The 101,105-nt window shown below is 39.1% G+C and overlaps 7 protein-coding genes, 2 long non-coding RNA genes and 2 pseudogenes across 21 annotated transcripts; 3 read left to right on the plus strand and 8 right to left on the minus strand.

Moving 5' to 3' along the window:
* Nucleotides 1–754: 754 nt before the first annotated feature.
* Nucleotides 755–34,048, plus strand: LOC143896416 (uncharacterized). The gene is made up of 3 exons (XR_013256639.1): nt 755–1,158; nt 1,344–1,397; nt 33,984–34,048. It is a non-coding gene; the product is annotated as an uncharacterized LOC143896416 (long non-coding RNA).
* On the minus strand, nt 19,254–40,257 carry LOC143896414 (uncharacterized). 11 transcript variants are annotated; one of them, XM_077404301.1, is made up of 13 exons: nt 33,023–33,989; nt 32,280–32,538; nt 32,002–32,208; nt 31,782–31,904; nt 31,609–31,716; nt 31,278–31,513; nt 31,037–31,205; nt 30,804–30,961; nt 22,058–22,257; nt 21,782–21,983; nt 21,059–21,253; nt 20,236–20,429; nt 19,254–19,590 (listed from the first exon to the last, which is right to left on the minus strand). In XM_077404301.1, the coding sequence occupies exons 11-13, from the start codon at nt 21,244–21,246 to the stop codon at nt 19,379–19,381; spliced, it is 594 nt and encodes a 197-aa protein (XP_077260427.1). In that variant the 5' UTR covers nt 21,247–21,253; nt 21,782–21,983; nt 22,058–22,257; nt 30,804–30,961; nt 31,037–31,205; nt 31,278–31,513; nt 31,609–31,716; nt 31,782–31,904; nt 32,002–32,208; nt 32,280–32,538; nt 33,023–33,989; the 3' UTR covers nt 19,254–19,378. The 11 variants fall into 11 exon arrangements, 4 of the variants coding, with proteins under 4 accessions (XP_077260427.1, XP_077260429.1, XP_077260431.1 ...); XR_013256637.1 differs by lacking the exons at nt 19,254–19,590; nt 20,236–20,429; nt 21,059–21,253; nt 33,023–33,989 and adding an exon at nt 35,335–38,669 and having other exon boundaries at nt 21,291–21,983; XR_013256632.1 differs by lacking the exons at nt 19,254–19,590; nt 20,236–20,429; nt 21,059–21,253; nt 33,023–33,989 and adding an exon at nt 35,335–38,650 and having other exon boundaries at nt 21,291–21,983.
* An 80-nt stretch (nt 40,258–40,337) lies between these two features.
* On the minus strand, nt 40,338–46,042 carry LOC143896413 (uncharacterized). 2 transcript variants are annotated; one of them, XM_077404298.1, is made up of 2 exons: nt 45,800–46,042; nt 40,338–41,060 (listed from the first exon to the last, which is right to left on the minus strand). In XM_077404298.1, exon 2 carries the CDS (start codon nt 41,048–41,050, stop codon nt 40,364–40,366), a length of 687 nt encoding a protein of 228 aa, XP_077260424.1. In that variant the 5' UTR covers nt 41,051–41,060; nt 45,800–46,042; the 3' UTR covers nt 40,338–40,363. The 2 variants fall into 2 exon arrangements, with proteins under 2 accessions (XP_077260424.1, XP_077260423.1); XM_077404297.1 differs by having other exon boundaries at nt 45,784–46,042.
* On the minus strand, nt 40,441–44,228 carry LOC143896411 (uncharacterized). Its single transcript, XM_077404295.1, has one exon. It carries the CDS (start codon nt 44,226–44,228, stop codon nt 41,121–41,123), a length of 3,108 nt encoding a protein of 1,035 aa, XP_077260421.1. The 3' UTR covers nt 40,441–41,120.
* A 1,506-nt stretch (nt 46,043–47,548) lies between the features above and the next one.
* LOC143896412 (uncharacterized) lies at nt 47,549–49,966 on the minus strand. Its single transcript, XM_077404296.1, has one exon. It carries the CDS (start codon nt 49,335–49,337, stop codon nt 47,760–47,762), a length of 1,578 nt encoding a protein of 525 aa, XP_077260422.1. The 5' UTR covers nt 49,338–49,966; the 3' UTR covers nt 47,549–47,759.
* Nucleotides 49,967–59,252: 9,286 nt separating this feature from the next.
* Nucleotides 59,253–60,965, minus strand: LOC143896417 (uncharacterized; annotated as a pseudogene).
* Nucleotides 60,966–63,605: 2,640 nt separating this feature from the next.
* LOC143896419 (uncharacterized) lies at nt 63,606–66,125 on the minus strand. Its single transcript, XM_077404308.1, has 6 exons — nt 64,728–66,125; nt 64,558–64,647; nt 64,430–64,492; nt 64,233–64,343; nt 63,784–64,155; nt 63,606–63,705 (listed from the first exon to the last, which is right to left on the minus strand). Exons 1-6 carry the CDS (start codon nt 65,041–65,043, stop codon nt 63,662–63,664), a joined length of 996 nt encoding a protein of 331 aa, XP_077260434.1. The 5' UTR covers nt 65,044–66,125; the 3' UTR covers nt 63,606–63,661.
* A 4-nt stretch (nt 66,126–66,129) lies between these two features.
* Nucleotides 66,130–66,974, plus strand: LOC143896420 (uncharacterized). Its single transcript, XM_077404309.1, has one exon. It carries the CDS (start codon nt 66,132–66,134, stop codon nt 66,972–66,974), a length of 843 nt encoding a protein of 280 aa, XP_077260435.1. The 5' UTR covers nt 66,130–66,131.
* Nucleotides 66,975–68,403: 1,429 nt separating this feature from the next.
* On the minus strand, nt 68,404–73,320 carry LOC143896421 (uncharacterized). The gene is made up of 7 exons (XR_013256640.1): nt 70,239–73,320; nt 70,046–70,135; nt 69,520–69,701; nt 69,353–69,443; nt 69,103–69,288; nt 68,865–69,034; nt 68,404–68,780 (listed from the first exon to the last, which is right to left on the minus strand). It is a non-coding gene; the product is annotated as an uncharacterized LOC143896421 (long non-coding RNA).
* A 3,862-nt stretch (nt 73,321–77,182) lies between these two features.
* On the plus strand, nt 77,183–79,636 carry LOC143896418 (uncharacterized; annotated as a pseudogene).
* Nucleotides 79,637–88,567: 8,931 nt separating this feature from the next.
* On the minus strand, nt 88,568–92,953 carry LOC143896415 (uncharacterized). Of its 2 annotated transcripts, XM_077404306.1 has the most exons (8): nt 91,840–92,159; nt 91,566–91,760; nt 90,410–90,508; nt 90,201–90,350; nt 89,895–90,095; nt 89,582–89,802; nt 89,352–89,520; nt 88,568–89,274 (listed from the first exon to the last, which is right to left on the minus strand). In XM_077404306.1, the coding sequence occupies exons 4-8, from the start codon at nt 90,220–90,222 to the stop codon at nt 89,141–89,143; spliced, it is 747 nt and encodes a 248-aa protein (XP_077260432.1). In that variant the 5' UTR covers nt 90,223–90,350; nt 90,410–90,508; nt 91,566–91,760; nt 91,840–92,159; the 3' UTR covers nt 88,568–89,140. The 2 variants fall into 2 exon arrangements, with proteins under 2 accessions (XP_077260432.1, XP_077260433.1); XM_077404307.1 differs by lacking the exons at nt 88,568–89,274; nt 89,352–89,520; nt 89,582–89,802 and adding an exon at nt 92,830–92,953 and having other exon boundaries at nt 91,840–92,099.
* Nucleotides 92,954–101,105: the final 8,152 nt, after the last annotated feature.

A 101,105-nucleotide genomic window follows, 5' to 3' on the forward strand; every position in this document is an offset into this window, starting at 1 on the left:
CCCATTTTGTCGTGCCGCGTCGTACATTGTGAACGCGGTTCTACCACGCCTCGTACCTCTGTGATTTAGTGTAAAATTCGTGTCCGCTATCGCGGCCCCGAGCCCCGAGTAACTAAAGTGCGCCTGAGATTCTCGCACGTCTCCGTGTTCGCGGTCGCTCATCTGCCTCGCGAGCAAGATATCCGTCGGTCGCGTGCAAGATCTCGATCTCTGATGGCGAGGGCGGTCATTCATCGGTCTTCAAGATCTCCGTTTCGCGAGCCACGCAGAGAGAAAATACTGTATTATATATATATATATATTGCCGGACGTCGGAAATTCCTGTACGATCCGCTCGACGATCCCGTCGGCCCGTGCCCCGCAGGTAGACACGACGAGCGAGTCTTACATGGCGGAGAGAATTTCGTAAGTCACATGGCCAACTTCACTCGCCAGGAACACCCGTCGCGGGGATCCGCACGCGGTGATCACGTGATCCATCTGTATGCGTCGGCCCGTCGCTACACTTGCTGCTTGTCAGGCCATTTTGTTTAACTGTAATCATAAATCATTGATATATATATATCGATTAGGGGGACTCGGGAACTCGGGTTAATGCCGTGGGTTCGTTAGGCCCAAGGAACTGCGCGGATCATTTCCCCCTATATATATATATATATAATATATATATATATATATATATATCAATGATTTATGATTACAGTTAAACAAAATGGCCTGACAAGCAGCAAGTGTAGCGACGGGCCGACGCATACAGATGGATCACGTGATCACCGCGTGCGGATCCACGCGACGGGTGTTCCGTGTTCCTGGCGAGTGAAGTTGGCCATGTGACTTACGAAATTCTCTCCGCCATGTAAGACTCGCTCGTCGTGTCTACCTGCGGGGCACGGGCCGACGGGATTGTCGAGCGGATCGTACAGGAATTTCCGACGTCCGGCAATCCTTCCATCATCGTGTAATAAAGTACGCGCCGCGTCGCGAGATTAATACCGGGAGTGCCGTGCAAAGTGTCGCGCGATCATGAGCGACGATATCGTCGATTTTCGCTCGTGAATGTCGTGAGTGAGTGCGTCGACGGAGATGCACATTGGTGAAGGACCACGGAGAAGAGGAGGGGGCCTGGAAGGCATCGAGCAACGGCGGAACGACCGTAAGGTGAGTAATATTCGTTTATTATTTTGCTGTCCCGTGGCGGATTCCACCACTTTCTCAAGCGCGACGTGATTCGCCCTTACATTATACTCGAATCATTAATTCATTACTCGTACAATCGGTACAATACAAGTATCGATTATCTGGACACTGCAATGTTTTAATATAAAAATATTTGTATGTTTCAGATAATTGATCTGATCAACGTAGTTGATTACAACTCCGCTGTTGCGCATCGGCCGGTGAGTGATTTTTTATTTTAATGTCAAGGCAGCAATATAATGCACATTTTCATATTCTTAAATTAAAAAGTAAATTTTGTAAATTTTAAAATGTTTGTATCAAATTCAGATTTATTTACGATTACAAAACAAAGAAAAATTAAAATTCAAGTTAGTAATTTTTTACTTAATTTGAGAAATAGTACTTACGTTTTTGCATATATTATTTAGCTATTTTTCTTAATACTCAATATATAAAAAACAATAATTTTTATTATTATAAAAAAAAAGTTGAACAATACATACAGAAACGTACATTTCAACTAAAATAAAAAATTATTAACTTGAATTTTAATTTTTCTTTGTTTTATAATTGTAAATAAGTTTGAATTTGATACAAACATTTTGATTTACATAATTTACTTTTTAATTTAAGAATATGAGAATATGCATTAATAAAACTCGAAGAAAAGAATTATATTAAATTTTGTATTGTTTCAAATTGATACTTAATAGTACAATTTACAATAATATAAATTGTTCTTATCTCGTGTAGGGGCGCCCCCCTTCAGTAAGTATGTAAGGTTGAATTGCATAGGATTGTTTTCTGGAAACAAACCGTTGTACGCATATACTGGATATTACATGTATAATACACTTACCTTTAAAATTTGCAATTAAGCTTTCCAGTCTCCATTGTAGCAACAAATTCTCTATTGCAATCTCACGAAATGTTGAAATCTCACAATCGCTTTCGCGACTTTGCTGTGTCTTCCGTCGACCCGTATAGACAAGTGATCGGTGCAAACCTGTATCAATATGTGCGCTATGCACACAATCTTTGATTTAAGAATGTTATTTTTGATCCAACATTTTTTCGCTTTTTAAGAAAAAGAAATAATTAAATAGAAATTAGTTGATCTTATTTTTAGGCGTTAGACCATCTGTTTTTTTGCTTAAAATATTCTTTAGGGTCTTGAAAACAATATACAATTTGATTCAGCACTAAAACAGATTTTTAAACCTGGATTAGAGTCGACTGTGTGATGCGCCGTTCAGCAGCGCAGAGCGCCTTTTTTCAAGTCGGCACGCAGCATAACTTTAATAATTTTCAACCGTTTCACTTGAAATTTTGACAGAATCTTTAAAACTAAATTATCTAAAGAAGTACATATGGATTTTTTAATACATCAAAAACTTTCAAACTTACAGACATTTTTCTACGGATTTTTTTGCTTAATAATTGCATCTTTTTTTCAAATGCTAACCATTTTTATAAAAATCAATTTTTTTACATATTCGTATGTACTTATCTAGTAAATTTAATGTAAATTATGAAAAAATTTTGTAATTTGTTCCACATTCAGATGCCGACGACTTCTGCTGCGTGCCGCGGAGAGCCTTTTCAAAAACCGCATTAAAGTGGACGACTCCTACGCTGCCATTTTATACTTAAAATTTTTTTTATTTAGTGGAAACATATATTTATAATACATTACATTTTTATTTTTCTTTATTGTTTATTTATAAAAAATCGCAAAAAAACATGCTTTTTCCGGACGTCAAGGTGGTCTAACGCCTTAAGAAAATTATAATTTTTGATTTGAAAATACGTTACACTCTATCCAATATTTTTTCTCTTTTTATTCAAGAAAATTATTCTTAAACATTAAAAATATATTTTTTTTGTTGAACTATATAAAATTACTTTATTGAAGCAAATTTTCTTCTTTCAATGCAATATCATCTTATTTCAAGATTTCCTCATTGTAACTAAAGATATTTTCAAATTAAGAATAATCTTTTTTTTTTGTATAGTACACGTAACGTATACCATAGATTTTCAAGGCTGACAATGAATTTTGGAACACAGCCCTCACTACTCATATTCGAGCTTCGTGTGTCGTTGCATTAACCCTCGAAATTCGAAACGCGATCGCGAGAGGTATCTACCTCGGAACGTAACAGTGGGGAGCATTAATGAGTTCTGTTACCCGGTGAGCTACGGTGCAGAGCGGTGCAGGCGAGCGCGCTACGTTACCGTCACGGTCGATAAAAGGTTCAAATACAGAACCGCGAACGCGTAAAAATGGTCAGTCACGCTATATTGCTCGCGCGTGCATTTGATTAAAAAAACATTTTTAATACAATTTGATGCACACAATTAATACGTATTACATACAATATAACAATCATAGATGAATATGTAATTATAATTGTATNNTTATGCATCTGCAACTATTATTCCACCGACTAAGTATGTGTTTACTGGAATAATATAATTACAGATAATATGATAATTATAATTACAACATTATTACCTATAATTATTCTATTGTATACGTAATGCATATGTAATTATATAAAAAATTGTTTCGCGATATTTTATAATTTTTACGATGTCGCATTATCTTTCGTATCTTATTTATAAGTAAATGAAATATTAAAATTAAAAGCTAAGTAATGGTACGGCTGATATTAGGGTATTAAGCAATATTAGGGTATTAATAAAAAGCTATGATACATTTTGAATTATAATTATCGAGTCAACGTTTCGACCTATTTGGTCTTTCTCCGGGTGGAAATTACGACATGGTGCTATATGGGCCCCGGCTAGTTTTCCACGAGTTAATGTGGGCGCTATGATGGAAGGCTAGTCTGGGGCTGCACTGGGTGGTAACGGCAATAATGGCCAGCTCCAATATTGGAAAACTATCTAGGCCCTAGCTCGCCGAGCAATGTTGCCCCAAGATATTAAATCTGTCTAGCCGCTATCTAGAAAGAGATAGGGAGACTACGATAGTCTATTTAGACTTAAAATTAATAAATAAACACTAACAAGGGAACCTTGCGAAGTGTCAAATTCTAATTTTAATGTAACTTTGTGTACATACAGACAGGGGTAGTTTCACCCCTTAAAACCGTTTATTGGCATCAACTCCTATTTTCTAAATTCATCTATTTACATAATCTGTATGTACACAAAGGTATATTAAAATCAAAATTTGACACTTCACGAGGTTTCCTTGTAAGACGATTGTAAACTTTATATATATGTATTTTAACTATTTAGTATATATAAGGTTATATATAATATATATAAATATATATATATATATATACACTAATCTGAGTAATTTATAACGAGTTACAAAGTAATGATTATATTTATTAAGAGTTGATCTGATTCTCATCATTTCTGGTTTTTTTTGATCGATGTAACCGATGACCATCCCAGTCCTTAGCGTTCGTTAAAGTAATGCCTATAGCTGAATATATTTCCTTTTGGGTAATCGATTTTCCATGCTTCTCAATAATATTTACAACAACATCTACACAACATATAACATATCAATTATTATGTATAAAACTTTTTATCTCTAAATTAATATGAAATAATTACTATTAATAGTAACATAGAGAAAAGTTGTATTTTCTTACCAATAATGCAATCGCAGATCGGAGTTTCTTTTAGGACAATTTTGTCATCAATTTTCTTTTGTGCTGTGCACATTAATGCAAGTTCTCTTGTCACTAACTTTTTCATTATGTTTGTGACACTTTTATTTATATTCAATTGTCGATCGACAAAAAAAAATAAGAAAGCCTTCTAAACATTAAAAAATATAGAAAAAATGTATTAAAAAATTAATAAAATTAAAAGCAACAAAAAAACTTACAAAATCGCGACGGCAAACATCGTTAGTTTAAATTGTTGTTGTTTTTTTTTAAATTGTTGTAAGAATTCGGATAAGAGTTTCGGTTTTGAATTGCCAGAATATATTGCGACTGGATATGGTTTATAAATCATTGGATTAAAGTGGACTCTACATAAAATTGGCCAAAACACCTTTGCGCTCGATTTGAATAAAGGTATACCATCAATATTTATCTGCAGATAAATTGTGTCTTTCTCATGAACTTTTGGATCAATGCATCTCATTAATCCTTCCTTAATACCAAAATATACAAACTCACCAAATGAGCCATCATTATCAATCATAGGCGTAATCACGTATTTTGCTGAAGATGTACGTAAAAATGTTTTAGATGACTTGGGCAACTTTGGTAATAATCTAGGTCGAAGAATATTTAACAATTTATCCAAATGTGCATGAGGTATTTTGCACTCAATTGCCCATTTTTGTAATTGTAGGATTTCAGAATCTTCTTCTCTTTTATCTTGTTCCAATATTTCGCCATCTTCGTTACTTATCTGTTCTATTTCTTCTATCAAACTGATGTCACCAATACTTGTCGAATCAGAACGGATCTCGTCCCCGGATCTGTTACTTTGCAAATCATTATTTTCCTCAATGGAATAATTTGAATTGTCACTGCCTACTACTACATGCAAATCACTGCAATGACACTTTGACATGTTTCTTGCATTATCATTGTCACTTGCACTTTCACTTTCTGATGACGTAGTCTTCACCATATCAATTTCATTCCGAATTTTTTTCCTCGCATCATATTTTCGCTTTCGCAATAATCCAGTAGAATCTTTTTTCTTATTCATATTTATTTCATATCGTGTTTCTAGAGCGCAACAGATTTAAAAAATTATCACACGATTGCCAAAATTTACGTTAAGACGTGTAACTCGTAATCACAAAACAAACTAAGGGTGCCGTCCCATCTGATAAAACAAACTAAGGATGCCCAGAATCTGATTGGTTACCGTTCCATTTCGCTTTTCCGTTCTCCATGGTACGGCACCCTCACGCTACGTTGTCGAGGGCGTTACTGCGAATCTGCGCCTGCGCATTCGATCTAAAAGAAGACCCACATATATGATCGGTGAAACGCGCAATGTGCAATACAACAAGGGACTATAGATGTGGGCTACTCAAAGTACATGCAATTGCTGTACGTGCAACGGAGTTCGATGTATAATTCGATACAAGCCACGATTATAGCTTGAGTATCGAATAACTTTATGAAATGTTGAATAATTTTACATTTTACTTATATATTATTTAATAATATTACTTATATTAAATATGACTATTATGATCCTGTCTCACTGGCCAGGCGCTAGCTAGCTCCCGGGTGGATTTCCCATCTTGGCACCCCCGTACAATTCTGTCTAGCGCCCAGATGAAATACTAGGCAGCGCCCGGCTAGATTTCCGATACGGGCGTGCCACGACATTCCCCACGGGGCCCAATATCGAAACTTGGATCGCCCAGACACATTTCCACCCGGGACATTCAAATTTACAAGTGATATAAATAAAAATAATAATAACTGTTGAAGTTCACATTATCAACACTGAAAATTATAGTCATCGCCGATGGAACGATTACGACACGCAAAAGAAATAAGGTCAAAGCCAACTTCGAATTAAACGCCGTCACAGGCCACATAATTATACAATAATTGTTACCGATTACAATAAATCTTGATTTGAGTTGCAGCTGACGGAGATGCTAATTTCGTGCATTTTCCGTATATTTTAAAAGGGGCAATCCTCTGTATGATCCTGGTATCAGCCATGCTCAACGTCGGAAATTGTCATGTCCGATATTAAATGGAAGTAGAGATCGGTGTTGCGTCAAGAACCTTTTAAAATATACAGAAAATGCACAAAATTAGCATCTCCGTCAACTGCAACTCAGATCAGGATTTATTGCAATAAGTAACAATTATTGTAATATGTGGCCTAGCTGTGACGGCGTTTAATTCGAAGTTGGCTTTTACCTTATTTCTTTTGCGTGTCGTAATCGTTCATCGGCGATGACTATAATTTTCAGTGTTGATAAAGTAAACTCTAACAGTTATTATTATTTTTATTTATACTACTTGTAAGTTTGAATGTAATGCCCTGAGGAAGACCAAGTAGGTCAAAACGTTGGCTCGATAATTACAATTCAAAATGTATATATAGCTTGTTATTTTAATACCGTAATTAATTAATATTGCTCGGAATATCGGCCGTAACATTACTTAGCTTTTGCTTTCGACGAGCAATAACACGTCCTATTTTTTTACATTAAAATTAAGTTATTTAAATTAAGGATTAATCGGATACGAAATTTATTTTGTAATATTTCTTGAATTTCTAGATTCTTCGAATTTGAACATTAAGTTTATAATGCGATTTTTATCCATTTTTGCTTTTTACACAAAATGTCTTTCCTAACATTGAAATATTTTCTTATATAAGAAAAAAAATATTTTTATATGTAAGTGATGGTATCTCGTGTTTATGGTAATTGGATTTATTTTCTGCGAAAGAGAAGCCATTTTTTATGTGCTATAAATTGTGAAGAAATATATAAAGCTTACGATATTATCACGTAGCTGTTAACCATTATTTTCACAAATATTATATTATTTTTATTTTTTTTTAATACAAAAAATTAAGGATTAAACGGATAGAAAGATATTCGTAATTTGATATATGTTGTCGAGATGTTTCGAGTTTCGAGATGTTCTTTGTCTTAATGTTTGGTGGTTCTGAAAAGAACCGATTTGGTGGTTCTAAAAAGAACCGATTGGATGTTGCTGAGGTGTTCCTTGTCTTAATATTTGGTGGTTCTGAAAAGAACCGATTGTTTTGCTTGGCCCTGGAGCGAATTTTAATAATCCGTCCAGTAACCATTTCTCCCGATCACCTGATGCAGTCGTCGATCGATGGACTGACGAAGATTGGTGAAGAACTCAGGTTTGCTTCGAAGTGCTTCCCATTTATTCCTCGCGTGCTTAAACAGAGCTTGTTTGGTTCTCTTATGGCCAGGATCCCACGTATTCACAATTTTCGCCCACACATTCTCAATCAAATTGAGATCCGGGAATTTAGCTGGCCAATCAAGAACCACATTCTCTGATGTTGTTCGAACCATCTTCGCACAATGCGGGAAGTATGAACTGCAGAATTGTCCTGAATTAATCGAAATCTCGGTACATCTTCTGCCGGGAATATATTTCGGACGCTCGGAAGCAGAACGTTTTCCAAAATATCAATGTATTCCTCACTATTCATATGTGGCGATATTTCAATTAGTTCACCAGGACCATACGCACTCATCCATCCCCACATTGCACAAGTGATGCGCCCACTTCGCTCTTGAGGAATGACATACCTCGGATCAAATCTGCGATTATCGGGTCTTCAAACACGATTACGCCGATAAACTGCAGAACAAAAGACTTTTTCGTCTGTCCATACATACGTACTCCTGTACATACTCCTGTACGTACGTACTCCTCTGGGAAAAATAAAGACGGTTAAGTCGCCCACTTTGGGGCCCAGGATTAATAATCAAATTATTTGGATTGCTTATAACCCTAATTTTACGTAACCTCGTATTTGGATGTCTGTGAAGTTGGCCCCCCTATTTCAAAATTCGGAAAATTTTATTAGAGTTCTGTGTTCGAGATTCCGTTAACGTTGCGCCGTCCGATCATCTGATGCCATCTGGCAGCATCGATCGGGTAACGACGCTCGATCTCCGCGGTAGCTCGCGCGCGCACGGGCGCGCTCATCGCCAACGTCTTCCTCGTTTTTGTAAAAATGGCCGCGCGGTGACTAGACGCATAACGTGTGCTCTGTACGGTTCGATCATTGACTTCGGTTAATCGCGCACATCGCAGTGCTCACGCTGTTTTGGATCGTATCATAAACTGTGAAATAGACCGCTCATCAACTCTGGTGCCTCAACACGACGACTCAAGCTCACACGTGCGCGAGTGCCGACCGCCACGTGTCTCACCGGCTCACGGGCGACTCACCACACGAGGAGGGCAATTGATATAATTGTCGCTCGCCTGCAACGATCATTCAAAGACTTCTTTTTTATACACCGCTCCTCGATTCTCAGGTCAGACTGTAACAATTTTGATACATAAAGACGGCTCAGACTGTGGTCTGAGTTACACAAAAAATAAAGTGAATAATTAGTGAACACCTTCCACGCGCTTCCTTCTCATCCCGCTCCCATCGTCGGGATTAATCAGCGATTTCGCGAACAGTTCTGGATTCCTCAGAGTTTTACAGTTTTCTGTAGTTTTTAAAAAGAGTTCCGTCATTTTTTTAAAGTGGTGAAAACACCATTTTAAAAATGGGGGGGTGGGCTAACTTTACGGCGCCCTTCATTTTTGAAAAAATGAATTAAAAAAAAAAAACTTCTTGGATCTCCCGACGGCGTCTCCAGGTCATTTTGGGTTACCCCATCGATGTTGCCATCTCCCACTTATGCTACACCTCTAATGTCTCCTTACAGTGCCAGACTAGAGTCAAGCTCAACAGGGTCTTCTTTCCCCGCTAATTTTTCCAAGCTCGTTCCCTTGGCAGTGGTTTCGCTAGATAGTAGATAGGGACAGTGGGAATTTCGTTAATCCATTCATGCGCGTCACTAATTAGATGACGAGGCATTTGGCTATTTGCATCACGTCGTTTTGGCGCGTCTTACCGCTTCGAGGCAGTGCGGTTCCTGATAACAACGGGTCCCGGTTCGAGCGTCCCTGCAGGTTGACTATTGGATCGCTCATCTGCGCAACGGGTTACCCATTAACATGGATACGAGATCCAGCATAACTTTCGTTCTGTATTATCACCCATCTTATAGTAACTGGCCTATCTAGCACTCTTGGCAAGTCCTCCCGCAGGAGGGAAACTTATCTGACTGATCTGCCGCGGGATTCCTGCGTACGGGCTGGAAAAATTATTTAAGCAGAGTCCCTTACTTGGGGAAACGGAACTTGGCCGGCTTAGTGTTTAGCCGTTACCGCGGGGAGCCACGTGGAGGCGTCCGCCCGTGTGCCGGGGCGGTTCGGTCACACGGCTCTGCCGCCGCTCGGTGCCCATCCGAGCGACTCGCATCACTGATGTCCACGGCAAAAGTGCCGGCATAGATTAAAATCGGGAGTGTAGAGTGCTCCCGAATAAATAAATAAATAAGTGTTTGGGTGGATCAGGTACCAGACTGTCGTTTATGTGTAAAATTACATCAGTGAGCTAGTGCCAAGAGTTTTTAATCTGCAGCATTGCTGCTGTTGAGACGCAAAGGCGCGTTATAGTCCATAAACATATGGAAGAGTTCCACTGAGCTCCTGAGTGCTTGGAGTGTTAGCGTTCTCAGCGAGCCTCTGTCTTTAATTTCCAATTTACGAAGACAGGTAACAGTGTCCTTGGGCATTGCTCCTCTTGTCCCGATGACTATCGGGAGGATCTCACAGTCTTTCGCTCCTAAGTGAGCTTTAAGCGGGCCTATGAGGGATGCATATTTAGCGAGCTTGTCCCTCTTACCTCTCTCTAAGAGATCACCATCCTTATGACAGATTGTAACGTCAGCCACGAAGACCCTTTCCCGATACTGTATGATCAGGTCTGGTTGGTGATTCCTCAAATGAGGGTCCTGCAGTCGAGCTTCTTTCGTTATTACCATTCCACGTTGCCCCAAGATGTGACGCTCTATGACATCTCGAATATCGTTGTGGCGTTTAATACGACCAGATTGGTGTATACGCACTGCCCCAGTATATGGCCCAGTGTCTCGGGTTGAGCCTTACACTTACGGAACATGACACCGCTGTTTTTAGTGGCTCTGTTCAGCGACATCTTGTTTGCCGCGACATTGGCTCTCAACTTGAGCCATTCATTACCCACCTTATCATCTTTATAGGCTGGCACACCCTTGCCTTGGGACGGTAGTTTCGCCCATTTGTGCCATTCATTCGCTTTTGCCTTATTTTTATAGCCGTCGATCTGTTTGATCGATTCTAAGGGCCAGCCCAGTTTGGCTATGTGCGCCAAGCGCTTTAATTTGTTCTCTAGCCCCGACGCCACTACTAGAGCTTGGATAGCCGGATCGCTGTTATTTAGAAAACGAAAACCAGCTTTTAACATTGCGGACGTTACAACAATACCAAGCTTGGGAAAACCCATGCCACCATCGCGCTTAGACGCGTATAGCAGACTATCTGCTGTAGACATTGGAAGGTGCAGATAGTCTTTCACCGTTAATCTTATTATAAGATTCACCGGGAATATTGTTAATCATAGTTACTCCCGCCGTTTACCCGCGCTTGCTTGAATTTCTTCACGTTGACATTCAGAGCACTGGGCAGAAATCACATTGCGTCAATACCCGCGAGGGCCATCGCAATGCTTTGTTTTAATTAGACAGTCGGATTCCCCTAGTCCGTGCCAGTTCTGAGCTGAGCGTTGAATGGCGGCCGAAGAGGACGACCACGACGGCTCGCGCCGCCACGGAAGCCTCGCAGCAAGGAAGATCCGCGGGAGGCCAAGGCACGGGACCGAGTTCGGATCCCCGGGACCGGCGCCGCGGATCGGTTCACCTCGCCCAGGCCCGACACGTCAGCCAAACCCGCTTCCCGATCAAGCCCGACACGCCCCGCTCCTCAGAGCCAATCTTTATTCCGAAGTTACGGATCCAATTTGCCGACTTCCCTTACCTACATTAGTCTATCGACTAGAGGCTCTTTACCTTGGAGACTTGCTGCGGATTTGGGTACGAACCGGCGCGACACCTCCACGTGGCCCTCTCCTGGATTTTCAAGGTCCGAGGGGAAGATCCGGACACCGCCGCAACTGCGGTGCTCTTCGCGTTCTAAACCCTATTTAATGAAAAGTAGTAAAACTTACTTTTCATTAAATTTTTTTGAACATACAAGAATTAAAATAAAACTCAACGTACACTGAAAGAACGTAATTTATCCTTCTAAACGAACACAAAAATATTACAATTTAATTGCAATAATATACTTTTATAATTATGTAAAAACACTGTATAATTTTCCAATAACTAGTTGCTCTGAGAAACTTTGTTATTATGAGCTTCGTCATAACATCAGAATATTTTACCGGCCTTATTATGATATAATCTGTATTCTACAAGTATAATACTTTACTATGTTATTTGATTTATTTAAAAATATTAATTTTGGCGGAAGTGATTTGTGTATAGTTAGACAATCTTGTTGCGTAGCCAACATAACGTCGGCTTCGTCCAAAACGAACACAGAAATTCGGCTTAGATCGAACACGCAAAACTTTAGTCCCCACTCGAGCACTTTGCGAGGCGTTCCGATTATTATGTGCGCGGTGACTTCCGACCCAGGATTTACTCGCTCTCCTCGAACAGCGTATTTTATTTGTATTTCGGGGCAAAACCGTGACATGCTTGCCACAATTTCGCCGGTTTGTACGGCGAGTTCGTAAGTTGGCGACAAACAAACAACTTGTGGGTAGGTTTTCGCGGGATCTACCCGATGCAGCATGGCCAGTACAAACGTGGCCGTTTTACCTGAGCCTGATTGAGATTGCGCAATCATATTTTTTTTTAGTTTTGTCTAGCTAGATTTTCATTTCAGCCCACTGTGTGACGCAAAGCGCTACGATCAATATTTAAAATGATACATCTAATCTAAGTACGCACTTTAAAAAATTTCTGTTTATATCCGTATGTAGAGATGCAAAAACAGTAATTAACTCGAGCTTGAAAAAGAAACTATTTTTTATATAATTATAAAGAGGAAAAGGAGTTTGACAAAATATATATTGCACTGATTATTTTTTAATTATATTTCTATTAAAACGGATTGACGTGAAAAACCTGGTACAATGGTCCGTTGTGGCCACCCCCGTAGCCACCCATGTGGCCACCTGTTTGGCCACCCACGTAGCCAGCTATGTGGCCACCTCTTTGGCCATCCCCGTAGCCACCCATGTGGCCACCTCTTTGGCCACCCCCGAGGCCACCCATGTGGCCACCTCTCTGGCCACCCCTGTAGCCTCGATGTCCTCGCCCTGCTTCTCTCTAGGAGTCTCGTGAGTCGAAAGGCTCAAAACAATGTGACACACTACTAGGCGGCCGGTCCCCCTTAAACGGGAGACCCGGTCGTCGCACGAGCCCGGTTTGCCGTACCGCGCCTCTGCCCGTCGTCGGGATCTCACCGCTTACGACGGCACGGCGTCTAACGGTCGAACATGAGTTTCGCGAGTTCGATGTCGAGACTCGGAATCGTCTGTAGACGACTTAGGTACCTGGCGGGGTGTTGTACTCGGTAGAGCAGTTACCACGCTGCGATCTGTTGAGACGCAGCCCTCGTTTGTTTGGGTGGATCAGGTACCAGACCGTCGTTTATGTGTAAAAATACATCAGTGAGCTAGTGCCAAGAGTTTTTAATCTGCAGCATCGCTGCTGTTGAGGCGCAAAGGCGCGTTATAGTCCATAAACATATGGAAGAGTTCCACTGAGCTCCTGAGTGCTTGGAGTGTTAGCGTTCTCAGCGAGCCTCTGTCTTTAATTTCCAATTTACGAAGACAGGTAACAGTGTCCTTGGGCATTGCTCCTCTTGTCCCTATGACTATCGGGAGGATCTCACAGTTTTTCGCTCCTAAGTGAACTTTAAGCGGGCCTATGAGGGATGCATATTTAGCGAGCTTGTCCCTCTTACCTCTCTCTAAGAGATCACCATCCTCATGGCAGATTGTAACGTCAGCCACGAAGACCCTTTCCCGATACTGTATGATCAGGTCTGGTTGGTGATTCCTCAAATGAGGGTCCTGCAGTCGAGCTTCTTTCGTTATTACCATTCCACGTTGCCCCAAGATGTGGCGCTGTATGACATCTCGAATATCGTTGTGGCGTTTAATACGACCAGATTGGTGTATACGCACTGCCCCAGTATATGGCCCAGTGTCTCGGGTTGAGCCTTACACTTACGGAACATGACACCGCTGTTTTTAGTGGCTCTGTTCAGCGACATCTTGTTTGCCGCGACATTGGCTCTCAACTTGAGCCATTCATTACCCACCTTATCATCTTTATAGGCTGGCACACCCTTGCCTTGGGACGGTAGTTTCGCCCATTTGTGCCATTCATTCGCTTTTGCCTTATTTTTATAGCCGTCGATCTGTTTGATCGATTCTAAGGGCCAGCCCAGTTTGGCTATGTGCGCCAAGCGCTTTAATTTGTTCTCTAGCCCCGACGCCACTACTAGAGCTTGGATAGCCGGATCGCTGTTATTTAGAAAACGAAAACCAGCTTTTAACATTGCGGACGTTACAACAATACCAAGCTTGGGAAAACCCATGCCACCATCGCGCTTAGACGCGTATAGCAGACCATCTGCTGTAGACATTGGAAGGTGCAGATAGTCTTTCACCGTTAATCTTATTATAAGATTCACCGGGAATCTCGTTAATCATAGTTACTCCCGCCGTTTACCCGCGCTTGCTTGAATTTCTTCACGTTGACATTCAGAGCACTGGGCAGAAATCACATTGCGTCAATACCCGCGAGGGCCATCGCAATGCTTTGTTTTAATTAGACAGTCGGATTCCCCTAGTCCGTGCCAGTTCTGAGCTGAGCGTTGAATGGCGGCCGAAGAGGACGACCACGACGGCTCGCGCCGCCACGGAAGCCTCGCAGCAAGGAAGATCCGCGGGAGGCCAAGGCACGGGACCGAGTTCGGATCCCCGGGACCGGCGCCGCGGATCGGTTCACCTCGCCCAGGCCCGACACGTCAGCCAAACCCGCTTCCCGATCAAGCCCGACACGCCCCGCTCCTCAGAGCCAATCTTTATTCCGAAGTTACGGATCCAATTTGCCGACTTCCCTTACCTACATTAGTCTATCGACTAGAGGCTCTTTACCTTGGAGACTTGCTGCGGATTTGGGTACGAACCGGCGCGACACCTCCACGTGGCCCTCTCCTGGATTTTCAAGGTCCGAGGGGAAGATCCGGACACCGCCGCAACTGCGGTGCTCTTCGCGTTCTAAACCCTATTTAATGAAAAGTAGTAAAACTTACTTTTCATTAAATTTTTTTGAACATACAAGAATTAAAATAAAACTCAACGTACACTGAAAGAACGTAATTTATCCTTCTAAACGAACACAAAAATATTACAATTTAATTGCAATAATATACTTTTATAATTATGTAAAAACACTGTATAATTTTCCAATAACTAGTTGCTCTGAGAAACTTTGTTATTATGAGCTTCGTCATAACATCAGAATATTTTACCGGCCTTATTATGATATAATCTGTATTCTACAAGTATAATACTTTACTATGTTATTTGATTTATTTAAAAATATTAATTTTGGCGGAAGTGATTTGTGTATAGTTAGACAATCTTGTTGCGTAGCCAACATAACGTCGGCTTCGTCCAAAACGAACACAGAAATTCGGCTTAGATCGAACACGCAAAACTTTAGTCCCCACTCGAGCACTTTGCGAGGCGTTCCGATTATTATGTGCGCGGTGACTTCCGACCCAGGATTTACTCGCTCTCCTCGAACAGCGTATTTTATTTGTATTTCGGGGCAAAACCGTGACATGCTTGCCGCAATTTCGCCGGTTTGTACGGCGAGTTCGTAAGTTGGCGACAAACAAATAACTTGTGGGTAGGTTTTCGCGGGATCTACCCGATGCAGCATGGCCAGTACAAACGTGGCCGTTTTACCTGAGCCTGATTGAGATTGCGCAATCATATTTTTTTTAGTTTTGTCTAGCTAGATTTTCATTTCAGCCCACTGTGTGACGCAAAGCGCTACGATCAATATTTAAAAAGATACATCTAATCTAAGTACGCACTTTAAAAAATTTCTGCTTATATCCGTATGTAGAGATGCAAAAACAGTAATTAACTCGAGCTTGAAAAAGAAACTATTTTTTATATAATTATAAAGAGGAAAAGGAGTTTGACAAAATATATATTGCACTGATTATTTTTTAATTATATTTCTATTAAAACGGATTGACGTGAAAAACCTGGTACAATGGTCCGTTGTGGCCACCCCCGTAGCCACCCATGTGGCCACCTCTCTGGCCACCCACGTAGCCAGCTATGTGGCCACCTCTTTGGCCATCCCCGTAGCCACCCATGTGGCCACCTCTTTGGCCACCCCCGAAGCCACCCATGTGGCCACCTCTCTGGCCACCCCTGTAGCCTCGATGTCCTCGCCCTGCTTCTCTCTAGGAGTCTCGTGAGTCGAAAGGCTCAAAACAATGTGACACACTACTAGGCGGCCGGTCCCCCTTAAACGGGAGACCCGGTCGTCGCACGAGCCCGGTTTGCCGTACGGCGCCTCTGCCCGTCGTCGGTATCTCACCGCTTACGACGGCACGGCGTCTAACGGTCGAACATGAGTTTCGCGAGTTCGATGTCGAGACTCGGAATCGTCTGTAGACGACTTAGGTACCTGGCGGGGTGTTGTACTCGGTAGAGCAGTTACCACGCTGCGATCTGTTGAGACGCAGCCCTCGTTTGTTTGGGTGGATCAGGTACCAGACCGTCGTTTATGTGTAAAATTACATCAGTGAGCTAGTGCCAAGAGTTTTTAATCTGCAGCATCGCTGCTGTTGAGGCGCAAAGGCGCGTTATAGTCCATAAACATATGGAAGAGTTCCACTGAGCTCCTGAGTGCTTGGAGTGTTAGCGTTCTCAGCGAGCCTCTGTCTTTAATTTCCAATTTACGAAGACAGGTAACAGTGTCCTTGGGCATTGCTCCTTTTGTCCCGATGACTATCGGGAGGATCTCACAGTTTTTCGCTCCTAAGTGAGCTTTAAGCGGGCCTATGAGGGATGCATATTTAGCGAGCTTGTCCCTCTTACCTCTCTCTAAGAGATCACCATCCTCATGGCAGATTGTAACGTCAGCCACGAAGACCCTTTCCCGATACTGTATGATCAGGTCTGGTTGGAGATTCCTCAAATGAGGGTCCTGCAGTCGAGCTTCTTTCGTTATTACCATTCCACGTTGCCCCAAGATGTGGCGCTGTATGACATCTCGAATATCGTTGTGGCGTTTAATACGACCAGATTGGTGTATACGCACTGCCCCAGTATATGGCCCAGTGTCTCGGGTTGAGCCTTACACTTACGGAACATGACACCGCTGTTTTTAGTGGCTCTGTTCAGCGACATCTTGTTTGCCGCGACATTGGCTCTCAACTTGAGCCATTCATTACCCGCCTTATCATCTTTATAGGCTGGCACACCCTTGCCTTGGGACGGTAGTTTCGCCCATTTGTGCCATTCATTCGCTTTTGCCTTATTTTTATAGCCGTCGATCTGTTTGATCGATTCTAAGGGCCAGCCCAGTTTGGCTATGTGCGCCAAGCGCTTTAATTTGTTCTCTAGCCCCGACGCCACTACTAGAGCTTGGATAGCCGGATCGCTGTTATTTAGAAAACGAAAACCAGCTTTTAACATTGCGGACGTTACAACAATACCAAGCTTGGGAAAACCCATGCCACCATCGCGCTTAGACGCGTATAGCAGACCATCTGCTGTAGACATTGGAAGGTGCAGATAGTCTTTCACCGTTAATCTCTTTATAAGATTCACCGGGAATCTCGTTAATCATAGTTACTCCCGCCGTTTACCCGCGCTTGCTTGAATTTCTTCACGTTGACATTCAGAGCACTGGGCAGAAATCACATTGCGTCAATACCCGCGAGGGCCATCGCAATGCTTTGTTTTAATTAGACGGTCGAATTCCTCTAGTCCGTGCCAGTTCTGAGCTGAGCGTTGAATGGCGGCCGAAGAGGACGACCACGACGGCTCGCGCCGCCACGGAAGCCTCGCAGCAAGGAAGATCCGCGGGAGGCCAAGGCACGGGACCGAGTTCGGATCCCCGGGACCGGCGCCGCGGATCGGTTCACCTCGCCCAGGCCCGACACGTCAGCCAAACCCGCTTCCCGATCAAGCCCGACACGCCCCGCTCCTCAGAGCCAATCTTTATTCCGAAGTTACGGATCCAATTTGCCGACTTCCCTTACCTACATTAGTCTATCGACTAGAGGCTCTTTACCTTGGAGACTTGCTGCGGATTTGGGTACGAACCGGCGCGACACCTCCACGTGGCCCTCTCCTGGATTTTCAAGGTCCGAGGGGAAGATCCGGACACCGCCGCAACTGCGGTGCTCTTCGCGTTCTAAACCCTATTTAATGAAAAGTAGTAAAACTTACTTTTCATTAAATTTTTTTGAACATACAAGAATTAAAATAAAACCCAACGTACACTGAAAGAACGTAATTTATCCTTCTAAACGAACACAAAAATATTACAATTTAATTGCAATAATATACTTTTATAATTATGTAAAAACGCTGTATAATTTTCCAATAACTAGTTGCTCTGAGAAACTTTGTTATTATGAGCTTCGTCATAACATCAGAATATTTTACCGGCCTTATTATGATATAATCTGTATTCTACAAGTATAATACTTTACTATGTTATTTGATTTATTTAAAAATATTAATTTTGGCGGAAGTGATTTGTGTATAGTTAGACAATCTTGTTGCGTAGCCAACATAACGTCGGCTTCGTCCAAAACGAACACAGAAATTCGGCTTAGATCGAACACGCAAAACTTTAGTCCCCACTCGAGCACTTTGCGAGGCGTTCCGATTATTATGTGCGCGGTGACTTCCGACCCAGGATTTACTCGCTCTCCTCGAACAGCGTATTTTATTTGTATTTCGGGGCAAAACCGTGACATGCTTGCCGCAATTTCGCCGGTTTGTACGGCGAGTTCGTAAGTTGGCGACAAACAAATAACTTGTGGGTAGGTTTTCGCGGGATCTACCCGATGCAGCATGGCCAGTACAAACGTGGCCGTTTTACCTGAGCCTGATTGAGATTGCGCAATCATATTTTTTTTAGTTTTGTCTAGCTAGATTTTCATTTCAGCCCACTGTGTGACGCAAAGCGCTACGATCAATATTTAAAAAGATACATCTAATCTAAGTACGCACTTTAAAAAATTTCTGCTTATATCCGTATGTAGAGATGCAAAAACAGTAATTAACTCGAGCTTGAAAAAGAAACTATTTTTTATATAATTATAAAGAGGAAAAGGAGTTTGACAAAATATATTTGCACTGATTATTTTTTAATTATATTTTTATTAAAACGGATTGACGTGGAAAACCTGGTACAATGGTCCGTTGTGGCCACCCCCGTAGCCACCCATGTGGCCACCTCTCTGGCCACCCACGTAGCCAGCTATGTGGCCACCTCTTTGGCCATCCCCGTAGCCACCCATGTGGCCACCTCTTTGGCCACCCCCGAAGCCACCCATGTGACCACCTCTCTGGCCACCCTTGTAGCCTCGATGTCCTCGCCCTGCTTCTTTCCAGCTTCCTCCTCCTCTTGTCCCTCTCCAGCTCCTCTGCCCTCCTCTACTTCTCGCTCGCCGCGCTCTTGAGAGATAATAACTACACAGAAATGTAACAATCAAAGCAATAAATTACTTAACTAAATAGCAATGACTTTAAAAAGAAAGGGTGTAAAAATCGCACTTTTTGTGCTTTTAACGGGAATCTGTAAAACACACTTTGCTACAGGTGAGGTTGAAAAAGTAGAAAATAATCTTTTCACCAGGAAACTGCAGGAATTATTTTAGAAGCGATAATAATTGTCTTTAAAATGTGTCAAAATAGCTGTATTTGAGCAGTTTAACAAGCATTACATTTCCATTTAATGAATTTTACACCACTAAAAAAGTACTAGGCAAATAAAATTATATAGACTAAAGTTGTTGAAATTAGTTAGTAGAGAAAGATGATGCACTACAAAATAGGAGAATTCCCATTTAAAAAAATTACTTGAGCTCTACTGGGCCCAACAAATGGAAATGCAGTTAAACGGCTTAAACACAGCTATTTTGACACACATTTTAAAGACATTTATCGTTTTTAAAATATTTCCCTCAATTTCCTGGTGAAAAATTATTATTTCCTTCTTCTTTCAGCCTAAAAAAGGATAGCAAAGCGTGTTTTACAGGTTTCTGTTAAGGGCACAAAATGGTGACTTTTACATCCCTTTCTTTAAGTAATTGTAATGTGGTAAATGTAACTTACATCTGGTTTCTTTTGTCCAGTCTCCATCCTTCTTTTTGTCCTCTTTTTTTTCTTTCTGTTTTTTATTTTCTTTATTTTCTTCTCCATCTGTCTCATCCTCATCTTTATTCTCATTTTCTTCTGTAATATCTATTTCTTCTATATTTCTTTCTTTGGCTACGTGTTTCTTTCTGTCTCGTTCCTCTTTCCGTTTCCTAAATCATTTATATTTATAATAAACAAAATTACATGAATTGTGTGCTACAACTATACAGATTGAATCAGGACCTGTGCAACAAATTCTGAGGAACAATAGATCTCGCAGAAAAGATCATTTTTTGTCAAACAACCCCTATACGCGTCGTTTAGAGGAGTTACAACCGCGCAGACAAGACTTAGGTGACATTTATTACAATTATAAGATGTATTATTTATTTATTGTTTCAAGTACATTTGAGACAGTTTACAAGTTTTCAAAGTGTCTACCTTGAACCTGGTATTCTGCGCTACAGTTGGTCGCAACATGATCTCAAATATTCGCTAGAGTCCGACAATAAAAGTTACGATGGTGTCATAAATGCAATCAGGATAGATACTTTAAACGTAAACTTCTGTAAACTTTCTGCAAGTGTACTTGAAACAATAAATAAATAATTACTCATAATTGTAATAAATATTACTTAAAACCTGTCTGCGCGGAGTTCCTAAATGACGCGTCAAAGAACATGAGTTGCTTGACAAAAAAAATAATCCTTTCTGCGCGACTTATCGTTCCTCAGAGTGTATTGCAGAGGTCACCCTGCATATGTAATTTTATAATCTAAAAATAAAGCAATATACTAACTTCTCCTTCTCCTGTTTTTCTTTGGCTGCCTGTTCTTCTTTCTTCTTTCTTTGTCTATCTATTTGTCTCCTCAAATCGTTATTTTTCTTTTCTCTGTCTCGATCTCCCTTCTTCTTATTATCTTTTGATCCCGACGGGGATAGATTCCTCTGCTGCGGAAGCAGCGCAAGTTTCTCCAAGTCGTTCATCGCTGCTCTGTTTCATACACAATGTATACATTAATGAAGCTTGATCTACAATGTGCTCTTTGCTTTCTGTTTTTTGCTCTTAACCTGTTTGCGACTATCCCGTATTTCGCAATTGCGTCGCGTAACGCGATGTTTTTTGTTCTCTGTCGCCTAAGATAAAAATTGACGAACTTCAGAAGAGACAAGAAACATCACGTCACGTAAAACACGCAGCGCGTATGACAATTAAAAATGTTGAAGTTAGTTAGATATATAGTAAAAATTAAAAATCAGTTTAGTCTATGAAACGCTCTCGTATGAAATATTTCTTGACTCGTACATATGTGTTCCTTTTTCTGTAAGAAAATAACATGTGTATTGTTGTAATAGTATTTTATCGCTTTATTCTTTTAATGTTTTTTTAATGGTCCTTATGATACATTGTTTTAAGCGCGCGCTTGTGTGACTCTAGCTCTCTTCTTTACCGACTACTTTACCGATTGAAATTATTATCTCTAGGGTCGTTTCTAGTCGTTTGTTATGTTGCGCGACACACCTATCTAACCTCTTTAAGAGGTTATCTTTGGTTGTTTAAATTTTGACTGAAATGATGATGAAGCATCAGATTTAGATGAGCCAGGCCTAGATGTGGTTGAAACATTTGATGAATCTGACAGTGCGGCAATCTCACTACATTCTATCTCTTTAGTTTGTATCTTAGTAGGATCATCTGGATTATTAGCCTCACTTTGTTTGTCCTACATTAGAATATAGAGAATATGAGAGAATGTACATATTAAAAAACCAATCAAATACTTTCATTAAGTCATACATTAGATTCTGAGTTCAGATGCATTTTCTTGATTGTAGGCTCTGCTTCAATGACTTCGAGATGATTTTGTTTAAGGTGGCCCATCAAATTCGTCGTGTTGCCACTTGTTTTAACATTAACATGACAAATTCTGCATGTAGCACTGCCTTCACCTTTTACAAAATATTTCTACGTAGAACTCTTCTTTGACTTAGCAGACACTGCAAAGTGCACAAACAATCATATTTTAAAGCAGTAAAGAAAACGTCAGCTCAAAATATAGTTTGTCATGCAGATGAGTGTACTAAAAAAGTGTAAAAAAAGTTATTTGAGTAATCCCGAGTGGAAATTGGTCTAGCCAATCTGAGTTTACAGCTAATAGCTGGATCACGCGGGCTAGATATGTTACCTAGCTATTGACTAGCTTAGCACTAGCTATAATTTATGAATAATTCTTTGTTGTCTAGTATTTTTCTAGCCCCTGCACGGTAAATATTAGGATAGATGGCGCTAGAAACTTTCCAAAAATTAGCCAGCCGTTGTCTAGCCACTAGTAATTAAAAATTTGTTAGCATTCGAAAAGTGAGGTTATGTCTGAATAATTTTTCGCTATCTAGTACTTTTCTAGCCCTTGCACGGTAAATATTAGAATAGATGGCGCTGGAAACTTTCAAAAAATTAGCCAGCCGTTGTCTAGCCACTAGTAATTAAAAATTTGTTAGCATCTGAACAGTGAGGTTATGTCTGAATAATTCTTCGCTGTCTTTGTGTACTTCATAGCAACGTAACAGCCAAGTAAAAAGTTTTTATTGTATATTCTATTATATTATATATTTTTACTGTTGTGGCACAGTTAATAAAAAACATAAGGTTATGAATAAAAAAGAAAAAACTCGCAAACGCGTCCAGAAACATCGTCAGAGACATCGTTTTATTAGATCTGCATTGAGGAGTATTTCTCAATTTGATCATTCCTCAGGTATGTAAAACTTTATTTATTATAGATATTGCTGTATGCATATTTAATGACTGTTTGTTCTTTAATTCTTATATTTTATTTGTTGGAAATTTAGATGAACTTTCCAATATTGCTAGCACGTCGGGAATCTATAGAGACTCAAGTACTGTGAATGATTCTATTCATGTTGACGCTACTCCACTCGAGTCAATCAATGAAGATGACATTAACAAAAATGAAAATCAGCACGATAATTTTTCTGAAAGCAGTGAAGATGACAACATCAACAATATAGAGGAAGAGGATCTTGAAGTTGAAGAAATAAGAAATTGGGCAGTTACATATAATATTCCATTGGCACATATTGACGTTCTTTTAAACATATTGTTGCGCTCGCCGGGTCTCTCACTCTTTCACAAGCACTCGCGGCGCGCACTCCGTCACTCTCACAGAAATAAAGAAAGACTCGTTGTGTTATTTCCGAAAGGAACTTCTTTAATAAATGGCTCGATAATACAGAGGGCTCGGGATAACACGTCCGAACGTGACGGTATCCCAGCTAAATCTGAACATCAGGTATAAACAACATCTGGTAGAAAATCAATATTTAATTGAACATCGGGCAATCAACATTTCTAAACAGGCGTTACTAAGGGCGATTCGCATCTTGACGAAAGTCGGCCCGTTGCACGCTTCAGCTCGGAGTCAGGGAAGTATACCGGGCAGCGCGCACGCAACACTGCCCCCCTTCTTCAGATTGTCGTCCCGACAATCAGAGAGGCAGCTTGCTAAAATTCTTTGGAGACTGCTCCTTGGACGGTTTCCTGCCCTACCCTGGGCTGCTGCCTCAGGTTACCGGGCTCCGTCCATTCCTCGTCTCCGGGTTTTCTCAAGGCCTCTTCTTATAGAGCTGGCCAGGCTCCACGCGAAGATCCTGCTCAACCCCGGGCTTCGCCGCCGGTGTTCCTCTTCCCTCTTGAGTCTTGCGTGCTTGGGTCTTCTTTCTTCGGGATCAGAGGGGGATAGCTTCCGTGGACCCATCGCTCTAAGAGCACTCTGTCCCCTGTCTCGGCATTCGCCCTCAGTCTCACGGGAAAACCACGGTCAAAAACCGTGAGAGAGACAGTGTGAAAAATTTCTCAGGAGCAACTTCTTCAGTTCCCCTGTCGCCATGCCTTCAAATCGATGTTGGAATCTGTAACACAACATTTTTAAACGCAGAAAAATTGAACAAAGAACATACAATAAACGATTAGAGTACGGGCTCAGACTCATGTCGAAATAAACTAACACTTCCTAATGATTGAAAAACTACTCTCTTTCCTGAAAAAGAGCCAAACGATCTGCGTGAACTATTTTATTCTTTCGACGAGGAGATTCCTGGATACAATACACGACATCGCTAAGCTTCTTTATTACCACCCATGGTCCTTCCCAAGGACTTTGCAATTTCGGGGCCTTTCCCAAAATTCGTTGAGGATTATAGAACCAGACTTTTTGTCCCGGTTCAAAAAGGACTCGCCTAGAACGTCGATCATACCAAGATTTTACGTTCTTGGATCTAATTTGAAGACGTTGTCTGGCAAACTGATGGATTAGATCCAATCTTTCCCTTAGATTGGATATATATTCTACCTCTCCGTCTTCTCTTTCTGTTAATAAAGGAGGGCTTCCCCTAAGAAGATCTAAAGGCAAACGTAGATCTTGTCCTAGATACATTTCCGCCGGAGTCACTCCAGTGGCTTCGTGTTTAGAAGAGCGAAAAGCTAGTAAGTATAAAGGAATCCACCGATCCCAATCCTTCTGATTTCCACAAATAAATTTCGCTAAATAGTCTAAGATAGTACGGTGCTGTCGCTCGACCTGTCCATCTGATTGCGGATGAAGAGGGGTGGTTCGTGTTTTTCTAATTCCCATTAGGGAAGTCATTTCTTGAAAAAGTCGAGATTCAAAGTTTTTTCCTTGGTCCGTATGTAATTCCAAGGGCACCCCATGTCGAGAAAAGACTTGATCCACCAAGGATCTTGCTACCGTACTGGCCCTCTTATTTTTAAGAGGCATAGCCTCTGGCCATCTAGTGAAACTGTCGACTACAACTAACAGATATTTATTCCCGTCCAAAGAAGTAGGCAAGGGACCTAAAATATCTACCTGTATCCTTTCGAAGGGAGCTCCAACGTTGTATATTTGTAAGGAAGATTTTCCTTTACCAATGGGGCCTTTCCTAGCGACACAAATTTTGCAAGTAGCACACCATCTTTCTACATCCTTCTTACAAGTGGCCCAGTAAAAACGTTTTCGGATCTTCTGTAACGTCTTATTTATACCAAAATGTCCACCGGTAGGAGAACTATGGGCCTCATTTAAAATTTCTTGTATCCTTTGTTGTGGAGCGACAATCTGAAAGATGTTCTTCTGCAAATTCGGAGAGAGCCACTTTTTATACAAAACGCCGTCCACCATGGACAACATTTCCCAATGGGTCCAATAGATTTTTAGGGATGGCTCTCCAGAAGAGATCTCCTGCCAATCTGGTCGTCTTCCAGCTTCTTTGGCTTGAATAATTTTCGAAACAATCGGATCTTGAAGCTGAGCGGAACGCCATTCCTGAAGGTTTTCTTCAACGAAAACTATACGTCCACAAGTCTTTTCCTCAGATTCTTCGTTGAGCTCTATCTTTGCACAGTAACGACAGGACGTCTCCAAACACGGACGTCTCGACAATCCATCCGCATTGCCATGAGCTTTTCCGCTTCGATAATAGACGTCAAAATCGTACTGCTGCAAACGCTCTAACCATCTGGCCAATTGCCCTTCCAAATTCCGGAAAGACATCAACCATCTCAAAGAAACATGATCCGTTCTCACTAGGAACTTCCTTCCATATAAATAGTGGCGAAAAGATTTTACTGAGTCTACCACTGCTAATAACTCTCGCCTGGTGACGCAATAATTTCGTTCAGTTTTGCTCAACACTCGGCTAAAATAAGCGATCACTCTTTCTTCCTTCCCCTGAAACTGAGAAAGCACCGCCCCAATACCATGATTCGAAGCGTCGGTGTCTAAGATAAATTGTCCTTCTCCTGAAGGAAAAGCTAAAATAGGGGGGGAAGTCAAAACACGTTTTAAATTATCAAATGCCTCTTGGCATTCAGAAGTCCAAGCAAATTTATTGTTTTCCTCCGTCAGCCTGTACAAAGGCTTAGCCAAAATAGAAAAACCTTTGACAAATCTTCTATAATACGAGCAAAAACCAAGAAAACTTCGCACATGTTTCCGTGTTTTCGGAAGCGGCCATTGTTTAACAGAAGAAATCTTATCCGGGTCTGTTGCAACACCCTTAGCAGATATAACATGACCAAGGTACTTTACTTCTCTTTTAAGAAAAACACACTTCTTAGGATTGACCTTTAAATTAGCATTCTGTAAACGAAGGAAAATTTCCCTTAAATTATTCATCATTTCTTCAAAACTTTTTCCGAAAACAATAATATCGTCCAAATATACAAAGCAAATTTTAGAAATTAATTCTTTCAAAACCTTTTCCATAAGACGTTCAAAAGTAGCAGGGGCGTTGCAAAGACCAAACGGCATTACCGTGAATTGCCACAAACCATTTCCGCAAGAGAAAGCAGTCTTTTCGCGATCCTTAGGATCTAATCTTACCTGCCAATATCCACTTTTTAAGTCAATAGTACAAAACCACGAATTCCCCGCTAAACAATCCAAAATATTGTCAATCCTTGGAAGAGGGAAGGAATCTTTCTTTGTTACGGCATTTACCCTCCGATAATCCACACAAAACCGTATAGAGCCATCCTTCTTTTTTACTAGAACAACCGGAGAAACCCAAGGGCTGCTTGATTCCTCAATTACTTTTTGGTCTTTCATCTCTTCCAAAATTTTATTTACTTCCGTTCGTAGATGAAGGGGAATTCGGCGAGGTACCTGCTTAATAGGGCGAGAATCACACAATTCTATGGTATGACATAATACATCACAATTCCCGGCAATAATATTTTCGGAAAAGACATGATAAAATTCTTTCAAGAAATAAAAAAAAACAAGTTTCTGTGCAGGATCTAAATGTGAAGATCCTTGTTCAAAAATTGGGAGAAGAGCAGGACAGTCCTCTATTCGAGAACAAATTAGTCCGTGCTCACCCTTCACACTCTTCGTCAAACCGAGAGTGTTTTCGAAAAATCCTTCAAAAACTTCCGCTTTTTCAAGGAAATCAATACCGAGAATACATTCATCGTTAATATCCGCGACATAAAAGGGCATTTCAAAATTAAATTTGCCCAAAGAAATCGCGGCTAATACACGAGAAATTACCGGCACCCTCTCACCGGTAGGATACCTCAAATTACAAAAATCAAGTGGAATCTGTCTGAAATTCACCGATAATCTCACATTTAAAACTGAGACATCTGAGCCCGTATCTATCCTAAAAGTACAAGGTTTATTATTTAACAATCCGTCCATACAATAATGCTTGCGCGGATCTATACCACCGAGACGGCGTATAACATTTGACGCGCAAACGGGGGCCCGGGCTTCGTCTGTCGAGCCAGCCCCGATCAACCCGACAGAAGCTAGTTTTCCTGCTTCTGTGCGGGGCACTCAGAACGGAAGTGTCCGGTCGCCCCACATCCCCAACACTCTTTTGTTTTTCGGCGTTCATTTCCCTTTTGCTGTTTAAAAGGTTTCTTCGTCTCCGAAGCCTCTTTTTGGCCGGAATGAGATTCTCCCGGCGTAGCGTCTCTTTTTCCCGAAAAACAATTCTGATTTATAAATTTTAGCGTCTTCGAACGCTCGATTGCTATTTTAAGAGACGCTACTCCCTCAACCTGAAGGGTGCGCTTCACGAAACCGTCGGACAACGCGGCGACGAATTGTGAGCTCGCGATTTTATCGCGAACTTCATGCGAACATTCGGGGTACGCCTTTTGCGACAATCTCTCCAGATCTGCACCCAGCGTTGCGAAATCTTCGCCCGGACGCTGTCTTCGGTTGGTAAATTGGAGATAATAGTTTTGTGTAAGTTCGCTTTCCCCGAAACGCAGCTCCAATTTCGCCTTTAACTCCGCGTAAGAGAGGGATTCAATCCCGTCGGCAAAAGAATCAAGCAATGAACGCGCTTTCCCACGTAAACACGATGCCAATACGATGGCCTTTTCCGTCTCATTCCACTTATTCGCGACAGCGATGAGCGAGAATTGCGAAAGAAATTCGCGTAACGGCGCGGTCCCGTCGTAAGTATCGGGCTTCAATTTAATGCCGCGAAAGATTTGATCCCCGGACGCGTCTATACTCGCGCCCGTCTCTCGCGTCGCGCTACTCGCGTTTTCGCCCGAAGCAAAATTATTGGAGGGACTTAGCTGTGAGATCCTCTCCTGGATTTGGCGTAGCTCGTCGTCACGCTGCTGCACCATCGCCGCGAATTCGGCTTCTCTCTGCGTGCGCTCCGCGCGCATCTCGCGGATCTCCTGCATCACCGCCTGAAGCGTGATCACCTCCGTCGTCATCTCTGGGATCAGTGGAGGAGTCGCTGCCCGGAGTCGTTTCTTTGTGAGAGCGGTCGAGGTCATATTCCGTTTAGCGCGACTCGTCTTTCCTTTATCCCGGACGAGCCCCCAAAATGTTGCGCTCGCCGGGTCTCTCACTCTTTCACAAGCACTCGCGGCGCGCACTCCGTCACTCTCACAGAAATAAAGAAAGACTCGTTGTGTTATTTCCGAAAGGAACTTCTTTAATAAATGGCTCGATAATACAGAGGGCTCGGGATAACACGTCCGAACGTGACGGTATCCCAGCTAAATCTGAACATCAGGTATAAACAACATCTGGTAGAAAATCAATATTTAATTGAACATCGGGCAATCAACATTTCTAAACAGGCGTTACTAAGGGCGATTCGCATCTTGACGAAAGTCGGCCCGTTGCACGCTTCAGCTCGGAGTCAGGGAAGTATACCGGGCAGCGCGCACGCAACAATATTACGAAAAAGACTTTTACCTCAACTTCCAAAATGTAGCAAAACATTTTTACATTTTTCAAGAGCTGAGTATACTGTGAAAGCGATGAGAGGAGCAAATGATCACGTTGGCGAGTTTGTTTACTTAGGGATTGAAAAAGGTCTTATAAATTGTGTAGATCCTAAAGTACATAGAGACAATACCATTCTTTTTCAAATGGATGTTGACGGAGCTTCTCCATATAAATCAAGTACTAAACAATTGTGGCCCATACTTTGCAAAATTATGAACCAGACATATATTCTCCATTTCCTGTAGCAATTTACTACGGAGATTCAAAGCCAGATGATGTGAACGAATTTCTGGATGATTTTATTCAAGAAATTAATTCTTTACATAAAAATGGTATTTACATAGATGACAAAAAATATGTTATAATCTTGAAACATATTATTTGTGATATTCCTGCCAGAAAATTCTTGAAACAAATAAAAGGACATGGAGGTTATGCAGCCTGTGAGCGTTGCGAGGTTTATGGGAAAAGTGTAGGATTTCCAAATAAGCGTGTAATATATCCTGATGTCGATTGTTCCAAACGATCAGACGAATTATTTAGAAAGCAACAACAAAAAGAACATCACACTGGCTATTCACCATTATTACGGATACAACCATCAATCGATATGATTAAAATTTTTCCTATAGACTTCATGCATCAATTCTGTCAGGGAGTCACTAAGAAGTTCTATGTAATGGATTTACTATTTAACAAGACTGCTGTGAAATTGAAGTCTAATCTTCGACAAAAATTGTTTGAACGTATAACGCATTTGAAAACATATGTGCCTGAAGAATTCCAACGAAAACCTCGGGTTCTTGTTTCAAATATGAAAGCAACAGAACTTCGATTTTTAGCCTTGTATGCTGGTCCTATTATCTTCAAGGGAATTTTAAGTCCTGAATTGTATAATCATTATTTACTTCTTCATGTGGCTTTTCGAATTTTATGCACAAAAAATCTTGCACAAAAATACAATGAGAATGCTCAATTTTACTTGAAAACATATTTTCTACAGTTACCAAAATTGTATGGTGAAGGATCTCAGATTCTAAATGCACACTATCTTTTACATATAGCTGATGACGTTAAGATAAATAATTGTACTCTCAACGAAATTTCAGCATTTCCGTTTGAAAATTATTTAGGAATTATGAGAAAATTTTTACGTACTGCCAATAAACCGCTAGCTCAAATATGCCGACGACTGTATGAAAAAAGTATTATTGCAAACAAACCAATAATTCCAGTTATGTTTAGTATTTTAAAACAAAAAAGTCTGACGATAATTGTCAATTAATATTAAAATTGCAATATAAGAATTTTTGTATCATCACAAAAGAACCGAATAATGTAGTAATGCTGAATAGTGGTATAATTATTAAAATTACAAATCTTGGTTATTCCTACGAAAATATAGACGACATAAAAATAACTGGTGTACAATGAATGCAACAAAAATCAATATTCGAGTATCCAACAAACTCTGCCGATTTACATATGTGGCAATTAAGAAATGAGCCGTCTACAGACGTAATCGGATTTGAATTAAAAGATATTTATTCAAAAATGGTGATATTACATGTGCCATACAAAAAAAAAATAACTTTAATTATAAAAAAATTTACGCAATACCGTTGCTTCATAGTTATAACGAAAAATAAATCAATTTAAATAAAACCAAAATTAAATAATGTAAAAAATAAAATAATGTAAAAAATAAAATAAAAATGTCTTCTTTTTCCCCTATGATAAATCGTTATCATTATTTACGTTTTCTTTATCTTTTGTTTGTTTCACAGTCTTTCTTTGCAGTCTTCCTTTCTCCCAATTTCTAGAGTTAGTTAATATTGCACCAATCAATTTTTCTAACAATTTCTTTGTGGTTGTTTCTGGGATTGCACCTTTTTCATTTTTTATCATAAACACTTCTGAAATTATTAGTCACATTACTGTTAATTATCAAAATATATATGGTACATATTGTAATAATCAAAATCAATTACCAATAATGCAATTGTACAGTGCTGAAGGTTTAAGTGTAAATTTATCTTTCACTGGTTTTACACAGGTAAATTTGGTCACCAGGTCTTTATGAAAGAATTTTCTGAAAACCGCAAGTAAATTTTTTGACACTACAGTTCCTCCATCAATTACGAATCCAATTGTGGCCATCTAAACATTTAAAAAGAGAAAAGACAGTAAAATTACAAGAAATTGGATAATTTTGATAATAAAATATCTTACAAAATCGTTGCGAATTTTCTCATCTCTTAATAATAATGAATTAAGTTTATCATATTCTTCTTTCGTTTCAAGAGGCCATTTGATTTGATTTTCTTGCGTTCAATGAATTGGGACATTTTCACCAATTTTTTCAATCATCTTTTGCTCAAAACTTGTTTTCAATGTCTGTAAATCCTTTTGCATAAGTTCTTGATTATATTTTAAGTCTTGCAAGTCAGTTACAATTTGTTTCAAATCTAAAAAAAATCACAAAAATTATCATTATAATATAAATTTTAAAATAAATTTTTATGAAATGTTGAGGATTAAAATATTATTAATAACTTATTACAATTTGCGACGGTATTAGAAGAGACCGTATTATTTTTTATAGATATTGGATTTTTCAATACTATATGATCAACAACTGTAGGTTTTTTGGAAGAAGTTGACATATTTGCTGAAAAAAAGTTAATGTATACATTAGTTTATTTTTTTACAAGTGATTTATTTTATTAACTTTACCTGTAGAAACGTCACTACTGCTTTTTTTATTACTATTATTTTTTTTTAACTTTTTCTTATTTGGGACTATTGATTTTTTATTAAATGGCTCATATATATTGCTCATATTTTCAGTATTTGAGTCTATGATAAAAATAAAATAAAAATATTTTGTATAATTTATAACATCATAGAAAATAATGAAACAAATAAAGACATATATAATAAACATCATTTTTACCATTATCATCAGATGAGGATACTGTATGTTTTGATAATTCACCATTCAGTCCATATACTGGTAATATGGAGCTCTCTCCTTTTATTACTTTTTTTTTAATATTATTATCTTCATTATCTTCTACATCTGTTGTGCAATAATCTGTAGTGTAATTAAAATCTTCTTTTATTAGGTTCTCCATTTTTGATAAAGCTTCTGTATAAGTTTCTAAAATATACAATATTATTACAATTTATATAATATAATTTTTGTTAATTTTTTAATTTAACATACTTTACCTGCACTCTCAAGTATTTTTATAGGATACTGTGGCCAATGTTCCATTACATTTTTATTATTTTTAACCATTTCATGTAATACATTACATTTTTTCTTAGTGTATGGAGGAGGCATGAATTTGACGACCAATTCTTGATTATCTGGATCAAAGACTATCCAAGTCGATGGAACACAGTCCATAGACTTTTTACCTTTATATGTTGTAGATTTATAAAAATGAACAATATTATATATGTTCTTTTTGTTCATTGTTGACATCTTAAAGAAAAAATGTATAAAGTAAAGTTTTAGTAGCAACTAATATAAGCTCTTAATAACAACACATAAATTAAGATTTAGAGAGTTTGGTAAAATAGATAAATAATTTTACTTTTTTTATGTGTCATAAATATGACAAAAAATAATAATTACAAAAAGGAACTTTAAAACTTTCTGTGCGCTAGGTCGGGTCTGACAGACCCCGAAAGTTTGAAAATATAAGTATATCCTGATATAATCATGCATAATATCACATTTTTATCGAAAGTATTATTTATTTTATGTTTTCATAAACATATATACACAAAATAATACGAGCACGACATATAAACAGCAGCTACTGTTATAACCTAAAATGCTCAGAGGCCACTAGCGTTCCCGATTATGAAGTTATTATTTCTACCAAATTCAGCACAATAGTGGGTCTCTCAAACCCAACCAGGCGCATGGAGGGTTAAACACACAAATACTAGCTATTTCTTACTGTCGTAAATTTAATGGAAACGGTGAGTGGTATAAACTGAAGAATGCGTTACGCTACTCATCTGAGCAATTCTGAGAGCTAGGTTAGGTTATAACAAATGAATAACTGTCGTATATTACAGGACGGCGTATATCAGCCATTGACTAGCTTAGTACTAGCTACAATTTATGAATAATTCTTTGCTGTCTAGTACTTTTCTAGCCCCTGCACGGTAAATACTAGAATAGATGGCGCTGGAAACTTTCGAAAAATTAGCCAGCCGTTGTCTAGCCACTAGTAATTAAAAATTTGTTAGCGTTCGAACAGTGAGGTTATGTCATTCTTGAATAGTTTTTACATAACCATCATTCTATGTATAAAATATCGATTAAACAATCATACAGACAGTTATTAGAGAAATTATTCAAGAATGACATAATACGTATATAACTCACTGTTCGAGCGTTAACTTTTTAAATAGCCGTAGCTAGACAATAGCTAGCTGTTAGTATATCATTTAATGAGTCCGCTATTTTAAATTTTTTAGTTTTCAAAAAAATATTATTATTTGTAATAATAGCATACATTAACATTATATGAAGAATTTTAAACTTATTACTTTATTTTATTTCATGATTTGGAAAAGTATTTATGCTATAAATTATTTACTATAATTCTTAACTATATTATTTTTATACATGATTTATTATTTATGTTTTTTATTTATAATTTTTTTAAATACTTTTTAATTATATATTTAAAAAAAATGCAAAATCTCTCGGCAATCTTTACTGAACAATTATTTTTACAGAGTTTAAAGTTTAATTACTTAACATATTTGTATTTATATATATAAACAGTATTAAGTATTTAAAGTATTAAATATTGTTTAGCAATTAAAAAAAATTTCAGGTTTGCATTTTATATTACGGTATAACATATAAGGAGAATTTAAAACTAAATTATTACTAATACTCGATAGCGTAGTGGATAGAGTGAACGACTGTCGAACTCATCAGCAGCAACAGTACCAGGTTCGAATCCCCTTAGGTAAGTGGAAATTTTTAACTAACAAAATTTATTATTTAATATATATTATAGCAAAATTTTTAATTCTCAGGAATTATCACAAATACGTAGCAAAAATGCAACAATTAATAAAATAAAAAAAATTATTTTTTAAATATATTTTTAATCTAGCCCCGGTTATAGCTAATTACTAGACAGCCGTTTTAGTCTGTCACTATATGGTATTGACGATTTTCAATACAATTAATGACCTTGTAAAAACAATTTATAATTGTCTAGTAGCTGCCTAACAATGCTATCTAGTAACTACATAGTTTTTCTAACCTCGCTATGAGACAACTAAGCGTTACATTACTGGGCAGGGGCGATATTGAAACTAGTATTGGCTAGTTGGTAACTGGATGCCGGCGAGGTTAGATTTCCACTCGGGATGTTGAGTAGGTCATGCTATTCGACATTATTTAAAACAAATATTTTTTTTGCTTACTGTTTACTCTGGTCAGAGACAAAAACAAACCAATGAAAGCCCAGAGAGTCTAATAAAAGTTAATATAAATTTCTTCTTCCTTTTGGAAATTCCGTGCACATGAACACAAAACATATCATTACTTAGAACCTATCAGCCCACAACAATCTGCTGTATTAGTGCGAAAAATAGGGTAAAGTGCTATGCAAAGGATAGTAAATTTGAGGTTAACAGCATGCGTTTTCAAACGTCATTATCTATTTAGAACTTAATATTCACCTTCTTCTTCTTACGTTTGTCTTGGCTCCTGCCTCTAATACGAGGTCAATATGGCTTGATCTTAATATTTACCGATATTAGTAGAATGTCTCAGAACAACGATGACGATCGAATAACGAACCAAATTCGATATATGTATCATTAACGAGAATCTATCTGCCTACGACTAGAGAGCCTCTAGAGCCTTGTGTCCACGATGCTAGAACTGCGTCCGAGTTTTAGTTTAAGCCAATCAACTTGCAGCTCTTACAGAAAAGCAGCAGTTTCATTGGCTTAAACCGAAACTCGGACGCAGTTCTAGCATTGTGGACACAAGGCTTAAGCCTTGTATACACGATACTAGATATCGGTTCGAGTTTCGGTTTAAGCCAATCAACTTGCAGCTTTTACAGAAAAACGGTCATTCCGCATCAGAAAACAGCACAAAAAAATCGATTTTGGCCTTATAAAGATCGATTTTCTCAAAAATCGGATGCTGTGGAATCGATACAAAAATCGATTTTTTTCGACGAGAAAATCGATTTTTATGAAAATCGATTCAGAATCGCACATCACTAACCTCTTAGATTCGGCATATACCTTTGTACGTTACGCACGTTAAAAGCATCTTTCTCTCTGTGAGTTTTGCTCAATTAAACGGATTTATATAAGTCAGTTGTGCTTATCATCAACCCTCTGCATCATGTATAAATAAATATTGTTGCGCTCGACCGCGTGTTCGCCGCACAATCACTCACTTTCACACTCGCGGCGCGTGTCACGACACTCTCGCACAAATAAGATGACTCGTTTAGAAGATCAGTAACTCTTTATTACGACTCCCGGTATAATAGAGGAGCTCGGGACGACACGTCCGAACGAGACGCGTCCCAGAGTAAATCTGAACATCTGGTATAACAGGAAAATCAACAGATAATAGAGCATCACGCAATCAATATTAGTAAACAAGCATCCGTCACTAAGGACGGTTCGCGACGCGACATCAAATGACGGGCGACTCGCATATACGCGCGACACGAGGATAGCACGAGCGTAACACTACCCCCCCCTCTTCCAAGATTGTCGCCCCAGACAATCCGGGAGGGTAGTCAACGGTAGCTTCTTTTGTGCGCCCCAGGGCGCCGAAACAGTCCTTGCCCTTCTCGAGCTGCTGCTCCAAGTTACCGGGCTCTGCTTCTCCTGGCCCCCGGTAGCCGCACGCCAGTCTCCTCCCGAACCTCTTTTGGGGCGAGCTGGCCAGGCTCCCCCTCCACGGTCCGAAGTCGACTTCTGCTCCGCTCCCCCGGCGTATCCGTCGCTGTCGGCTTCCCACGACGCCGACCCAAATCGTCAGACAAGGGGGGGGGGAAACTCGCGTGGACCCAATGTCTTTACAGACACCCCGAGTCTCTGCCTCAGCATTTGCTCAACGTCCCATGGGAAAACCACGCTCAAAAACCGTGGGCGAGGCAGTCTTCTTAAAAAAAACTTCCTTCGAGGAGTCTTCGGCCGATGTTCTGCCAAGGTCCCCTCTTCGAGCACCACTGACTCCCTCTAGGAAAAGAACATTAAACGCAGTAACGGAAAACCAAACATTAAAACATTAAAGAAAAACCAGAACCCATTTCCTCAGAATATTTATTAATCATTCATTTCGAAAACACGATTGTCAATAAATATAACCCACCCTCCGGGCTCCGACCTACTCTAACTGCTTAACCCAATTTTCTTTCAGAATATAAAGCTAGCCTGTCCGAGTGGACAATTTTCCTTTTTCACAAAATTCTTGTTTAAATTCTCCCTGTATCTCTCCGAATTATCCCCCTGGATAACTTTGAGCGCTTCAGCCCTTTCAACGGCCAGAATTAAGGAGGTTATTCCCTCCATTTGAAGCGCTCGCCGAATAAAATTATCGGAAACGGCCGTAATGAATTGCGCACAAGCGATTTTATCGCGAAGCTCATATGGGCACTCGGGGTACGCCAGGCGTGAAAGTTTGTCAATTTCGGATCCGAGTGTCGCCAAATCCTCCCCGAATTTTTGTTTACGGCTCGTAAACACGACGTAACAATTCTGTGATTGTCGTCCCTCCCCGAAGCGCAACTCAAGTTTCGTTTTAAGTTCCGCGAAATCTAACCGCTCGACATCTTGAACCGTTTCCAAAACCGAGCGTGCCTTTCCCCTCAGGCTCGAAGCCAACGCGATCGTTTTTGTGGCGTCATCCCAATGGTTCGCACGCGCGATCAAACTCAATTGCGAGAAATATTCCTGTAACGGGGTCGTTCCGTCGTACGTGTCGGGTTTTAGTTTATACCCCAGGTCGGCACTCGCGACCGCGACACTATCACTCGCGTGTATTCGCGTTCCCACGCCGCTCGAGTTCAAGTCTCTATCCACCGCATGCGCGACTCGCGCTACCACGGCGCTCGGGATCGCGCCCCTTTCGCTCGCGTACGCGTCTCGCGTCCCCGCGCCGCTCGGGATCGCGTCCCCCTCACTCGCGTGCGCGTCTCGCGCTTCCGCGCCGTTCGAGATCGCGACACTTCCGCGTATGACCCGCGCCCCCGCGCCGCTCGCGACTCGCGTCCCCGAGTCCCCAGTTACTCTATTATAAGAGTGACTTAGCTGAGTGTTGTTGGAGATAATCCCGCGGAGACGGCAGAGCTCCTCCTCCTGGCGGCGGAACGTCTCCGCATAGTCGCGCTCTCTACGTGCGTGTTCCTCGCGCATCAAACGAATCTCTCCTATGACGGCCTGGAGAGTCACAATTTCCGCTGACGTCTCCGTAGCGCCCGACTGCGGAGTCGCTTCCCTCAGCCGCTTCCTGGTGCTGGACATGGCCGTCGTATCCTCGCTCGTCCGATCCTCGCTCGTCCGATCCTCGCTCGTCCGATCGATCCGTTCGATCCCGGACGAGCCCCCAAAATGTTGCGCTCGACCGCGCGTTCGCCGCACAATCACTCACTTTCACACTCGCGGCGCGTGTCACGACACTCTCGCACAAATAAGATGACTCGTTTAGAAGATCAGTAGCTCTTTATTACGACTCCCGGTATAATAGAGGAGCTCGGGACGACACGTCCGAACGAGACGCGTCCCAGAGTAAATCTGAACATCTGGTATAACAGGAAAATCAATAGATAATAGAGCATCACGCAATCAATATTAGTAAACAAGCATCCGTCACTAAGGACGGTTCGCGACGCGACATCAAATGACGGGCGACTCGCATATACGCGCGACACGAGGATAGCACGGGCGTAACAATATAAAGAAAACATATAAATAATAAAATATTAAGGAAACTTTTCTAGAAATATTTTTTTAGAAATATGAATAGCTAATGATTCTATCGTCAGATTAAAAAAATTGTTATTTTTTTTTTTAGTTTTGATTTATTCGAATTTATATAAAGATACCGGCTTTTTTCTAAAAATTAACACACTTAAGAAGCATCTAACAACGAACGATAGACTTAAGTCTAGTTTAAATTTTTTTGAACTATTTGTGATTTCTTTCATTTCTGCATTTTATTGGTTTTCTAATTTTTTATGTCTATTTATGACATCGATGTGTAACGCTAATGTCATCTATTTCTTTTTAAGACTGTGTTGTTACATGTTATACGCATTATTCTACCGATTGTATGATGTACGAAATATATATCTTTTTGATTTATATGATTTGCTTTGATGTCGGTGAAGTTATATCATTTTCCAGCAGATCAAAAATAAAAGGGAGTTCTTGTCGCATGCAGTCGAGTTTTATAGTTCCTGATACTTTTTAGTAATAGTTCTGATGATTTTACCCAAAAAACAGTCGATCGAAAAAATGATCTGCTAACTTCTCGTAGCAGATCATTTTCCAGCAGATAAAGAATAAAAGAGAGTTCTTCTCGCATACAGTCGACTTCTATAGTTTCTGATACTTTTTAGCGATAGTTCTGGTAATTTTTCCCAAAAAATCCATTGAAATTATCATTAAAACTTACGCAAATGACGTTCACGGCAGATCTTCGAAGTCGAATGTCTTCTTAACTAGCCCGTAGCTAGCTTAAGGAACTGACCGGATCGTTTTTGATCATAGAAATTTCTTTCAGAATTCTTAGAGTTCTACTAAAAAACGGAACTTCTATCAGAACGTCTAGAAAATGTTTATGCGGACTTAGTCGAATTTTACGCGTTGCATCCTCGAAGTCGAATATCTTCTTAACTGGCTATTAAGAAGTTAATATATTATATCTTGCTCAACATTTAGAAATTAAGTTAAAAGTACCAATATCCGGACATGTACCTATATCTGGACACCTTTATTATTTATAAGTACAACGCGAATTAAAATCTGTAGTAATTAGATCGCTTAGGACGATACGCGAGATGCGTAGAGATGGACAAGACACTGACTGTACAAGTTCTTTATACTATAGAAACTCTTTATTCAATTCACAAGGACAACACACAACACGTCTTGACTCAACGATGGTCAAGGCTCTTATGCACACGACACACGACCGTGACGACTGCACGCAGACAACGACCGCACCGCACGAGTGGCGCTTAGAACGCGCGCCACACAGGAGCTGTCTTCTCAAAGGCGGGAGCATATCGCTCGTTTAAAGCCCGGCTCTCAACACTCCCTCCCGAGCGATCCGCAGTCCTTCTCTATACTTAGTCCTTATCTGAAACATAACAAGAATCAGTTACCGAGTAAAATTAATCTCTAATTTTGTTTAGACTCTATATTCATTATCTTATTTCTTAGATATGCAAATGCTTCTAAAGGTAAAAGTTTCGTCATAATGTCCGCCAAATTTTTTTTGGTCTCAATCCATTCGACTTTCACCTTCTCTTGATCAACACATTGTTTGATAAAATCTCCATGAGTGTCAGCCATATGTTTTCTGTTTCCAGTTTCTTCTCTTTCTCTTAAGTTTTTCTTTATTTCCTCTAAGTTGTCATCAAACATTTTAAGTTTGTGACTTCCGCCCTTCTTAGTGCAGTTTCCTGCTGCTCTGTTGTCACACCATATTGTTGCAGGCAAGAATGTTCTTCCAACAACATATCTGAGCGACTTATCCAACGAGATTACTTCTTGACAGGCCTCACTCATTGCTAGATACTCTGCCTGACAAGTAGAGAGTGTAACATATGTCTGTTTATGACTTCTCCATGCTATCACATCTCCAAATAGTTTGATTATATATCCTCCAGTGGATGTAGAATTAATGCAATCTCTGAAACTAGCGTCTGTTAGTGACTCTAACACGTCTGTTTTACCTCTAAATATTAATCCTCGATTCGCAGTTCCTCTAAGATATCTGAAGACTCTTTTTACATCTTGCCAGTCTTCTTCTGCAGGCTCTAATTGTATGTATGTATGTATGTATGTATGCTGTTTATTGCCTTTCCCCGTAGGGTTTACAAGGCGTTTTTATGAGGAACGTACCCAAACCTCGTACATTCTCTTTCCCATGTGCCTGGCCATATGCGACCTTACAAAAATAATTACCCCCCTCTTCAACCCCTCTTCATCCCTCTTCTTCTACCTCCGCTTCTGCCGTCAAATCTTCCTTCCTTCCTTCTACCTCCATCCTTCCGATCTACTCCTCCCTATTTGGCCTGCTTCCTCTCTCGTCCCTCCTCCTTCTCCTCCTCTGGGCTCAAGAGAAGCTTCTCCTCCATCCCTCTCGCGATTTCTTCCTCCGCCGATCTCCCTGTGCACTTGTGCACCTCCCTTCTCCCTTCTTCTCTCTCCCTAACCCTCCTTTCCACCGACTTATCCTCGTGTATCTTGACTCCTATGGAGTTCCCTGCCCTTCTCCTCGCCTCCAAAACCCGCCTCTTCTCCTCCTCGTCTCCTAACTTTACCAAAATTGTTAGCCAAATCCCTCTCTGCCCCACCACTATCACCTCTCTTACCTTCACCTTCACCTTCAGCCCTTCTGCGAAAAGCTCCTTCACTTTCTCCCAGTTGGTCTCCTTACCTTCCCATTTCTCTTTCTCCACTCTTATAATTATATTCCTCTTTCTGAAATCGTCCTCGTTCCTTTTACCCTCACCTGCCCACCATTTCTTTTTTCCCGCCATACTCTCCTCGCTATCCTCCCTCTTCCTTTTGCCTCCCCTTTGCTCCAGCCTTTCTATCTTTCTCTCCAACCTCCTTACCTTCTCCTCCAGCTCCTCCATCCTCTCGTCCTTTTTTCTGTCTTCCTCCTTCTTTTCCCTCAGCATCTTCCTTAGCTTCTCCTCTACAATCCCTTCCACTGCCTCCACTATCATTCTCCCTTCACGCTCCATCCTGCCAGCTCTAAAACAGACCAATTACTCACTTCTCCTTTTCTCTACATTCCTCTTCTTCCCCTCCCACTTATCCTTCTCCCCCATCTCCCCTTCCATCTTCCCCACTACCCTCCTTTAGCTCCTCCAAATCCCCCTTTCCACCCATTCTCTCCCCTTCTAATTCCAGCATCCATTCCTCTCCTCCTCCTTCCTCGTCCAAAACCCATCCTACCGCTTCCTGCCAGCTTCCCTTTCCTGAATTCCATCTTCTACATTCTTCCCATACATGCTCCCACGTTTCCTCCTTATTCCCACACAACCTACACTTCTTTTTCTCCTCCGCTTCCCAATATCTGCTCTCTCCTACCTCGTTCCCTAATCTGAATCTAGCCACCCTTCCCCATCTACTTTCTCCCCATCCCTTCTTCAAATATCCCGGGATACCCTCTCCCTTTATCCACTTATACCACTTATTGTATTCTGCTTTCTCGATCCTCTCCCATCTCTCTTTTCTCTGCGTCTCCCTATCCCCCTCAAACAATTTAAGAAACCATTCGTCTCCATCTCCTCTTATCTTTTCCACCTCTTTTAACCCCACGCCTCTGTCTTCGAAGAACTTTCCTCTCTCTCTTTCCCAATCTGAACCTGCTTTCCCTTCCATCTCTCTTTCCTTCAACTCTTCCCAGGCAGACCTCGCCAGTTCACTTCCTCCACCTTCCTCTAACTTTTTCTCAAATCTCCATGCCCTCATTCCTGCTCTCCCTCTTAATTTCTCCCTTTGCAACTCCTCCCTCACTAGATACCACGGTGTTCTCCCGTCCGCTCCCAATACCCATCTAATGTATCTTTCTTCCATTCTTTCTATTCCTTCCCTTTCTCTCCATCCCCATATTTCCGCTCCATAACTCAACACCGTCCACACCAGTCTATCGAACAGCCACAGTCTTTTTCCCCAGTCTTTCCCGAATCTCCTCTTCCCTATCCCCCAGACTTTTCCCATCACTGCGGCCGCCTTTTTTATCCTTTCCCTTATTTGTGCTTCCTGCCCTCCATTTCTTTGAAACACGTATCCCAAATACCGAAATTCCCTCACCTCTTCCAACTCTTTTCCTTCCCATCTCCATTTTCTCTTACTGTCCCTCCCTCCTCCTTTCCTAAACCTCATTATTTTTGTTTTCCCCACGTTCAATTCCAATCTCTTCCTGCCCAGGTAACCCTCTAGTCTTTCTATCAGACTCCTCATTTGGTCCTCATCCTCTGCAATTAGCACGATATCATCCGCGTAGGCCAGAGTATACACCCTCTTGCCTCCTAGCATTATCCCTCCCCATTTAACTCTATCCATTTCCTCCTCCAGGTCTGCTAGCAACACATTGAACAGAATCGGGCTCAAAGGGCATCCCTGCCTTACTCCCCTCCCCGTCCAGAATACTTCTCCCAATTCGTTTCCTCCTCTTACCCTACTCTTCGTCTCTCTTAGCATCTCTTCCGTCCTTCTCACCAGTCCTTCCCTTATTCCCCTTTCTCTCATAGCTTTTATTAGTATTCCTCTATCCACCGAATCGAACGCCGCCTTCAGGTCCACAAAACATGCTATCAGTTTTCCCCCTTTCTTCTCTAACCTTCTGTTCACCATGTAGTTCAACACGTAAATGTTGTCTATCGTTCCCATTCCCCTTCTAAAACCTGTCTGGTTGTGTGGTACCATTCTCTTTCCCTCTATCTCCTCCCTTATCCTCTCCGCCAGAATAGCCGTGTACACCTTATACAAAGAGGGCATTATTGTCACCCCTCTATATTCCTCTGCCTTCTTTCCTTCCCCTTTCTTTATGATTGGCGCAATTATACCTTCCTTCCAAATTTCCGGCCATCCTCCCCCCTTCCATATCTTATTGATAAATTTCCATGTCCAAACCTCCAACCCCTTCCCTCCTCGCTTCCATGCCTCTCCTGGAATCTCATCCTTTCCCATTGCCTTTCCGTCCTTTAGCTTCTTTATAACTCTCCTCATTTCCTCTAGACTTATCTCCTCTTCCTCCTCTCCTTCCTTTTCTTCCCTCTCTCCTTCCTTCCCCATCCTCACCCTCCCCTCTACTCCTCCTAATAACTTCATAAAGTGCTCTTTCCATTCTTCCTCCTCTATCCCTTCCTCTATTCCCCTCCTTTTCCTTCTCTCCCTATTCACTATCTCCCATACCTCCGCTTCCCTCCTTGCTCCCTCCACTTTTCTCTCCCATCTCTGGTTCTCCTCTTCCTTCTTTCTCTTACATATCTCCTTAAATTCTTTCCTCCTTTCCTTATACGCACTGGCCTCTCCTCTTTTCTTCCTCCAGTCCCTTAATTTTCTCCTTGCCTCTTTCTTCGCTTCTCGACATTCCTCATCCCACCATCCCACCTTCCCTTTCTTATTTCCGAGCTCCTCCTCTACCCCTTTTATTGCCTCTGTTATTCTTATTTCCATTTCTTCCCATTCCTTATTCAACTCTACTTCTTTTACTTCCACCTCTCCTATTTTTTCTATAAACCTCTTTGTTCCTTCCTCGTTCCACACCCCCCTGCTTCTTTTCTTCCACCCTCCTCTCCTGCCTTCCTCCTCTTCCCCCCCTCTTACTACTACTTCCAATGGGTGATGGTCCGAGTCTACTCTCTCCCCCACTACCATGCTCACTATCTTCTCTCTTACTTCTCCTTCCCCTATTATGTAATCAATCACCGTACTACCTCTTCCCCCCGTGAACGTAAACTCCCCCTCCTCGTCTCCTCTTACATTTCCATTGAATATCTCCCATCCTCTCTCCTCTAAGCTATTTACCAACAGCCTCCCCTCTCTGTCCACTTTCTTGTCCTTCGACCTTCTTCCTTCTCCCAATCCTCCTCCCTCCTCTTCCTCTATCCTCCCACCTTCTTGCCCAGTCCTCGCATTAAAATCTCCCCCAATTATCGTATACCTTCCTTCTTCTTTCTTTTCCATTCTATCTCCTAACTCCTGTACGTTTTCCTCCATCCCCTCTTTCTTTGCATACACCCCTATAATACTCCAGTTCTCACCACCTGTTCTGACCTTTCCCGCAATCCAACCCTCTCTATCTACTTCTATTGTCGTTCCCTTTTCTTTTAATCCTTTTCTTATTCCCATTATCATCCCTCCTATTGCTCTTCCTTTTTTATTCTTTTCTTCGCCATTTGCACCCCCCATTCGTACCCTTTTGGAAATCTCCCCCTTATTCTTTCCCAGCCCTTTTCTCCTATCCAGGTCTCTGACATGACTAACACATCTTCTTTCTTCAGCCCTTCCCAAAAATCCTTATCTTTATTTTCCAACCCCGCTACGTTCCAGAATACTATCCTCCAAACTAACTTACTTTCCCCCTCTTCTTCTCTTCTGACTTTCGTGTTGTCCTTCTCTATCTCACCCCCTCTATCCTCTTCTCCTCTTATTCCCCCGTCTCCGTTCCTACCTCTCCCTCTCCTCCTTTACCTTCTTTCCCTTCCTTCCCTCCTCTGCTCTCCTTTCTTCTCCTTCCCCTTTCGTCCTTTAACACCTCCTCTTCCATATCCCATCTCCACCAAGTATTTTCCAGCCTTATTCTGCCTGCCTTAATCCATGCCCTCCTACCTTCTCTTTCCTCCCCTTTCGCTATCTCTCTCAACCTCCAATTCATTCTTCTTTCCTCCCACGATAGGTCCTCCGTAATTCTTTCCTTTCTCCCCACTAGGCTCCTCTTTTTTTCCATAACCTCCCATTTCTGTTCTTCGTTCTCCAATTTCAACAGCACCATTTCCCTTCCTTTTTCTGCATCACCTCCTATTCTCTTCACCTCTATTGCCTTTACTTTCGCTCCTATTCCTTCTAGTAACTTTTCTGCATTTTCTCTCCTCCCTCCTTCTTTTACTTCCAGCCCTCTTATTACAATGTTTCTTCTTCTCTCCTCCTTTTCTTTCCTTTCCAGCCTTCTCTCCAGTTCTCTTATTTTCTCCCCCGCCTCCCCTCTACCGTTTCCTTCCTCCTCCCTCTTCCCCTCCTTTCTCTCTTCCATTTTTTCCTCCAATTTTCTTATTCTTTCTTCCATTTTCTCCTTCTGCTTATTTGTCTCTTCCCTCTCCTCTTTCCATCTCTTCTCTCGCTCCCTAAACTCCCTTCTCAGGTCCTCTATCTCTTTTCTCATCTCCCTACCCTGCTCCCTGAAACCCTCCCTTAGCTCTTCTCTTACTGCCCTAAATTCCTCCATCATTTCTCCCATTCTTTCTCCCAACTCCTTCACACCTAACTCCGAGTCTTTTTTAGGAGATCTTGCCGTCATATTACTTCTCTTAAAAATCTCCTCCTTTTCCTCACCCCCGCTCCTGTCCATTTCCTCCCTCTTCCTTTTCCATAACTCTTCTAAATTTCCCGTGCTCCCCCTCCTAACTTTCTCCTTTTCCTTAACCTTACCTATCGCACTCTTTCCCTCCCTCCCGTTTTCTCTCCCCTTCACTCATCTCCTCCTAACTCGGCTCACTTCCCCCTCTAGCTCCACCACCTACTCTATGCCCTGCCTCGCGCTGCTGTCCGCGTCCCGGATCCTGTGTTGAGTCGCCCCTCTCTCTTCGCTATTGTTCACGCTCTGCCTCGTGCTGCCGCTCTCGGCTCGGCTCACCTGCCGTGCGCCCCTCTAGCTCAGCTAACGTTCGTGCTTACACCTTCTCAGTGCCTAGCCGCTTTACCTCCCTTTATCTCCTCTTACCTGCCCCTCCTCTGTTTCCCTTCTTACCTCCTCACTCTCTCACCTCCACACCTCCTCGCTCTATCACCCTCTCCTTCCTCAGCCTCCCTCGTCACTCTCTACTAGACCCTTTTGCTCTCACTCGCTTTCACACCTGTCACTCTCGTTCTCTCCGGAACCGGAAGTCTTTCGGAAGTAAGACCGGAGACTTCAAAAAACAAGGCGATGTAACAGTTAGATCAGAAGGAGCTTGACGATCCGTCTTCAAATTCGGCAATCTTTAATATCTCAAAGTGAGAGACCTGCTCGGTATGGCGAATACCAGTCAACTGCTGCAGGCTCTAATTGTTTCCTTGCTAAATAATCCACTGCAAAAGCTATATCAGGTCGTGTGGCATTCGCCAGATACATCAAGCTTCCTATTGCTTCTCTATAAAGTACTCTTATAATTTCCTTTCCAGTGTTTTTTTTTCTTCTAATTTACTCGTTTTGTTTTTGTTGCTCATCCTTCTGGTTACCATAGGAGTACTCTGAGGCTTGCATTCATTCATATGGAACTTTTCCAGTACGCTCTCAGTATATTGCATCTGATGAATATTCATATATCTTTCGTCTTTGTTTCGTTCTATTGTTATTCCCAGAAAATTCTTGGGTTCTCCAAGATTCTTTGTCTCAAAGATTTTACTCAACTTTTCTATGATTTCCTCTAATTTCTTCAGATCATTGCTTGCAACTAACATGTCATCTACATAAAGTAATATGATTACTATTTTGCCTTCTTTTCTCCACGTGAACAGGCATGGCTCATGTAGATCATTCGGTAATTATGCAGTATAGGGGAAGCACCTCCGATGACCTTGACCTTGACATATGTTGTCAAGGTCACCCTCCTGAGTGACCTTCAGAAGGTTTTAGCCGTCGCTCGTTTTTTATTAAAAAATTATAAACAAAAAAAGTTTCGAAAATATAGCAGTTATTTTAGGTACTGAGATGCATAAACGACTAATATTACGTTTTTCTTTAAAGCAGAGAATACTTTATTTCGCGAGAAAGTCGCTGCTTTACCAAAACACAACATTTAAAGCAGTAAATTGTTGATAAATTGAAATTTTTTTGTTAAAGCAGAGAATACTTTATTTTGCGAAAAAATCGCTGCTTTACCAAAACACAACATTTAAAGCAGTAAATCGTACCTATGTAGGTTAGTGACGCGCTTTAAAAGTATTTAAGTGTTTAAAGCGCGTCAACCTAACCTATATATGCACCTATATATGCTATATTTTCCAAACTTTTTTTGTTAATAACTTTTTAACGAATAGCGAGCGACGGCTAAAACCTTCTGAAGGTCACTCGGGGTCATGACCTTGACAACATATATCAAGGTCATTGAAATCGGTGAGGTCGCCAAACTTTTTTTTGTTAATAACTTTTTAATAAAAAACGAGCGACGGCTAAAACCTTCTGAAGGTCACTCAGGAGGGTGACCTTGACAACATATATCAAGGTCAAGGTCATCGGAGGTGCCTCCCCTATACTGCATAATTACCGATCATTCTCTAATCCAAGTTTTTTAGCCTCTTCTGAAAATCTCTTATTCCATCTTTTTTGGACTTATCTTTAATCCATACAAAGCTCTATTTAATTTACACACCTTAGTCTTCTTAGTGTTTTCATCCACTTCTACTCCGTCTGGAATTTCCATATATATTTCTTCTTCTATGGTTCCATTCAGGAATGCAGTTTTCACATCTAGTTGGCAGGTATATAAATTATACTTGTTTATTATTGCCAATATGGATCTAACCAAAGACCATCTTGAAACCGGTGCATATGTCTCTTTCAGATCATATACCATCTATTAAAATGTCTGCAAGCTCATTCTTATTCGCGCATTTAATAACTCTATTATTACATTTTTCAAAATTTGACAATTATATTTTTATTCACGATGTGATCTGTTGCACCCGAATCTACAATGAAATTGATTAATTCTTTCGAATTTTTTCTATCTTCTATTAATTTAATCATGCGTAATTTACCTTCTTCTGATTTTTCTTCTTTTGCTGTTTTTGTTGGTATAGGTTAGGTTTCTTAGCTGGTTGTATCTTGGTTATTTTTCCTTTGTTGTCTACTCTTTTTGTGCCTTTTTGCGCAAATCTACCCTTTTTGTTTATATGTTTATTAACGGTTTTATTTAAATACCTCTTTCCTCTAAATTTGTTTGCCTGAGCACCGGCATTAGGACAGCTGTCACCCTTGTGTCCTCTAATCTCCTGGCAGTAATAGCAGAACCAAGCATCTGATCCTGCTAGTGGGCAGTCCTTTGCCATGTGGCCCAATTTGTTGCATCTGTAGCACTTTACTTCCTTGTGCTCTTCTGCGGTAGCCCTCTGCACTCTAACCTCTGATTTCTCTAACTTCTCGCTTTTCTTCTCTGCTTCTAACTGTATCATAAAAGACTTTATTTCATCTATTGTCATTTCTTTAAGACTCGATTGTCTTCTAATCAAATGTACATTTCTCAGCTCTGGTACATTAATTAATACAGCCTGATAAAATGCAGATCTAATTTCTTGTTCTGTAAGAGGTACCGCATTTTCACATGATTCATATTCTCTAATTATTGAATCAAAGCGTGCGCAAAAATCACTTACTTTTTCATTTTTTCTCATTTTAATTTGATAAAGTCTAGCTTGTACCGATGCATGAATAACATTTATTTCACTCTTTTTATATCCTCTTAGTTTCTTTAAAATTTCTTTTTGATCTTTTTCATGTAAGATCCTTTTATGATAATTTTTATCTAAATGATTGATTATTATATCTCTAACTAGACATTTTCTCTTAGCAACTTTTAATTCGGAAAGATTTTTTGGACTTTCAATGTTTGAATCTATTACATCTAACAAGTCGTTATTCATTAACTCAGATTTCAAATAGTCCATCCAAAGATTAAAGTTGGATTTTTGCGTCAGCTTATATTCTCTTCTAATATGCAACCTTTGACTGTTTAGTTCTAATTCTATAGCGCTTTTAATTGTCTCTAAACTTCTATTTTTTCCGGCGGAACAAACTCTTGTTTCATCTAATTTTCTCTTTCTAGACTCTACTTCTAATTCTTTAACCGTTGTTATATCATTTTGTACTGAATTTTGCGTATTCTTATTATTTACCTTTAAACTTCTAAGTTTAACCTTTTCTTTTTCTAAGTTTAGATGGGAAATTTCCACCATATTCTCCATCATCCCGGTGACCTTCGTCATTATTTTGTCCAGCATTTGCATCGCTTTGTCCATTTTTGCGACCAGTTTTTCTTGCTTTTCATACAAAATTTTGGTTCCAATTGGCAGGACTGGACGGTTCTCTTCCCATGCTTTGGTCACATCTATATTTTCTCTGACTTTAGGCATGTTCTTTTTCAGGATTGCACCTCTTGTTTCCGTCTCCTCCTTTTTATCTTTTTCTTCTTTATTTTTTCTTATTGTCTTCTCGCTATCTCTTTCTCTTTCTATTACCGTAATTATACTGGTGTTGCTGTCGTAGTCGACCAGCGCGTCCTGGCCTTCTTCCTCCACCGGAAGATTCTCTGTCTTTTTTTCCATCTATATCGGGATTTAAATATCAATTGAACATTAGCATTCCTCTTTTGACAAGATAAACCAACATTCTTATTGACATATAATAATTTAATTTCTATCACCAAATTTCTTTCAGCGATAAGAATTAAATGCTTATGAGGTTATATAGAACGCACTGCAATTCACAATAACCCCAAAGCGAGAAAAACCACGCGCCTCTGCAGGACTATCCGTACGCGCACACCACTGTCCGTTGCGATCCCCAGCACTGCTGAAAAGATCTATGGGAGCTCGGGTTGATCACGCACACGCACGGGGCCCATACAGATTTACGCGGCTTCCCTGAACAGTAATCAAGCTACACCGCACAGCAAGTCATGTTCGATCACCAACCCGATACACACCGATTTCAAAAAAAAAAATAAACTCATATCGAGTCATATAGAGTTTTATACATACGCATATCATGTTTATACATATATCGTAATCTAGCCATCTAGCATACGCATACATTTACATGTATCGTAATCTAGCCATCTAGCACCGATGCCATATTGTTAGTTGAAATCGATTATGTGGTTGTGCGCGCCCAGCAACAAGTTCCTCGCGCCAAAAACAATGATTCTCGCCGTCTACGATCGGACTTCCGCGCGCCAAAAATAATGACTCGCCGTTCACGATCGGACTTCCGCGCGCCAAAAACAATGACTCTCGCCGTTCACGCTCGGACTTGCACGCACACGTCGCCGACTTGCCACCAAGCGGCATTTTTCTATCTCTTTCTATTGTACATATTCTCTTTTAATTTCATCTTTCTCTACTTCTATCAAGAGGCAAAAAGAGTTTGTCTCCTTCTAACCTCTAACAGCGTTTCTCGAACGTTCTTATTAGCTGGGAATCTCTACTTTTATATTATACATTATCTCTATCTTCTCCAAAAAGGCAGAAATTTGCCTTCTTCTATCCTCTTCTAACTGTATATATTAAACGTTCTTATTAGCTGGTATTTCTCTCGTTTCGCTCGTCAGCATTGAGAATTGTTATTTACTTACCCTCTAATCTTCTAACGCTCTCTTTTCTATTTGGTGTCTTTCGCCGGCGTCTCACGAACTTTTCGTCCACTTATTTACGCGTCTTACAGCGAATCCCGCCACCGTTGCGAGTCGATCCCCGGCGCCGGGCATGCTTGAAACGCAGTGCCTGTGCACTGCGTTTGACACATATGGATATCCATTCACGAAATAACTAATTACTATTTATTTCTATTTTAATTTGACATGGCTACTGGGGGCAAGTCTCGTCGAGACCGTGGACATGTTCGGACGTGCTTTGTCCTGATTAATTTTTGAAGATTGCTGATGCAATCAGCGCCGAGTTTGGATTGAATTTTTCGAGTCTGTATTTATTATATTCGACTTGTTCTTAGCCGTTATGTGATTTTGAGGAGGATTAGGTGCCATAAAATTTACGAAGAAGAAGAAGGCTATTGGGGCCAAGGCTACTCGTGGCATGAGTCTCGTGCGTCAAGAGGCGTAATCGTTTCTATACTTGATAACTAGCGCCTACTCTCGAGGAGCCATCTGCGCAGTCAGTGGGTGTCTCCGCACTAACCGAGTCATCAATCTCGCATCGTGCGTGCAGTGCCTGGACTATCCGAGAACCCGGGCGTGAAGATTCATTCTTAACTTCTTTATATTTACTGCGTGTTGTGGGGAGCAAACGGATTGACAGCCGAGAGCTTTCCAGATAACCGTGCCCTTCCTTGGTTCCACAACTCACCAGCGATACTTGGACCCGTATCACTACAGGCTCTTAGGGCCTATCTACAACGTCTTATAAGTTAGCGGAACAAAGTGAGCAGAATCGATTCTAATTAATATTTTTATTTGTTGCTTATTTGTTGCTAAAAAGTTGCTAAAGTAAAAAATTTGTTGCTCTGTAAGTTTTCTTAAAAAACAATGTTCCGCTAAAAGAAGATTAAGTTAGCGTGACAATATACATATAATAACGAAATTACACATAACAATAACGTAAGAATTTGTTGCTAATTTATTGCTAATTTGTTGCTCGCAAAATAAGTGTAAATAACAGCGGAAAACCTCAACGTGCGGAGTTATAAAAGTAAAGTATCAGAAAAAATTTGTTGCTTGTTTAAGTTTGGTACTGGCGTATTGTCTAAATTTGTTGCTCTCAAAATATCCGAGTTCCGAATTTGTTGCTTGCAAAATAAGTATAAACAATAGCGGAAAAACTAAGCGTGCAGCAAGTTACAAGAGTAAAGTATTAGAAAAAAATTTGTTGCTCGTTTAAATTTGGTACTGGCGTATTGTCTGAATTTGTTGCTCTCGAAATATCCGAGTTCCGAATTTGTTGCTTGCAAATAAGTATAAACAATAGCGGAAAAACTCAGCGTGCAACTAGTTACAAGAGTAAAGTATTGGAAAACATTTGTTGCTCGTTTAAATTGGTACTGGCGTATTGTCTGAATTTGTTGCTCTCGAAATATCCGAGTTCCGAATTTGTTGCTTGCAAAATAAGTATAAACAATAGCGGAAAAACTCAGCGTGCAACTAGTTACAAGAGTAAAGTATTAGAAAAACATTTGTTGCTCGTTTAAATTGGTACTGGCGTATTGTCTGAATTTGTTGCTCTCGAAATATCCGAGTTCCGAATTTGTTGCTTGCAAAATAAGTATAAACAATAGCGGAAAAACTCAGCGTGCAACTAGTTACAAGAGTAAAGTATTAGAAAAACATTTTTTGCTCGTTTAAATTTGGTACTGACGTATTGGTTGCTCTGGATATATCCAAGTTCTGAATTTATTGCTTGCAAAATAAATGTAAATAACAGCAGAGTTGTTAGCATGCAGTTACAAAAAATCAGTTTTGTATCCTTATTGTTAGAGTAAAACGTATAAACGAAATTATGTATGTGTCTATGGTGTATGTGGAATAAAAAGTTATTAGAATTTATGTTTCATGTTTATTCAATACATATATTAGTAACTGAGGATCTGTTTTATAAGTATCAGGTTTTCTTTGTTCTTTTTCTGTTAAGTCATCATACAGCATCCATGTCTTATTTGGACGAAGACATAATGTTGTGAAATGTCTTAGTTGTTGACTTGATCTTCGAGTATGATGTGGTCCTTTATAATCTATCACAGCTAAAAGTGTATATTTTTCTTTCCTATTTTTGACTATCAAATCTGCCGTATAAAAAGACTGTGTTAGAGATCCAGTTTTTAATACAGCGAGCAAATTCTTTTTACAACAAGCAATAAATTCAACACTTGAATATTTCGAGAGCAACAAATTCAGACAATAGGTCCAAACAGTACCAAACGAGCAACAAATTTTTTTCTAATACTTTACTCTTGTAACTAGTTGCACGCTGAGGTTTTCCGCTATTGTTTATACTTATTTTGCAAGCAACAAAATTGAAACTCGGATATTTCAAGAGCAACAAATTCAGACAATACGCCAGTACCAAATTTAAATAAGCAACAAATTTTTTTCTAATACTTTACTCTTGTAACTAGTTGCACGCTGAGGTTTTCTGCCATTGTTTATACTTATTTTGCAAGCAACAACTTCGGAACTCGAATATTTCAAGAGCAACAAATTCAGACAATACGCCAGTACCAAATTTAAACAAACAGCAAATTTTTTTCTAATACTTTACTCTTGTAACTAGCTGCACGCTGTGTTTTTCCGTTATTGTTTATACTTAGTTTGCAAGCAACAAATTCGAAACTCGGATATTTTGAGAGCAACAAATTCAGACAATACGCCAGTACCAAATTTAAATGAGCAACAAATTTTTTTCTGATACTTTACTTTTATAACTCCGCACGCTGAGGTTTTCCGCTATTGTTTACACTTATTTTGTGAGCAACAAATTAGCAACAAATTCTTACGTTATTGTTATGTGTAATTTCGTTATTATATGTATATGATCACGCTAACTTAATCTTCTTCTAGCGGAACATTGTTTTTTAAGAAAACTTACAGAGCAACAAATTTTTTTCTTTGGCAACTTTTTAGCAACAAATGAGCAACAAATAAAAATATTAATTAGAATCGATTCTGCTCACTTTGTTCCGTTAACTTATAAGACGTCTATCTACTTAAGACGCAGAACGCGAGTTGCAAGCACACACACAGTCTACATGTCAACCTAACCTTTTTGTTAGATTGACATGTAGACTGTGCATGTGTCTTGCGACTTGCGTTCTGCGTCTTATGTAGATAGGCCTTTAGAGGCGCAGTCAGACCGTCATTGACGTCACTTGGTTACTGCAAAACGCGCTGGCTAGCCGACATCAGATCTTGCGACTGAGCCGTACTGAATCGGAACAGCCTTATTGCAGCAGTCCAGCGAGACCACTGGGAGGTGGGCGGTGGGCGCATGCATGACTTGACTGGGAGAGGCTACATATTTGCATCACCAGACCAGTAAATGACTCTGACTCTAGGCCCAAAAAGACTCGTGCAGAGAATCAAGGGCCTGAGATAACTTGACTTCTTCGATACAATACGACAGTGTTTGCACCAGCGTCGTTTTCAGGCCACTTGAATCTTCGGATTCTAACACGGATTCGCCACTATTTTTGCGTTCCTTTCTGCCACTATTTACAAAAAGTAGTAGTCTTGCCACTGTTTGCAACGCGGACGGGAGCTAGGCCGCCGTGGCCAGCGTGATTACCGGTAGTAGGTCCGACCGAGAGAACGAGTATGTGCATACGCGATCGCGGAGCGGATCGGCGAGCAACCGGTCGGTCGGCCGCGGGGTTGGTACATGGCCAATAGTGCCTCCGATCACGTAATCTGACTGATCGTTTCCAGTTTCGCCGGGGTGAACTCGCTTCTAGTATTATGGCCACGCGAAGTAAGAAATAAATTCGTAGTGTCAAATTACTCAATTTAAGCTATTTTTAACTATTTTTATAAGTCGCTACTGCTACTCAATATATCGTTAATTTAACTAAAACAATGTTAATTTAATTATTAATTTGACTAATCAATGGAGTTAAAATAATATTTTTTGTGTTAAAATAATAAATTTTGACACACGTGGTAATTAAAAAGAACAAAATGTTATTTAATTGAAGGTATTGGTTTAAATTTTATTTTTTGATATTTAATAGCGTAGAGACAACTATAGTAACTGTATCATTTTTTATTTATATAGAGTATATAGACTAATGATTATATATGTATAGAATACTTTGTAATTAATTGTAATTTCAAGCCGTTTTATCATACACTGTAAATCCAAGTGTGTTATTTCTACACGCATAAGCGTTTAAAAATGACACATTTGACTGAAGCTTGTTTTACGTTTTGTTGCGTGTTAAATCAACACGTTTAATCGTGTTAATATGTTCAATTGTGTTAAATATCATTTAAAACGACAAGAAATGTGTAAGAAGAGCTTTAGTTAAAATAACACACTTGGATTTGCAGTGAATTAGCCGTGTTTCGAAACGGTCGGGAGCAAGGAAGTCTGAGGCGAGTGAATCGAACGAGTCGAAGCTCTGGTAAAAGTGAGCTATATTTCTCTAATATATATTGTCACGACTTTTTGCACTCCCGAACCGCTCCGGGACGTGGGCCGGATCAAAAGGATTTAGGAGAGCGGGATGGTTGGCCTCTCCAGTGATTTCCTCGCACCTCCGATACTCCACGAAATGTTCCGAATGTTGGGCGCCAGACGCGTAACTTCGCGTCCACGAAATCGCGAAAATCTAAACGAGACGCAAAACGAAGTGGGGAGATGCGTGGAATCGGCTAGCTTGACCTAATCACGGGCGGGGTTAATGAAGGGCGGCGCGAGATTCGGCGGGGTGACACGTTAATTTTATACTCAGTCAGATAACAAAGAAAATAACATTTATTGAGTACTGGTTGTCGAGGATATAACAACGTTTATCTATCCGGCTTTGATCAAACACAAGATACATTCCATAAATAAATCAAGAATAGCCGGTGGCGGGGTGTCTGGATTCATCTAACAGAAATAATATTAAAGCGGACGCGAGACACCCACGGAGTATTAATTAAGTTTCTAATAAACACGCTGAAGGCGCTATTCTCAAACAATTAATAATTCGAGTCGAAAGTTATAATACGCAAGAATACTACACTTAATATCACTAATAAGAGTGAGGTTCAACGTAAAATGTCGCGAAATAATGGTACGTCACGCTTGGATTGCGTGAAAACCACGTCCGGAACCGGAAACTCTGTCGCCACGATATCTTAACCCGACGCGAGTGATTCTGCTCGAGCGCAACGGGGAGGCGCCGAGTCATTTAACCAGGCAAAGAATACGATAACTAAGGCAAAATAATGGATTAATGCGGTTCTCCCATAATGCGGAATACCGGTCAACGCGAAATACTAGAGTCGCGATATCGCTAATAACCACGGAACGCCATGAAGAACTACGCAAGTAACATTTGAACGCACGAAACGTGGGAACGCCGGTAATTTCTTAACGCGAGTACAAGTCTAACATAAGTAATCAATCGGCGGGAACGATTTTCGGCCGCCATTAACAATGCCGTCGACATCCCAACGCCAAATTCGAGGTGATCGCGAGCAGGGACGCCATAGGACGTAACGCAAATAATACCGGACCCAAAGTTCTCAACGCAAGAGCAAACCTTACGCGATCGACCCGTAATAACGAAATCCGAACACGCATCGACACGCTAACCCCGACGCTCGAACACAAGAATTTCCCGACGCGAAGAAACGGTAACGCAATTTACGACGTACCGGCCCGTATGCGGCCGTACACCAAGGTCGCGAGAACAACGCAATATGCTCGCGATATCTAACTTATTAACGCCGACCGCGACCTCCAGGGATTCGCCATAACGCTTGCACCACGGTTCCGCGGCCACGATACCATCCCGAGGCCCTTCGCTCTTGTTATCGATCGCGAAATTACACTCGATCTTAACATGCGTTATCCCGAGCGAGAGCGTGCACCGGAAGGCGGTGTCGTGGTTTTACTTTTCGCGATTTACGGGCAACCTCACCGGTGATACGTTTCCTCCGGGGCTCCTCGCCGTCACCTTCCACCAACGATCCTCGATCCGTCAGATAAAGATCGAAATGCCCGACTCGGGGTGGCTATCGCGTATCTTAGCAAAACGTATTATCTCGCCGACGGATGACCAGAGAGTGAAACGCTAAACTTGCTCGATTGCGGAATCGATACGGTACCCCTTCCTGAGGGGCGCGCGAGCCAATCGGGCGCGAGCTTGCAAGCCCGCGGTGTCCCGGCGCAGTGCTGTCGATACGAGGTCCTTCGGGGGCGGGCAACGGTCCCTCGGCAGCGTACGACTCCTCAAATTTTTGCCCTTAGCGGCGGACGGAACTTCGCTCGTGCCGGTGTGCCTCCGGTTTGACCTTGGGGCGGTGGTCAGCCACCCCGTGGGTCGGTGTCTTATGATGGAGATCATTTGCTGAAGCCGGGTGTTTACCCAAGCGTTTGGGGCCCCGCTGTCGGCGGCCTCGTCCGTCGCTGCCGCACTTGCCGCCCGCCTGCCGCGTTGCTCTCGCCAGCCCGCGATTTCTGCTGCTTCCGTGTTTGCCACCTCTCCTTGGTTATCGATCGTCCTTGATTTTTTTCGCCAAGTACTCCCTCGAAGGTTTGCCGTGGTGTGGGTGAGGTGCCGCGCGTATTACATGGCATAACAACAAAAGGAGGTAATCAGAATGCGGAAACGCGATTGAATACGACCCTTGGAGATCTCGTCGTTGCCTTCCTGGTCCGTCCCTGGGCGCGAAATTCCGCGCCTTGTGACGGCGGCGGAGCGCCGCGACGCGCGGCGGCGGCGGCCCGAACGCGCGCACCAGCGTACCTCCGCTAACGCTCGCGCGAGCGAACATCACCGCGGACGTTGATCAGCTGATTCGCGCGCCGCGGTGGACATAAGCTTATTCACCCGTCTTAGCTTATTATGATTCCGCAGCGAGAGCATCGCGATCGACGAGCTTGTACGCGATGCTCCGAGCGGAGAAGTGAGAGAGAAAAAATAAGTGTTTGATATCGTGGGGTCGCAATAGGGATCAGGACGGTGGCGGTGAGTCAGCGTGACAAGATTTGGTAACAAATAACAATATATTCTGTCTAGTTTATGTACATTGTGTTTGCGTGGTCTTAGGCGGCGCCTTGTAGGCGCCTAATCAAAAAATGTAAGTGCTAATGCACGGTTGAAAGTTAATTTGGCGGATGGTCTTCTTTGCAAGGGGCTCAGAGGGGACCGAGTTGTTGTTACGGTCGATTTTAGAGCCCGGGGTGCGCGGTGGCTTGTCCGTCGGTTGATCCGGTCGGTCCACTGGCGATGCCGGAGCCAGAAAAGCTCTCCTGAGCACCGTCTGGCACGCTGTGGTCCGTGTCTCCTTAACGCGGATCAAGTGGAGAGCCGGTGGCCGAGAAATGCGGCAATCCCGTTTCGGGAGCGTCAGTCCGGCTGGCCTGGTGCGGCGCACCTCCGGGAGCTCCAAGGGAATGAGCTTCCACGGACGTATCGCCTGTCCCTTGTCCAGCTCCCGTTTCGTTACCTGCCGCTCCTGCGGCACTGGCTGGTTGGCCAGACGAGATAGCACGTGGGCCGGTGGCTCTTGGTGCCGCTCCTGCGACACCGGTTTAGCGGGCTCCGCCTCCTTCGTGTGCCGCTCCTGAGGTACCGGCGGGTGGGAGAGGCGCTTCCGTCGTCGCTGGCTCCGCGTCCTGGTTCGGCACCTCTTCCTTCTGGCCGTGGTCGGAGTGGGGCCACTCCGCGCCTCCACTTCCACTGTGCCGGGCCCGGAAGGGGCGTCGGGCTTGGAGGGGGCCACTGTCTCCACGATGGCTCCACAGGAGTGCAATGAGCGGAGGAGAAGTCTCTCGACGCTCAATGAGTACTGCGCGGAGGAGACAGAGTCTCACTCGACGCGGCAAAAGATATAATTCGAGTCTCTCAACGCTTCCTCAAGGCGAGATCGCCGAGTATAGCGGTAGGATTTGATGTTGGTCCTTGCGCGGCTTCGCCTTAAATTGCTACTCGAACGTACTTTAAACGCGAGTAATTGTACGTGAGCCGGCGACGCGCCGCGGCGAGCCGCGCAATCTGATAAGCGCGTGTTGGCCGGGCGCGCATTTGTCAGGCGCGCGCGGCCCATGTTCGACTTCTCGAACAATAAGCGCGGAGGGAAAGGGAGGGGACGAATATATAAATATGATACAGCAACTATTTACCTTTTAAATGTGAAAATATTTTATTTTTTCAAAGATTTTCTGAGGAAAAAAATCACAAATTTCAAGAAATTTTATATTTAATCACACACACACACACACACACACACACGCACACGCACACGCACACGCACACGCACACGCACACACACACACACACACACACGCACACGCACACGCACACGCACACGCACACGCACACGCACACGCACACGCACACGCACACGCACACGCACACGCACACGCACACGCACACACACACGCACACGCACACGCACACGCACACGCACACGCACACACACACACACACACACACACACACACACACACACACACACACACACACAATATATTTACATATTACTACATTATATTTTTTTAGTTACATATGTACAAAAATCCTTTTACGCACTTACATCTATTTTTACAAAATTAAAAAATTATTTACAATATAATACAAGAACATTTTTTTTTGTTACCCTAAAGTGGCAGAAAACGTGTTAGCCTAACTTAAAAATAAAGAAGAAGGAGAAAAAGTTATTCACTCCACGTAACCGTACGGAAGTGAATAACAATTATTGATAAATCTACGTTTTACCAATACCGGTGCGCACGTTTTCGTTTCTTCGCGAGTTACAATTTCATGAAACGCGGTGCGGCAAATTGCACTAAAACGTAGATTTATCACCGTTCCCGCCGCCGACGATGTTCTTCCCTCTTCCTCTTCTCTACCCTCTCTCTCTCTCTCTCTTTTTGTATTATTAAGTTTTTAATACTATTGAAATTTACAGCTATAGAATTCCTATAATTTAAAGTAATACCTTTTACTTTACACGACTCTACAGTACGTCCGTCCGGTGTACGAACAATATAAGCGTAGAATTTTGGCCCGCCCGACACGAACTTCTCGATATAGCTGCCGTTGCCGTAGCTCTCGAGTTCGTCCGTCATGTCGCCGAGGAAGTTGCCGGTACGCGGTTCGTACTCATTCGGATCGCTTGTACTTACATATATACAAGAGTCGGTAACGTAGTATAAAACGCGTCTATCTAATGCTTCTAAATATTCGTATAATTTTAAGCGCGCTTGTGCCGTCGTGTACGCCGCGATCACGACATTTGTCAATGGAGAAGCCACGATGGCCTCTTCTCGTAGCCGCTACGAAGCATATATTACCTCGTCGTTGACGGGTAATATGTCGATTATCTCGTGCTCGGGACTCGTGAGCAAAGTCATGAAACGCAAACAAGATTTCACGACCTCGGTCTGAGGCAGATTGGTTCGTTGGCCGAATTTTCTCCAGAAAGAATTTAAACAGAGTTTCGCGACCGAGCGCAGGCCAGGATTCCACACGATGTTGTCCTTATCGAGAACAACACCCTCGGTTTCCGCGTATTCTCGCAGGTATCGTTTTTTCGCCTCGTCGTCATGACAATCGCTCGGCCACCCACTAGCTTCTTGTTTTAATTTCAAAAATGTATTTATGTATTCGGCGAACAAACCACCCTGCCGAGTACCGGGGTCATATCGCGCAACTTTATATTGCCATATTTCACTCACATTTGTCACGCGATATCCCTTCTCGACGGCTTTGCGCAATTCGACGGATACCTAAGTACCCTCGAATTCACGATCGGCGGGGTTATCGTGAGTGCACGCGGCCTGGGAGAACGTTTCACAACAGCTACGACATAACGCGAACAATAATTTTCCGCGTACGCGATATGGGAGTACCGGATGAAAAAGATCACGCGGTGGAAGTACTCGGCATCGGATGAGTCTTTCGATCGAATCAAAATTATAATTCGGTGCATTTCCGATTATCGCTCGGCATTTTTCACCGATAAAAATATCGGGGTGACCGATTGGAAAAGCACCGGTTTTCAATACGTAGGGATACAGAGAGCATACGTCCACGTAACGTATTTTCTCCGTACCCCGAATTTCGCTTCGGGTGGCGATGTTTCCCGTGCGTCCTCCGTAAAATTCGTCGCGAGGATCGAGAGGTGCGTGTTTCAATAATGGGTGATTTTCTACATAATCTTTCATCGCCTGATTTTCTCGTAACTCACGGTCGAAATCGCACTCCCACATCTCCGTCACGAGGTACCCCCTCCTTCGGAGACGACATGTCATCGCGAGTGTTCGTTCGTAGCGCGCGTCGATTGTGTCCTCGCGATTCGTGGTCGAAGGCTTTCTATCGCGATTTACTTGAAAACTTGTGGGACATCCGTGCCAAAAGCAACCGTGAAATTGTAGTACGTAACGTCGCGTCTCGTTGTCGTCGTCGTCGTCATTAGTCGGCGTCTCGTAGTATCCGTCAACGCGCGTGCCGTCGATTTTATGCTCGCGCCCTCGCCCTGCGTGAATTATGGGATGTCCGAGCTCGTGCTCCATCCACACCAGCCACTGTAGAGCTTTACGCGAGTGATTATCGGCGAATCTGTATCCTCCCGTCGGAATGATTCCTATTTCTTCCTTGCGCAGAAAGTTTTTGCGAAAAACTCATACACGTGGAAGCGATAGTCGTGCATTCTTCGAACGGACACACGTTCCCGCATTCCAAAAAAAATTTTCTGAAAGCCATGCACGCGCGTCGAAGAATATCCACGTCGTTACGGCAATATTTAATAATTTTACTTTGAAAATTAAAAATAAAGTTGTTACGCGTCATCTCCGCGTGCCACGAAAGAAAGTGTTCGCGTTCTTTCGGTTTCATTTGCTCGGGAGAACAATATCGTGTGTCGGGTATCGGACCGATATAATTTTGATTTTTGCGGGTGTTAAACAAATGTGGAAAAATACCTTTATCCAATGTATCCTGCAGCCCGAAAGCTTTAGGTAATTCGGATAATTTCATAGGCATATAATTTAAGCTATCGATAAATTTTGTATGTCCGACCGTCATCACGACAATTTTTGTTCCGTTTAAAATTACTTGTGGCTCTTCAGTCTTTTCCGTATTTTCGACTAAATACTTTAGAATAAATTGCGCATCGAACGCTTTCGCATTCTGCGCGATGCAAATAATTTTTTTTTTACATTTTGTCGTTTGCGTTACAAAATCGACGAACTCTTTTACAGGATTGCGCCGAAATACAAACTCGCGCACTCCACACCAACGGCATCGCTCCGACATGTTGTCTATCGCGGCGCACGCTTCGCAAATCTGTTGCGCGACGCAGAGAGTCGGTACGTGAACTTTGACGTTGTCCGTACCTACGAGCGTCTTTTCTTGACGCGTTTCGAAATCATAGAACACGAATGCAACGCGTTCTTTTTTGTTATTACGCTTGTTCGTTGCATTCACCCCGTCATTTCCGTTTCCAAGCGATGCCTTTTCCCGTGCCAGCGTAGTACTCGTACCCTCGCCCGGGTCGTCGTTTACGTCGGCATTACGTCGAAGAGGCCGCATAAAACATAAATGATTAGCGGACTGCAACGAACAACACGTCTTGCAATACGAAACGCCGCATTCGTGTCGCGAACCTCTCTTGAATCGCCCGCAATTATCGCAAATCTTCACGGAACTGCAGACGCTCGCGAACGATTTACCGTCGTAAGATTTTTGCGCGAGATGACGTTCGAAACACGAGTTTTCGAAAAACGCACGATTACACGCCGCGCACTTGACAATTTCTACTTCGGGATTCTCGCACGAGGGTGTAGCGTAACAGCGCGGACATTTTTTCGAACAGCGATGTCCTCTGTCTTTACGATACGCAGTGTTGCACGACACGCAAAATTCTTTTTGAGTACCGGCGGCGGCATTCAAATTTAAAATCGGATTGTAATGGCGCGAACGCTCGTAAAACATGATATCTAAACGGCACGTAGGCTCGCGTTCTAACGAGGCGAGTAATTTGGCACCGTCGTACAAAGGATTCTCGCCTCTACCAAAATTGTTGGAATTATATACGATTATTGCTATATTTTCTTTTGCGAGAAAATGTTGAAAACGTGTAATCTCCGGAATTCCGCACCCGTCTTCGGGTATCGTAACACCGGCGTTCCTCACCAGCTCCAACGCTAATTCACGCTGAAGCGCGGAAGTCCGGCATCTTACGGTATTCCACTTGTCGTGCAACACTCCCGTACGTAGATTTCCGCGCTCGCGATAAATTCGTGCCAACACGAGGGAACGAGGTAGGCACAAATTATCTCGATTACCGAGATCTAAAATTGACCGCTTAGTGATGGCTGTTATCCTGTTTGTCGCACCCCCACGACCTACCGGCATCGCAACGTTGAAAACGCGCACGTCAAAATTTTGCGCGATATCAATTCCCCCGTTACTTTGCGCGATCGAACTCACGAGATCCCATATATTCTCGGGTGTTAAATCTCGTGCTGGGCGAAACGATAGCCCCGCCGAACCGTGCGTTAGTTCCGCCGACTCGAACGATAAGCCGACGTAATCTCCCGGACCAGTCGAACGTAACGCGTACGCGTGAATCTCGCGGAACGCGTTTTCTAACCAACGCACGGTATCCTCGTCTTCGGGTATCGGACGTATTCTAAAACTAGCCTCCCTACCGAGTATTCGGAAATTTCTAAATTGTCGCGCGTTTTCTGCCACTAAATCTATATAATTAAATTGTCCGACCTGGTAATGTTGTTGCTGCTGCTGCTGCTGCTGCTGCTGCTGCTGCTGCTGCTGCTGCTGCTGATGGTGATCATGCTGACGTGCGTGCTCCTGATGTTCCTCCTGTTCCCTCTCCACGAGGGTATTTTCCTCCTCCTCCACCTCATCGTCTCTCTGCGATTGAGATCCGTCAGCGTCGGCAGTAACAGTATTCCCCCTTCTTCTTCCTCCTCCTCCTCGCTAGCACTCTGCGTTTGCGTATCATCATCATCATCATCATTGTCATCAGTGTTCGGAACAACAGCAGCGGTAGGACGATCCGCACCACCTCCACCCGACTGTACTAAAAAATAAAAAAACTTAGTATCGTATAATATCGATTTATATTACATTTAAAGATTTAAAATTTTTTTCACGACCGCGATAGAGCATACTAAGGTAACTCACCTTTAGTTGCTTTTATCACTGACGTAGGTCGACGTTCTTTTTTTTTAATGTTTGTCTCTTACTAATTTTCCGGAGACAAGGATCGAACCGGCGAGTAAGAAACATCTAATCAAAAATAATTACTTGTGTGATTAAAACGAAAAAAATTACGGAATTAAAATTATAATAGACAAATATTATTACCTTCATAATTCCTGGGTGCGTATCTCTCGTCGTCGTCGTCGTCGTCGTCATCGTCATCGGTTTCACTAATAATATCTTGGTTAATATTATTGATATTATCATCACTCTCCTCCTCCTCCTCCTCCTCCGCCTCGTTCATCACCTCCTGCGACTCTTCTGCGTTTCGAACTTCTTGTTGTTCGTGTTCTGCTTCTTCCTCTTCCTCTTCCTCTTCCTCTTCCTCTTCCTCTTCCTCTTCCTCCTCGTCGTCGTCGTCTTCGTCGTCGTCGTCGTCGTCGTCTTCCATCAATATTCGGTCGATCACCCCATCGACCGTCGAAACATCATCATCAGTTCCCGATCCTTGTTCTTCTTCTTCTTCTACTTCCCTTCCTGGTAAAATGTAACATTTCGTTATTTCTTTTATTCGCTGCTAAATTTTTATCTTAACTTATTTTTTAAAAACTTACCACGCGGCGTAATGAATATGACCGAATCGGGTGAGCCCACAATTCTCACCTCCGCTTCTTGAACTGCTTCTTCTTCTTCTTCTTCCACCTCCTCTTCTTCTTCATCGTCATCTAAAACAGTATAAATTATATTTGTTTTATTATACAAATATTGCAAGTGTTAGCTTTTACGCGATATTATTATTATAGTCTCTTACCGGAAGATAAATCGATGACGGGGATGTTGTCTGCGGGTGGTGGTGCCTCGATTCTAGCTCTTCCTATAAAATTTAATATTTATAATATGTTTTTTAATGTTTAATTAATTTTATTATTTCTAACTTACGTGCTGGTACTGCCTCCTCGGCAATGTTTTCTTCCGCTCGACGTCTCTGTCCTCGTCGGACCGGTTGGACAGCGGCAATACGGTTCTCTACTATTAAATTAATTTAAATTTTAATGATAAACTCCGTTATATTAAAATTTTAAAGTGCAATTTTTATTACTAACACTTACCTATTCCGCCGTTACGACGCATGAATCTCGCAATATGCCCTCTTCCTGCGTCTTCTTCTTCGTGATCAAAACCCTCGCGCAAAGATAATATGTTAGAAATGATGTTCAACAATCTTTGATTTTTCTTACAGTAACCCAGTTCATCCATAACGGATAACAGGGTACTGGAGCACTTATCCGCGAAACGTAAGAAAAGACGGTAATTCGCCTCTTCGTCGTTTGACACTGCTTCTATAAACTTACGTTGCTCATTTAAGCGATTGCTTAAATTGCAACTCACTTTAAAAAAATCGATCAAAATTGCGCGGAGAAACATTTTTGCGACACTTCACTTGACTGACTAACTATAAGAGCGTTGCAAGACGACTCCAGTATACGACCGGACAAGTAAAGACTAACACTCAGATATAGTATTACAGACTATTTATAGTTGAAAATATTTTCAAAAACTTCTAGAATAATGGCGTGACAAAAATTTTCTAGCTATCTCATTGGTTACCAAATTCGAGGCTTTCCCGCCCATTTTGTTCCCACTCTACATTACCGGCAGAAGGGTGAAAGGTTTTCGGAGAAAAGTTATTTTTTTTTGCCATAAACCCTTTTCCGTCTTGTTCACAAAACCATATTCTTTTATTTAAGGCCTTACAAAGAATTCCTTATTAAAACTTTCTAGTAATGCTTTATTCCAACATGTAACTAGACGGCTTTATTATCGCAACTGAGAAATTTATTGATTTATTGCTTCCAGTGTGTAAAAAGCCAAAAATTTCTAGAATAATGGCGTGACAAAAATTGTCTAAGGTCCTGGTTAACAACTTCGAATCTTTCCCGCTCACTTTCTCTCCACCCTCCCTTTCAGGCGGAAGAAGTTTTCGGAGAAAGGTTATCCTATGCCATAAACCCTTTTCCGTCTATTGTTCGCAAAATTATATTATTTTATCTAAGGACATTCAAAGAATTCTTTATTAAATGATTTAAAAGATAAAAAGAGCTCGAATAGATTTTTGTTGTTCTTTTATTTTTTAGAAATATTTTTATTTAAAATTTAAAAATTTTGTATCCATTACGCTTTTCGTATAAAATTTTTAACCGTTCACTTTATTAACAAATTCTCTTAACTCCCTATAAACTACCTATATTTTAAAATTTATAATTAAAACTAAAAAATCTAGAAAAGTCTAGAAAAATCTAAAGTTTTCTAATTTTTTATCTGCGCGCGCACACTAATTTTTCTAGAACGTTGCAAACAAAGTTAACGTTTTGATTAACGTTACGAAGCCAGAATCATTCGAGTCCCAACGTTCGAAGCGACAAGTTCGCCAGTGAAAAAGTATATCTCTCTCATCTGACTTTTCGATTAGTGTGTGTGTGTGTGTCAGCCGATATTACGAAGAAATAAGAACAATGGCTAGTCACACAGAAGACGCTAATAATTCTGAGAAGCGGATGTTCACTCGCGATATTCCTGATAAAGGGATTCCCGATAAAGGACGTAACTTCGAGGGAAGAAACGAGCAATTACATATGCTGCTATCGACAACATATGGACTCAACAGCTCCCATACGAAGAGAATTCACGTGGGTTTGCAAGCAACATCCGAGGGAGTTTTCGTGCCGATGGTCAAATTAACCGGCAACTGTGCGGACGGCGTTTATTTCGACGAGAAATCGTGGCAGCAGTTTCAAGAGAACATGGGACCCGTGAGCGAATATTTAAATGGAGAAAGCAAATTGAAGCCGAATTCTATCTCCATTAACAATATCTCCGTCAATTTTACTTCGGCCTACGGAGCAAGATCCATATTGCTGGCGTACAAAGAAAACGAGGAAGATACTTCTGCCAGGACGAATCAACGAACAGGCGAGGAAAATTGTCCACCGACGAAGAAACGAAAAACTTACGCTGTGGCAATTGTGATGCAGAAGCCTACATTTCTCGGGCTGAAAAATATTGCGAAATGTATCGATGCACATTTATTACATTTAAAATCAGTGGCCGATAATGTTAACAATTGCGCGCGTTATCTTATTAAGGAAATAGAGTTAAATCTTCCTAAAGGTTATATAGATGAGGATATTGTAAAATTAACTCTCAGAGGAAATTACTTCGACATCGAACTTAATGTACAAACACAAATATCCGATTTAACTTTCCTCGATACGTATTTTAATATAGTAATGGCAGAACTTTGTTTGCTGCGCTTTACCGAAATCTGTCGTATCATTTTGTCGAATCGCGGATTGTAAATTTTATAACATTATTGTTTAACAATTTATCTACAGCCTTACTTTATAAGCGACAAAATTGTATTTTTTCCTATAAAGAAGAATTTGTAGTAATAAACATTTTTTTGTAACTTCTACATTTTTCTATTTTTCTTTAATCCTCACACGTTCTCCGCAACAAATTTTTTTTTCTATTATTTTTTCAGGATTGGTCAAAGTTTCTAAATCGTAAATTTTTCGAATGCGTTCAATAATAAAAACTTTTATTTAAAACGAAATAGTTGCATCACGTCGTAAAGCGAACCTGTCCGTTCCTGTTTTACAACCTTGTTTCCGCAGAAAATAAGTAATACATGAGCAAATCTTAGAAACCAAGCGTATTTGTTTATTTCGAAAACTCTTTGTCTAGACCCAAGTCCTAAAAAGAACACCGTCATAAATTATAAAAATCCTTCGATACAAAAAAGGGTTGGATTGCGTCACGTCACAAAGCGATCCTGTCCGTTCCTGTTTCCCCCTTCCCTCGAGGCAAAACGCTCTTAAAAATTCCACTTTCCGTTTTCGGCATCTTTAGCATCATATCCTTTTTTGAGCTTAGCGTCGTCTACCACGTGCTCCCACCAAAATGGCGCTGGCCGGCTCTTCCGCTATTTTACCGCGTGACTTCAGCGTCGTCCGCCACGTGCAGACCCGAAAAGACGCTGGACACTTTAGGCGGGAGAGCCAATCAGACGCTGGGTAGATATGAGGTATCCAATCAAAACGCACCATTTAGTTACTATTTTGAATCCGACATTTTTGTTTTGTAGTCGTCCACTACGTGCAGTCCCACAAAAAGTCACTAGGCACTAGACACCTTAGGCGGGAGAACCAATCAGACGCTGGGTAAGTATGGGGTATCCAATCAAAACGCTCCATTTGAATCCGTCATTTTTGTCTCATAGTTTTCCACCACGTACAGTTCCCCCAAAAAAATCACTAGACACTAGACACCTCAGGGGAGGGAAAGCCAATCAGACGCTGGGTAGGTATGGGGTATCCAATCAGAACGCTGGGTAGGTATGGGGTATCCAATCAAATTACTCCATTTTACCCCCACCTCTCACGCGGCAGCCAATCAGAGCGCTCCGAGGTCACGTGGGCAGACCGTCTGGCCACGCCCCTGGCGCCGGAGGAGTCGGTGGAGGGGGTTTGTTTTGACGCCCCATACCTACCCACTTACTACTCACGGGCGAGCGTGCCAACACAGGCCTCTTCTTCTCAGCTCCCGAAGTCGTCGGAGATGTCGCTGCTCCTCTTCTAAATCTTCGGACAAGGGGGGGAAAGCTTACCGTGGACCCAACGTCTCGAAAGACTCTCCAAGTCCCTGCCTCGGCATTTGCCCTATGTCTCATGGAAAAACCACGGATCAAACAACCGAGAAGCAGTCTTCTAGCTTCGTAACTTATCCTTCGCCGGTATTAGGTTCGGCAACAAGCCAGCTCCCAAGATGTCCAACTCGGCGAGGAGTTACGACCGCTTCGGCTTCCGTAAATTTCTAAGAACAAAATAACACGCGCAGTAAACAATGCAACACAACAATCTTAATTTCTACCGTAATTAACTTTCCCCGCAAATTATTGCACCCAATTTAGTCCATAACATCTTTATCAAACTCTAATGTCTTTCGGAAAAAGGAGCCAACCTATCCGCATGCACAATTTTCTTCTTATGTCTCACAGATTTTTGAATACAATAGACCACATCATTCAACTTTTCTACTATTAAGAAAATGAATTGAAAATAGAAACTATTTTCTATGAATTCGGCTATGAATTCTCTCTGGATCTGTAATATTAATGGAAAAAAAAAACATTTATATATATAGAGAGATAATTAAAAAGGAAAATAAAACGAAGTATACTATATTACCAATTCACCATTATAATCCTTAAAACGTGGATACATTTGTAAAATATTACTCAATGTTAATTCTTCCTCAGAATTTTTTATTTGTCGATTACATCTTGTGTTTCATCGCTTAATCTAAATATATTATCTTTGTTTGTATTATTTGACATTTTTAAAGAAAGTTCAGCAACCTACAACAAGCGATAATTATTCATCTAAAACTCTGTTTCATTATTATGTACAATTGTATTATATTTACTTTTAATTGAAATAAATCTTCTTCCAGATATTCATTCTGTAAAGTTCCTTTTTTTAACAACTTTGTTGTTTTTTTTTACTCTTTGGACACTGTTCTTCTTTTCTTAGATGGACTGAAACGTTTTCTCATAGTTTTTAAACGAAATTCAATGAAGCCCTGATTTGTTTTACTGTAATAAAAATGCTCCTGAAAGCAATATTGAATGTAATATAAGTTTTTTTTTTAGTATTAAAGCAAATTATCTGCTTACGTAGCCATTTCCAGAGAGAGTTGAACGAAGTTTCGAGAACTGTGTAATTATTTGGTTAGCTAATTCCGTTTTTAATGTATTTGATGGATATCTTTAACAAAAATAAATGTTTATTAATTATATAGAATTACATAAATAATGCTCATACAAAAAACATCATTACTTACAAGCTGTCATTATTAATTTTTATCAAGCCTGCACAACAAATTTTGATGAGTTCTTGCCTCTCCACGAGCTTAACTACACCTGATTCTAAAATACTAATTAGCGATGGATTTCTTTTAGATTCTTTGTCGTGTTCTTCGATCCAGGATCTAATATCAAATATGTCGTTTGAATTTTGATGTTCCTTAAAAAATATATATATATATATATGTATATGAAAATTATGTCATGCAATGTTAAATATAAATACTAGATTGTTCACAAGGACTTGAACGCGTCGAAAACGCGTCAAAACTAGATATTCAACCAAAAATCGGAAAACCTTCTTCGAAATGGGTATACAGAAACTTCCAGAAAAATGTTTTGAACTTTAGGGACTATATGTAAAATAGTAGGTATAATATTTCTAAATAAATATTTTTATATTACTTTTAAAAAATCAGTCTTATAAATATTTGAACAACCTAGTATTAAATATACATATTAACGTATTTTTATCTCTTCACTATTATTATCAAGAACAATTACGTTTTGGCATTTAGTCAATGAATTAGTATTTTCTTCTTTACTTTATATAGTCACATTGCTGTGTTCTTCGTCCTGTACTAATACAACTTCCTGAAATAAAACCCGTGTTTTATATAAGCTTTCGTTCATCTTTATCTCTCTCTCTCTCTCATTAACAAGTTATATTAAATACAAAAATTATCTTTGCGTTTACCACTTTATTGTGATTATTAATTAAACTTAATATTCTTTTTCTTGGGCCAATTTGGATATTCATTTTTTTTAAATCAGTTTTTGTTAACGCCATGAAAGCATAACCATCGACTCCTTCGTCTAAAACATTGAGTTGACATATAATAAAAGCAATGTAATAAAAGATACAGTATGGACATGTACTGACAATGCTACTGATGCTATCTTTAAATCTCCATATCATCCGTAATATGATTTTGAAAATTTACAGCGATATTTAAAGCAATATATACATAGATATTTATTTAAATGAAAAATTTTGGCGTATAATGTATGTAGGGAAATATATTGATGAAAGATAGAAAAGTAAATTGATTTTATGTACAAGATATAATTATGATGTGCTTTTATAATAACATATGATGAAGGATTATATAAGAAAAATTAGTCGTAAAATCAGACCATAATGCAAATGGTTTCAGATCGCATAACTCATCAGTATTTACAAATGTATATATGAATCTGTATTTTGAGCTACACGGTAAGCATTTAATGATTCGTTATAACTAAGACATTGCCATTCTTCACACCATAACCAAAGCTGCTCATCTTTTAGTATTATTAATTCTTGAATACAACCAAAAGTAATTTCACTATTTTCTTGTACTCCACTGTTAATTGCAACAAACAAACCTTTTCGATACTCTGTACTGTAAACCTCTGCCTTATTAACTTCAATAACTGTGTCTTTGTCCTGATATTTCATTTGATGTAACTGCTGTCTACAATATGTATTTTCAACATAAGTTTTTCGTCCGTTAACGTACTTTAATTTGATTCGTGGCTCATCTTCATTAGTACCCCAAACTGCGCATTGATCTAATTGACAATAGTTTGTTAACGTTTTCGTAATATTTTTAAAATTACATACAATAGATCCATACTTTTTTAAAAAATTATGTTTCGCTTCAAATCTTAAACAATTTAACCAACGTAAAGGACCAGAAAAAGATATACACTGAGGGTAATGAGTTAAATGATGATGCTTATTAATTGGAGCTATAGCTGGAAATAATTCTCGGAATAAACAATTGTGTTCTTCGATTAATTCTGCCAAATATGGTAAAATAGAGCGTCTCAATTTTGAAGCAAATACTATTTTGTTTATTCTGTTTAATAGTAAAATTAACGATAAATGCTTATCATTTTCAGGTACTAAATCTGAAACTAAGAAAGGAAAAACTCTTAATAAACACCATGTTTGTGCAGCAGTTTGTGAAAGCTTGTAATCCTTTTGATATTTAATAGAAGTTGAAGAAAAATTTGCAGAAGGTTTATTTTTATTTTCTAGAAAACCATATCGAAATAAATTTACTCTGTTGTTGAACACATCTATTTTGAAGTTATAATTACATGTACTATAATAATGTAAAATTAATTTCAACTCCATTGGTGCGATACCTTGAAAAATATCGTGCATAGGGTCAAAGACAAAATTATTTGTACAATGAAAATAGCGAGAAGAATGTAATGCACTATCTTCTAAAATACCTGACTTTTTTTTTAAACAATCAATTTCTTTTAATGTTTGTTGATTATTTATTTCTTTTATTTGTTCGTCATGTAGTTGTTTTGTACGAAAAGTTACATTTTTTAAATTTCTATTATTCTTAAAGTCATCTCTGTTGATCAAACAAAGTCTACAAAAATGTTTAGCAGAGGGACTTAAAAATCCTAATAACTGATGCGCGGCCAATCCATCAGCACAAACTGCAGCAATACTTGCTCTTAATACGAAATGTGTTCCATTATGTACCACATATACACCATCGTCACTTTCAAGTTTATTTAAATCCATCAAAAATGGTTTAAGTATAGCTTTCATGCCATATTTTTGAATATCAGCAGTATGACACAAACAAAAAATATGAATTTCTTCTAAAAATGAGTTAATATGTTGAGGTAAATTTTGAATTACAAAATAAAAAGCTCCAATTTTGTGAGGATGAACTTTAGAACCCAATGGATTATTAATAACTACATCATCATAATACAATTGTATTCTTAATGCATGTGGATGACGTTGAAAAAATGGATGTTGTTTATAACTGATTCCATCTGTAAAAGTTACAAATAGATCATCAGAAGAATTGTTTTGTTCAGAATCAACATAATTCCGCATTGACGAGTGGCACATTATTAATTTCAACGTTTCAATAATTGGTATATAATTACAAGTCTCATAAATTTTTTTTTGTCTTCACACTTGTTCTTTTTGAACAAAATATTGCTGCAATCTAAATCCAAGAGGTATTTCAATCGAATATGTATAATTATAAACATTCTTAACAATGTTTATCTGATCTTCTAAAGTATTAGTTTTGTCAAATAGATTATCCACATTTAATTTATTTAATAGTGCTAGTGTATCAGATTCTACACTTATATTTTGTTTTTTACAAAAATTCAATATTTTCTCTCGAATAACATCAGAAATATCAGACACTAAGCACTGTGCTGCATTTGTTACAGCAGTTAGAGCTGTACCGGTAAAACTGGACAATATCCTTAAATTTGCAATAAATTTTTGTGCACTTGTCGACAGATTAAATTCTTTTGATGACTCATGACAATGATTTTTATCTTCGCAAACATGATGCTGTTCTGAATCATATCCATTTTTTTCCGATGATTGTACTTTCTTTGAAGTACTGGGATAATCTACAGATTTCTTAGATAAATCTATATCTAAATTGTATATTTCGTCCGTGACAACATGCCATTTTTTTATGTGACGAAGTAAAGAATCAAACCTTATATAACGTTTATCACAATTTTCTTGTTTACAATAGAATCCTGATGAGTATGATCTGCTAACCATAATAGCATGATGGCGACGAAAGTGAACAGAATATTGTCTTACTCCGGGAAATGTCTTTTCGCATTTAAAACATTTAAGTAAAGTCATTGCTGTAATATTACAAGATATCTTTTAAAAGTATAAAAACAAATCAATTACGAGAATTAATGTGCAAATTTAATCATATGACGGACAACTTTTAATTTAATTTTAATCCACCCTGTTTCATATTGTATCTGTAAGAAAAAATACATGTAATAAATAAAAATAAAATTTAAGTTACAGTAGTAACGTTATAACATGTAATTGTGTATATATAATAAAAATGTTATTTGTAATTATTATCTTCTGATTTATTCGATCTCTTTGCGTAAATGAGCTATATTTGTTATATTATTCAAAAAACGTAACATACGTTACGTTATGTTACTTCACGTTACTACTATCACTTTTGCCAATTGTACTAAGGCTCCGGTCAACGTGACGCTACAAATGCTTTGAAGCGTTCTTCTTCTCTTTCTTTCTTCATTGAAAGAAAAGAGAAGAGGAATGCTTCGAAGCATTTGTAGCGTCACGTTGACTGTAGCCTAAATCTTACCTTTTAGAATATTGACAGCATCTTCTGAGATACCATTGCTAAAAAAAAACTGTGACAAATCTTTCTTGCTATTGAGAGTTTTCTAACAAAAATTTATTTTAATTACATTATTTAAATAGAAGCGATATATAACTGCAACCAAGATTTTATGTCGCGTAATGACGTTTAATAAATAAACTGAATATACGTAAATTCTTATACACGGCGCGCCCGCTTCCGTTATGAAAAAGGCGCGAAAGGCACGTCCGCCTGAGGTTAGGTTAGGTCTTGCACAATGCCAGGTAACAAGCAATAGGAACAGAAATCAGAAATCTTGTATCAATAAAGAATGAACGGTGATACAGGCAATAGACATAAAAATTCCGTCACGTTGGAAATTCTGTGTTTATTGCCTGTTGCCAACTAATCATAGCGTTAGAATTTATTAGGTTACATTAATGAAATTTTGATTATTTACTGTTCCTATGCCCATTGCCTGGCATTGTGCAAGTCATTAGCACTTACCTGTAGAAGAAACGATATTATTCTAGATAATACAATAATTTATCTAAAATGTCGACACGAAGACGATATGATCGATTGACGAGAAGCAACGGTCGTGGTCGGTTGACAAGCGAGTAGTGACTCCACTGAACGAGTTATTGCTACGAGCGATCTTCTTTTTTTCCTGGCGCTTTCTTTCCAACGTGGTGTGGAACATATCAGATTCAATCTTTTTATGATTGAAAATATTCACTTAAGGACGCAGAGTGAAATTCACTCCACGACACAGAGTAAAAGAATTCACTTCACGACACAGAGTCGAAGAAAGTAAAAGAATTCACTCCATATGAATGAAAAGTCATTCCAAGTTGAGTGATTCGGTGAATTACTCATTTTTTCGAGTATTCAATTTTACTCGAAAAAATTTAGAGAGTGGGCTTGTCCGTTATTACATATAATTATTAACAGCAATCTTAATATTGTTATAATCGTAAAAAATTTCATATTATCCGGCGTGTTTTTACAGGGCGAATCATCACGTAACAAAATTTTATAAGAATCAACTTCAAAGACACCCAGCAAACACAGAATACACCTTTGATAAGCAAATTGTCGCCAAGATGGCATCAAATTCCGGAATTGATGCCATCTTGGCGACAATTTGCTATCAAAGGTGTATTCTGTGTGTTTGAAATGGTATGACTTTTCAGCCAACCGATGCTAGTTCGCGTAAAGAATCCGAATCCCGGTTTTAAGCATATTTCGTAAATGTGTATTAATTACAATAAAAACGTAAATAGCTTCAAACTAAAAATATTTATTTTTCACTGAAAATTTTTTAGTAAATTACGTAGAGCAGCAGGATCAAACGTCAGCCGAATAGAATTGTAGACAAATTGCTTAAATATCCTTAAATTAATGTTATTTGATAAAAAGAATAATAAACTAACCGCAGGTTCAGTCGCAATGGGCATAATACATTTTAAGCGAGCATGATCGCTTGATATTGAAAGCAAACATATATATAGTATCACGAAATATCTTAGTAATATATTACACACGTAAATCTAAAATATGAGGTAGCCGAATAATGAACGCTATTGATTAGTAATTGTAAAGTATAAAACGCCACGAGAATCGAAGGATTTCAGAACTTCTTATCAATGCAATATCGTGAATGTTTTCGTAAATAACTTTGAAAGAACAAGTATCACTTGACAAAGTAAACGCAACGAATCTGAATATCTGGTTACTTCACATATCTGTTTTTAGTACGTCGAAAGTCAGAAGGACAAAGATTATAACTGAAGATATGTGATGAACGCAAAAGATATATGAAATGGAATTCAACACGTGCCGCTCACAAGAATACATCGAGAACTATTACGTAAATGCACGCCATTAACACGGGAACACCGCGTGGACTTTTTCACGACCAAATAATATAATTCGCACTATTAAAAATAATTCGTATAGCAGTCGTAGGACCGACTTATCCGAAGCTCGTCGGAAAGGCATGAACGAGGCGTAAGACTCGCTTATCCGAATATGCGATCGGAAAGAAGCAGATGTACTTAGCATTGATGTAAGCAGCTAATTCGCCGGGCAGACAATCCGGGATGTGACCTCACTATCCTCGCAAGGGAAAACGTCGTCTCGTTCTTCGCTGTGAATACGTCTTGCTGCTTTCTTAGATTTATCTCCTTGGGAATGTAATTCGTTTTTCTCTTAACTTCTGTATATAACGCACGCACGCACGGTATAACGTTCGCGTACAACTGTTCCGAAATTTATCCCTTATATACCGGGAATACACGATTATGCAGACCGAGGAATTCAATGATTCCCGAAACGATACTTTCGCTACCGAATATTGAGACGAACAGCCTTGCGCGCTTCTTCGACGCAAGCACGGACAATCAACAAAACACAATCGGCTTAACTTTCCTCGCCGCGCTCCCCTGGCCTTTGTCGCTACACTGTTGCTAACTTCTTCTATCTCGCTTTATCTTACAACTATCTAAACACTGTGTTTGCTAGGCACTTTTCAGATAATTTTGTCGGAGCCCGCGCAGGCACGTCCGTCCCGCGTCGAGTCTCCTACCGGAGTCCGCGTATCCCGCTTGCCCGGTCTGATATGCGGCGGCTCTGGTTGCCTCATATTGCGTTCCGCGAAGTCCTTGGTCCGGTCGGTCGTAGGTAGGAAGCTTCTTGCGTAATGGTTTCAAGAAGTGACGAACACTCGAATCGCGATCGCGAAATCACAGTCTGTGATAAGAGACTTGTTGAATTTTTCACGGTATCTTGGAGCTAGACGTTTAATTTCTGCTGTGTATTGTTTTTTTGCTTCTTTTATTTCAGCTTTCGCTTTCATGTTTAAAGTTTTAGCATCAGCTACTAATTTGTTTAATTCAAACTATATTTTTATTACATTGCCAATGTTATGGCATTTGGTGTTGCTTTCAATATTTGTTATGAATTCGTGCATGGCAGTTTTTTGGTTCAAGTTTGTGGGGAGGTAAATTATTGCCAAATTGGAGGAGTTTAGTCATCTCAGAAGGAAGTACCTCCGTGTTGGAGAAGTTAATAAAGAATCATTTGTCATTAGCATATTTTATTTTAACAATTTTAAAAGAACAAATATGCAGTGCAAAATATCCTTGGATTTAATGTTACCTAGACTATATAATTTTATATTGTCTCCGAATTGAAGACGAATGAAACCTTGGATTAAATTAGTAAAAATGTTAAAAAAAATTATATTTAAAGAGAGAGGGTAGTAATTTGTGAATTAATAGTAATCAAATATTAGTCTTTAAGTCACACACATTGTGATTGTGGTCCAAAGATACAAATTTAGATTTTAAGTTACGTTTAATTGAATAATCGCTTTAGTACCGTTATCTTGGAATAAGTAATAATTTGCGTTTCCGTTATTATTAAAAATTTATTTGATGTTTCTACCCAAACATTTGGGTCGAATACCTAATCAGTCAGGCTGGCTTGTAAACTATTGTAAACTATTTGTCAAATATTGCGAGTATACTGGCGCACATATGTCAACGGCTGCGTACACATCATCTATATCTGCGCGTGTCGTGCAGTCGCGTCGCTGTCGATGAAAAAGAGCAAGTCCTTGCTGAACAACATGATCCTGTCACTCACCCGCAGGACGTCCAACGCGAATGAGCGCAACCGACACGGTTCCTAGGTGATCAGCGTTCCAACTCCTCCATCAGATACATTGACCAGGAGGCCTGGGAGTCCGGCGGTAACAGCATGGACACTACCAATTATTTTGATCTTGAATCCTCGCCCGGAGCGGACGCTGATTTCGCCGAGCGAAATAATGGTCGCTTTAAACAGCAACAACAGTATTATCAATGAACGACAGGATGAAAATTATCAGATTCCGCGTTCCTTGGCGTCGCCGACGAAGAAGTAAAACAATAACGGCAGCAGTTGGCGCCGCAAGTTTATGCTACGTCGTTGCTTCAATGATTCCTTGAACTTGAACAACGGTGAGACACGTTCCTTTTTGCCGAGCGAATCGATAGCAAAGTCCTTATCCTGGCTCGAGGAATCCTTGTTCAGATGAGGGGCAACAAGGCAGCAACACCACGGCGACGACCATCTCGTCGCCATCAGTGTAAATCGACGTGACCGGAAGCCCTTAGATAGCCACCGCCTCTGTCGACGACATGCCGTCTCTGGAGAACAGCTTTAGCTAGCCCGGAAAGGAAAATGACGATGAGGAGCAGGCTGGTCCGGAGTTTGAGACGGAGAACTCATCCTTACCGTGCAGCCCAGCGGCCGCGCCCATCGTTGGCCTGGACTTTCTCCACGGTGCTATATTACGATTTCCTGTCTGTGAACGGCGGGGCAATGCGGCAGGGGATCACCAACACTAGCTCGCCCCAGCTACCGTCCGATGTGAGTTTGCATTTCAGCGTGGACTGCCCGCCAATACTTGCAGCTTTTACGGTGAGGACAGCAGTCTGAGCATGGACTCGTTGAAGTCCAAAGGCTCTGGACGCGACCGGGTGCCGCGAGATCTTGCCCGAATCTAGAACGACATAGCGGCGGCTGCTCTGCAGCCAGCAGCTTGTCGAGCCCGAGATCGAGACCGGGTCCGGCCGGGCCATGTTTCAAGTTTTTCGAGGAAGGCGACGTACAAGTGTGCTGCCTGAATCAAACTTGGACCTTCGTAAAGAAGATCCTGTCCGGCAAGTTTCTTAGACGCTGGGAGACGCATCATCTCTATCTCAACGACCGTTGCCTGTCCTCCAAGACGCTGATGGGTTTTCTTCAGCAACCTGTTCCGTACAGCAGCATGTCGGAGATCCGAAAGTACGTTGTCGCCAGGTGGGACCCTGTGTATAAGAACTGTCTTAGCTTAGTTTTACCAAACGGCTTCTTCTGCAAGACAGTAACACTTACACGAGGGACCAGTGATACCACTTGAGATGGAAGAAAAATATTTTTTGAGGAAGGCGACATATATACAAGTGTGCTGCCTGAATGAAACCCGGACCGTCGTAAAGAAGATCTTGTCCAGCAAGTTCCTTAGTCGCTGGGAGACACATCATTTCCATTTCAGCGACTGTTGCCTGTTCTCCAAGACGCTGACGGGTTTTCTTCAGCAACCTGTTCCGTACAGCAGCACGTTGGAGATCCGAAAGTACGTTGTCGCCAGGTGGGACACTGCGTATAAGAACTGTCTCAGCATTGTTTTATCAGACGGTTTGCTTCTTCTGCAAGACAAGTAACACTTACACGAGGGACGAGTGATACCGATTGAGATTGAAGAAAAATATCTCAAATACCAACACGTGTTGATGAGTACTCGAGAAGAGGAGGTACTGTGCGAATTGTGCACCATGATGGACTTCACCCTGTGACATTCAGTCTAACCTTGAAGCCGACGTTAGACTTCTTCTGTCGACTGACAGTTTACTAACGGTTACCTTCGTGTTGTTTGGAACTGTAATGAAAATGACTTCTTTTTTGTCGGGTATTCTGATGTGTGCAGATTCTGCATAAGTGAAGAAAGTACGGAATTATCTGTAAATTGCCATTCCAACGACTCGTCCGTGAGATCGCTCAGGATTTCAAGACTGACCTCCACTTCTAAAGTTCTGCTGTAATGGCTCTTCAAGAAGCTAGCGAGGCGTTACCTTGTACATCTTTTCGAAGATACGAACTTGTGCGCTATTCAGGCTAAAGTGAGTCACTATCATGCCGAAAGATATCCAACTGGCACGTTGTATCCGTGGCGAGCGAGCTTAGACGCAACAAATTTATAAAATAAACAATCCAAATACATGAAAGTGGTCACATCATTACGATCATTATTATCTTTTTTTTTTTATTGTGTGTCCAAAGAAGATGGATTTTTATTTGAACTTGGTTACTTAACCCTTTAGGGGCCTGTGTGTACATAATTATGTACATTTAAAAAAAAAAAAAAAAAAAGAAAGGACTAAAGGACTTTCACACAGGGACGTCTTTTAAGACTATTTATAAATTATAACATTTTACTCCAATGGGATCGATGTGTGGCCTCTAAAGGGTTGAATACAGCAGTTTCAATTTGTATTGTCAATTACAGTACAATTAGAGTACAATTAAACGTGTTAAAAGAATTCTGAGTTCCGAAACATATAGATGCTAGGTATTATTTTATACGCGAAAAATATGCAAACGAAGAAATAGATATAAGATATGTTCTAAGCGAAGAACAACTAACCGATATCTTTAGAAAAATATTTTTTTTTATTAAGGCTCTTGATCCCTGAGTCGAGAACTCCGCGTTGACGGTGGCGACGTACCATCGCGGTAGAAATAAGAACTCTCTCCAATGGAGAATTCTATTCTTTGTGACATGTTGACGATCTATTTTGTCTTGCATCTATTTCGTTATTATTTGCTCTGTACTTGTGCTGTAATATTTATATTTGTAAAGCTCGTAAAATTGACCGAGGAGTAAGATTTGCAAGGAATACATATGTGGAGGAACATTTTCCACTCCTTTCGATAGTTGTCAAACGGCTTGTTTTCTCGTATGTTTAGGTTTCGTTTTATGGTTGTTTGTTTATTGTCGAGGGAAAAGAATAGTTCCCGGTCAATTTTAGAAGTGTTCTGAAATGATCTACAGTGATTTTTTATTGAAATGTCTTTTTATTTGAGAATGCCACGTAGGACAAAATAGCGTAATTTTTCGCCTCGATAGCAAGAAATTCAATATGACCGCGGTGACTACCCAGGAGCCTTAAAGAATAGATTTGTCACATTGTGCAATAAAATTTGTATTATTGAAGCACTTAAATAGTGCGGATGTTAGAAATGAAGTTCAAGTATTCGTACGCTTCTGTTTGGTGTATGCCAAGAGAGTAGATAAGTGATGTTATCTGTACAACCTTCCTCTGTTTTTTTTATTGTTAGTTTTAGGTCCGTTTTCATTTTCCATTTTATTATGTATTTCTGTGGATAATTTAAATAACTATTTCAAATTAATATGGCAACAGAATATACAATTTTATTGCTCAAAATAAGGATACAATTTACATACCATGCGCGTGGCCATGCGGGCATTATATAAAAGCCAGGCTTAAGTGTCTGGAAACAGATATGCAATGGCGGAAATAGCAAAAGACAGAACGGAATTATGCTTATTGCGTTCACTTGTTAATAGCGCATCCTAAAGTCTAAGTCTAAAGTATATAGATAGATAAAATATCGCAATTATCCGCCGTTTTGGCTCTACAACTATGCGACCACACAAAGAAACGCGTACATACATATAATGTTTTACACACAGAATCAGGTTAGGAAAATTGCACTTAATATGTAGCTATGTTACATTATGTAATAAGATAAGTGTACATTATGTCCATTATTCGACGCCATTTGACTCTAAATGCTAAAGCATTGAGTCTTATGAATTGCGATTATAGACATCTATATATTATATACTAGACTGCTAATTTCCACAAAATCACTTTTACGTGGATCTGAAAATTATTTACATAACTCATACGTTATGTAAAAGATACGAATGTTATCTAATTGGTTGAATTTCAAGCAATATGTGTTACATATCTACTATTTTCTCTTTTATTTACGCCACGGATGCGCAGATGCTTACTCGTCATATATACATATGTGATACATATTTTTTGGAATTCATTTTTTTGATACGGTATAAAGGAGTAGCAATGTAGTATACACACATACATACGCATACATACATGAATCTAATGGATAGAACAGAGAGGAGGTATCTTTCAAACTTGGTTCACTAGTCAGGTATGGAACCATAGATCTTATAGATATGCAGGCTAATTGTTACAAATATATAATTACCTTAATCAGCCGATTCACGTAGAATTTTGCTATCTGCTTTTGTGTTTGCTCAGTTATATATATTTTTTGTTTTTTATATGTTTTTATCGCGGTTTCTTGCGTTTTTTCACAATTATTTAAGGGGATCCTGGAGTGACAGCGACACTGGCATAATCGGTCTAAGCAATATTTTTGAATTTGCTGAACAGAATGGAAAATCTTTTTACACGATTAAAGTACGTACAAAAATGTAGAGGGCATCATTTTTTCTGTTAAACTAAAAAAAATTTTTTATAAATATTATCCTAACTTGACGACAATATTTGCTTTATACAAAAATTATGCAGTTTTTTTTAATAGAAAATAGTGATACAGCCCTCTACAAAAAAAACTGTCAGGAATAATATCGTGCAATTAGAAGTAAGATTTGAAGCCTAAAAAAATATATATTACTTAGACCAGTGGAAGATGCAAGGTTAGGTGCTCTGTATGTATGTGTAAGAATCGGTGAGCACTTTTTTATCGACGCTGATCGAGTTCAGCTGCGCTCTGTACGTATGTGTAAGAATCGGTGAGCACTTCTTTATTGACGAGTTCACTTACGGCTCCAGCATCCCCTTAAATGTTTAAAAATTGGGCCTGCAATATTTGGTGAGCAAAAGCATGTAGCGAAATTTAAGGCAATATTGACCATGGACTGGCAATACATAGCACATCTTGTCACGTACTTCTCTCTCTCTAAAGTGTCCAGAAGCACCGAAAGAGGAAAAGAGAGAGAAATATACTTCTCTCTCCAAAGTGTCCGGAAGTATGGAAAGAAAAAAAAAGAGAGAAGATGGTTCTTTTTCTAACTTCCTCCGTACATTATAATAAACTGTAGGCAGTTGCCAGTCCATATCTATAAGGTCCGTGTATTGGACAAATCGTTGTCCATGGATGTATAATATAGATGTTTGTGATTGCAGTACTTTGTCTATCTAGTTACTTTAGCGCGTCTTATCCTAGAGCGTCTAATCCAATATAGCGCGCGTAATATGAACACACATCTACCCCTTCTTAAGAAAAAAGTTATTTCGCTGCATACATTGATAAGTAATCAGGTCGTTTTATAACGACCTGACTGCTTATCAATGAATGCTCTAAAATGTTCGTACTCTATAACAGAGCGTTGTGGTGTATATTGCGCTTGATCAAAAAGATGATTAGGTTCTGTCTGTAGAGAAACGCGGATATTAATTTGTGTTTTGTTTCGAGATTGTTTGGCATGTCTCTTGAGAAACATGAAACATCGTCTTGTTCATTCCGTTCATGCGATTTAAAACTCTAGTAATAATCATTAGTTTGAGACTCTACAGGAGTGTTTACTTTCTATGGAACGCATTTGATTTACATGTCTTATCCAGGAACAGCCATCATCGAACGACATCTTATAATGCAATTTCCTCAATCGATCTGTAATTCTATCGAATTTCCATTTTTCATCTTTTGAATAATTTTTACACGCTACTCTCTCTCCGCACGAGAAATTTGTATCTAATGTGTTTGTATTACTAAAAGTTTGGATTTTTTTTACTAGTTTTTGTCGGACAAAAGGGAATTAACTCAGTCAGAAGTTATTAAATTTAACACTTTTTGTTGTTCGAAAGCAAAAAAAATGAAGTCAATCAACCGAAAGCTTCTGACAGTCTTATTTTATTTAGTAGGTAACATTACATCTAATCTAGTGCATAGTTCTTTGTTGAGAACATTTCCGCAGGAGACATGTTATTGCATATGGCATTGTTCTATACTGTAATAATAATTTATTTAATGCTAAAATTCTTTAAGACCCTTGATAATAAAAAATTAATATAGTGATTTGGCTATGAGAGTGACAACGCGGTTCTTGGTGCGTAATTTATAAGAACTATTTATTTTTAAATTACAATAATTTCCGTACGTTATTTAATGCTAAATCGACATTTAAAGAATCACAGTTTATACGACGTAAAACTTGTTTGTATAAAACGTTTAACCTGACCATTTGTTGCTATATTATATACGAAGCATACTTTGTTTATTATTTACTCGTAGGAATTGTTGAAATTTATGTGAAGCAAATGTTTTACCATTTTCCGTAAATACAGTTTGTGTGGTAGATCAAAACTATTCCAAAAAAAATTTTTTATTTGTTTTCGATCATTTCCGACACAGTAGGTGGAGGAGGGATATCACGGAATCACGCGTTCCATATAACATTATTTAATATTTGAAAGCAACATTAAAGTCATAATTTTTAAACGCTGAACATATGAACACTAATGAAATTGTAGTTTATATGTATAATAATACATATTTTGAATATTATATTTCGAAACACCCGAGAAAAAAATGGGTATAATATGGTCAGATTTAAAATATATTATTAAATATGAAAGAATCTAAATATTAGATATGAAAAGATTTAATTTTATATGATTATATGTAATCAGATCCGAAATTTGGCGTGATATGATCATATTTTTATGTAATTATAGTCGACTTGATCTTATTATATATGACAACAGAACTGTTGTTGAAGCAAAAATGGGTCACGCATGTCAGATACGGGAAATGAAATATACAAAATCCTGATGTCAGCCACGGGAACGAAGTACGTTAGTTGCTTCTCATTTTTTCTAATAATTTCTTTGTTAAGAGGGTAGCTGCGCAATCGAGACATTACCCAAGGGACTAGGTATTTTCTATCTGTCAATTTTCATGCTTTTTCATACGATAGTTCATTAATTATTATTGCATTGTTACCCCAATAGACTTTACATTTAAATATCTTTAAATAAATCTGATGTTTGTCTAGTATAATTGGAAAAAGTTGTATGGACATTTTGATCTTAGAAATGGAAAATAATGGAAATTTTTTTTTCTTTTTTTTCAAGTTTATTTTTTTTCCTCTTTCCCTTCTTTAGAAATTAATAATGGTTTATGGATTGTTGATAATTCAACAGTATTCTTCAACATTTCGTCTTCGTAGGGAAGCAGTGTAGTTTAGTGGCAAAGGTGACTCATAAAGTATGAGGACTCGGGTTCGAGTCTATCTGACTACAGTTGGAATATTTTGTCTTTCAGAAGAAATACATTAACTTGCTAGTTTTCTTCCAGAGGTACACCACATATTTTTCAAGAGATTTAGTATTAGTACGAATACTATAAAATTGCGTAAGGAGCCTTAAAAAGAAGCGTCTTCTTACCTACTGTGTAACATGGTTGTCTTTTCGAGCGCTCTGCTATCTTGCCTTCTAATCTTTTTTTATGCCAATAGATTCTTCTTTATCGGTTTTACTTTCTTCTACAATGTTTATGGGCAAATCTAAAAATGTTAAAACTTTTTTATTGAATATTTTTTTCTCAGAAGTGTCTTCTTTTAAGAATATTCAATGCATCTAATTTAATCTGAAGGACTTTTGATATAGGGTATTAAAGATTAACTTAAAAATATTTGGGTTTAGAGGTTATTCCCAAGGTGGAGGTGATAGATATAGTTCATTATTTCTTGTCAAGAAGATCAGCTTAGAATAATAAAGATGGGTTGAGTTATCAAATTTTGCTTTGTTCCAAATTGATTTCCTTGATATTAATTCTGATATTTGTTCATCACGTGTGTGTGTCCTGCTTTAAGCAGATATTTTGTATTTGACTGTTTAAAGCGCGTCATTAACTTATAATATATAGGTTAGTGGCGCGCTTTACTTTATTCAAATAATTTTATAACAACATGTTAAATAATTTTTGCGAATTATGACAGCTACGACATAACACAGGGACACTTCCATTTTGCTGCGCATGCGGCCACGGAGCATGTTCAGTGTTGCTACATCTTGGCGGTATGACAGGAATCATAACCTGATTCCTGTCAACTTTAACGTTTAATATCTCGTGTCGCGGGGCAGGGCGACGCTTTTTTCTACCAGATTCGGTCGTTTTGAGCAAAAATACGTCGATTGAGCCTAATTTCATTGAAATCTGAGAGGAATGAGCTAAACCGAGAACTATGGCAAAGTAAACGAAAGTTTGCGCGCGCGACATTGAGCAAAGAAAATAATAAATTCGTACACTTGCAAATACATATACGCAAATGATCATATTCTCGAAAAAATAACGCGTCATTTTTTTAAATCAGTTAAAATATTTACATACTCAGACAATATGTTTCCTTGTCCATTTTGCAATTCGCCATTGTCTTCAGAAGTTGCCTTTACGAGTCACATGAAACTCAAACACAAAACACAAAAGTAGCCACAAGTGCTCTGGCGGGTATTTGGCATCGAGCACATGAAAATATTTAAAACATACTTCTAGGGCTTTTTTAGGGCCGACGGTACCTTATATAGCACTTTATCGATACAAACGTAGAAGCTGTCGATTTCGGAAAGAGTAAGTCCGACGGCAATGATGAAAGGTTGTACAGTCATACCAATTAAGTTTCTTTATCACTTCCCTTCGTTTCTCTTGGATGGTGATGGTCGTGTTGGCCGACAGCTATAATAAATAAATAAATAAATAAATAAATAAATGTCTTACAGAAGTATACACTTATTAATTTTTAATAAATTTTATTTTAAATATATTTAAAAAATGAAGTTTACCCACTGCGCATGCACAATAATGCTATCTTTGCATTCACTTATTGACGGTTTTTAGTGATTTTTCTTAACCCTTGTTCGTCCTTTCGGTAGTATTATGTGTAGCAGCATACGTAGCTGTAAAAAGATTTTACTTTGCGCTTAAAAAAATTGTAATAAACTAGATGTATGCACAATAGCAATTTGCGACTTTGATAGTAAATTTCATTAACCATCGATCAAGTCATCAATTTGGAGCAGTTGGTTCGACGATTCTGCGTAACTATTATCCTTCTTGAGTGGGCGAATTTTCAGAAGATTCGTATAAAAAGCGGACCAATTTTCTATGCTGAACTCTACAGTTGTCAACTTCAGGGAAGAGTCTACTTCTATAAAATCGTATCCTTTTGGGTGCTTTAAAATTGGCCAACGTTCGAAAATTTCACATATTTTTAACGTTTTCTGCAAATTATTGTCTTTGCGACGACATTCCGTTTTAAACTTCCACTTTGCAAGGACTACTTTCCATGGCTCTGTATGCATTTGGAGCCACGATATTGCCTCCGCGATAGCTTCGGTATCTACGAATAATACGATTTTTATCTGTATACTAAACACTTATAAAAAATGTATGTGTTGTGTGTGTATGTATATACATATATTGTGTGTGTGCGTGCGTGCGTGCGTATTTGTTAATAAAATCAAAAATTTAATCACAAAAAATTACAGACAGAGGTATAACACTACAAAATAAACATATTTTATTAAAATTATTACATTTTTCTTGTAAAAAAAACTTGGCGTTGCCAGACTTTGAAATATAATAAAGTACTAGGTCGAATTACATTACAGATTAAAATTACAATAGTTTTATTTACACAATGAAACTTATATACTAAATACTACTGCCCGTATCACTCGCTCGCACATATACACACGCTGATAATAATTTATTGTTACTCCCGTTGCATTCTTCCCTAAATTATTTTTATTGTTGTCCATATTTAGCCATAATTATATTTAGCCAAAATTATAGTATTTTATTATATTTCGAGGTCTAGCAGCGCCAAGTTTTTTTTTCCAAGAAAAATGTAATAATTTTAATAAAATATGTTTATTTTGTCGTGTTATACCTTTGTCTGTAATTGTTTGTGATTAAATATTTTATTTTGTTAAAAAATACATATATGTTTGTAAACTTTGTATTATTTAAGTATTCCCTTGTTAAATTTAAAAAAAAATTTAATTTTATAAAATTGTTATCATACATTCTTTTTCTAATTGACACAATGTAAAGATTTTTTAAAGTAGTAAAACAATTATTTTTTGAGACAATATATGTATATGTTCTCTTTTTGTAATTGGTGCTGTAATTTAAAGAGATATCATTTCTTTTTTTTGTAATAGATCACTTAATTACGTACTACTTCTTACTTCGGTTTTTTTGCGAGGTACAAAGATATTACGTCTACTATTTGTTACTTAAATTTTCGAGGTATAATATTATCAAATTTGTTTTTTTTTTGGAAGTAACAACATATACACTACTATACGTGTACTTGGCGCCTTTCTTATCTTTTTTTAAATAAATATATACAACATGCATCATAACTTATTTATCTCTCTCTTTCTAGTTGATTCCTCATGGTTGAGGGTCGTGATTAAGTTCCAAATAATCTACTATCTTCTTCTACTGGGTGCGGTCCTCTGCCTTTCTCAGATTTGACTGGAACTGTTCTGTCGTGACCTTTTGTATCTGGTCCATCCAGCGCGTAGGTGAACGTCCCCTGGCTCTACATCCTGCCACATTCCCAGACACTATTAGTCTTTCCATGTTATCTTCTCCTCGTCGTGCGATGTGACCAAAGAACTGCAAGGTTCTCCTCAGGCACACAGCTGAGAGCCTAGTTTTGATTTTCATTTCGCGGAGAATGGATTCATTCGTTCTGTGGGCCGTCCACGGGACGCGGAGCATGCGTCTCCAACTCCATATCTCAAAAGCATCGATCCTTTTCCTGTCTGACGCTTTAATTGTCCATGTCTCAGCCCTACCCGTGTGGAAATTTAAGCAGGGATCCGGTAGGTTTTCCCCAGTTATTATTAGGATCCGGTTAGAAAATCTCGTCAGAATCCGACTGGGAAACGTCTCACTTTTAAAAAGGATTCCGGTCAGTAAAACTTAAATAGGAATTCGACCGGATTTACTAGCCGGATTCCTCGTTGAAATTTGAATCGTTATTTTTAAGGGATGAGCACAATCGATTATTTCAAAGTATTAAATTTATAGATTGTATTGAAAAAGGGAATAAATCGTAATTAATTATTAAAAAAATTAATCAATTATTTTGAAAATTCTATCGATTACGATTTATCCCCTTTTTTTCCAATACAATCTATATAATCGATGCTTTAAAATAATTGATTATACCTAAAGAAATGTATTACAGCTCATTGATAGTTATAAATTTGTGTATTTTCGCATTATAAGTATAGTTTCACTTGTAAAAGCGAATAAAGCAATAAAACATTAATTGTTTTTTTGTAAAAATAAAATATAAAATGTGAACGGTAAACTAAAAGTGATTTATGTCTAAGAGTAAGTATAAAGTTAAAATAAACTATTATCTTATTTAATCACAAACACATTGGACGAGTGTACAATCGCGTACACAAAAGTAAAAATTTGATAAAATAACTGGTGTTTCTCTTTTCATTTCGACACAAATACGAACATAACAATACAAAATTACCGAGAAAAATTTTTCAAAACGACACATTCTGAAGACGACAATTACACCAGAATCAATTATTTATTTTAATCGAGTTGTGCATTTTTTTCATATTTATTACAGATATATTATGACAACGCATTAAATATATATTTATTTATGTATAATGCATGTAATACAAAGTATTAATCCCAATATATGTCTATCTAAATGACTATAATGGATTTCAGAATGCATCTGCATTTTCTTTACTCTCGTCGTTTCATTGCACAGAAAAAAAAATTGTGAAATAAATATGGTCCTAACTAAATATTATTGATTGCCATTATTTTTTACACGTCCACCCCAATCTTTAGCGTTTCCGAAAGCAGCAGACAATGAAACATGGAAGGCTTGTTCAGTTATAGGTTTTCCGTTTGAATCGCAATGACAATTCATAATAACTTCTATAAAATTACAAAGTAGTTTGTAAATTATATAAACAAAAAAATATTCTTTTAACACACAATAACTTATTACTTACTTTTAATAGGGAGATATGCCTTTTGATCTTTAAAAATATTCTCTTTATTAGTACTTTTTTTTATTGCAGTATTTGCGAGTTCTTGAGTCATAATTTTTTTTAATATATTAGTTATGCTTTTTGTTGGATTATTAGATACTTTATCTAAGCATAACTCAATTGTAGTAACCTTAAAAATATTAATTAATTTGAACATAAGGAAAAGAAAGTGTTAGTTTCATATAACTTACAAAAGAATCATTTATAGTTTTATCCATCTCGATCAAAATTTGAAATTGAGCCCATGCGTCAAAGTCATTGAAGGGGATATCCAATTTATGTTGCTTCAAAGCTGCTTCCAATTTACCAATTTCGTATCCAAATAGTTTGTTTTTCATTAAATGTACATCCTCTTGTATATTTTTTATACTGAATCGTATCTTCGTTATAGCATTTAAAATTACTGTTTGTTCTAGAAAATGTTTAAAATAATATTAGAATTGTAGCTTTCTTTTGAATTGTACCTTGTAGAATTAAACACTTATTTAATGAATCAATAGTTACCTAGAGTAAAATTATATTTTGTTCCATGTGAAATGTAGTCAAAATCATGATTAATTTTGTCTGTATTTTCTTCGACCTCACTTGCATTTTTTTTAGTAGACTTATTGTTCAGCACTATTTGTTCCTTTTTATGTTCAGACGTTTCTTCCTCATTATTTGTCATTTCTTTTGTGAGAGATTTTTCCAATTTTTTTGCATAATCTATAGTTTACAAAATTTATGTGAGAATATAATTAATCCATATGCATATTCTGTATGTACAGAATTATGTAACTAAAGAAATAAAGAAAAAAGTTATATGATTACCAAGTAGTTGTTCGTCCTGCATTAACAGTAATGGATCTTGCTGACCATTTGCTATATCATTTCGTTTATCTGCTTTGGATGTGACATCAGTACTATTTTTTAATACCGGTCGCGAACAAAATTTCTTTTTTTTTGTACAGTATGTGGGTGCTATAAATTACATTTTTATAACAACCAGTGATATAAAAAGAAAGATAATGTACACTTACATGTTTGCTTTTTTTAGCATTTTTCTTGCAAATCTTCTTTTTAGATATTTCAGTATTAGATGATGAGGAATCTGATGACGTATAATTCAAATAATATATCTAAAATGGAAAGTAGAAATAATATTTATGTCCATACATTCTACAAATGAAGCAATTTTATGTTTTAATAGAAATATATACACACACACACACACACACACACACACACACACACACACACGCACACACACACACACGCACACACGCACACACGCACACACGCACACACGCACACACGCACACACGCACACACGCACACACGCACACACGCACACACGCACACACGCACACACACACACACACACACACACACACGCACACACACACACACACACACACACACACACACACACACACACACACACATTGTGCACGTACACACAAAGTGTCTGACAATAAAGGCGTTAACGTCTGTACGCAGGTAGTGGACTGTGGCGGAGTGCGGGCCAATCACACTTCATTCGAAGTTGCTAGAGAATTGTCAACAGATTTCAGACATCATCTTTAAGAGCATGCATACGGAGTTTATCTTAAGCCTTGTGCCCACGATGCTAGAACTTGGTCCAAGTTCTCGGACCGAAAAATTTGTAGCCAATCAATATGCAGCTTTTAAAAAGCGGCAATTTTATTGGTTACACATTTCTCGGACCTAGAACTTGAACAAAGTTTTAGCATCGTGGACGCAAGGTTTTATAGCTTCCCGCGCTCTCATTCACTGATATTGTTAATTAATTCTGCAATAATTTTATTATTACGATCTGCAAAATGATGTAAGACTTTCCTATGCAGTTTGATGATCTCTACTTGGATCCTAGGTAGGAATTCTGGTTGTACCAGGGCCTGAGCCAGGCGTGAGCCAAGCGTGAATTCGCTGGATCAAGCCTGGCTCGAGACTGGGCCATTTGTTATTCTTACCTGGGATATAAACGTTGATATACCTTTATTTTAAAACACCTTGTATATATGTTTGTATGTATATGTATATACATAGTAATATTATAAAATTTATAAATTTCAAGGAGTATTCTAACATATAACATATGTAATAACTTTCAAATATAAAAACGTTAAAGTGCAAGCTTCTCCTTAAATACTAATAAACGAAGTTATAATTTACCATTATCTTTTTGGTTTTGCTGTGAATTTTCTCCTATGCCTGGTACTTGGGAAAGCTTCTGAAGCGCTATTTTACGATATTCTTTAGTGTATTTTTCGGCTTTATTTACAGAGTTTGATCCTTCGACATCAGTACTAAATGCAAATGCTTCTTTTTTCAACTTTTGTAATCTACTTTCTGCAGTTTTATAATCTTCTGTAATAATAATATTCAAGATAGTCATTATGAAAATTTACTACAGCATTTATAAATATGTACAAGATTATTTATTTACTTGCAGATCCTTTAATAATAATGGGCCAATTTGGCCAGCTTGATAACGGCGGCAATAAATTCTTCACACGTGTATGTAGTAATTTACACATATACTCGTTGTATGGTGGATCAGGATATGGAGTCTTACAGGTGTTCTCCTTTTCATCATAATAAATCCATTCGCTGGGAACCACATCAATATCGGCTGTTTCATTGTCTTTCGAATAGTTAGTAAATTCCACCATTATGAATGGTTTCTTCAGTCTCTTTTGCATTTTCCTAATAACAAATTATGGTTGCAAATTACGTTCTTTCCATTTAATTTATTTGATTAATAATTTTGTAGTAAACAATGAGCGACAAATAAGCTCTTTTAAAAGTGAATTACAATCTCTCTCTCTCTCTCTCTCTCTCTCTCTCTCTCTCTCTCTCTCTCTCTCTCTCTCTCTGTATGTGTATATATATATATATATATATATATATATATATATATATATATCTCAACTCACAAACAAGATAGAAATATATGTAAAACGAGTCCGTGTGCTCTTGCTGTTGATAAATAACTTGATATAACCTCAATACTATGTAATTCGGAAATAATTAGTATATGCGGATCAATAATCCTATGAAATTTCTATCATTTTACCTTAAAATAATTAGGATATCAAATAAAATTTGGATGCCCCTTGGAGATTCAAGTAAGCCAAAGATATCGAGTACTCGGAAAAATTCGGATTATTAAAATTAATCAAGCTGTTCGAAGTTACTAATTATCTGACGAATTGAATAAAAACATCACACTAAAGTATGACTCAAATTAAATAATATCTACACACTCGCCATTCTAAGTAATAATATTGCACTTTTGCTTGTGTAAATGTAGAACAATAACATCCAAACTCACATTTCATTTTGTTACGATAAAAGTTTTAATCTACTATAAAAGTATTATTATTTTCTTGTAAGTCCATAGAAAATTAGATATAAAAACATAAAAAAAACTTACTGATTATTACTTTCTTGTGAACACATTTTTATAAACTTTTAATATTTTACAAGAGAGACACTTCCTACTGCGACCAACACCGGTTACAGAATATTGTTACCACGCAGTGGCACGTCGGCACGTGGCACGCAGTTACAGTGTTTTGTTATAACCGAGACAATGGCCGTGTTCAAGCCGGATGAAGAAACTAGTCTGCCCGCCGAGCGATTGCGTATGATTGGTTCTTACTTCTAGATCCCAACCAATCACGTTCAATCGCTTGGCGAGCAAGCTAGCTGATTCGTCCGGCTTGAATACGGGCATTGGCCGCGTTCAGCAGAATGTTTATTTTGCAATTAATAGAAATTTTCCAATGCCTTCTGTTTTATAAGGCTAAACAAGAGACAAATAAGTGACGCAATCACGGACATGGGTTGCGTTCCGTTTGACGCTTTCAGCGCTGTAAGCATCATTCTATCTTTGTTGCACATTGAATATCAAATGAAGATAGAGCAATGTGTATATTGCTGAAAGCGTTAAACGGAACGCAGCCATAATACTATGTCTATGGACGTTATACTATAATAGTATTATACTAAATCCTTTGACAAGTTTTACGTTTGATGATTGAATTAAATAAACACTTATTAAAAGATATTTGCTTAAACAATAAAATATGAAATAAACACAAGATTGTTAAGGCTCTACTGAATTTAATCAAACATTTGAATAAAATATGAGTTTGGCTAAAAAATAAAAAATTGTATAAGTTGCACGAAAAAGTTACTTGAACATTTTTTTCAAAAATTACGATTATGGAAATATAGAATAAAAAATTTGATTTATAGTTATGTATCTATTTATTTCTTATACATGAAGTAATGGAATTGCATATTTCTTGTAATTTTTTTGTGGATCAAAATTAAGTTTAAAAAAAATAAATTTATTTTTTACTGTATTAATTGGAGCTGTTACTATTTCATTAGTAATTTTCTTTATTTGCCATATCTGAAATAACGATGATACTGATGGATATTGATATACCAATTTCGTTTCTTTCTTTACTACTGATCCAGATATTATCACGTTTTCACAGTCATGCACATAATAAAATAATCTTTTTTTTAATAAGATTCTGTCATCTTGTAGTAGAATACAATTATCTGGACATTTATTAGAAACAGTAAATAATCCACGTATTTTTATTTTTTCAATATCGATAATATTTTCTTGTATATAATTATTCTTTTGTTTTAAAACGACAAATAATTTAGGTATTGTCGGTTTTTTTATATTAAAATATTTTTTTTCTTCTAAACGCCTACATATTTGTTCAAGAGGTTTGTTTGGAGTACGTACTAACTTCCGTATTTGACCTAAATAATTTTCGAAGGGAAAGGATGTTATAAGATTTAAGTTACAATTCATATTAATGGTATCATCTGCAATATGAATTAAATTGTGCATATTTAACACTTGTGATTGTGAACCATACAAAAGAGGCAACATTTGAAAAAATCTAATTAAATAAATTTTCGCGAAATTATTATGTTGTTGAAATTGATCACTGCATAATATTCTAAAAGCAACGTGTAATAGTAGAAAATGATGATATAATTCTGGCCTTAACATATTTTTTAAGACTAATGGACTACAATAGTGTAAAAAAACCCGAAATTCCGTTGCTTTCCATTTTCTAGCGTTAACTAAAGCACCAATTTTTCTTTGGAATTCAACTGGTATATATTTTCGAATGGTATCAAGTCTTCTTGAAAGCTCTTTTTTCTGTATTCGACTCAGTCTTACTGTCAAATTACCCTCCATCCAATAATCTACCAATAATTTTTTCATGACACCAATATATCCTAAATGCATTACGTCTAACACAAATATTTTTATCATATCAATTTCTGGAATAATTCTAAGTAATAGTGTGATATTATTATGATGTTCTGGATCATTTTGTGCTCTAAAGCTCTCATTACTTCTTTCTAAAGCATTCATTTCAGCATATACAGTTCTATTACTTATTCTTTCGCCATATACAGTACATCTTTCACACGCACTAAAGCCTCCGTGTCCTTTAATCCCTTTCAAAAAGGAACGGGCTGGACTATCACAAATGAAACATTTAATATAAGGTTTCATTAAACGATTTGATATAAGTAAGCCATCGCGTTGTAACGTATTGATTTCATCAACAAATTTATCAAAAAATTGGTTAATATTATTGGGTTTAGTATTACCACAGTATTTGCCGGCAGCAAATGGCTTATATATATCAGGATCATGATGAACTTTACATAGAATAGGCCAAAGCTGCTTTCGACTCGATTTGTATAAAGGTACACCATCAATATTTATTTGCAAAGGTATTTTGCAAATATGCAGAGCTGTATTAACGCAGCTTTGTAGTCCCTCACGTAATCCAAAATATACGTATTGATATTTCTCTCCTTCTGCATCTACGAAAGTTTTGATATTAAAACTATATTTTGTTCCAATAAAAGATTTTGCAGATTGTGGTAATTGTGGTAGGAGATTTCTCAAAATATCTATTAAGCCTTGCAAAGCTACTTGGGAGATATTATTTTGTAAGGCCCATTTTTTTATTTGTGCCACTTCGTCTTCTGTTCTTTCAACATCTGAATTATCTATAAAAGCAGATTATTGTATATGTATGCGAAAGTCCTGCTTAAAAAATTATTATAGGTTAATAATAAAATGCTATTTCAAAAACGCAAAATTTTTCTTAAATTAACATAAACAAGAACTACAAAAAAAAATCAATGAAGAATATTTACTATAATATAGAGTTTTTAATTACAAACTTTCTTCAAAATCAAGATTTTCTAATGTATCCTCTGTATTTTCATTTATTGGTACATCTATATTATCATCATTATCAAAAGATTCATTACAGACATTTTCAGCAAAAACATCATCATTATGATGTAAGTTTTCTTCTTCCTCTTCAACTTGAAAACCAACATACGTAGCGCTATTATCGCTAACTGTTTCTAAAACAATCAATATTTCATACTAATTAATTTTGTTTTTTATTTATGATTAGATTTATGTTAAAATTTTACTTAATGTGCACATATGTAGACAGTCGGGCAATTAAATAATAGAATTGTTTTGTTACAAAAAAATACAAAGATTATGATCGAAATAACTTTATTATATTAAAAATAAAGTCTTTCAGCATCGATACAAAGAATGACACGGTCAGTTAACAATTGGAACAAATTGTGAAGATTTTATATCGAATGGCTTATAAAATGCTTACCATTGCATTTTGCAGTGTCTATAATGTTTGACAAATCTTCCTTTCTACGACAATTTCAATTTTAGGAGCAGGACGTGATGATAAATAGCTAAATCAGAAATGTAGACGAGCAAGCATCTGTCTTGTTGTTGGGTCAAAGATTAAAAGGAAGCTTTTTTTTAAAGATATTAAGAACCTACAAAAGCCGTGACAAGCTCCCTGCAAGGCGAGACAAAATCTTTACAAATAATTCCAGTCATTTATTGACTGTATCATTCGCTGTGTCAATGCAAGAAGAATTTCCAATAAAATAAAACTGCTTATAATCGTTTATATAAAATCAGTCTCATTTAATCGACGAACCTATATATATTTAAGTACTTACTATTTGCATGCGCTTGCTGGATCTCCTGCTGTAATTCTTTTTGAAGATGTCTGTAAATTTGTTTTCGTTCTCGAGCTTTTCTTCTATCTTTCTCACTATACATTGTAGGCTTGTAAAAGACAAGTAAGAGCAAACCGCTAATATCTCTCTCTCTCTCTCTCTCTCTCTCTCTCTCTCGGAGCGATACAATATTTAATAAGAAAAATATGTTTACACACTTAATACACAATGCACAATTTGATGCGAACGAATTGAGAAGGGGGGGGGTTTTCCAGTTTGTCCTCGGGTGAGGACGGTTAGGCGCCTTCAGCACTAGGCTATTTGGCACAATTGATCTAAAACCATTCACTCGTAATTCCTCATACTCTAGACTGTGTACGTGTATGGGTGTATGTATAATTGTTTGTGTATGTCCGCGGTGTCTTGAACTCGGTAATGCCGTGGGTGCGTTAAGCCCAAGGAACTGCGCGGATCACTTCCCCCTGCGGCCTAACGAATTCGAAAACGAATTGAGAACATTGTTTTCAGGTTATGTCGTTATTTATTAAGAATTGCGAAAAATATTAAGCGGGGAACACAGACTTTTGCATAACGCATAATACGTAAGCATAAGAAAACTGATTGGTTTATTGCGCATGTGTATGAACCAATCAATTTTCTTATGCTTACGCATATTATGCGTTGTGCAGAACTGTGCTTCCCGCTTTAGGTATTACATCTAGGATTCCCTTATAGCCCTATGGGTATCTCTAAAGCGCCGCGCGATTGCAGCGCCGAGCACGGACCTAGGAATTACCAATCGGCATCCGGGTTGAATGACCGGGTTGAACCTAACCTAACCTGTCATGTGCAAATGCCTGATTTTCTAACGAGGAACTGACCGGAAATACTTATATTTCCCTAATAATTCAACAAAACCAGGTTCTAAGTTAGAAAGACAGATTGGAATCCTTTTAGTTTTCATTACTTGGGGAAATCTCATTGGAATCCAATAATAAGTGGGGATAAGATGGGGAGATTTCCACACGGGTATAGGTGAACACGGCGAACACGAGCGCGCGCGTAAGTCTCACTTTAGTTGATTTAAATAGTTCGGCTCTTCCAGATTCCAGTTAGCCGGCTAGCCGCACTCTTGCCCATCGCAATCCTTCTAATTTCGGCCTCGCAGGTGCCATCATTATTAGTGTTTAGCGAGCCCAAGTAAACAAACTCCTCGACGGTTTCCAGGATGTCCAATGCACTCATTAGCCGCAGCAACTATGAGCGGTCGATTATTATGATCTTAGTTTTCTGCATATTAACTTTGAGTCCAAACTTTCTGCTTTCGCTCTCAATACGATGCAGCATGTTGATCATTTTCTGCTCCGTTGTCGCAATCAGAGTGGTGTCATCCGCGTATGTCAGGTTTGATATTTTTTTACCCGCAATAGCTATTCCGCGTTTCTAACCTTCCAATGCTCTTCTTATTATGAATTCTCCGTAGATGTTGAACAACCCTGGCGACAGTATATACATTTCTGGCGCACTCTTCTTTCAATTTTAAATGGCAAGGAGTCATCCAACTCATTGCAGTTTGTTTTTATTAAATCTGACATGTATGATTGAATAATTATTTTCATCTTGAGAAAATAATCAAACGTTTCCTCATTGACGAAAAAGAGCGTGTTTTTACGGAAGCATTTCAAGAGAACTAATTTTGTATATTTTTTATTAAAATAACTTTTTGATCCTGTAGAATATGAACATTGAGAACATGTTTTTGTGCATTTAACAATACTTGTGATAATGTAACCTGCTATATTGTATAATAAATTTATTTCAATATTGTCAAGATGAATATTGTTGTTAGGCTTAATAAAAATTACTTTTTCACATTGTTTAGATTGTTTAATTGTTGTAGAGTCATCTAGAAAATCGCCAATCATATCACCATCATCTTCATCATAATTTTAAGTATTTAATAATTTCATATATTTTGATATTGTAAGAAGTTTTTAATTCTGCTTAAACTGTAATGCGTTTGAAGGAAACGCGGCGCTCAAGCCCCGTCACCGCGACAAGGTGGCGGCCACATCGATGGGGGGGGGTGAGAATGTGGGATAGGTGACGAGGAAAAATGTGAGGAAGGGGTGGTCAATGAACGAGACACTTTTGAAACTTACAACAAACTATGTTTATTTATATATATAAGTTGAGTACAAAATATTGACGAAGAAACAACGTGGTTGACGACGGCATGTACCGTTTAGCGCAGTCTAAAATAATAAAATAATAGAGACGATTAGAAGCGTACGCGAGTTGAATAAAACGAAGTAGAAAAGATGAGTATATACTCGTGGTGTATACACTCGAGGTACTTACCGACGGATCTTCGCGCTGCTCGGCCCCGGCTGTGGATTGTCGGGATCCTCGTACTCGTCTTCCTCCTTCTCCTGCCTTGCTCCTTCTGCTTCTGCTCCTGCTCCTGCTCCTCCTTCTCCTCTTCCTCCAACTCCGACGAGGTCGACGATATCTCCAATAAGGGTTCGCGCGGAGGGTTGCTAAAAAGAGAAAAAGTGATTAACACGCACACATCCACACGCACGCACATACGCACACACATACGCACACGCATATTATACCTTTGTTCCGGTTCCGGTTTTGGTTCTTCCGCTAACATCTGCTCCAGTTCGGATAGCAGTTCCATGCCGAGTTCCACTTCTAGATTTCTAGCCAGTTCCTCGTCCGACATTTTTACCGGGCCGCAGAGATCCCAGGTTTAGGTCTCTGCTACATAGCCTGTGGAGGGGATAGGCTGTGGAGGGGATAGTCACGTGACGCTGACGCACACAAGCCAAGCGCCCCGTGTACATGTGCGCTCAGCGCTCGGCCGGCCTCGGCCAGCTAGAGAGAGCAAACATGCTATGCTCTTTCTCTTTCTCTCTTGAACCGGCGCGTCATCAGCCTCGCAGACGAAATACGTATATTAGCGGGCTTGACTGTCGCGTGCCTCTTTCTACACTAGATGCTATCAGATGCGATACACTATCATATCGCTTAATGATTTTACAATTTAGAAGTTAAAATCATTAATTAATTAAATTACCCAAATAGCACTGTTGATCTTTATGAATTCATAAAGATCAGATTCAGATCTTTTTGAATTCATAAAGATCAGCTGTGCTATCTGGGTTATAATTTCTTGTGTATATAAAAAGTATTAACTTAAAATTAAGGAAGTAAAGGATAGAAAAAGAAGATGAAATCCACTCTTGGCCAACGTGTACGTTTTTTTCTTACAAATTCATCTGTTAGTGATTTAAAAAGATGATTTATAATTAGCACAAGAAAATGTAAACAAAGAATTCATATTAAGGTTTTATTACATGCTAGTGGATAAATTATTCTAATAATATATTTGTTATTTTACTAATAGAAAATATATGTAATAAAATAAAAGAGAGAAATTATTTTTACAACAAAATAAATAATTTTTTAAATAAAGCTGAAGGTTTATTTGAGCCAACGCATGATATTTCCATACAATGTACTTATTTAAGATTTTTTATTTGAACATGGTTCGTCTTTTCATTTGGAATTAATGATTAAAATAACAAAATTTTCGATTTTTGGTAAAATCAAGAAAAATATCGAGTAAAAATAATTAAGCAAGGAACAAATATTTCTGTTATGTAAATTTTTTTTTAATAGTCGACGTACACATTGTTGCTCAACGGAAACCGCGAGAAGGTGGTGGTCTCTTCCGTCAGTAGGAAATGTAAAAGTTATTTTCTTTAATATATTAAAGAAAATAACTTCTACATTTCCAATGAATGAATGAATGAATTAATGAATGAATGAATGAATGAATGAATGAATGAATATTTAATGTAAATAGGATAGAAGATAGGTAGAAATAGATAGAATAGATAGAATAAAGGATAGTTTAAAGGATAGACACAAGATAGATATAAAAGAATAAATAAAATTAAAAAAGAATATAAAGGACAGAGAATAGAAAAGCAAAAGTAATATATAGAGAATATTATGATAATTTTTAGATCACTTTACACAATTTATAATTAACAGAATGTGGAATAAAATCGTATATATGTTGTCACGACTTTTTGCACTCCCGGACCGCTCCGGGACGTGAGCCGGATCAAAAGGACTTAGGAGAGCGGGATGGTTGGCCTCTCCAGTGATTTCCTCGCACCTCCGATACTCCACGAAATGCTCCGAATGTTAGACGCGTACCTTCGCGTCCACGAAATCGCGAAACCTAAACGAGACGCAAGACGAAGTGTGGAGGTGCGTGGAATCGGCTAGCTTGACCTAATCACAGGCGGGGTTAATGAAGGGCGGCGCGGTACTCGGCGGGGTGACACGTTAATTTCATACTCAGTCAGATAACAAAGAATATAACATTTATTGAGTACTGGGTGTCGAGAAAATAACAGCGTTTATCCAACCGGCTTCGATCAAACACAAGCTAATTTCGATAAATAAATCAAGAATAGCGTTGGGCGGGTGTCGAGATTCATTTAACAGAACTAAGATTACTGCGACGCGAGACACCCACGGAGTATTAATTGGGTCTCTAATAAACCCGCTGAAGGGTTTTTATTTTCCAAAAATTAATTAAAAATGAAAATGAAAAAA

The sequence above is a fragment of the Temnothorax americanus genome, unplaced genomic scaffold (genome assembly GCF_048541705.1).
Source record: "Temnothorax americanus isolate GAGA-0224 unplaced genomic scaffold, ASM4854170v1 Scaffold180, whole genome shotgun sequence".
In the NCBI taxonomy this organism is placed as follows: Eukaryota; Metazoa; Arthropoda; class Insecta; order Hymenoptera; family Formicidae; genus Temnothorax; species Temnothorax americanus.

Bases quoted from the DNA above. Each gene is read 5' to 3' on its own strand.
- LOC143896414 (XM_077404303.1), bottom strand. From the start codon at position 21,246: ATGAACGACTTGGAGAAACTTGCGCTGCTTCCGCAGCAGAGGAATCTA. The intron at 20,430-21,058 runs GTTAGTATATTG...TAAATGATTTAG, and splicing joins GAAAAACAGGAGAAGGAGAA to GAAACGGAAAGAGGAACGAG. The intron at 19,591-20,235 runs GTAAGTTACATT...ATTTCTGTGTAG, and splicing joins CTGGACAAAAGAAACCAGAT to TTATTATCTCTCAAGAGCGC.
- LOC143896413 (XM_077404298.1), bottom strand. From the start codon at position 41,050: ATGGAGCGTGAAGGGAGAATGATAGTGGAGGCAGTGGAAGGGATTGTA.
- LOC143896411 (XM_077404295.1), bottom strand. From the start codon at position 44,228: ATGGGGGGTGCAAATGGCGAAGAAAAGAATAAAAAAGGAAGAGCAATA.
- LOC143896412 (XM_077404296.1), bottom strand. From the start codon at position 49,337: ATGGAAAAAAAGACAGAGAATCTTCCGGTGGAGGAAGAAGGCCAGGAC.
- LOC143896419 (XM_077404308.1), bottom strand. From the start codon at position 65,043: ATGTTTCTCCGCGCAATTTTGATCGATTTTTTTAAAGTGAGTTGCAAT. The intron at 64,156-64,232 runs GTAAGTTTTTAA...ACATTTTACCAG, and splicing joins CATATTCATTACGCCGCGTG to GAAGGGAAGTAGAAGAAGAA. The intron at 63,706-63,783 runs GTAATAATATTT...ATTTTTGATTAG, and splicing joins CGCACCCAGGAATTATGAAG to ATGTTTCTTACTCGCCGGTT.
- LOC143896420 (XM_077404309.1), top strand. From the start codon at position 66,132: ATGGCTAGTCACACAGAAGACGCTAATAATTCTGAGAAGCGGATGTTC.
- LOC143896415 (XM_077404306.1), bottom strand. From the start codon at position 90,222: ATGCAGGACGAACAACTACTTG. The intron at 89,521-89,581 runs GTAAGTTATATG...AATATTTTTAAG, and splicing joins AAACTATAAATGATTCTTTT to GTTACTACAATTGAGTTATG. The intron at 89,275-89,351 runs GTAAGTAATAAG...GTAATTTTATAG, and splicing joins GGCATATCTCCCTATTAAAA to AAGTTATTATGAATTGTCAT.